Source organism: Ailuropoda melanoleuca, chromosome X (assembly GCF_002007445.2).
Source record: "Ailuropoda melanoleuca isolate Jingjing chromosome X, ASM200744v2, whole genome shotgun sequence".
Taxonomy (NCBI): Eukaryota; Metazoa; Chordata; class Mammalia; order Carnivora; family Ursidae; genus Ailuropoda; species Ailuropoda melanoleuca.
The window spans coordinates 44,018,541-44,152,685 of NC_048238.1; the positions used below are offsets into that span (position 1 = coordinate 44,018,541).

The following is a 134,145-nucleotide window of genomic DNA, read 5'->3' on the forward strand; positions in this document are numbered from 1 at the left end:
GAAGAAACAATTATTCAAGGTCAGAAGGGGAGGTGGCGTTAGGCACAGGTATTGCAGCCCAGATCAGCTCAGCATTATGACCAATAAAAAAGGGGGGGGCAGGGGAGAGAGAGAAAAGGAAAATGGAACTGGTTCTCTCCAGCCCTCCCTTCCTGCCTCCCTCTGCTAGGGATGGAGGTTCAGCCATGATGGGAAGGAGAGTGGGTGGAAGGGGGAGCAGCTTAGAGCAGCTTGCTGTTGCAGAAGCCACCGCTCAGCCTCAAAGCCCCCTGCCGTGCGCTAGGGGCCCATCTCTGGCCTACCTGCTCCCGCTGCCTAAGCAAAGGAAGCTGGGCTGCACTCCCAGGAGCCCACTAAAATGAATGTGAAAAATAAAACAAGGTATGAAGTCATACCAGTGAAGAGGATGGAAGAGAGCGGAATCAATGGATGAGAGATTTCAACAAATTTCTGGAAGCAAAAAAACAAAAAACAAAGAGAAGAGTGTTCATAGTTGACGGAGAGCCAGGGACACTGCTCAGGGGGTTGCAGCCAGGGTGGGAGCCAATTGGGCCAGCAGAGGCCCGGAGAGACTCTAGGCTTGGAAATGGTAGGTATGAGGCAGGGCAGGAATGATCAAGATCTGAAAACGGGACGGGGCAGGGCAGGGGGATACGCTGAAGGAAGTACATGAAATCCTCCCCTGCTCCTGTAACTCCCAAATCCAGAATCCAAGCTGCCTGGCATGGCAAAGTATCAGAGAGCTCCTGGCTAAGGGAATTAAACTATCTGGGGTAAATCAGGGCACTGAGGGGCATGTTGGTGTCCCCAGAATGAAGTGCTTTTCATTCTGGCATTTAGAGGGCACCCATTAGAATAGCCAACCCCCTTGAGGCTCACCTAAAATAAAGCCAGCAAGTGGACAAGCCAGCCTGGATATACAGACATCTCAATCAGACTTTCTCCTAACTCATTCATAAACTATAAAATAGAAAGTATGAGAGAAAAAATAGGCAGCCTCAAGAATCAATCCAGGAAGTTCCACATCTAACTAGCGGACATTCCAGAAAGAGGAAACAGAAAATGAAGGGGAGGAAACTACCAAAGAAATTATGTAAGAAAAGATAAAAGGCATCCGATTGAACGGACTTACTGAGTACCAGGTCGGGCGAATGGAAAACAGACCTTGAACTGATTACATAGGTTACATAGCTGGTTACGTAGGTGTGTTTGGCTTGTAAAAATTGACCGAGCTGTTCATTTGTGATATGAGCACTTTTCTGTATGCATATTTCAGTGTGATGTTTAAAAAAAAAAAAAACTTCTTCTAGAAGTCTCCAAGCAAACTGTCCCCAGAAGATATGCTATGATTACCCGGCAGTTTCAAGGAACTCCACGTAACAGTAACGATATAAGTGAGCAAGCAAGCAAACATGTAAGGTAGAAAGAAAGTCCTGGACCCAAATATAAAACAAAGTAAACAGTGGCGTGATTTTGAACCATGTGGTAGAGCATAAGAAAGGAAAATTCATTTGCTCTTGGTGCTAAGAACATCTTCCTGGGAGTACAGAGGTTGTGACAGTGGACCTTGGAAACTGAGGTGCAATTATAGTCATAAGCACATAAACACAGTGTATTGGAAGTCAACTTTTAAAAGCAATTTGTCTTGATAAAGCACTGAAGACCTAATTATTACAGGATGCAAATGCAATCAACCTTGCGGAATGCAAAAGTACTGAGCACAGAATGTGGGAGGTGCAAGGGTGGAGGAGAGAGGGAGGGAAGGATGGGACCTTAATAACTATGTCTTACAGACCGAGTGGTGAAGAGATGCTGTGGAAAATGGACGGAATAAGAAAGCACAGTTTAAAACACTACTTAATAAAGTTAAAAGGTAACTAACAGAGGAACCAAAGTAGTAACGTAACTATCACAATCTGTGAGGGGGAAAGAGTCAGGTGTTTTAAGTAAGCTAAATCCTCATTTGTCCTAGTACAAAGAAGTCAGTAGATAATGTTTAAAGTTGATAAATGAAGGGTGCCTGGGTGGCTCAGTCGGTTGCGTCTGCCTTCAGCTCAGGTCATGATTCAGGGGTTCTAGGATTGAGTCCTGCATCTGGGCTTCCTACTCAGCAGGGAGTCTGCTTCTCCTTCTGCCCCTCCCCCCCCAACCTCACGCGTGGTCGTGTGCTCTCTCTAATAAATAAAATGTTTAAAGATTTCATTTTGAAGTAATCTCTCTGCCCAACGTGGGGCTCAAACCCAACAACCCCCAAGATCAAGAGTAGCATGCTCTACTGCCTGAGCCAGCCAGGCGCCCCATTATTTTAAATTTAAAATTATGCATATGTACCACTTCAATTTGATTTTAAAAAACAAGTCCCTCCTCTTTCTTTGGACCTCAGTCTCCCACATGGGACGGACAAAAGAGGGAGGGTGATGATTCCACATGATGTGAGGTCCTGTTCTCCAATGCAGGCTTCTTTTTAGAGCAGGAATGAGACAGGCGAGTGAAGGGCCGATGCCCCCCCCCCCAAGCGAACAACCAACTCCTTCTGGAGCCACCATAGTCTCTGAGGATGCCTTCTCAGCTGCCCCAGCCAGCACCGCCCTCCGCCCTCCGGTCTCCTTCCAGCCCCACAGTCGCCCGGCCAGCCTCTCCAGCCTTCCATTCATTTGACTATTTACATCCGTTAGTTATTTATACCTGCCTGAGTCACAAAGGATTTGAGGTGGGTTACTCCAATAACACAGATAAAGAAAGAATAAAAAATTGGGGGCGCCTGGGTGGCGCAGTCGTTAAGCGTCTGCCTTCGGCTCAGGGCGTGATCCCAGCGTTCTGGGATCGAGCCCCACATCAGGCTCCTCCACTAGGAGCCTGCTTCTTTCTCTCCCACTCCCCCTGCTTGTGTTCCCTTTCTTGCTGGCTATCTCTATCTCTGTCAAATAAATAAATAAAATCTTTAAAAAAAAAGAATAAAAAATTGAACTAGAAAATAGGAGCCCAGAAAAAGAGATCAACAAAGATGCTCAAACTGTATTTCAAATTGGCCGGTAGCCGGGGAAGAAGAGCGAGATAAAATGAGCCATGATAGCCTCGTATTAGGAAGGAGGAAATACATCCGTTCTCGGGGGATGCAATCTTTGCTGGGCACAGAATTCTGCAAATCACTGTCCATGGGAGATTTCAAGAAGGAAAAGGAAAGGACTGGTTTGGTTTTGTTTTTAAACTTTAAGTTGTCCTACTTTAATGATGTGCTGTCTAGCTACTTGGATGAGTTATCTCCTATAAAAACCTAAGAATCTCAGGTAATATCATGATTATAGAAATGAGGTATAAAGAGGGGGTGCCTGGGTGGCTCAGTCGGTTAAATGTCTGCCTACAACTCGGGTCATGATCTCGGGGTCCTGGAATCGAGCCCCACATGGGGCTTCCTGCTCAGCGGGGCATCTGCTTCTCTGGCTCCCTCTGACCCTCCCCCCCAATTTGTTCTCTCTCTCTTTCTCTCTCTCTCTAATGAATAAATAAAATGTTTTTAAAAATACCAAAAAAAAAAAAAAGAAATGGGGTATAAGAGCATGTGCTTTGGCACAATCTTGGGTTATTTCACAGGTTTTCTTCCCCTGGAATGACTATTAAGCACCTACAAGTATCGGGGAATGCCATTCAAATGATTTCAGTTAATTCTGAGAGGTGGGCATTGTCATGCCTTTTTCCAGACAAGGAAACTAAAGCTCAGAGAAGGCAAGATGACATAGCTGAGGTCCTCCAGTGGGTTGGGGCACAGTGGAGATTCAAGCTCAGGTCTGTAGTGAGCACAGCATAGCATACAGACTTGTGGAGTCACTGTGTCACTGTGTCCTACACCTGAAAACAAATGTAACACTGTGTGTGCACTGCACTCAAAACAAAACAAAACAGAGACAAACTTAGGTCTGTCTCCAAAGCTCATTCTTTGTGTATCATACGGTGGGGACTCAAAACAAAGGCAGCCGGGCTGGAGTTGCTCTGCCCAAGGCAATGGGCACACAAGTAACGACAGATGCAAGCCCACCCTCTTCCAGAAAACAGAAAAAAGGGGGATGACATGCCTGGCTCTCAGGCCAAAAACTGCCTCTGAGCTGCCTCAGTTACATTAAATGACCTCGAAGGCAGAGAACAACAGGAAAAAAGAGTCGCATGGGCCTGGGTGGAAAAAGGGAAATCTGGGTCTCCTCCCTCGCTGTGAATCTAGGAAATCTGATTTCTGAGGGGCTGCACCAGACAGAGCAAGGGTCTGTCTGCCATGGAAGCAAGAGACCCTTTCTTTAGTTGATGCCTCCTCTTCATGGCTTCCTCCCCAGCGAGTCACCAAACCATCTCGAGCCCCACTTTTCTCATCTGTAGGACGCAAAGATAACAAGCCCTGCAACCTTCCCAGGATTTCAAGGCATAAAATTGGACATTTAAGGAATGGTCCTTTGAACACTGGCATTAACATTAGAGTGACTCTTCTGATCAAAGGTCTTCTGCTCACACATCGAGCAGCCTCAGACAAGTCCTTTCTTTCTGGGCCTCAGCCTTCTCATCTGTGAAATGAACAGCTTGAGCTGGATAATTTTTTTTTAAGATTTTATTTATTTATTCGACAGAGATAGAGACAGTCAGCGAGAGAGGGAACACAAGCAGGGGGAGTGGGAGAAGAAGAAGCAGGCTCATAGCGGAGGAGCCTGATGTGGGGCTCGATCCCGTAACGCCGGGATCACGCCCTGAGCCGAAGGCAGACGCTTAACCGCTGTGCCACCCAGGCGCCCCGAGCTGGATAATTTTTAAGGTTCCCTCTAGCTCCAAGTTTCTTGGCTTTTATGCTGGGATTATTGAAATCCTGCTGGTCGTGAATGAGGCCCCGCAGTCAGCTGCACTTGCCAATGTGTCGTCACTTTCTTTCTCCTCCAGTAGACTATCTCTATTCCCCACTGCCTGAGATCGGGCCTTACCATTTCTCATCTAGACTGTCATCCTAGCCTCCTCACTGGATGCCCTCCAATCTGTCTTCCAAACTGTCCATTAGTGGGATCTCTCTAAAACATGGCTCTCAACACATCACCCCATACTCTAAAATGAGCACCTCTTTCCTCAACCTAAAACCCTATCTTGGCTCCCAATTCCCAACAGAAGAAAGCTCCTTATCCTGCTATTCAAGTGTCCTCCTGATCTGGGCTGGCTAACTCTTTAGACCCTCCTCCAGACCCTTCCTGCCTCGCTGTTTGTGCTTTAGTTTGTACTGACCTCATCAAAGTGCTCCCTCCACACCCTGCTGGTTCCATGTCTCTGCACGTTCACTCATGCGGTCCCCTCTGCCTTAGCCTCCCTTTTGCTCTCCATTTATACCAACCCACATACCATCCTTCTTCATCTAACTCACTCCTACTCATCCCCCAAGTCTCAGCTCAGGCATCACCTCTTCCAGGAAGCTCTCCCCAATGATCTAGGTGGATGTCCCTCCTTTGGGCACCCACAGCCCCCTGTGCTCCCCTCTAGTTCAGCACACAGGAAACCCCAGTATGTGCATCTTCCCTACCCAGCTGTGAATGCCATGGAGCCAGGAACTGTGTAATAGTAACCACAGAACTTCCTGACTGCAGTAGTACAAGGCATGGTATGTAGTAGGCACGCAATAGTCACTGGACTGACCTCTCTTTCAGAAACGCGGTGAGCTCCCACATGGCCTCTCCCTCCGGCTCCTCCGCAGCACAGAGTTTGGCAAAGTTATTAACAATAATAATGCCTATTGCTAAGTAAGCGGACACTGTGTGCTGAACACTTTACCTATGTCATCTTATTTAATCTGCACGACAATCATGAGAAGATTCATAACCATTTATGAGCTGGCCAGCCTATCAGATGGACAACTGCCTCCCTCCCAGTTTTATAAGGGAACTTTGGGGGAGGGAAAACAATTTAGGTACTTTTCATCGCAGATATGATGACAACGATTCAAAAGTGGCTATATAGAAGAAAATATTGGCTTTATTCAGGTGAGTGCAGCATCCTGAAATCCAGTAGGAAATCACAAGGCCCAGATATGCAGTCATATTATCCATCTGAAGGGGTATAAAAATCACATAGCTACAAAGAAATGCACTGATATTAGGGAAACGGTACATATCAGGTGCTAACTGTGATAAATTTCCTTCCAAAGTGTTCGAGGAATCATCCTGATGAGCCCGCAGAGCTCTGGCTTGTTATCTTTGTTTTGAAGAAGATTTGAGGTGAGGATCTTGGCAGAATGGTTTTTCTTTGCTACATTACACCTCTAGGGGGCAGGGCAGCCCCACAAATTATTTTCCATCCCTGTCTCTCAGCTTTCCATCCTGATCAGAATGTTGATGGGTATGTTAGGCAGACAGGCAATTTTCTGATATATTTGGCGGCGGGGTGGGGGGGGGAGAGAGGCACAACACGAATCTTATCTATCAGAAAACATAGTTTGACCCTCATCTGCTATTTGAGAAAACTGAGGCTCTCAAAGTTAAGTGACTTGCCTAGAGTCGCAGAAAAGTCCTCCTTCCACGGCGCTGCACTTTCCTTGACTACTAAGGCCGCTAGACAGCTTCGGCTCTTAAGTGCTTGAGAGCAGGCTTCCCCCTTGTAAATGCTTTCAACGTGGATGCTTGGAGGGACCAAATAACTTCCAGGAGAAAGTCAGAGTAACTAGCAAATTACCTGGCCTTAACTGAGTTACGTCAAAAGTGGAAACAAGTCATTTACTCATCATTCTTCCCCATGATCTGGGTTTATCATTCTGCCAGGGAATCCAGCAGGGAAAGAGCCAAAGGGATTGCATCTTACTTTGACTCTAAGACACCACCCCCAGCCCGGAGTCTGAACCCAATAAAGATGCGATGGAAAATAAGTCACTTTCTACTAGACTGGGCTGACCGCACACAGGTCCTACGCGTGTCTCTTTGTTCCTCTCAGAGCAGAAGATCTTGCACTGAGGGTCAAGACCATGGTATGACATGGCCACGGCACGGGAGGGAGAGGTAACAATGAGCAGATTGGTCTCAATGTCCCCAAAGTTTCGTCTGACTCTGCTACCCTGACATCCTAAAAACTGGAAACGTGGGTGAATGTGAAAAGCACAGAGAGTGGAGGCCAAACTACTCCTGGGAGCATGAGGACAAGGCCACACAGGAGCCCCGGAAGGAGGAAAGACATAGGCACTTCTGGCCATTAGTGCTCCGAGGCTTACTCTAACATTCATTTGTCTATTCAGCATTTACCAGGCAGCTACGATGTGCTGTGCTGCATGTTTCCAAGCTGCCTGCTCTCTCACTCACGCCCAGAGCACCTGCCATAGGGACCCACGCAACATGCTCTCGATGCGTGTCAGTTACATCTCAGTCTGAAGGGGCTCTCAATCCAGTAGGGAGGACACAAGATGCAAACAAAGAACAGTAAAGGTATCAAAGGGGACAAAGTGCTCATTTCAACGGTCAGAGATAAAGCAGCACACAAACATGGGAGAGCGGACAGTGCAGCTCAGCCTTAGGAAGTGGATGGAGCAGCAGCACAGGAGAAGGAGGCAGCACAAGTAAAGACCGAGAGACTATCAGCAGGCTGGGTGGGCTAAGGAGGGGGTCACAGGCACTGGAGCGTGGTGTGTGGGAAGGGGCCTGGAGAAAGATGGGAGGACAACGGTGAGTTGGGTGCCGATCCCAAGAGGGCCCTGCATGGCAGGTGCAGGAGTGTGAACATTTTCTTGCAGGCCGAAGGCAGAGTGAAACCATGGGAGCCCTGCAGAAAGCTTGGCCTGGCTGCGTGTCACCAGAGGCTTGACGGAGCAAAGGCCGGGGAGGCATCTGTGAGAGAAGACTGTGGCAAAAAGCCAGGCGGCCATCAGGAGACAGACCCTGACTCGACCCTGACTCGAGCAGCCGTCTTGGGAGCTCTGTCCGGGGAAGGCCGGAGCTGTGCCTGGAGTGTCTTTAACGTCTTTCCACCTTGCCTTCAGGAGGCAATGTTGTACCACAGACTCGAGCCAGACACTTCTGGGCCCCATGCAGTTGTGTAACCTCAGGCAGGTCACTGCACCTCTCTGATCTTCATTTTCCTGTCTGAAAAATGAGGACCCCTACCTGGCAGGGACTCTGCAAATGAGATAAGCGGCCGGGCTGCACGGTGGGTGAGAATGCCGCAGATGGACTCTGGAGCCTGGCCACCTGGGCTCCTTCAAGCTCCTTCTCAGTTCTGCTGCTTATTCACTGAGTGACCTTGGGTAAGTTAACCAGCCTTTCTGGGCCTCGGTTTTCTCATCTGTGAAATGGATTTAATAGAAACATCCACATCAAAGGACTCACGGGAAGACTGAATGAATGAATACATGGAAAGTGCTTAGAACAAATAGTGCTTGGCACACAGTAAATGCAGTAAAAAAAAAAAAGGTGCTAGCTATTATTACATAAAGCCACATAGGGTGCTTCCTGGCACACAGAAGGCTGAGACTCACTCAGCACAAGTGTGGCCCCTTCTCCATGCTCCAGGCCTTTACTATGCTCTCAGCAAATTCAGAGGCCCCAGTAGGCACGGTGGGGGGGGGGGTGAGAGGAAAGAGTAGCAGAGGGCAAGACTGGGTCCAGTATTTCTCCCGCCGAGGCCCCCATCTGACACTAGGAGACACCCACTCTCTTCAAAGCCCCTCAGCTGGGCCCTCGGCCAGTGGCCTGCCCTGCCCTGATCCTTCCTTCCTCCCAGAAGCTCCACACCCCACCACCCCTGCTGCTCAATTTGTGCTGAGCACTGTCGCTATGGTGGGCTGAACCTGGAACCCTGCATCTCCGGCCAGGAGGAAGGGGCTCTGCAAGTGCAGAGAGCACGGTGTTTGCTCAGCCTGGCGGCCCCTCCTGCTCTGTGCACGCAAGCCAAGAAATGTTTGTGGATGACAACAACCCCATTCTTGCCCCAGATCTAGACAGAAAAGCAAGACTCCTCTAATTCTCATTCAACTCGACATTATCATTTCCTCCCACACAAGTATAATGCTCCCAACACAGTGGGGGGGAAATAAATGGCTTACCCTCCTGGGAAGAAGGAGAAACCCCTCCTGGGAAAAGCACCCGAGACCCCAGAGGAGACAGACTTCCTCGGGGCTCCTTCCTGGGCTCACTCTCCACCCCCCCCATTTCTCTCCCAGTGCCCTCAGCCCCTGCAGGGAGCACACTGACACAGCCCAGCAGCCAAGCAGTAGACCACGCATTGCCCTGGCTGTCAAGAACACCAGACCCGGCCTTCTGGTTGCTGTCCCCCAGTGTGAACCAGCTTGNCCACCACCACCTACTGCAGAGCCGGAGCTGGGCCCATGCAAAAAGCGTGGGAAATACAGCTCTCTTCAGTGTGGAGCGCCTCAGCAGTGGCCCCCAGCACACCCGTAAACCACTGCAGGCGCCAGAACTGCAAGGGGGGCCAGGCCAAGATCAGCAATGAACGCAGAGCTCTTCCCTAATCACCTGGAGAAGGGCGACAATGCCAAGGATAAAAGACCTGAACGTTGGTGGAGACCAGCCGTGACTGACAAGCAAACAAGCAAAGCCCTCACATCCAGAAGACCAGTGGCCTGACGTTGGTTGAGCCTCGTCTCACTCTGTGCTGCACTAAAAAGGCCACACCCAGAGCACAGCAGAAGGCAGACTGGCATCCGGGAACCTGCCCAGGAGAGATAGTGCGGGAGGCTGTGGGAATCCTGGGGGTCTGACATGGGTGCGGGTGGCCGCCACAGGGGCTATCAGCTGCAGTACAGGGAAAGTTCACAGGACGAAGAGTCTGTCTTCGGGGTACTGTGACCTCTGGCGTGTCGCTTCAATCCTCTGAGCCCCCTCCGTTTCTTCGGCTATAAATCGTGGATCGTGGTGACAGACGCACAGGGTCGCGCGGAGGACTACATTAAGTCCCTACGCACATGGAGCCCTCAACAAGCGGCCGCTAAGCCCCGGCCCCGCTCTCCCCTCTTCCTCCGCCAGAGGGAGCCTGGTGACCAGAAACGCCTAGAGCCTGTACCAGCTCTACCTAGCCTCCCCCAGTCCTGCAGCCTCTGCTGCGAAAACTCCCACCCTGCCTGCCCTGCCTTCCCGCGGCAGCCTTCTCACCCACTCCTTACAAACCCAGAACGGGCCTGGCAGGGGAGTCTTCTCAGCAGCTGCGGTGGCAGCGATGGCTACTGCAGCAACAGGCCCTCCTGATGCCTGGCTGCGAGGGAGAGTGGAAAGGAGGGAGGCACAGCCTCCCTTCCTCCCCCATCGGCGCCCCCACTCATCGCAGAGTCAGCTCCTCCTGCTCAAATCCTCTAGATACCTAAGGCTCTCCTGGCCTCTCTCAGCTTGCGACTTGGCCAGGTCCTGAAGCCAAGAGACTCCTGGGGGTTGTAAAGCTCTAGTGGAAAAATGACGGACCTCGGATACAGGTGGACATGGATTCGAGTCCCAGCTCCATTAGGAGCCAGCAGCATAACCTTGAGCCAAACCCTTTCCTCTTGGAGCCTCAGTTTCCCCATCTCGAAAATGGAGTTGCTAATGCTCACTGCACAGGGCCTGTTGTGAGGCCCCAAAGAGGCAATAATGGATGTGCAGATATTTAATATATGGTTAGGAGAGATTCAAAGTACTATCTAAACCCTCTTATTAATCCAGTAGGAAATGTGAGGCAAAGAAATCCAACGAACAGCCTGGAGGGTGCACAAAGAAGGGACAGGCCGAGAAGCAGGCCTGTGCGGATGGCAGAAGCACAGAGCTCAAGAGCAAATGGGCTTCCAGCCAGCCAAAAGATTCAGATCCATGGCTGCAGGATGGAGAATCTGAGGGTAATGGAATCCTGGAACTGGGGAAGACCCAGGTCACTTCCCTGGGCTTTACACCCGATTCAGGAACGGTGCTTTCTCCAGCTCTTCCTGACACCCACTGGGCCTCTGCTGGACATGTCCAGCCAGCTCCCCCCACCCCCACCTCTTAAGTCAGTCCACTGCATCACCAGACAGCCAGGTTGGAAAGTTCTCCCTGATTTATCCTCCAATTTCCCCCTGCTCCTGGTTCTGCTCCCTGAAGCCACACATAATGAGGCTGCTTCCCCTGTCACAGGCCTGACCACTCTAGAAAAGTCTTCTACAGCCAGGCTCAAGGACCACCATGCCCATCCAGTCTCCTGCTCCTACCCCCACCATGGCCCTCTCCTGAAACAGCCTCGCTTGGTGGGTCTGGCCCCTTCCTCCAGTGTGGGACCCACACAGGCAGTCTATGGGGAATGGGCTCCCAGCAACCACGCCTGGACAGGAGAACCCATCTTCCTCGTGCCTGGACTACTCTGGGGCAGTCCACACCACAACTCAGCTGAGGGTGCACTGCAGTGGTGCCCAGCTGAGCCCTCGAGCTGCAGCTGCTGCTCCTGGGGCCCAGCCATCTCAACCCAGCACCCCAGCCTGCTGCCTCACCACGGGGGAGTTGCAGAGAGCTGTCTCCCAGCAGATTTCCTGAGGCAGAAGGCTTCCCCACCCCCAGCCCAGCCTCCAAGAGACACTCCACTGGTTGTGGCACATGGTAGGACCAGCTGAGCAGTGAGAGGAGGGGGAAGGCTGTCCATTCGCTAGAGGACTTCAGACTTGCTCTGTAGTGTGGCTGGATCAGTCATAGAACCCTCAAATCTAAGCTGGGAGACCTTAAAGAGCATTCAAGGCAGACAAGCTATGGGGGGAACTGATGGTCTGAGAGAGGAAGGGACTCAGTCAAGGTCACGAAGTCAATCTGCAGCGCAGCTGGAAGGGGAACCCAGGTCTCCTAACTCCCAGTTCAGTGTTCTTTCCAATACAGCAAAAGGGAAATCAGGGAGCCTTCAGGGCAGCCCTGTGAGCCTGCATGCCCTTGACTCTCTTAGCCTGACATTTATCCCGACCAGCTCATGGTACTGTCTGCATGGAAGAAGTGAACCCAGCCCATGTCCCACCAACCCAAGAGATGCTGCCAAGGTGTCCCAAATAGGCCGGCACACAGACCCCAGCACGGAAACTGGCACTGATCCAACAAGAGGAAAGATCTGTAGACTTCCCTTCCTGGTAGCTCTTTAATTGGGTGGTGTTTTTCTCGAGGGTGGAGAGGGGGTGGTCTTTGAGGAACTAGCCAAGGGCCTGGCCTCCATCTTTGCTCCCCCATCTTTGCTCCCCTGGCCAGGATGTGCTGCAGTTCCCCTCAGAGGGACGTCTCAGCCTCCAGCAGCCATTCCGGTCCCCACCTGCCTCTCTGGGAAAAGATGGGGCTGAGGCCGCCAGAGACAAGATCAGGCCTGCACTCAGGACCTGCAGAGGAGACCCAAAGGTGGGGGGGGAGGATGGGGGCTTTCTTTCCCTTGGGGCTCTGAGGTGACACCATCAGATAATATAAATCCCAAGCAGCACATCCAAAATAAATAAATGAAAACCATCCTCTGGCAAGGGTACAGCTAGGGGGTGAAGAAGTGGAGGGGTGATGACTGCTGTAGGCCCTCACTGGCCATGGTTTTGAGAAAGAAGAGACACCTGCACTCATCTGGCCAGCCCAGACTGGGAAGGCTAGAGGAGGGGTGGCGGCTGCAGGAGGAGGACCCAGCTCCTCCTGACAGGCTGGGACGGGAGAGGAGGACATGGAATCAGGTACGGGCTTCTTACTTTATCAGCCGGACAAGTTGGAGAGGGAACTAGAGGGGAAGAGCTGGGGTGAACAGAGGGGTGGGGGTACGAACACACGTTCCTTACTTTCTCTGGAGGGTAGTGGCCGGGCTGGTGCTGGTACTGGTGCTGTGGCCGCCGCCGGCCCCGGGGCTGGAGCTCCTGGATGCGCCACGGCTCATCTGGCCCCGCTCCCGCGGTGGCCGGGGCCCCACGCCCACCGCCGCCGAATAGCCGGCTTCCTTCTCGCGGCCCGGGTGAGCTGGCCCGGTCTCCCGCCCGCCACGCTCGCGACCCAATGCTGGGTTCTCGTGGTGCAGGTGGCACTGAGCCACGTCGCGCTCGCGGGCTGGGTAGCCGGTAGTGTCCTGGAGCGGGTAGGCGGCGTCCCGCTCCTTGTCCCGATACACTGCCTCCCGGTTCTGGTAGGCGCTGTCCCGGTTCGGGTAGCCCACGTCCCGAGCCGCCTGGTGGAACTGGCTCTCTCGCAGCTCGCGGTGGTGGAACTGGGTCTCGCGCAGGTTCTGGTACTGGCTCTCGCGGCCGGGGCTATCCCGCGCGCCGTGGGGGTCCCGGTGCAGCTCCCCGCGGTGCAGCTGGCTCTCCTCTCTCAGGTCGCGGTTCTCCTGGGTAAGCTGGTCCAGCTGGCCCTCCAGCTCTTCAATGCGCCGCCGCTGGGTCTCCAGCAGCTGCTGCTGGCTCTCGATGATGTTGTTCAGCTCCAGCAGGTACTCCACCGCCCGGTTGGGGCTCTCGGATCCCGGACCGCCCGGGGGCCCCGACCCCGCCTCCATCCTGGCGGCCCAGGGGCAGGGGAAGGGGCAGGAGAGCCCGGTCCCCGCTCGCTCACGGCGCCACCCTCCCCCGGGCCCAGCCGGGGGAGGGGGCCGGCGGGACGCGAGGGCGCGCACCGGGCTCGAGGGCCCGGGGGCCCGGGGGGGCCCGGGAGACAGCTCTGGGGCCGGCGGCACCGCGCGCCCCACCTGCCGCCGCCGCCCGCGCCAGAAGCGGACCCGCCCCGAGACACCCGCGCCAGGCCCGGGTGGACGCCTCACAGGCTGCCGGAGGGCTCTCCGTGTCACCGCAAGCCGACGAAGCCCTCCATCCCAGTCCGTTCCAATGTCCCTCGGGTCCTCTCAGCCCAAGATCCTCATCTAAGACATCCCTGGAACCCCCATCTCAGGCAGCCTCCGGATCCGGGCATCCCATGGACTCCGCATCCCCTGGGTCTGTCAATTCCAAGTGTCAGACTCCCCATCCCGTCCAACACCTGGACGTCCTATCTCAGGCGACCTCCTCCCGCCCACATCCCGGGTAGTATCAGGATTTCTCATCCTAGCCAGTCCGTGGACCATTCTTCCAACCCAGCCAGCCCCATGTCCCTCCAGCCCAGGCAGTCCACAGCTCCCCCTTCCCAGGCAGCCCCCGGAACATCACCCCCCTTTCCCCACACACATCACAGACATCCCCCCACTCCAGCCAGTTCCTAAACTCTCCATCCAAGGCAGCACTCAGTTCCCCTACCCCAGTCAACCCTAGGGTCGCGAAGGTTAGACAGTCCCTGGGTCCTCCAACCGAGGCAGTCCCAGGATCCCATCCCAACGAGTTCTGGGACTCCCCAACGCAGCCGGTCTTAGGATCAAAGCTCCATTCATTCATTCATTCATTCATTCATTCATTCAACTCTCACTTTCTGCCCTCCTTTGGAAATGCTCTTCTCCATTCTGCCCATCGTCTTCATCCAGGGGAACTGTACCCATCCTTCAGGACTTAAATGCCACCTTACTGAAGCCAACCTCAATTTCCCTGGCCAGAAGTGCTTGCTTTCTCTTTTTTCTCAACCTCCCATTGCACTTCTCTATACTTGTCTTGTGGCACCGTGGGACAAGTGGAACACTGCTTTAAAGCACATTCATTTGTGTTCTTGTTTGTGTCCTTTGCCAGGCTGAGTTCCTTAAAGCCAGAAACATTTCTCCATTCATCTTTGTGAGCAGATTGGAGTAGAGGAGAAAGTACCCGTTTTACAGTCAGACAAAAATGGATTTAAATTCTATCTTCTCCTCTCTGAACTTCCATTTCCCCAATCAACACCTGCCTCACAGGAGTGGTCTTGGAAAAAAAAAAAAACCCAGGTAAAAACATTTGGCACAGAAAACACAACCCACAGAACAGGAGAAAATATTTGCAAATGGTATATCTGATAAGTGTTTTGTATTCAGAATACGCAAAGAACCCTTAGAGCCCAACAACAAAAAGACAACCCAACTTTTTTGAATGGGCGAAGAATTTGAAGGGATATTGCTCCGAGGAAGATGTACAAAGGACCAATAAGTTCATGAAAAAATGCTCACCATCATTAGCCACCAGAGAAATGCAGATCAAAAACCACAATGAGAACACACACACACACACACACACACACACACACACACACACACACAATGAGCTTTCTGTGCTACCCACACGGTATTGTTATGGGTTCCTGTCATAACTTAAATTCCTTGCAGCAGGAACCCTCTTAGGTGGCACCATGCTTGACTTCCAAGTGGAACAGTACATCTCTAAAAGGAAAAGTGAAGGCATCTACATCTTCAATCTGAAGAGAATCTGGGAGAAGCTTCTGCCAGTGGCTTGTACCATTGTTGCCATTGAAAACCTGGCTGATGCCAGTGTCATATCCTCTAGGAATACTGGCCAGTGAGCTGTGCTGAAGTTTGCTGCTGCTCCTGGAGCCCCTCCTACTGCTGGCCACTTCACTCCTGGAAGCTTCACTAGCCAGCTCCAGGCAGCCTCCCAGGAGGGGGTGACTGGTCCCAGGGCTGACCACCAGTCTGTCACAGAGGCGTCTTATGTTAATCTGCCTACCATTGCTCTGTGTAACACAGACTCTCCTCTGTGCCATGTAGGCATTGCCATCCTGCGCAACAACAAGGGAGAACACTCAGTGAGTCTGATGTGGTGGATGCTGGACCATGAAGTTCTTTCTGTGCTTGCATGGCATCATCTCCCATGAGCACCCATGGGAGATCATGCCTGATCGCTACTTCTGCAGAGATCCTGAAGAGATCGAAAAGGAAGAGGAGGCCACTGCTGAAAAGGCTGTGTGTGGCCAAGGAGGAATTTCAAGGTGAATGTACTGCTCCAGCTCCCGAGTTTACTGTTACTCAACCCAAGGTCACAAACTGGTCAGAAGGTGTGCATGTGCCCTCTGTGCCCTTCCAGAAGTTCCCTATTGAAGACTGGAGCGCTCAGCCCACTGCAGAAGACTGCTCTGCAGCTCCCACTGCTTAGGCCACTGAATGGATAGGAACAACCATTGGGTGGTCTTTTGGGATGCAAAATGGTGTGGTCACTTGGGAAAACAGTTTGAAATTTTCTCGAAATGTTAAACATAGAGTTACTGTATGACCTGGGAATTCCACTCCTAGGTATATAGCTGAGAGAAATGAAAACATATGCCCACCAAGAAATGTGTACATGAATGTTCATAGCAGCATTATTTGTAATAACCAAAAAGTAGAAACAATCAGATGTTCATCTGTTGATGAATGGGCAAACAAAATGTGCCGTACCCACACAAAGGAGTATTATTCAGCCATAAAAAGGAATAAAGTACTGATCCATGCTAAAATGTGGATAAACCTTGGAAAGGTTATGCTACATTATGCTAAATGAGACACAAAAGGCCACTTATCATGGGGTACCCGGGCGGCTCAGTTGCTTTAGCGGCTGACTCTTGATTTGGCTCAGGTCATGATCTCAGGGTCGTGAGATCGAGCCCCCATTGGGCTCGTGCTGGGTATGGAGCCTGCTTAAGTTTCTCACTCTCCCTCTTCTTCTGCCCCTTCTCCCCTGCATGCACGCACGCGCACTCTCTCTCTCTCTTTTAAAAAAAAAAGCCCACATATCGTGATTTCACTTACATAAAATTCCAGAATAGGCAAATTCATAGAGACAAAAAGCAGAGTAGTGCTTGCCAGGGGCTGGGGCATGTGTTGGGGAAAGGGGAGTGACTACTAGCAGGTATGGGTTTTCTTGAGGGAGAATGAAAATGTTCTAAAATTAGAATGTGGTGGGACGCCGGGGTGGCTCAGTTGGTTAAGCCTCCGACTCTTGATTTCAGCTCAGGTCATGATCTCAGGGTCGTGAGATTGAGCCCCAAGGTGGGCTGTGCGCTGGGCATGGTGCCTGTTTTAAGGTTGTCTCTCTCCCTTTCCCTCTGCCCCCACCCCCTTCTCTCTCCCTCTCTAAAAATACAATAAATAAAAAATAAAATTCGATTGTGGTGATGGTTGCCCAACTCTGTTAATTAAAAATCACTGAACTGTACATTTTTAAAGGGAGAGTTTTATGATATGTGAATTTTATCTCGATAAGGCTGGTTAAAAAAACATACCTTGCCCAAAGTATAGCACATAACAACAACTAGAGTAATAATAACTAACACGTCTATGCAGCTTACTATGTGCCAGGCACTGTGCTAAGCATTTTACATGGATGAGCTCACTGAATCCTCATGACAATCCTGTGAGGTAGGTAGTGTTATGACCTCCACTTTATAGGTAAGAAGAGTGAAACCCAGAGGTTGAATGACTTGCCCAGGGTCACACAGAGGCATAGCCGCAATGCTCAGGTGTTTCCTTCTCGCTTCTCTATGCCTTTTCTCAGCACTTTATACAAAAAAGGTGCTCCATAAGTGTTAACACTCCATCAAATACCTCTATTCATCCAGGGAACACTTACAGAGTATTTATTATGTTCTAGGTAATACATGCATTCTCATCCTTAGCCTTGCTTCTTTCATTCAGACTCCCTGTGGGGCATGGGGCAAATGGGTAGGAAGATTCATTCAAAAATACTTGTTGGGTCTCTACTATGTGTCAAGCACTGTTCTAGACACTGAGGCTAGAGTAATGAACAAAATAGACAGCAATCCCTAACCTCATGAAGCTAACATTCTAGGGGGACAGAGAGACAATAAACAAATAGAGTATACAGAGCATGCTGGATAGTATACTAGATTGAATAGTAGCCCTCAAAACTGGATGCCCACCTTGTGCATGTAACCTTATTTGGAAATAAAGGTCTTTGCAAATGTCATCAAGTTAAGCTGAGGTCATACTCTATTAGTGTGGGTCCTAATCCAAGGACTGGCGTCCTTGTAAGAAGAGGGAAATTCGAATGTAGACATGCACGCTCACAAGGAGAACGACATGTGAAGACAGAGGCAGAGATGGCGGTCTACGAGCCAAGGAATGCTAAGGATTGCCAGCAACCACCAGAAGGTAGGAAGTGACAAGGAAGGATTCTTCCCTAGAGACTTCAGAGAGTGAGAGCATGGCCCCGCCAGCACCTTGTTTTCAGACTTCTGGCCCCCAGAACCGTGAGAGAATAAATTTCCGTTGTTTCAAGTCCCCCAGTTTGTGATAGTTTGTTACAGCAGCCCTAGGAGACTCACACAGGTAGTGATAGGTGCTCTGGAGAAAGACAAAGCAGGGGAGGATGATGGAGAGCCCTGGGTGATTCAGACATAGCCTTTTCCCTCAGGGAGCTCCTGGTCTAGTCAGAGAGCTGCAACCATAATAAGTCACAAACAGGACTAACAAGACAATGTGTGAAGCGCCAGAGTGGAGGCACAGCAGGACTGGGGTCCTGGGAGGTCTTTATGGCTGTGGGGGTGTTTCTGCTGGGCTTAGGATTTCAACAAGTGGAAGTGGAAGAGCTGAAAAATACCTGTTGAAGGGAGCCACGTGTGGTGGGAGGAAGGGAACAGCCAGTAAAATGGTGTGTGTTTAGGGAGCCACACACAGTTTGGTTGAAGAGAGCACAAAAGATGCATGCATGAGCAGGTGTGTGTGTGTGTGTGTGTGTGTGTGTGTTGTAAGGGATAGGAGGTAGAGGGAAGACGTGGCTTGATTTAGCTTAGAGAAGATTCCATTGCCAAGCTGGAGCATCTGGACCTTCTCTTATAGGCGATGAAAAGTCATGGAACATTTTGGAGAAAGAGAGTAACATGGTAGGCAGTGAGGGGGGGGGTCCACGTGGATATTATATGTACCAAACATTACACACTACAAGGTGAGTTTTGTCTTGGTTCATTGTTGTGCAGCACAAACTGTGCTACTACATTTTTGTTTTTTCCTGCCTGCTGGCTCCCAGGGTCATTTCCCAGAAGCCTCAGCCCCTGGTGTGATTGCTCCAATTCTCCTTATCCTGGGGCCAGCTTTGCCAAGGAATATGGAGCCAGAGCAGGAAAGAGCCCTGAAAACCACATCTCACCACTACTAGTATCCAGTCAACAAGAACTCGTCATGATAATGAGAGCCAGGAAATATTTTCCTCAGATGCAAAGGTGACATCTGTTCAAATTGGTTTTTCCTATTGGGTTCTCACAGCTCTGTCCATAAACAGATCTTCTCTTATACCGGTTAGCTGCCAGACATGAGATGGGAAAATCAAAAATTAAAAAACAAAACAATCATTGGTCTTTCTGTCAAAGAGTTTACGGGTCCAGAATGTCAGAGCTAAAGTGATGTTAGAGATTAACTCACTTTATCGAAGAGGACACTGAGGACCCCAGAGAAATGATTTGCACATACTTGCTGTGTGACCACTAGGCTACCATCCCTTACTTGGGCTATTTCCTGAGGTCTGGTGTTCCAAAGCGTCTTAAGATTGCAGACTTTAAAGAACAGAACACTAAGGGGCGCCTGGGTGGCACAGCGGTTAAGCGTCTGCCTTCGGCTCAGGGCATGATCCCAGCGTTGTGGGATCGAGCCCCACATCAGGCTTCTCCGCTAGGAGCCTGCTTCTTCCTCTCCCACTCCCTCTGCTTGTGTTCCCTCTCTCTCTGGCTGTCTCTATCTCTGTCAAATAAACCAAATAAAATCTTTAAAAAAAAAAAAAGAACAGAACACTAAAAAAGACTGTCTGTGAGGAACATAGGAGAATGAAGAAGGAAGGGAAAAGGAAGTCTCTCATCTCTGTGGGGATCCCTAAAGAGATAACAGTGCTTAAAACTGAGACAGCATTTAGCTAATTAATTAATCATCCTTCCAGCCCTCTTCCCCTAGTGGGGGAAGGGGCAAGATATATCCAAAGTTCCTGTCAGTCTTGAACAGTCTCACAGAAAGCAATCCTAATAGGCTAGTCGGGAGTTTTGTTTCAGGAAAAATTTTCTCTCTGAAGATGATTTGTAAGCTTGATCCTGTCAGAACATAAAACCACATAACCCAATGTGTTTCCAAATTTGTCCTAGCTGCCATAAAATTTTGAGCCAAATTCAGAGTCCAATTATAATCCAGTTCATTTTGGGTACCTGGCAACATCTATTCGTGCTTCCTTTACATGGTCTCTGGTCTGTTTTCTTCCACATTTTTATCCCTAATTGTCTTTCTTTCATGTTATAACTGATGAGTCTCCTAATATCCTCTTTAAAGTAGGTGGGATATAAATCTTACATAAACTAAACTATATTTACAGATGCTAAGGGGATTTGAACTAGTGAAGAACATTTGCAGGAACAGATGATATTTGGCCTAGAAGAGAGCAGGCTTATGAAGACATGATTACTGGCTTCAAATACCCACTAGGCTCTCAGAGGGCCAATGCAGTGGAATTATTGTGCTTAGCTCCAAAGGGCACAACCAGAAACAATGGATAAAAAGTACAGGAAGACAAATTCCCAGAGGGAAGAAATCCCTCAGAGGCAAAGCTTAGTAAAGACGGTGAGTTCACTATCACTGGAGGTCTTCAAAGAGTGGCTGGATGGCCTCATTTGGAGAGTCTGTTGCATAGGGAATGTAAACACTGGATGGAAGAGTTGTATAAGATGATTTAAAAGGCCCTTTCCAGCTGTGCAAAAACACAGCTCTGGGTGGAGAAAAGAAGACTGGGGGAGAGGAGGGCAGGTGGGGAAAGGAGACAGGAAAGAAAGAAACAAAAGTTCATCAAATGCTAGAACATTCTAGTCAAAAGCAGAGAATGAACCCTAATTGCTTCTGAGATCCTTGTACATGGAAAAATGGTCCATAAACAGAATACCAGGCTGCATTTCTCCAGTCCTATTCCATGTGATTCCCATAGGGCAGGAGAAATGAAAGAATCAGCTCCATTGTTCCCACTGCTGTTATTCAGGAAAAAGCACATCAAGACTGTTAGAGCCAGAAGGAGCCTTCGAGATCCTATAACCCCAACCCCTCACTTTAGAACTGGAGAGAAAAAGGCCCAGAGAGTGGAAGGGGCCGCCTGTCTACCTGTCACTTGACCGACCCTGTGCTGCCAAAGGGCAAAGACAATTTTGTTTACCTTTCGATCCCCCAACTAGACGAGGCGGCAGGTCCTTGCACATGGTGAATGCACAGTAAGCAGTTGGGAAATGGAATTGAATTGCCCAGAAGCTCTGGAAGTAGAAGCTAGGTTTTTTGACACCCCCACCCCCAGCCCACGATGCTTTCCATGACAAAATTTCATCCAATTCAATTCAACAGGCATTGATTTGGCATATCTGTGTGCCAGGCCTGGAGCGATAGCAAGAGAGGAACAAGAGGCAGGCTGTGCCCTCAAGGAGCAAACTGCTCCTCCTGGGAGCTGGGCTCTTCCCCCCTTGGGCCCTGCTCACCTGCTGTTCTTTTGGCGTGGAAAGCTCTTTTTGCTGCCTTTGCCTACTTACCGCCTATTCATCCTCCAGATCTCAGTTCAAATGTCAATTCCTCAGCAGCACCGTCTCTCACTCCCAAATGAGGCAGATCTGTCTGATAAATGCTCTCAGTGAGCCTTCCTTGAGCTTAGCAAGTATGTAATTACATATTGATTTGTGAGGTTCTTTGTTTGCTTTCCTCCTGCCCTCTTCACTAGACTGTTAGCTCTACAAGGGTAGATACTCCGTCTGTTTTGCTCTCCACTGTACCACGAGTCTGGCAAAAGGCCTGGGACATGGTAGGTAAGCAATAAACAATCCACGTTTGTTGAATGCATGAATCACCAATCTAATGGGGGATGTAGATAGATAAATTATGACTACAATTCACTGTGATGAGGGATATATGGTAATACAGAAATCAATTCTGTAGGAGGGAGAAAGCCAGCTCTGTATCAACGGATCTGGCCTTGTAGAATAATTACGCTGCCAGACGGTCAAAGCAGGGGGCTAACAGCATAGCCTTGAGAGCCCCAACACCCTGTTGGGGGTGCCTGGCTGGCTCAGTCATTAGAGCATGGGACTCTTGATCTTGGGGTCGTGAGTTCAAGCCCCACGTTGGTGTAGAGATTACCTAAAAAAAGAAAGAAAGGAAGGAAGGAAGAAAAGAAAGTGCTTGTTGTGTTCAGACAAACCAAAGCTGTGGGTAGCATCTGTTTCCCCAGTACCCGGAGAAGCAGGGTAGTTCTGCCACAGTGGGACGGACTGGGCACCTGAGTACCAGGCACCACGGGCAAAATCAGACAACATGGGGCTGGCAAGACTAAAGGGATGCTCCTGGTATTCGAAATCCACAGATCTCTCTATTCCTTGGTGATGTCCTTTACAGGAGAAAGGCCCAGTGGGTTGAGTGGTCCTGAAATGAGGGGGCAGTTCTGCACCTTTGGTGGTGGGCGGAGGAGGGAGTGAGAGTTACTCCCAGGCATGAGAGAGTATTGCCCTCTAGTGGTAATAATGATCATGATCATGATAATAACAAGTAGTGACTGTGGTCCTTGTTAGGGTGACCAACCATCCCGGTTTGCCCAGGATCATTTCAGCACTCAAGTTCCGCTTTCCTGGGACCCTCTGAGTCCCAAGCAAACAGTGACAGTTGGTCATCATACCCCTTGATGGTGTTCAGTGCACGATGCATACACATGATCTCATTTGATGGCTCATAACCCCCAAGGCCAGGAATCAGGATTCAGGCTCCAGGGATCTGTAGAGCTTTAGATATCCAGCCTGATTTCCAGATGAGGAAAAGAAAGCCCAAGAGAAGCAAACCTCTTGTTCAGCATCACATGTTGGTGCCCAGACCCACAGTGCCGTGCTCTCTGTCCCTGCCTGGCATGCCCTTGCCTACTTTGTCAATTTGTCTAGGTCCCACGTCCTGCAGGAAGCCTTTCCTAAACTATCCACCTCTCGATCCTTTCAGAAAGCTTTCCCCTGAAACACTCATCTGACACTTAGCATGTGCTATAGGTACCGGGTTCTTTTAATGCTTTAAATACATAACTGTGAAAAAAGGAAGGCTCCTTGGCCTCCTACCCCCAATCCCCCACATGTATTGGGGAGGAGAGCAGCCTCTGGGCATGAGTGTCAGGTATGCCCATAGTTTGTTCAGGGCTCTGAGGAAAAAGCATTTGGCATTGCAGAGCAAGGAAAGAAGCAGAGAGAGATTTTTGCAATTACCAGGTGGGATGGATTTGAGAGCCAAGAGCTGAGTAGAGGTGAGAAGGCATCCCTGCGGCCTTAAGGAAAGGAGAGACAGTGAGAGCCTTCCTTGCCCCAGTGATACCATCAGGGAATAGGTCCTAGTTTCTTGCTACCAGAATTGCAGTGTCCTTTGGTGCTCCCCTGGTCCCTGTCAAGGACCCCCCAAATCAGCTCTTGCCTCTCCCCTCCACAGAGACAAATTTGCAAACTCCCACATCTCTGTGGAAACGGCAGAGAGCAGGAGAGAAGAAAAAAGGAGAAAAATCCACCCACATGCCAACAAACTGGAAAAAAAATAACCCAGGCCTTGTCTCACTCAGCTGTTGGCTTGCTGCTCCCTCCCACTGTGATGGCTGCTCCTGCCTCCTGGACAGGGACCTGGCTCAGAGCAGTCTCCCTTCCATCCTGAGCTGGCTTTTGTCAATACTCCTCCCCCAACCTCAGCTATGGGAAGGAGGGTCCTATAGCCTAGGGGTAGGAAAGCTGGAAGGAAAGACTGACAGAGCCACCAAATGCTTGTGGCCAACTACAAACTCAGTTCCCATCACTGTCCCCCAAACCATGCAGGGGACCATACTCCCATCCCAGGGAGAGAAGTCAAGGAGCTCTCTCCCACCAGGCAATTCCTCCCACAAATGCTGTCCCTTGCCCATTCCTTTTGCTGCCCCTCTCTACCATTTCATTTTTAGGCTCTGTTTTCAGCCTAACTCCCTCTACTCCAATCTTTTTTGTGCCCTATCCTTCCTTCACCTTCTGCCCAGTTCTGGGCATCATACCTTAAAAAAAAAAAAAAACCAAGATGGAATGTGTTGGTAGGAAAGGAGGGCTCTGGAAGTCATCACTATTAGAAACTGTTAAGGAAAACAGAGGTGTTTAGTAGTAGAGAGGATACAGACTCATAAATCATGGCAAGATGGAACCACAAGGAGCTTTTTGGATTACTTTGTCCAACCCTTCATTTTCCAGCTGAGGTGACTGAGGCCCAGAGAGGGAAGAAGACCTGGGCTGTCATGCGGAAGAGGGGACAGCTTTGGTCTGTGGGCCTCCAGGAAACAGAAGGAGGACGAGTGGGTGAAAGATTTGAGAAAGTAGATTTAAATGACAGTTTTGTTTCTTCCTTCCAAATCCTTACTCCTGTTATTTTATGTCTTTGTCTAACTGTGCGGGGTGCTGAACAAAAGGGGCAGTAATGGGCATCCTTGTTTTGTCATTCATCTTAAAAGGAAAAATTTGAATGTTTCACCGTTATATGTGTTTGCTGTAGGGATGCTTTTATCAGGTTAAGGAAGTTCCCTCTTATTCCTAGTATGCTAAGATTTTTTGGGGGGGGTCACTCACAGGTATTAAATTTTATCAAAGCCTTCCTCAGCATCTTTTGTAATGATCGTGTTTTTTTTTCTTTTCTAATCTGTTTATATGGTCAAGAATGCAGTATTTAGCTCAAGAGAAAAATGAAACCTCTAACATACAAAACCACCCACAGAGGCATTCCCTGCCTCAAAGATCAAAACAGTCAGCTCCAAGTCAATAGAAATGTTCAAGCAGAAGTGCAGCCATTCAATAAATATTTAGGTACCAGGCTGTGTTCTAGGTATAGACAACTCAGTGGTTAAGAGGGTCCCAGCTCTCTTGGTGCCCACATTTTAGAGAAAAGATGATAGACACAAACAACCAACACACACAAGAAGATCATTTACAAAAGTTAAATGTTCTTTGAAAACAAACTGGAAAAAAATGTACAAAGGTGGTGTGACTGGGTAGGGATGGGGAACAAGATTAACTAGAGTAGGCAGGGATGGTCTCTCCAAGGAGGTGACAGTTAAGGCAAGATTGAACGACAAGAAGGCAGTCATTTCATGAAGATCCAGAGGCATGGCATCCCAGGCAGGGTGAAACACAAGGGCAAAGGCCCTAAGGTGAGAATGAGTTTGGTATATTCAAGGGGCTTCAAGAAGAAGTCTGACCAGAGACAGCAAGAGGGGAGACTGATACTAGATGAAGCAGGAAATAAATTCTGGAGCAAGACTGGAGCAAGGGCATATTACTCATAAAAAAGAATGAAATCTTGCCATTTGCAACAACATGGATGGAGCTAGAGGGTATAATGCTAAGCGAAATAAGTCAGCCAGAGAAAGACAAATATACCATGTGATCTCACTCATGCAGAATTTAAGAAACAAAACAAAGAAAAGACACAAACAAAAAAACAGACTCTAAAATATAGAGAATAAACTGGTGGTTACCAGAGGGGAGGTGGGTAGGGACATGGTGAAATGGTAGAGATTACGAGTATACTTATCATGATGAGCACCGAGTCATGTATAGAATTGTTGAATCACTATATTGTACACCTGAAACTAATATAACACTGTATGTTAACTATACTAGAATTAACAAAATAAATAAATAAAAATACTGTGCCCAGCAATGCCAGCCATGGGAAAGTGTTTAGATTTTATTGTAGGTACAATGAAAAGCCAATGGAGACTTTGATCTGGGAGTGATATGATCTATGATCATTCTGTGTGATGTGAGGAGAATGGATTATAGTGAGGGCAAAACTGGGAACGGGTAGATGAGTTAGAAGTCTAGTTATAAAACCAGTTAGGAGGTCCAGGGGAGAGACCATGATAGCTTTGGCTAAGATAGTGATGGTGGAGAAAGTTAAGTGGACAGATTTGGGATATATTTTTACCTGAACATCATTATCAATCAACTTGATCTCATTGACATTTATAGATGACTCCATCCAATAGCAGAGTGCACATTCTTCTCAAGTCTGCAGTGAATGCTTACCAAGATAGACCATATTCTGGGCCATAAAACACACTTAACCATTTTTTTTTAAAAGATTTTATTTATTTATGTGACAGAGATAGAGACAGCCAGCGAGAGAGGGAACACAAGCAGGGGGAGTGGGAGAGGAAGAAGCAGGCTCATAGCGGAGGAGCCTGATATGGGGCTCGATCCCATAACTCTGGGATCGCGCCCCGAGCTGAAGGCAGATGCCCAACCGCCGTGCCACCCAGGCGCCCCAACATCTTAACCAATTTAAAAGAATAGAAATCACATGAAGTATGCTCTCAGACCACAATGGAATTAAACCAGAAATTCACAACAGAAGATAGCTGGAAAATCCCCAAATGTTTAGAAATTGGACAACACATTTCTAAATAATGCATGGGTCAAAGAAGTCTCAAGAAAAAGTTTAAAATATTTTGAATTAAATGAAATTACAATTTATCAAAATTTGTAGCATTGTAGAAAACCCTAAACAATCTGCACACACACACACACACACACACCCTTCTGGAACTAATGAGAACATATATAGCAACTTTGCAGATATAACTTCAATACACAAAATCAATTGCTTTCTTATATACCAGCAATGAAACATTAGAATCGGAACTTCTAAGGAAATGGTACTACTTACAGAAGCTGCAAAACAATGAAATACTTAGGTATAAATGAAACAAAATATCAAAATATGTGAAAAGCCACAAAACACAAATAAAAGAAACCAAAAAAGATCTAAATAAATGGAGAGATACTCCATGTTCATGGATAGGAAGACTCAATGCTGTTAAATATGTCAGTTCTTCCCAACTTGATCTATAGAGTTTAACATAATTTCAGTTAAAATACAACCAAACTATTTTGTAGATATAAACAAAGTGATTCTAAAGTTTGTATGGAAAAGCCAAAGACCTAGCACAACAAAATGATACTGAAGAACAAAGTTGGACGATTCACACTACTGATTTCAAGATAGCTACAATACTATAAAACTACAGTACATAAAACAGTGGTATTAAAAGACAGAATAGATACATAGGTCAATGAGAAAAAATGAAATATATTTTAAAATAGAGCCCAAAAACTTTTTGATGGATGTACAGGATGAAGAAAAGAAGGGACTCAAGAAGGACCATCTGTATGAGATGAGAGGAAGATCAGGTTAGATCTTTTAAAAAAATTTCTTCCAAACTTTGAGTTTTAATAACAAATTGTAAGGTCTATGATTCCTTGGCTTGCCCCACATATTTTTCCTAACCCATTACAGCTATACTTGAGGCTGGTGTCTCCCTACTTACAGATACCACACCTCAAGCTCAGTTCCCGTTCCTCTTCTTTGGAGGGATTGCTGAGGGTTCTCTGCAAGTGGGAACCAACGAACAGGGTGAAGCTGCCTCTAGTCTTGGTTTTAAGAGGCTTCAAGCTATGTGTATCAAAGATCTGATTACCCTATAATTATGTGTTAATGAAGCATGAGGAAGGAGTTGTAGAAGGGAAAGAGGAAGGGAAAGACAATGAGGAATAGAGTTCTGGAGAAGATGAAGAAAGGGAGATGGGGAAGGGAGGAAAAGGGAAAGAATAAATGATTTGTTGGCAGAAAGTGGGGAGAGGAGCAGGCCACAATAGCACACAGGAGCCTCTAGGAATAGAGTGCCTCCAGCCCTGCTAGCCTCAGCCCATTTCCTTAGCAAGATCCCCTCCTTATTTGCAGCCCTTAGAGAGCAAAGAGACTATTATACAGAGAAATAATGCTCTGTAGTGACTATATCTGGTCAGAGTGGAGGGGTGGATGAAGAGAAGTGGATGGAGTTAGAGCAATATGCTTAACTTTCTTTTTTTTTCTTTTATTTTTTATAAGGATTTTATTTATTTACTTGAGGGAGAAAGTATGAATGAGAGGCAGCACATGAGCAGGGGCAGAGGGAGAGGGAGAAGCAGACCTCCCACTGAGCAGGGAGCCCAGAGTGGGGCTCAATCCCAGGACCCTGGGATCATGACCTAAGCAGAAGGCAGACGCTTAACTGACTGAGCCACCCAGGCGCCCCCATGCTAAACTTTCTGTCAAGTCACAGACCTGTGTGAGAGTGTGATGAAAGTTGTGGCTTGCACAGTCTCCCAGAAAAATGCTAATACACATAACTTTACCAAATTTTGCCTCCAACTCAGTTTGTTCGTGGATTTTCTAAAACCCTTCAGGGCACATGAGCCCCCGTGTAGAATCTCTGAATAAGAGAATATTTAGGAGGTAAAAATCAGCACTATTAGTGAATGGATTGCATGTGGTATTTAACAGAGTGAATGAAAGAAGAAGCCTGGATTTATGGCTGATGTGGCTGGGAGGATGGTGGAATGATTCACTGAGAGAACACCCAAATAACAGGTTTCAGAGGAAAAATACTGAATTCAACTTTGGACCTAGTGACTTTAAAGTGTCTGTGGGATATCCAAGGGGAGATATTCAGGAGGCAGTTGGATATATGGATCTGGAGTTCAGGAAAGAAATGTAAGTAGGAGCTATAGAATTGGGAGCCATCAGCATGTAGATGGTTATTAGGGCCATAGGAATGGATGAGATCACCCACTGTGGCTGTACAGACTTAGAAGAGAAAAGGGCCTTGGACATAACTCCATCAAACACCAACATTTGAGGAAAGGAAGAGGGAGAAGGGCCCACAAAAGGGACACAGAAGTAGTGGCCAAAGAGTAAAGAATAGAACCAAGAGAGTGGGGTATCACAAAAACCAAGGGCAAATTATCTTCCAAATGGAGGGAACAGGTCAACATGCCAAATATTACATGAAACAAAGTCTGAAAACCATCCACTGGATTTAGCAACAAGGTCACTGGTTGTCTTGCAGAGAACAGGGTGTGATAGGGGTGGATGGCAAATTACAGTGGGTTAAGAAGGAAGGAGTGGAAGGCAAAATACAATGGGTTAAGAGGAGATTAGAGGAAAAAAAGATTAAAAGAAGAAAAAAGTGAACAGGAAGTGAGGAAGTATGGACACAAGTGCAAGCAACATTTTCAAGCTGCTTGCCCATGACAGAGAGGAGAGAAATAGGACAGGAGCTAGAGAATAATGAGGCACTGAGACATTGTTGTTAACATTTAAGTTCTACTTTCTTAGCTAATTTCAGTTATACAATACAGTGTTGTCAACTCTAGTCACCATGTTATACATTAGATCCTCAGACTTACTCTTCTTATAGCTGAAAGTTTTTACTCTTTTACCAACCTCTGCCCATCTTTCCCATTCCCCTGCCCTTGGCAACCACTTTGCTTCTCTAGGTTTGATTTTTTTTTCTTTTAGATTCCACACATTGCATAATACCATGTAATATTTGTTTTTCTCTGTCTGTCTTATTTCACTTAGCATAATGCCCTCGAGGTCCATCCATGTTGCTGCAAATGGCAGGATTTCCTTCTTTCACATAGCTGAATAATAGCCTGAATATATGTCTGAATATATAATATATGGTTGTATATCACATATTCTTTATCCATTCATCCTTTGTTGGACTCTTAGGTTCTTTCCATATCTTGGTTATTGTGAATAATGCTGTAATGAACACGTGAAGTGGATATCTCTTTGAGGCTCTGTTTTTATTTCCTTTGGATATATATCCAGAAGTGGGATTGCTGCGTCATATAGTAGTTCAAGTTTTAATTTTTTGAGGAACCTCCATGCTGTTTTCCATACTGGCTGCACCAATTTGCATTCCCACCAACAGTGCACAAGAGTTCCCTTTTCTTGGTCTGTAGGAGAAGGAAGGGAAGAATGAAGGGGGGGTAAACAGAAGGGGGAATGAACCATGGGAGACTATGGACTCTGGGAAACAAACTGAGGGCTTCAGAGGGGAGGGGGTGGGGGATTGGGTTAGGCCGGTGACGGGTATTAAGGAGGGTACATATTACATGGAGCACTGGGTGTTATACGTAAACAATGAATCATGGAACACGACATCAAAAACTAAGGATGTACTGTATGGTGACTAACATAACATAATAAAAAAAATTTTTTAAATGTTAAAAAAAAATACTTCCCTGTTCTCCCCATCTTTGCCAACACTTATCTCTTGTCTTTTTTATGATAGCCATTCTAACAGGTGTGAAGCGGTATTGTGATTTTGATGTGCATTTCCCTGATGATTAGTGATGTTGAGCACCTTTCATGTACCTGTTGGCTATTTATATGCCTTCTTTGGAAAAATATCTATTCAGTTCTTCTGCCCATTTTTAATCTTGTTTGGGTTTTTTGCTATTGAATTGTATGAGTTCTTTATATATGTGAATATTAACCCTTATCAGACATATGATTTGCAAATATCTTCACCCATTCCATAGGTTGCCTTTCCATTTCAAAAAGGTGTGCAACATAATGACTTTCCTTTGCTGTGCAGAAGCTTCTCAGTTTGATGTAGTTACACTTATTCATTTTTGCTTTTGTTCCCTTTGTTTTTGGCATCAAAGCCAAAAAATCATTGCCAAGACCACTGTCAAGGAACTTACCCTGTATGTTTTCTTCTACAATTTCGGTCTTATATCCCAGCTTTTAATCCATTTTGAGCTAATTTTGGGGTATGTGGTAAGATAGAGGTTCAGTTCATTCTTTTGCCTGTGTCTATCCAGTTTTCCCAATATCATTTATTGAAGGGATTATCCTTTCCCCAGGTGTATGCCTGGCTCCTTTGCTGTAAATTAATTGACCATATATGCATGGGTTTATTTCTGGACTCTCTATTCTTTCCACTGATCGATGTGTCTCTTTTCATGCCAAGACCATACTGCTTTTTCCCAGTTTTATTGAGTTATAATTGATATGCAACACTGCATAAGTTTAAGGTGTATAGAATAATGACTTGGCATACATATATTTCAAAATGACTAAGTTTAGTTAACATAAGTTTAGCTAACATCCATCACCTCATATAGTTACAAAATTATTTTTTTCCTTGTGATGAAAACTTTTAGGATCTGAGAGCATACTGCTTAGATGATTATAGTTTTGTAATATAGCTCAAAATCAGGAAATATGGTGCTTCCAGCTTTGTTCTTTCTCAAGACTGCTTTGGCTATTCAGGATCTTTCATGGTTCCCACAAATTTTAGGATTGTTTGTTCTATTCCTATGAAAAAGTGCCATTGGAATTTTGATAAGGATTTCATTGAATTTGTAGATTGCTTTGGGTAGTACAAACATTTTAATAATATTAGTTCTTCCAATACATAAGCATGGAATATCTTTCCAGTTATCTGTGTCTTCTTTAATTTCTTTCATCAATGTCTTATAGTTTTCATTGTACAGATCTTTCACCTCCCTGGTTAAATTTATTCCTACGTATTTTATTCCTTTCGATGCAATTGTAAACAGGATTGTTCTCTTAATTTCTCTTTCTGATAGTTCAGTCACAGTGTATAGAAATGCAACTTATTTTTTAAGGTTGACTTTGTACTCTGCAAATTTACTGAATTCATTGATTCTTTCTAACAGTTTTTTTGTGGAGTCTTTAGGGTTATATATATATATAATATTATATCATCTACAAATAGAAGCAGTTTTACTTCTTCCTTTCTGATACGGATGACTTTTATTTCTCTTTCTTGCCTGATTTCCCTGGCTAGGACTTGCAGTACTATGTTGAATAAGAGTGGCAAGAGTAGGGGCTCCTGGGTGGCACAGCGGTTGGGCGTCTGCCTTCGGCTCAGGGCGTGATCCCGGCGTTGTGGGATCGAGCCCCACATCGGGCTCTTCCTCTATGAGCCTGCTTCTTCCTCTCCCTCTCCCCCTGCTTGTGTTCCCTCTCTCGCTGGCTGTCTCTATCTCTGTTGAATAAATAAATAAAATCTTTAAAAAAAAAAAGAGTGGCAAGAGTAGGCATCCTTGTCTTGTTTCTGATCTTAGAGGAAAAACTTTCAGCTTCTCACCATTGAGTGTGGTATTGGCTGTAAGCTTGACATATATGGCCTTTATTATGTTGAAGTATGTTCCCTCTATACCCAGTTTGTTTAATTTTGTCAAATTTTTTTTGTACACCCATTAGGAAAATCATATGATTTTTATACTTCATTTTGTTAATGTGGTGTATCACATTGGTTGGTGGATGTTGAACCATCCTTGCATCCCGGGAATCTATCCCACTTGATCATGTGCATGATTCTTTAAATGTATTACTGAATTCAGGAAAGGACATTGGCCTGTAATAATTTTCTTTTCTTGTAGTCTTCTTATCTGGTTTTGCTATTGGGATAATGTTGGCCTCATAAAATGAGATTGGAAGTGTTTCCTCCTCTTCCATTTTTTAGAAAAGTTTGAAAAGGACTGATATTTATTCTTCTATAAATGTTTGGTAGAATTCACCTGTGAAGCCGTCTGGTCCTGGGCTTTCCTTTGTTGGAGGTTCTTGATTGCTAATTTAATCTCTTTACTGGTAATTGGTCTATTCAGATTTTCTATTTCTTCATGATTCAGTCTTGATAGGTTATATGTTTCTAGGAACTTATCCATTTTTTTTAGGTTGTCCAATTTGTTGGCGTACAATTTTTCACAGTCTCTTACGATCCTTTGTATTTGTGTGGTTTTGGTTGTAATGACTCCTCCTTCATTTCTAGTTTCATTTATTTGGGTTCTCTCTCTCCCTTTCTCTCTGTTAAGTCTAGCTAAAGGTTTGTGTACCTTTTCAAAGGTTTTTTTTTAATCTTTTCTATTGTATTTTTTGTCTCTATTTCATTTATTTCACTCTGATCTTTGTTATTTCCTTCCTTCTACTAACTTTGGGCTTAGCTTGTTCTTCTTTTTCTGGTTCCTTTAAGTGTAAAGTTAGGTTATTTATTTGAGATCTTTCTTTTTTCTTAATGTAGATGTTTATTGCTATGAACTGGCTTCTTAAAACTGCTTTTGCTGTATCCCATAAATTTTGGTATGTTGTATTTCCATTTTCATTTGTCTCAAAATATTTATTTCTCTTTTGATTTCTTCTTTGACCTGTTGGTTATTCAGTAGCATGTTGTTTAATCTCCACATATTTGTGAATTTTCCAGTTTCCTTCTTGTAATTGATTTTTAGTTTCATACCTTTGTGTTTGGAAAAGATGCTTGATATAATTTCAATCTTCTGAAATTTATTAAGACTTGTTTTGTGACCTAACAGATGATGCATCCAGGAAAATGTTCTGTGTGCACTTGAGAAGAATGTGTATTCTGCTGCTGTTGGATGACATGTTCTGTGTTGTTGTTCTTTAAAAAAAACAGTTTTATTGAGTTATAATTAAATAGCATAGAATTCACCTATTTCAAGTATATAGTTTAATTAGTTGTAGCATATTTACAGTGTTGTACAAGTATCACAACAATCATTTCCACCACCCCAGAAAGATCCCTCATGCCCATTTGTAGTCACTCCCCATCCTCACCCCTTGCCCCAGGTAAACAATAATGTACTTTCTGTTTCTATAGACTTGCAATTTTTGGAAATTTCATATAAATGGACTCATAATACGTGGGGTTTTTTTTTGTTTTTGTTTTTGTTTTTGGTGTGCGTCTGGCTTCTTTCATTGAGCAAAATGTTCTTGAGGTTCATATGTGGTATAATACATATCAATACTCTGTTGCTTTTTATTGACAAATATATACAGATATATCACATTTTGTTTATGTATTTACCAGTTAGTGAACATTTGGACTGCTTCTACCTTTTAGCCATTATGAATAATTCTGTTATGAACATCCAAGTATTCTATGCAGACACATTTTCATTTCTCTTAGGTAGATACCTAATAGTGGAATTGCTGGGTCACATGGTAAATTTATGTTAACATTTGAAGAAATGGAGGCAGTGACTTTTTTGAGGTAAAGTTCACAAAACATAAAAGTAGCTATTTTAAAGTGTACAATTCTGTGGCATTTAGTAAATACATAGGCTGTGCAACCATCAATTTTACCTAGTTACAAAGCATTATCATCACCCCCAAATGAAACCCTGTAACTGTTAACCAGTCATTTCCCATTCTTCCCAGCCACTGGAAACAAACAATCTGCTTTCTGCCTATATGAATTTACCTGTTCTGGACATTTCATGTAAGTGGGAGTATACAATATGTGACCTATTATGTATGACTTCTTTCACTTAGCATCATGTCTTCAAGATTCATCCATGTTGTAGCATGTATCAGTACTTCACTCCTTTTTATGCCTGAATACTATTCCATAATATGGACATACCACAATTTTGTTTATCCATTCATCAGTTGATGAACATTGGGTTGTTTCTACCTTTTGCCTATTGTGAATAGTGCTATTATAAACATTCATACACAAGCATTTGTTTGAATACTCATTTTCAATTCTTTTGAGTATATACCTAAGAGTGGAATTACTGGGTCATATAGCAAATCTATGTTTATCTTTTGGGAAAATGCCAAACTTATTTTCACAGTGGTTACACCACATTACATTCCCATCACCAATATACAAAGGTTCCAACTTTTTCATATCCTTGCCAACAATTATTTTCCTTTTTTTAAGTTATAGCCATCCTAGTGGATGTGAGGTAGTATCTCACTGGTTTGCATTTCCCTGATGGCTAATAATATTGAGCATTTTTGTCATGTGCTTCATGGTTATTTATATATTTTCTTTGGAAACATTTCTATTTAAGTCCTTTGCCCATTTTCTTTTTCCTTTCCTTTCCTTTCCTTTCCTTTCCTTTCCTTTCCTTTCCTTTCCTTTTCAGATTTATTTATTTATTTGAAAGAGAGAGCATAAGTGGGAGGGGCAGAGGGAGAGGGAGAGAGAATCTCAAGCAGACTCCAGAGAGCCTGATGCAGGGCTCAATCTCAGGACTCTGAGACCACGACCCGAGCTGAAACCAAGAGTTGGATGCTTAACCAACTGTGCCGTCTAGGTACCCCCCTTTGCCCATTTTCAATTAGGTTGTTTGTCTTTGTTACTGAGTTGTAGGAATTCTTGGTGTTTTCTAGATACAAGTCCCTTATCAGAGATATGATTGGCAAATGTTTTTCCCTTATTCTAGCAGCTATCTTTTCATTTTCTTGATGGTGTCCCTTTATACACAAAAAGTTCTTTTTAATTTTGATGAAGTCTAATGTATCTGTTTTCTTTTGATGCCTGTGCTTTTGGTGTCATATATAAAAATCCATTGCCAAATCCAAGGTCATGATTTACCCCTAGTTTTCTTCTAAAACTTTTATTGTATTATTTTAGCTCTTACATTTAAGTCTTTGATCCATTTTGAGTTAATTTTTGTATATGGTGTAAAAAAAAAAGGTTCAACTTCATTCTTTTGCATGTGGCTATCCACTTATTCCAGCACCATCGTTGAAAAGGCTATTCTTTCCCCCATTGAATGGTCTTGGCATCTTTGCTGAAAATCAATTGACCATGGATATTTCAGCTTATTTTGGACACCATGTGCTATTCCATTGATCTGTATGTCTGTCCTTATGCCAGTACCACACTGTTTGATTACAGTAGCTTTGTAGTAAGTTTTGCAGCTGGGAAGTGTGAGTCTTCCAACTTTGTTTTCTTCTTTCAAAATTGTTTTGGCTATGTGGGCTCCCTTGCAATTCCATATAAATGATAGGTTTAACTTTTCCTTTTCTGAAAAAAATATCATTGGGATTATTTTTGAAGTATAGTTGGCATGCAATGCTACATTAGGATCATTAGGATGTTGATAGGGATTGCATTTTTTGGTCGATGGCTTGGGTGGGATCACCATCTTAACCATGTTAAATCTTCCAATCCATGAATATGGGATGTCTTTCCATTTATTTAATTCTTATTTAATTTCATTCTGTAATGTTTTGTGGTTTTTAGTGTACAACGCTTGTATATTCTTGGTTAAATTTATTCCTAAGAATTTTATTATTTTTGATGTCACTGTAAATAAGGCAATTTTTTTAAGATGCAAGAGACTTGAACATGTTTAAAGGTTGAGTCAGGGGTGCCTGGATGGCGCAGTCGTTAAGCGTCTGCCTTCGGCTCAGGGCGTGATCCTGGTGCTCTGGGATCGAGCCCCACATCAGGCTCCTCCGCTAGGAGCCTGCTTCTTCCTCTCCCACTCCCCCTGCTTGTGTTCCCTCTCTCACTAGCTGTCTCTCTGTCAAATTAATAAATAAAATCTTTAAAAAAAAGTTTGAGTCAGTCAAGAGGGAGAGACTGAAGATACAGGAGGGAGAGAGAAAACTGAAAGATAAAGGTTCCTGGGGAAGTAGTGGGGCATAGGGCACAGAACATCAGCAGGAAGATTAGTCAGCAGGAAAAGGGGCATGTCTTCACTATGACAGAAGGGAAAGAGCAAGGACTTGTCAGGTGTGGATGCTCATGAGTTTGCAGGTAGTTTGTGGCAAAAAGTTGAGAGCATTGCTGCCTGGGATCTTCTATTTTAAGTTCAGTAGGAAGCAAAGCGAGGGGGAAGAGAAAAGTGTAGGGGGGCTAAGGAAATGGAGATTTGGCAAAGCTGCTAAGGAGACTTGGAGAAGAAAGCAGGGAAACAGGATTCCCAGGGTGCAGTAGAGGTTGGGGACCATGAGTTTTTATTGGCTTCCATCTAAGCAATTATATGAGCATAGGATTAATGTAGAGAAGGTAGAGAGTTGTATTCATCTGGGGCTGGGGCTGTGATGGAAGGACAATAAGGCATATGATTGAGGATATTTCTGGCTAGAGAATGGCAGATTGGGCAGATTTCCACTTTTCAGGGGAGAGAGGCAAGTTTAAGTCAGGAGGTGAAAGATTGGTTAGTGAAGGATCTGAAGACTGGGGTGAACATAGGTAATTTGGCCTCTCAGCATTCAAACACTCTTCCTATTTGGGAGGAATCACATGATAGGTTTGGAAGCAGGGCCCTACCATGCACTACTGAAACCAGGGAGGGGGCACATATTTCTTCTCCCCATCCCCTCATGGCTAGGACATGGGCATGTGACCTCAAGATGGCAAATCACATCCTGCCTGGAACCTTGAATGTTGAGGGAGTGATGCAAAGGTGTGCAGTTAGTGATTTTTCAACCAGCTACTGCAAAGTCAAAAATCTGATAGTACAGCAATGGTATCAAGGGACAACAGGGTCCAGGTGTGGCAAGTATTAGCTGGCAATGGAGCCAACAGCGTCATGCTATCAGACCATTCCTGCAACAAAATCTTTGCTGTATCATGTCATGCCACCTTTGGTTCCTGACCCCTGGTTCTCCAGGCCTCTTATGGACCCCATGAAATATGTGACACCATTTTCTGTTAGTCAAGATGGGATGGTTTATATTTTGATAATAAATAAACCCCAAATCTCAAGTTTATTTTTTGTTCATGCAAATCTATAGCAAGTTCAGTGGCTTTTCAAGACAGCTCCTTTGCAAATGGGAACTACTCAGGGATACAGGCTGACATCTTGTGGCTGTCTCATCTAGAAATTGAGGCCTCCATGGTTGCCATAGCAGAACAGAGAGCAGAAGGATTGAGCATCAGTCCTTCAATGCCCTATTGGCCAGAACGCTTCACATGGCCTCATCTAACCAAGAGGACTGGGAAATGTGGGGAGGCACATGGATATCCAGCAAACAGCAAATGACTTGGCCACACCTGCCAGTAATTTCATTTTCTGCTATAGTTAACCAAAGTCATCAGTGATGCAATGCATTATTTACAATCAAGAACCATGACTAGTAAAGGATATAGGTGGTTAGAATGTTTAAATATGTATATATATATATATATATATATATATATATATCTTCATTTTTTTCTGATTATGAAAGTGATACATGTTTTAAAATTTAAACATTATGTAAACATTTAATGTAGAAAGCCAAAAGTCCCTCATAATCTCACACCCTTGAGATAACTACTAAGTTTATTATATAGTCCTTATTTTTCTATGCTAATAGTAATGTTTTATCAAAAATAGGATCATACTACAGTTACTATTTTGCAAGCGCCTTCTTCAATTAACATTAAATATTTGACATTGTTCTGAGTTACATAGATCTATACTTTCTTGTTAATTCCCCCGTTTTTAGTTTTAAATAATTTTTAAAAGATTTTATTTATTTATTTATTTGACAGAGAGACAGCCAGAGAGAGGGAACACAAGCAGGGGGCGGTGGGGGAGGAAGAAGCAGACTCCCAGTGGAGGAGCCTGATGTGGGGCTCAATCCCATAATGCTGGGATCACGCCCTGAGCCGAAGGCAGATGCTTAATGATTGAGCCACCCAGGCACCCCAGTTTTAAATAATTTTTAATTACACAAGTGATATAGGAGTAAATGATCCTTTAAAAGTTTTTAAAGCATTAATGTAAGGTTAAAGTTCTTTTTGACCATCTCCCAATTCTAATTTCTTCCTTGACTTTACATGTGTTTCAATGACTGCATAGTATTCCATTATATGAATGTAACATAATTTATTTGAGTAATTCCCTATTAGTGGACAATTAACTTTTTATTTTTACTGTGGATTATGTGCAAGTATTTTTCCAAGTGTGTCCTTTGACTTTATATACAGTGTCACTCACTAAATTAAAGTGTACATTTATACACAGTCAATTTTACCTAGCCTTACATTTTAATTTGGGGAAAAAAGTGAAAGACAGAAAAGTATATATAGTATGTTACCTTTTGTGTAAGAAAGGAGGAAATCAGGATAAAAATTCACATTTGCTCATATTGGCATAAAGAAAGATTCGATGAATGAACAAGAAATTAATAAACCAGTTCAAGTGTTCAAGGAGAAACAAGTGGATTGGGACAGGGTACGAGCACTGCATATCAGTGTACACCTATTTACATAGTTTTGATTTTTTTGATTTTTTAACTATATACATCAGACTTCCTATTGCTGCTGTAACAAATTGCCACAAACTTATTGGCTTAAAACAGTGCAAATTTATTATCTTGCAGTTCTGGAGATCAGAAGTCTGAAATGATCCCTTTAGGACTAAAATCAAAGACTGTGTTTTTTTTCTGGAGACTAAGAAAGAATTATTTCCTTGTTTTTTCCAGCTTTTACACTTTTACTCTTGGATTCCTTGGCTCATGGCCCCTTCTTCATCTTCAAAGCCAGCACTAAGGCATCTTCAAATCTCTCTTTCTGATCTCTGCATCTGATGTCACATTTTCTCTGACTCTGACTCTCCTCCCTCCCTTGTGATTACATTGATCTCACTGAAATAATCCAGGATAATCTCCCCAAGTCAAGGTCCATTTTAGTCCATTACTTTTTAGTGTTGACTAATATTCCATTGTATGGCTGTACCACATTTTGTTTATTCATTTACCCGTTTGGGTTTTTTTAAGATTTTATTTATTTATTTATTTCACAGAGAGAGACAGCCAGTGAGAGAGGGAACACAAGCAGGGGGAGTGGGAGAGGAAGAAGCAGGCTCCTAGCGGAGGAGCCTGATGTGGGGCTCGATCCCAGAACACCGGGATCATGCCCTGAGCCAAAGGTAGATGCTTAACGACTGCGCCACCCAGGCGCCCCTACTCATTTACCTGTTAATGGGCATTTGGGTTGTGTTCAGTCTTTTTGGGTGATTATGAATAAAGTATTGGGGGGAAGGCTGAACACATATTTTTAATACATCTGAAACTTATTTTGGTGTAAGCAGTGAGACAGATATCCAATTTTATTTTTGCCAAATCACAAACCAATTATCCCAAAGCCATTTATTGTATAATCTATCTTTTCACCAATGAATTAAAATATTTATCTTTCAATATACTAAATTCTCCATAGACTGAATGACTTTTTCCTGAACTTTCTATTGTGTCCCGTTTATTGAATTGTTGGTTTTGAATCAGTACCACTGTGTTTTAATTGCTGTAGGCTTACAATGTTTTTCAATAAGTGGTAAGACTGATTGGTATTCATTACTCTTCTTTTTCAAAATTTCTCTGGTTATTTCTGGATGTTTACTATATAATTTAGAACTGTATATAATTTAGGACTGTAATGTGAATGAAAAATGATTTTGGTTGCATTCAATTTACAAATTAATTTGAGGGGAATTCACATCTTTATAATACTGAGTTTGCCCATGCAGGAATCAGATATATCTCTCTGTTTATTCACATATTTCTTTTTTTTTTTAGGATTTTATTTATTTGACAGAGAGAGACAGCCAGCAAGAGAGGGAACACAAGCAGGGGGAGTGGGAGAGGAAGAAGCAGGCTACCAGCTGAGGAGCCTGATGCAGGGCTCGAACCCAGAACGCTGGGATCACGCCCTGAGCCAAAGGCAGACGCTTAATGACTGTGCCACCCAGGCGCCCCAATTCACATATTTCTTAATCTACAAGAGACTTTGTTAACTACAGAATGAAGTTTCCAGAGTGTACATCAGAAAGGTTTTGGAGGAAGAGAGACATTTCAAGTTTGGCGAAAGGGAAGGAAAGCACAGAATTGTATGAAATACAGGAGAGAATAGATGATTAGAGGAGCTTATATAAATGATGGTTATTATAGTTAGTTATCTATTGCTGAGTAACAGATAACTATACTTGGAGGCTTAAAAAACAACATTTATTCATCTCATAGTTTCTGTGGGCTTAGCTGGGTCCAGGTCCCCTGCTGAGTTCTCTGTTTCAGGGTCTTTCACAAGGCTGCAATCAAGATGTCTGCCATGGCTGGGGTCTCATCTGAAAGCCTGACAGTGGAAGGATGCACCTCCAAGATCACCTGATTGTTGGCAGATTTTCAGTTCTTCAAGGACTGCTGGTCTGAGAGACTCAGTTCCTGGCTGGATGTTGGCCTTCACATCCTTGGCACATGGACCTCCTCAACACAGCAACTTACTTCATCAAAGACAGCAAGAAGGAGAGTCCATTAGCAAGATGGAAGTCACCGTCTTATGTAGCCAAATCCCTAAGTGACATTCCATCACCTTGGCCACATTCTATCAGTTAGAAGTAAGATCCTACATCAGCCCACACTCAAGGAGGGGATTACACAAGGATGTGAATACCAAGAGCCATAATTTGCCAAAGGAATGTCCTAGAAGTCCCCTGGAGCATGGGGATAAGAAGGAACATGGATCTTCAGGGTTCTCCTGTAACTTAGATCAACTGAATTTCCAAGAGAATTGTGGACTCTGGGGGAAGAAGGGACTCTAGGCTCATTAGGCCAGGTAAATAACAACCATTTCCATGTGTGTAATGCTTCAAGGTTTACAAGTCGGCTTTGGAGCCATCATTTAATTTGGTTCTTGTAACAACCTTGTGAGGTGGCCAAGCAATGAAACTAAGGTTCAGAGAGGCTACAGGGCCACCTCAGATCTCACAATGAGTGGCAGAGCGGAGACTAGAATCTCAGTCTTCAAATTCTTAGCCTGTTACACCAGACTGCCTTCTCCAAAGCACAGAGATATGCTGTTTTTTCTCTTCGATAGCCTTTCTCACTTTCTTCCTCCCTCTCTGTGTTCTTATCATGGCTTAGTTATTATTAGCCAGTCAGTCAATCTCACCACACCTTCCAGAATTACTGTAGGTAAGCAGAGATAATGTTTGTAAAGCTCCTAAACCACTGCCTGGCACACAGCAAGATCTCACTAAATAGAAGCTATTGGCTGTTATTCTTTCAAGTCTTCCAAGCCAGTCTCATTGCTACTCATCTTTGGTTTTGCTCCTTCCCATGAATCTCTGTGGTGCCACAATCCAAGGTACAGAATGTTTTCAAAAGATACCAATACCCAACAATTTCTATAGGCAGACATTACCTACCTCCAAATGCTTCCAACAAAGAGAATTTGGTTGTCAGTGGTGTGACTTCCGTTTCTCTTCCCTCAAAATAGAAAAGCAAAATTCCAAAAGTATAGCTATAACACCTAGTGCCCAAATTTGGTTCTTAAATGCCATTCTCAACTAAAAAGAACTAGGACTCTTGAAAAAAATTGCTGATTCCAGGGCTGGGGCAGGGGAAGTACAAGATGGCCCTTGGGCATCTTGTTATGTCAGAAAACAAGGAAGTCTCAGAGACGGAGACCTGCCAAAAGGACACAGAAGCCAGCTTGCAGGGCCTCCTGCTGGCCAGATCTGGGGCATTTTGAACGTTATAATAAAGAATGATACTAATATGTTATAACCCATTGAATACTATAGACAACAATGAGTTCTTGGGGATATAAACAAACAGCATGTAGAAGAAGGGAAAGCCATCCCTTATGGTGGAAAGTCAACTAATCCATGTCAAAAGAATGAAGGCATTTGAAAATCACCATTCAAAACTTTGAGAATCGTCAGTGAATATTAAAAATTGTGGGTGAAAGTTTGAGGAAAACAGGATATTTACATAATCTCAGTGTAACTCTCCACAAAGTACTCATTAATTACAAAGGGAAAAATAGTAACTTTATTGCAGAGAAACACAAATAGTCATTATGTGCCTTCTGATATGATGCACAGCATTACTTCTGTGATATTCCTACCAAAACACATAGCATGAATTTCATCATGAGGAAACATCAGACAAACCTAAATTAAGGGACAGTCTAAAAATAGCCTGCACTCTTTAAAGATGTCAGTGTCAGAAGACACAAAGAAAGGCCAAACAACTCTTGCCTATCAAAGGGAACTAAAGAGGTATGATGATGGAATGCACATGATTAAGAGTTTTCTTTTGCTATAAAGGACATTGTTCTGTAAATTATATTTATAGTAGTATTGTATCAATGTGAATTTCCTGACTGATAATTGCTCTGTGATTATGTAAGAAAATTCTTTGTTTTAAAAAATACATATTGAGGGGTGACTGGGTGGCTCAGCTGGGTAAGCATCTGCCTTTGGCTCAGGTCATGATCCCAGGGTCCTGGGATTGAGCCCGGAGTTGGGCTTCCTGCTCAGTGGGGAGTCTGCTTCTCCCTATTCCTCTGACCCTCCCTCTCCTCATGCTCTCTCTCACTCTCTCTCTCTCAAATAAATAAATAAAATCTTAAAAAAAAGAAATACACATTGAAGTATTTATGCGTAAAGGGGCATCATGTCTGCAATTGACTATTAATTAGTTCAGGAGAAAAAAGAAATATATATATATGAAATATAAAATATATATGAAATATATATATATATATGAGACAGAGAGAGAAGTAGAGTAGGATAAACAAGTGTGGTAAAATGTTAACATTTGAGGAATCTGGGTGAAAAGTATATAGCAGTTCTTTGTGCTATTCTTGGAACTTTTCTATAAATCTGAAATCTTCTAAATAAAAATTTAAGAGCAAAATTCCTAATTAAAAAACATAAAGAACATTTACAAAAAACCTAGGGCTAGCATCATACCTAATGCTAAGAAATTAGATGCTTTCCCACTAAGATTGGGAACAGGGCAGGGATGTCTGCTCTTATCACTCTTATTCAACTTGTGAAATAACACAAGAAAAGGAAATAAAAAGTATGCAGATTGGAAGGAAGAAATAAACTGTCTTTGTTCACAGATGACATAATTGTTTATGTAGAAACCCCCCCCCAAAAAAAAAACTTCTGGAACTAATAAACAATTATCACAAGGTTGTAGGATACAAGGTTAATATATAAAAGTCAATTGCTTGCCTACATACCACAATAAGCAATTGAGATTTTAAATAAAAAGCACAATACTACTTGCATTAGCACCAAGAAAAAAATGAAATACATAGGTATAAATCTAAGAAAATATGTATAAGATCTATATAAACTATAAAACTCTGATAAATCAAAGAAGATAAATGGAGCATGTACATGGACGGAAGACCAAATATTTGCCAAGTTCTTCCCAACTTGATCTATACATTCAATGCAATCCCAACAAAAATCCCGCCAAGTTATTTTGTGGATGTCAACAAACTAATTGTAAAGTTTATCTGTAAATGCAAAAGACCCAGAATAGCCAACATGATACTGGAGGAGAAACATAAAGTCTGAGGACTGACACTACCTAACTTCAAGACTTACTATTAGTTACAGTAATCAAGGTGGTGTAGTATTGGCAAAAGAATGGACAAATAGATCAATGGAACAGAACCAGGAGTCCAGAAATTTATCTACACAAATATTTAACTGATCTTTCCACAAAGGAACAAAGGCAAGTCAATGGAGAAAGGATAGTCTTTTCAACAAATGGTGCTGAAACAATTGGACACACCCTTGTAAAAAACACTAATCTAAACACAGATCTTACACCATTCACCAAAATTAACTCAAAATGGATCACAGACTTAAGTGTAAAACACAAAACCGTAAAATTCCCAGAAGACAATTTCTAGGTGACCTTGAGTTTGGCAAAGATTAAGTATAACAACAAAAGCAAAATCCATGAAAGAAAAAAAATCAATAAATCAATAAATCGGGCTTCGTTATTGGTGGAAGACACTACTAAGAAGATGAAAAGAAAATCTACAGAATGGGTAAAAATATTTGCAAAACACATATCTGATAAAAGACTGGTATCCAGAATATATAAAGAACTCTTAAAACTCAAAAATAAGAAAACAAGCAGTCCAATTTAAAAATGGGCAAAAGACTCCAACTGATACCTTACCAAGGAAGAAATACAGATGGCAAATAATCATATGAAAAGATGTTCCACGTCTCCGTCATTAGAAAAATGCAAGTTAAAACAACAGTGAGATACCACCACATGCTTATGAGAATGGCTAAAATCCAAAACACTGACAACACCAAATGCTAACAAAGAAGTGGAGCAACAGGAATTCTCATTCATTGCTGGTGGGAAAGCAAAATGGTACAGCCATTTTGGAAGACAGTTTGGCATTTCTCACTTGTATACTCTTACTATGTAGTCCAAAAATCATGTTCCTTGGTATACACCCAAATGAGCTGAAAACTTATGTCCACACAAAAACCTTCACATAAATGTTTATAGCAGCTTTATTCACATTTGCCAAAACGTGTAAGCACCCAAAATGTCCTTCGGTATGTGAATGAATAAACTGTGGTACATCCAGACAATGAAATATTATTCAGTGATAAAAAGAAGTGAGCTGTCAAGCCATGAAAAGGCACAGAAGAACCTTAAATGCATATTACTAAGTGAAGGAAGCTAATGGGAAAAGCTATATACATTGTATGATTCCAACCATACAACATTCTGGAAAAGGCAAAGCTATGGAGGTAGTAAAAAGATCAGTGCTTAGCAGGGGTCAGGGGAGGGAGGGCTGAATAGGCAGAGCTCAGAGGGTTTTTAGGGCAGTGAAACTGCTCTGTATGATATTGTTATGGTGGATACCTGTCATTATACACTTGTCAAAACACATAGAATATACAACACAGAGTGAATCCTGATGTGAACGATGGACTTTAGTTAATGTTTCAGTCAATTATATCTCAATAAAGCTGAAAAGAAGAAAAATAATAATTTATCATTATTGGTTTATCAATTGTAATAAATGTGCACATTACTGCACAGGGGAAACTGGGCTTGGTAAGGGGGTATATGGGAAACTCTGTACTTACCACCAAATTTTCGTTTAAACCTAAAACTGCTCAAAAAAATAAAGTTTAGGGGCCCCTGGCTAGCTCAGTCAGTACAACATGTGACTCTTGATCTCGGGGTTGTGAGTTTGAGTCCCACGTTGGGGGTAGAGTTTACTTAAAAAATTTTTTTTAAATTTTAAAATAAAGTTTATATATAAAAAGCAGAATGAAGTATTGATACATACTACAAGATGGATGAACCTTAAAAACATGCTAAGTGAAAAAAGACATTTGTGGAAGGTTGCATATCTTGATTCCATTTACATGAAGCATTCAGAACAGGCAGATCTATAGAGACAGAAAATAGATTGATGGTTGTCTAGGGACAGGGAGATGGGGGCTTTGGGGTGACAGCAAAGGAGTAGAGGGTTTCTTCTGGGGGTAATAAAATATTCTAAAATTTACTGTGGTGATGATTGCACAACTGTGAATACAGTAAAAGCCATTGAATTACACACTCTAAATGGGTGAATTGTATAGTAGGTGAATTATATCTCAATAAAGCTGTTAAAAAAATAAAAACATAGCTACACACACACACTTGTATAGGCTTAGAATATCCACACACAAAGGACATACAAAATAGTGCTGCCAGTGGATCAGTAGAAGGGAGAACCGAAGGTGAGCAGTGAGAAAGAGACATATTTTTCATTGAATATCTTCTTGTATCTTTCAAGGTTTTATCCTATGCATGACTAACATACTCCAAAGTTTCCCTCAAATACTACTGCTTCCAACAAGCCTACCCTGCTCTTCCCAACTTCTCTCAAACAATGATCTCTCTTTTTGCTATCTCCCAAAATAAGACACAGGAAATCAAACCTAAAACCAGGCCAAACAATTCTGAAGAAAGAAAGAAAAGTAATAAAAGGAATGCCAAAACCCACGCAGAAAGGAATTCTATAAGTATCTCCACTCAATAGGCTATTTCACTCCATTTAAATAATGTTTATGAACAATTTTAATGGGAAAACGTTTATGTGAAAATGGCAGTATGTAACTGAACGTACAGCATGATCTCAAATGCAGTTTTTAGGAACTAAAATAAAGCCTAAATACACTGAGATGCTAACATTGATCGTGTTTGGGCAGTAGGATTATCCCCCCAAAATTTTCGTCAATGAGCATGTATTACTTTTGGAGGGAGGGGCATTTATTTTGTTGTTTGGGGACTTCTGGGTAGTGGGTCAGGTTACTCATGGCCTCAGATCAGGCACATTATCATCATTGGCTCCTTCCTGTCTCCTCTTGATTCCTTTCTTTGTTCACTTTATTTATTTATTCTCCAGAATTCCCACACCCCACACTCACTCCCATTCCCCCCCAAAACAACATTTCAGTGTATTTAGTGAGTTTTACTTTTAGCATCAGAAAATTTTCTCTCTTTAATATATATAAAATATAAACATGTTTTAATATATAAATATATAATATATAGATATATATTAGACATGTTCTCTTTCTGTAAAGAGAATATGTTTATTTATATGTAATATATATTCTCTCTATAGAATTATATACTATTACATTAATGATATAAGAGAGAATATAATATTTATACATGATATATTTATATATTATACATTTGTTATTGCTTTTTAACAGAAAGTGCCCAGTCTGGGCCTTGAATTATAGCTCTGAGCCTTCCAGAGCCAAACTCCACCTTCCTTTTCAAAGTACAGCCCCCACCAGTCCCTCCTGTCCTCCAGGCTGCTCTCAACCCGGCCACTCTTGTCCCAGCCCCTAGCAAAGCCATGATCTAATTTGCTTCAGAGCCTTACTTGTCCCCTTTAATTGTGGAGCCTGACACACCTACGCAAGTCCTGCCCTTCCTGCTTATTAGGTGGCTAAACTTACGTAAGTCACTTCCTCTCTAGGAGCCTCAGGTTTTCAGAGGTGAATCATGATACTACTAATTTCCACATAAAGGAGGTACTTCAAGTGTTAAGAGGTTATGTACAGAGAGACCCGAACAAGTAACAAGCTCAAGAAATGTTCAGGTTCCATTTTCCACCCCATCTCCCCACTCGTCTTGATGTCCTCATAGCATAAAGTCACAGTAGGTGTTCAGGATATGATTTCTTCTTTCTTTTCTGCCTTGACAATTGTTTCTCTAAGACCCAGGTTGGAAGCACAACTCCACCATTATCTACTACAAACCTGCTGTCCGAAGTGAATCGTGGGAGAGACAGGGACAAGGTGAAAAGACCTGAAGTTGAACAGAGTTTGAGTCCCAGCATGACCATATTTACCTGTGTGGCTTTGACAAGTCACCTAAGATTCCGTGTGCCTCAGTTTCCTTACCTATAAGGAAGACGGAAAATAATAGCACCTACCTCAGTGGCCGACCTCACTTTCTATCTTGCTTGGCCCCACTTCTCTTCCAACATGCTCACCTTCAGGCTCAGGACTTGGCTGGTTTGGCCTCACCCTGCAACATCTGACCCACTCCATGGGCGCTCCCAGAGAAACCATGTCCTGGGGCCCCGAGGAACCTGCCAGGAACTAGTGACATCTTGCAGGCCGTTTGGGGCAAGAGTGTGCAACCACAGGGCTGAACCCAAATTCTATTCCTCATCCAACCATTCATGCTGAATGCATACAGTGAATATTCACTGACCGTTCCTAGGGGGCCAGGTGCTGGGCTTTGCTGGAGACAGAGTTCCTGCCTTCAGGGAATTTCTGAGCTGCTAGGAGAGAGAACACTAGACATCAAGTCCACATGAGGGAGATGGGGGGAGCTCTGGGGGCCGTGGGAGCCCAGAGGATGGGATCCAATCCCACTTGGGAATCAAGGTAGGCTGCTTGGAAGAAGTGACACTTGGAGTTCATCAGGTTTGGGAATTCAGTGTACAGGCCTTCCATGGAAAGACACCTAGACAAGAGAGAGCCTGGTACATTGTAGTAACCACTTGTCGTTAGTTCAGTTGTCAGAGCACAACACGTGAGGTCAAGTGTGGCAAGACATGACGCTGGAGAGGTTTGGTGGGGGTCGGAACTCTGGATGGCCTTAATTGTGAAACAAGGAGCTAGAACTTTAATGCTACTTGAGCGGGGCAGGGCGTGTAAAGGAAGAAAGCGATGTGTTGCTTTCTGCGTCACTGCTCTCTCACTGCTACTGTGCAAAATAGTAGGTTGAAGATGGCCAGTCTGGAAGCAGAGAGCCAGGGAATAGGCTTGGGGTCACTCATGTGAGGGATGTTGAGGCTGAAGCAAGACAGTGGCAGAGGATGAGAAAAGGTGCATTTGAGAGACAGGGAGGAGAATCAGCTGGACTTGGTGAGGGGATTGGCTTTGATGAGAGAAGGGGGGTTTGGGATGCACATACGCAGAAGACACAGGGGAAATGTATTGTGCAAGGGCCAAAGGGATGATTAAGGCAAAGATAATGGCAAGAGGAACTCTGAGGGCTGAGAGATCACTGTGGGGTAGAAGGGACTGAAACACCTTTTTGGACAAGGACGGATTCTGCCTAAGACTCATCACGTGACCTTGGGCCAGTCATTTTATCTTCCTCTGGTTCTTTAGATTCTACCTGTTGGGGGCGCCTGGCTGTAGAGTATGTGACTCTTAATCTCAGGGTGGTGAGTTCAAGCTGGGCATGGAGACTACTTAAACGAAGGAAGGAAGGAAGGGAGGGAGGGAGGAAGGAATATGGCTAGATGTCCACCTGTCAACTTAGGAGGCAGAGAATGTTAATTGTGAGGAATGAATCACATAAAAGCACGCTCAGCTAGTGCCTAGGCCTGTGGGTGATTTGGAGGGGGAGGTGTGTGGCAGGTCAGTTTTGTCCAGGGAGGGTGAAGCCGGGCTGCCATTTGGTCAACAGCATTGCCATTGGCAGTGGGAAACACATACTTGCAGAAGAAGGTGTGTGGGAAGGGGAAATGTGATCTGAACACATGCATGTCGGATTTACAGGGGTCAAAGGCCAAGGCAGTCAAATGAATCTTACCCTGGGAGGTTGTATCTTGGCAGTCAGCAGTGAAGAGCCTCTCTGAATCATGAACCCGAGACAGCCACTTCCTCAGGAAGTACCCAGGCCTGGGAGGCCTGAGGTCTCTGGGTTCTGATTTCAAGTCAGTGCCCGAGTTGCTATGTGACCCTGAGTCAGTTCTAACCCACTCTGGGTTTCAGCTTTCCCGTATGAACAATAAAAGCATGTGTGTGAGGGTGGAAAGGTGGATGAAATGTTTCCAAAGGTCCTCTCCAGGTGTGTTATGCTTTAGTTCCATGACCCTGAGTCCTTTTTAAAAAAAGTCGAATCCTGTTTCCATCCCTGACTTACTGTGTGGCATTGAGCCAGCTGCTGGACCTCTCTGAGCCTATTTTCACATCTGGAATATCAGGAGATTGAGCAGGAGACTCTCCAAAGTCCAGTGATTCTCCCTGGAGGACGCTCACCCTTATCTTCAGCAGAATGCTTCAGACAAATCAGAGGAAAGTGAGACTCTGGTCACAGACGACCCCCCTTCCAAATCTTCTGTCTTCTCCCACTGCCCTCCCCTCCCTACTGTCAGGAGCTTGCAGCACTGGCTCTCTTGCCAAACTTGTTGCCATGACAACGGGTTACAAATAACTCAGATGCAGACGAAGATTTTAACCCAAGAGCTGCTGGTCCAAGGGCTTCTAGCTCCCACCCCACACCAGACTGAGGGAACAATCTGACATATTCTTTGGGTTCAAGTGACTTTCCTGATCACAAGCCTGCTAGGGCTCCTCAGTGTCACAAAACTTAAGTCCCGGTGTCTGAGGCTCTCCTAAAACGTGATTCAAATCTTTCCAATCACATTTACCACTTACTCGTATTAAAGAGTGATCACTCCTATTTTGAACACCTACTGTCTGCCAAGGCCGTATTGGATGCTTTACACACAGTAGCTAAGAAATCTTCCCAGAACTCTAACAGATAGACATTATTATTCCCATTTTGTGGAAGAGAAAATTGAGGCCCATGGATGTGACTTCAGTAAGGAGGTCAGAAAAGTCAGAATTCAACCTCCAATGCATCAGATTCCCAAACCCAGGCTTTTTCCATCGCCAGTGGTTCACAAATGTTGGTCTACATACTTGGGGCATATCCAGATAATCTAGGGCAGCTAAAAATTCAGATTCTAACTTCAAGAAGGTGGAACACATCTGTCTCCTCGAATTCCTGAAACCCTGTAAGAGTAAAGGAATCGTGTACAAACCCACATCTCCAAAAAAAGCTGGAGGAGGTCCCATCGATGGGGGTGAGATTTCAACTTTCTGGCAAGCAGAAAGGGGCTGGAGCAATAGTAACTGAGAAAGCAGGACAGGGAAGGGTAGAGGCACAGTCCACATGTGGGAGGGGGACCCGCGAAGGATAGCCATGTTCTACCCTGCAAAATCCTGGTGAGACTCTGGCACAGAAGAGCTATCCTGATGGTAGGCATGAAATGTCAAGACCCTGACAGGGGAAGAACTGAAAGTATGTGTTGGAACAGTTGACTCCCCCATCCTCCGCGTCCTTCCCCATGTGTGTCGGTAGAAATCAGAAGAGCCAAACATCTGCACTTTACACAAAATACAGAGGGTTTCTTAAAGAAATCAAACATTCCAGAGAAAAGCCTCCACTTTCTGGACTCAGGCGTCCTCCTGCAGAATATGCGGGTCCCCACCCAGCCATCTTAAAGGAAAGTCTAGTAGTGGACTTGACCAACCTCTGCGTCTGACACAGGCTCCCAACCAATCAACTTTCTATTGGTTTCTTCTTCTTTTTTTAAAAAATTATTATGATATATTGGTTTCTTCTTAAATCAATGGGCTGGAAGGTTTGAACATCTGAAATATATGCTAATAGGGTTATGAACAAAGTGATGAAGCAAAGGGGGAAAACTAAGGGTGTGCCCATCTCAAGTGAAAAAAAAAAAACCCCAGGCAATTATTAAATTCAGGAACACAAAAAAAGGCAAGATAAATCTAAGTCATTATAGTACATTTCTTGGCCCTGTGGCAACTACTGATTTACTAGAAATCGGGATATAAACATATTGGAAGAGTGAAGCGAGGGGATACAAGGATGTGTGTGTGGAGGGGGACAAGATGCTCTTCTATAAGGAGATGTGGAGATAATGTCTCAAATTGCTAAGAAATAGTAGTCATATAATATTGTATGTCAACTATACTTCAACAAAAAAAGAAATAGTATAAACATATTATATAGAAACATGGTGGTCCTTCAGTTAAAAATCCTTTCAGCTACAAGCAACACAAAACCAAACTGACAGTGACTTAAACACATATGGCTTTATTTATTCGTTCATTTATTTATGTTTCAGGAAGTCCATTTATTATTAACATCAGTGTGGCATGGGTTCAGCTGCTCAATGATGCCATCAGGAACCAGGCTCTAACTTTTTCTTCCTTCGTGTGTTTCAATTTCACCCTCATATTCATCCCCTCACTGTCACAAGATTGCTGTCACAGCTCCAGGCAGCACGACTCTACTCAAGGCAGAGAGAAGAAGGAAAGGGACGGTATCAGCTCTGCGTGTCTCGGAAAGCAAAAGCCTTTTCAGAAGCCCCCCCCCCCAAAAAAAAAAAAAAAACCAAAAACCCCCCCCCCCCGCCCCAGCAAACCTCTCATGGCCATAACTGGGACACATGGCCATCTCTAGCTGCAAGGAAGCTTAAGAAAGTATCTGGCTCTTCAGCCTCTGACTGGGAGATGACAAAGGGGAAGGGGGCTGGGAGTGGTGAATGCCAGAAGAAACAGGCCAAAGACTGGTACAATCCTTTCATGTAGTTGCCTCTAGGAAGCAGGGGCTTGCAGTGGGAGGGGACAGGGTATTGCTGGGTTTTCTTGTGAGTTCTTCAGCAATACTGTATTTTTTTTAAGCATATGCAAGTGTTATTTTGATGAAAAAAATAAAATTTAGAAATAAAGTGTCATGGTTTCTCTGAAAGAAACACATTTTTTAAAAAAAGAAAGAAAAAACAAAAGCTGGTAGCAGTTTTCTGTTCCAGAGGAAAGGACATCAATTCACCTTGGAAGCAAACTTACCAGGATAAGTTTGTTACTTAGACTAAGGTATCTCAGGTATCCAGCCCCTGATCTTAGAATTGTGCTATTACCCTTAACTGTCACGTGACTGGTGGAAACCAGTACAGCACTGTGTAGCACTTACATGGGGTGACTGTGGTTAAGACAGTCCTGGAGCAATTTCCTGCTTGCCATTTATTAGCTCTGTGACCCTGGGCGAGTGACACCTGGGAACCTCACTTTCCTTCTTCATGAATGAAGGTAATTCAGTGCCAGGAACAGAGTAAGCATTCAGTGAATGTTATCCTCTCTGATTAAAATGTTAAATGCCCTGAGCAGTGACATAATTTGGGTATCCTTTAATAGCATTATGCTTCCACTGGGTTTGCTTTTTATCCCAAACATGGATTTGGACTGGACTGTCCCTGAAAGTTATTAGTTCCTGAGAGATGTGGGTGCATATTTTTGCCCAGGCCTTTGCTCACAGAAGATAACTCAGTTTGGACCACATCAAGAGAGATGCCAGCTTGGATTGCTGTTGGTTCCTGTTGAAGGAAAGACTGCAAAAAGGAACTAGACAGGATTGTCATTTCCACCATATATATTATTTAACGTTAAAAACAATTCACTCAGTAAGATGTGCTGCTGACTACTGTGATTGCCTCATGTAGGCCTGGGAGTGGGGAACAGACCAATGTGATGACAAGGTGAGAGCTGGAGATCTGAGCACATGGCCAAAAACCATCCAGTTGTTGGATATCATCTTGCCCACACACGGTGTCAGTCCCGGGGGCTAAGAAGAGAAGACAGCCAGTATGCAGCCCCATTCAGAGGGGCATGGGTGCCATTCTCTTGGAGAGGTAATATTTGGTATCCATTTACAATTTTCCTTCCTGGCTTGGTAATTATCATGTAATCCCCAAGACTCCAGTAAAGCTCTATTAAGCACACATACACAGAAGATATTGCATCCGTTAAAGAAAAGGATGCTATGAAAAAGGCACCTTTGGAGAATAAGAAAGAGAGCTTAGAAATTTAAAATGACTGCCAAAATTTTAAAAAAAAGTACAAAAGAAGATAAATTCAAGAAAATGTCCCAGACTGCAGAAAGAAAAAAAAAAAAAACAAAGACATGGAAAATATGAGAGAAAATAAAAAGACAAAGACAGTCATCCAGGAGATCTAACACACAACTAATAAGAGGTCCAGAATGAGAGAACAGAGAAAATAAAGGAGAGAAAATTAACAAAGAAAGAAAACAGTGTGATTTCTCAGAGGAGAGGAACGTGAGTCTTCAGATTGGAAGAGCCCAACCACCAGGTGCCCAGCAAAACCGATGGGGGGAAAAACACACTCCTGTGTTCCACACTGTGATATTTCAAAACACATGACGAAAGAAAACAGTAAGCTTCCAGAGGTGAGGAAAACAGGTAGCCAAGAAAGGAATGAGAATAATATTAGCACACAACTTCTAATCAGCAGCACTACACGTTAAATGTAATACCTTCAAAATGAAGAAGAAAAAATATTTTGAACATAGAATTCTAAAGCCAAACTACCATCCAAATATGAAGATAAAATAATGCTACATTTCAGACATGCAAAGACCCCCAATTTTACCTTTCTTAAGAAGTTACTTGAGGATGTTCTCCAACGAAATGCATGATGTCTCGATCAGGATTCTCAGATGCCAGTAACAGAAACTGACTCTAGTTAACTTAAGCAGAAAAAGGACTTATTACAAGGTTATCATACAGTTCACAGAAGCGTGGAGCCATGGAAGTCACAGCTAAGGCCACACTGTGGAACAGCCAGGTTAGAATGCTATTGGTCCTGCTCTCCCCACTGCTGCAACTCTTGGACGTCATCCAGCCACCACACACCACCACAGACGAACTCTAGTCCTCCTGTCTGGTCCCATTTATTTGTGGTCAGCTTTGGCATTGTCTTACTCATGCTCTTCAATCCATGGCATGTCATTTTCCTCAGTTCATTCAAAGCCCCTCTTTTGCTTTATTTCATTGATTATTTTTCCCTTTCAGTTCCCATCCCCACTTCCACTCTACTGCCCACCTCAGTGAGCTACTCAAGTGTATTTCATGTATATACACTTCCGAGCCATCTTCCATATGTTTATTTAGATATATGCATACCCATGAAAATAGACAGTATTGTTTGACAATTACGTAAATGGTGTTATGCTGTAAATCTCATGTTGTTTTTACCTTTCCACTCAACGCTAGGCTTTGGAGACCTATCTGTGTGGCTATAGTAAATTTAGCTCATTTCTTTTTATTGTTTTATATTTTCCATCCTATAAATATACCACAGTTTGCTTATCTGGTCTCTTGGTGATGGACACCTAGATTGCTCCCAATTCCTCACTAAACACAAACAATGCTAGACAAACAACCTCAACTACATTTCCTTAAGGACCCGTGTGAAAATTTTCCAGGAATATATTTCTCTGGAATATATATTCAGGGGGGCAGTGGCTATGTTGTAGGATCTACACAAACTGAACCTCAGGAAGTACTGCCAAATTAATCTCTGAAATACCTGTATCAGTTCATGCTCCGATCCACGATTTTCCTTTTCCTCACATCTTCATCAGTATTTGATAATACCTGACTTTCTGCATGTTGCCATTCTTATAGCAATTTCTGTTATTTTAATTTTTCTAATTATTAGCAGAGTTGAAAATGTCTTAACATATTCAAGTTTCCCCTTGTGTAAATTCAAGATTCTCCTTGTTAGTTACTCTTCGTATCATTTGCCCATTTTCCTATTAGGTTTACTATCTTCTTTTTCTAGTTATTAATCTTTTGCCAGTTTTGCACGTTGCAAATATATTCTCCTAATCCATCATCCATATGTTAATTTTGTATATTCCTGTCTCCCCTGTGCTGTTGATTCTAGATTCAAGGCCATGAACAGAGTATTCAACCCCTGTTGCCTGGTGGGCAGGGAGAGGAAGTTTCAGACCTCCTTCCATCTCCACAGTAGGAAGTGGAGCCCTGCCTCCCACCAAGACTCACAGGAGTGGGGAATCTCCCAAACAGGGTAAGGATTCAGATGCCAGGCAGCCACGAGAGTTCACTCTTTTGGTTGCCGAACATCCACATACACTCTTCTTCACAAAGTTACTCTACAAAAATGCTTCCACCTAACTTAGTACCTCATATAACCAAAAAACACACTCATTCCCTCTCTAAAAGGAGACAGAAAAAAATTTAAGAATGCTTTCAGGTGCAAGCAATATAAAACAACTCAAGACGGCTTAAATAATAAATGTAATTTATTGGCTCACTTAACTGAGAAGTTCGTAGGCAGGGAAGACTTCAGGTATGGTATGATCAGGAATATGGTTCCATTTCTCTGTGATTCTTTCGCCTTCTCCATTTGTCAGCTCCATCCTCAGGTACGCCTTCTGCATGATTCTTTGCTACATGCTTCTTTGTTCATATCCAAGGGAAGATAGGCCACCTCTTCCCTCAAAAACTGAACAAAAGTCCTAAACTTCAGTGTGACTGGATCATCCCTGAACCAATCATCACTGTGGCAAGGGGGCGTGATACTGAGATTGGTTTATACCAATAAAGGACTATACCTAGAGCTGGCAGTGGGGTCAACCCCACTCAAATTGTATAGTTGTCATACAATGGGGGAGGAGAGGAATGGATGTTGGAAAACAACCACAAAGTCCACTACAAAGGAGTAAACTAAGAAAGAGGAAGATATGGGGTCCAGGAAAGATTGGGTCCAGCCCAGAAGAGTAATGAAGGGACGTCCCAGGATGACAGTTGTGCTGCAGGCCTACAGAGCAATCAGTCCAAATTGGAGCAGGAAGACGGAGGGCTCCAGGAGGAAGGTATCTGGGAAAAAAGGGGATTCAAATGATTTTATACTTTCCTTGAGAATTTGGAACAACTTAAGAAGGAGATAAAGTCAGACAATGCAAGGAAAAAAGAAAGGTAATTAGAAACTCCAGGAAAAAAAAAACTGCATAAGAAAAGAAATGTAATCCTAGTACACTAATTGGAGCTTCAGGGAACAACATTTACATAATTATAACATAAACACTTTATTGACTTTAAACTTTTAGAATGATCTGTCGGCTAAGTATGGATGACTTAATTATGGTTATAGACCAGAATGTAAATGTTATTAATCTTATTAATATAAAAGTATAAATGACAGAAGTTGAGAGACTGAAAGGAGTATAAGTCTATCATTTAAAGGTACAAAGGTAAGGAATAGAGAATATATAATTAATAATAGAGCGATATGGGGCGCATGGGAGGAGGGTAGCTGGGTGATTTAAATAGCAGGAAGTCAACAGATAATGTCTAAAAGTGATAAATAAGTTGACAAATAGAAAAATCTGCATATTATTTAGAGATATTAAGATAATTACCAGAAAAATTAAAAACAAACCGTTATCGACCAGTAGATTTCCAGGTCAAGATGGCAGACTTACCATGTGTTTATCTCCACTCCCACCTGAGACCTTGGCAAAATGATAGTAAAGGAATTTAAAAAAAGGCATAAAAACACAATGATGAAGAGAATGAGAGCAGGTCCATCAGCAAAGAGAGATTCCAACACATTTTTGGAAGATAGAAAGTAATGGAGGAATGGTAACTGATGGAGCATGGTGGAGGAAGCCATAGCCTGGAGTATGCATGGAGATGATGCCACCGAGGAAGGAGTTGATCTTTCTCTGCAGAAGCCTGGAGTGTCTTGGGTCTTAACAATGCCAGGTATGATATAAAGTGGGAGTGAGATGTTGGGCTGAAAACAGGGAGATTAATTGGAAGGCTGTATATCGAACCATTAACTCACCCCTTTTGTACAATTCACAGCAGCCAGGTGTCTACCCATTAGGCAAAACCCAGAGGGTTCTCAACTAAGGTAACTGAACAACCTCAGAGAAAAGATCTTTGCATTCTGGCATTCAGGGACTCTGCAGCATAGCAGTCAGTTCTCCTCCAATCACCCTAAAGGGAAGCCACCAGTCACCTAGCGCGGTCCCCCATACACAGAGCTTCCAATCAGATATTTGTTGCTACATTCCTAAATATGAGTATACGATCATGGATTACCAGGCACTTGAGAAATGACCGCAAAATTAAGAGAGACCAAAATAAGCAAACACGGTAAAATGAACCACAAAGGAAACATATTTTTTTAAAAGGAAAAAAATATTAAAAAATACCTCTATCGTACCCAGAGAGTCAAGATACTAGTGCATCCATTAAACAAGAACAGGATGCTATAAGAAAGGAAAAGGAACATGAATGGATATTTGGAAATTTTAAAATGTGATTGTCAAAATGAAAAGAAACTCAATAGAAAAGTTGAAAGATAAAAGTTCAATCTTCTCCCAAAAGAGAGGGAGAGAACTAGGGAGGGAGGGAGGGAGGGAAAATGAGACTGAGGGAGAGAACAGATAAAAACTACAAAAGATCAATTCAGAAGAGGTTCCCTAAGAGAACGAAGAAATCAGAAGGGAGGAATATATTAAATAAATAAGAGAATTCCCCAGAGTTAAAGAACTTCAAAATGAAGGGACCTAACCAGTGACCAACACAATGAATGACAAATGCCAAACCTAAACACATTATTATAAAATTTCAGAACAGCAAGAACATAATTTAAAAAAAATAACTATTTAAAGTGGGGGTGAGTGGTGGGTGGAGAGATACTTTTCCCTATTTCTCTCCCCAATGACAGCTAAAATCCTGGGGCATTGTATAAGACTCTGAGAAGTGAAGAAAAGAAGGCAAACATGCTAGAGACCTTGGCAGCAGAGAAGTGACATGCTGGTGGGTTCCCTCAGTTTGCTTTTTGACTTGCACACCCCAGACTTGGGGCTAGAGAAAGTGGCAATCAGATAACTCTGCTCCAGCCCAACACCCCAGAAAACACTGTGGTCCCACCAGCAAATGCCAAGTGGGGAGCTTAGACTTCTACCCTCACTGGCTGTAAAAAGTCATCCCTCTCCCTTCCTGCTGGGGTGGTATCAGAGAGGGTTGAGCAGGGAGCTGCAACTCCCGTCTCCCTGCCCAAGAGTAACGAGGAAACCCTCCTTCCGGACTGTCAACAGAGGCTGAGTAGGGATCCTAGACTTCCATGTCCGCCTGGCAGTAATGAGGCAGTGTCCCCTCTTTAACTCTGGAACAGTGTCTGAGGAGGCAAGCCGAAACAGAATGCCCAGGTTTCAACAGAAAATTACTCATCATACCAAGAACCAAGAAAATCTCAACTCGAAATGAGAAAAGACACTCAAAAGACTCTAACACTGATATGAGATGTTAAAAGTTAGCTGACAAGAATTTTTAAGAAGCCATCATAAAAATGCCTCAATGTACAATTAGGAACATGCTTAAAGCAAATTAAAAAATAGAAACTGTCAGCAAAGAAACACAAGATAAAAAGAATCAAATGGAAATTTTAGAAGTGAAAAGTACAATAACCAAAACAAAAACCTCAATGTGGAGAGCACAGAGTAACGAATCAGTGAACTTTGAGATAGAACAATAGAAATTAACCAATCCAAAAAACAAAGAGAAAATAGACTGGAAAAAATAGTGAACAGAACATTAGGGCCCTGTGAAATATAACAAAAGATCATTGTGTCATTGAGATCCTGGAAAGAGGGGGGGGGAAATGTCGGGAAAGTTACCTATAAAGCCATGAAACTCAGACTGTTATCAGACTGTTTGTCATCAAAACTGGATGCTAGAAGAAAGTGGAACAATGCCTTCAAAGTTCTGTAGGAAAATGATGTTGAACCTCAAACTACAGCCAAGTATAAGGATGGAATAAAGATATTTCAGACATGCAAAGCCTTGGGATGTCTAACTCCTACAAACTTTTCTGAGAAAGTTAATTGAGGATGTGCTCCATCAAAACAATGAAAAAAAAAAAAACAAACAAAAAACCCCGGGAACCAGCAAACAGTGGATCTAAACAAGGAAAGGTCCTCAAGGTCCTAAGTGAAGGAAGGTCCTGAAATGACAGCCCATGCATCAGGCCTAGAGAGCAACTAGTTCAGATTTGAGAAAGAGTGTAAGAGGGCTCCAGGAAGAAGGTTTCCTGGAGGAAAAAAAAAAAGTAGGCTTGATGGACTATTTAATGTAATAGAGATTTTTAAGAAAAAAATTGGAATATATGATAAAGTAAACCAGTGAAAGATAAAAAGAGAATTAGAAACTTGAGGGAAAAATGAAAAACTACTACAAGGAAAAATTATACAAAGTACATTAAATGGCTTCTTCAGTGAACAATATTTACAGTCATATTAATATAATCACTTACCGCTTTTCAACTTTTCAAATCCAACTATCAAACTACAGACAACACGCATACCAAAAAACTTAATCATGATTACAGAATTCCATGTTACCAACTTTGACAATATAAAAGAACAGATGACAGAAGTTGGGGAGGTTGACAGCGGAGAGGGGGCAAAAAGACAAGACATTCTCATCTAACAAAGTTCTGGTCAAGAAATATTGTCTCTACGTCATGGAAAATGACATAAAGGTGTTATTTAAATGCAGAAAAGTAGTACAGAAACTAAATTATATGAGAAGCAGGGAAGACAAGAATTGAGCTAAATCCTCACCTGTCATAGCAGGACCCCAATGGATTAATGTCTGAAATTGATAAAGGACAAATGCTCACACAACACAATATTTAGATATGGAGGTCACAATCAGAGGAAATAACTGAAAGTGGTTGCTAATAACGAAAAGTGGTAGAGTGGGAGTAGGGCTGTAGAACTCACTTTTCATGTCCTTTTGTAACTGATTCAAGTTTATTGATTTGTCTTCTAAATAATGTGCCTGCATTACTTCTATTTTAAAACGAACATGTATTTAACTTTTAAAAACACAGAAAAAGGACACTCCTGCCCACCACTTCCTCCCTCCAAATTCCCTTGCTCCTGCAGACCTAATGGCAGAATAGAAAAAAACCTCGGGAAACTTGCAGTCTCTCTTCCTGCCTCTCCCTTACATGCAACTCTTCTGCAGTCAAACTGCCAGCTTTGTTAGCCTGCAGTCACCTTATTTACACCCACCTCCTGGCTTGTTTTCATCTCCCAGGCCTGGAAAGCCCTTACTCCTCATCTACCAGTTGGGATCCTCCCTATTTGTTTTTCAAGGCTCAGCTCAAATTCCTCCTCCAAAAAGTTCTTCCTTGGTCCCCTGGTAGAACTTTTTCCTCTCTCCTTGGGGACTCTCAAGTCTTCATTCATGTCTCTAATCATGACACTCAGATGTTCTCTCTCCAAATTTATCACTTGGGTCAGTATCTCATGCCTGCAACCATCTTTCACACTGGCTACCAGAGTGATCTTCCTGAAATACCAATCTGACTCCATCACTCCCTTGCTTCAAACCCTTCTACAGCTTCCCATGGCCCATAGGGTCAAAGCTAAGCTCAACTGCCTGGCTTCACGCCACTTCTTCCACCACATGGGACAATGCCCATTCCCCCCAAAATCCATGCACTTCCACACTCTTCATAGAACTCTGCTTAAGCAGCTCCTCTGCTTGGAATGTTCTACAGCCCCTTTCTACATGGTAAACACCAACTCTTCAAGATTCAGTTCAAGCACCCCCTTCTCTATAAAGGCTTGCCTGAGTACTCCCTCCATCCTGCCCCACTCCACAGAGGAACGGTCCTATATTCTCTCCCTGCCTCACCTAGACTTCTGCTGTATAATCTCTTGCCTTTGGTGCACTCATCTGCTTACTTATCTGCGTCCCCAATTAAACTGTGAATTCCTAGAATTCGGGGAGTGTATCATGTCCCCAGAACCTAGCACAGGGCCTGACATGATGAAGGCACTCAATGTATGCTTGCTGACCAAACGGGTGCAAAAGTGATGACTGAGTGGATCTGAGAAAGAACAAATGAGCCAACAAATGAGCGAACGCTTTACAATGTCTGAGTGCAGAAGTTAATATGTGAAAACGAATGAGTTATCCACGAATAGGTGAACAGATGAACGATGAGTGGATGAATGAATGAGAAAAGAAGCCAGTATGTAAATGAATGAGAAGTGCCTGTGCTGGTGAGGATGTGAAAGAATGAGTGAATTCCCACCTGTGTCTCGTTTCAAACCCACCTGGAAGACCTTCTGCCCTGCTTTCCACCCATCTATAGTGCACACAGTGTTAACTTCTTTTAGATTACAAGAACAGACACACTCAGGTTAGTGATGGAGATTTATTGAAGCATTCATAGGGAAATAAGGAAGACAAAAACAGCTACACAGGCAGCCTCATGGAGGAACAGAAACTCGAAAATGGTTCATGATCCAAAGCAGCTCTAGAGCCTGGCTTATCTTGTCACCCCCTCAGCTGCAGGCATCTGTTGCTCCCTTCTCTAGTGCTTCCCAAAATGGTGACTCAACTTCTTTCTGGCTGTATTTATACTCCACCTACTGCTACTTAAGACTACCTTTCCTTCTTTTCTTTCTTTCTTTTCTTTTTCTCCCCTGCTACCCTCCTTGCTAGCGCTTGGCCTTCGGGGGCCTCACAGCTTCTTGGCCTCCTGCAGCTTCCTGGCTTCTGGGGCTTCGGTTCCAGTTCATCCAGGGATTCTCTTATGTCATAGCTTCTGTTTGCCTTGTCATTCCTGCAGCTTCTTCAATTCCTATTGCCTTGCTACCTTGTGGCTCTGAGTTTCATTGCTTCTGCTGCCTCATGGATCTTCTCTGTTCAAGCCTTCTGCTGCTTCGTGGATCTCACATTCAGGGTTTTGTCTCATGGTTTCTGTTCCTTGTGGCTCCTGCTACATTGTGGCTCCTATTGCTTCATGGCTTCTGTGTCCTTTTGGCCCATTGTTGTCTTGCTGCTTCATGGCTTCTGCTACCTTGTGGCCCCATGTTCTCATGATATAAATGTTTCACACCCTGCAGCTTTCTCCTTGCTTTTGCTGTCCAGCTTCTGGCACCCCTCATCCACCACCACTTCTGTCTTACTAAATGCTAATTGTTCACTTCCAAATGCCTCACATTTAGCCTCCCTGGAGGCCACTTGATACAGGCCATCCCTATGAGGTGGAGTTCTTACATCCGTCCACCTAATAGGCTATAGCCTAGAGATTGGCTGTCCTCGAGTCAGATACTATCCCAAACCATTTGTGGCCAGGATTGTGAGGTCACATGGTACAGAGCATGGCAACTCATGCTTAAGAAACCCCTTAGAAGGGACTGTGGGCATGGCAGGTTTGCTGAGGGTTTCCAGAAGGGGGCAGTGTAATTGGCAAGCTTCTTATTTGGCCTGTCCAGTACACTGACCTTCAAGGCCAACCTAAGTCCCACCTTCTCCCTCGCCACCTCTGCCTGTCCTGATCTGTGATGGGAGATATCAAGGCTCTAGCGGTGATGTGGAAAGGGAACTTAGGTTCCAGTTCTGGCTCCAACACTTTCTAGTAATGGGACCTTGGGCAAGTTTCTTCCCCTCCCAGGGCCGCAGGAGGGAGTTGGACAAAGCCTGTAAGTTCCCTTACAGGTCTGACATCTGGGCATCTCACTTTAGGTTACTGTCTAAGGGATGGGAGTCTTACCTGGGGAAGCCCTCAAAAACATCTCTTGAGGTAGGAAAGAGGGAGTCAGAGTCCTGGCTTGGAAGAGCCTCACTGCATACAGGAGGTGCTTAGCCAAGATTTATTGAACTGGAAGAATGAATCAATGGCTGGGAGGTAGGGGGAGGGGGGGAACCACACAGCACACAGAAAGTTTAACTAACTTGAGGGAGGAATTCCAGTGGCTGAGGCTGGAAGGAGATTCTGACTTAGATGGATGAGGAAAGAGAATGACTGGGATAGGGTAGGAATCTGGGCTACTAATGGGCACTCATTCTATTCTCTCAGTCACCCTCCACATCCAGTAATCCTCAGTCACCAAGTCTGGCTCATGCTTTTATTGCCTCCAATCCATTCCCCTTGCCCTTGCCCTTGAGTAGGCCTCCTGGGCTTTTCAACAGCTTCCTAGCTGATCTCCCCGTCTCCATTCTCCGTCACAAATGCATTCATTCACACATTCATTCACTCAAAAACTATTTATTGGGTGCCTGTTTTGGGTCAGGCACTGTGCTTTTTGCTGGGGATATGCCCGTAGCAAGATAACCCCAGGCCCATCCCTGTGGTGCTTCCAGCTTATTCAGAGACAAAACAAGCACACACAGTGCAAGAAATTGAGCCAATGGGGAAACTACAGGCATGGGAGCATACAGTATGCACATTTAACCTAATCAATCTCCAGTGACTGACCAGAAAGAGGTTTATTAAATTCACATCTGACCCAGCATCTTCCCTGCTTAAAACCGTTCTGTGGCTCCCACACTGCCTTATGGCTACAGTTCTCAAACCTGGCTGTACCCTATACTCACGTGCTCATTTTTCTAAGCACTCAAGATCCTGAGGCCTCACCCCAGTTACAAAAATCGAACTTTTAGAGGCTGGGGCCCGGGATGCTCCACGTGGTTCTGGTGCACAGCCAGTTTGGGAACCACACTGTCTCACGAGATAAATCTGAACTCTGCCAAACCTTGATTTGGTACTTCTGAACCATTTTGCTGTTTCTTGCCTTCAGGTCTTTGTGCATACTGTCCCCACTACCTGGAAATTCCTTCCACTTCAACTGGGTAATTCCTACCAGTCTCTCAAGACTCAGCTCAGGTGTCACCTTCTAGACTAGAGGATGCCTTTTCTGAATTTCTAATGTAAGCCACAGGCCCACCCTTCTGCTTGCTCATAGTTGACGGCTGTTCTATGAACTGCCTCCCCTAACTAGTGAGCTCCTCAAAGGCAGGGTAAAGATTTGACTCATGTTTGTGTCCCTGGTGGGCAACACAGTGATTCCCAGAGTGAAGTGTCCAGTTAAAGGTAAACATGGTCATGGAGCACTCTTCAACTCCCTAGACCAAGGTTACTGGGTCCAGGGTAGAAGGGAGTCAACCTAGTGTCCTCCAACAAGCCCTAGGGATTCTATTTGGATCCAGTTTACTCCTGGAAACACACTGTGGCATCAGCTCTCACCTGAGCACAGCCTTCACTGAGCATGTGTTCCTTTGTGATGATAGGAGGCAGTATGGCACAGTGGGAAAGCACCAAGCAAGCACAGAGAGCCCTCCTGGTTGAAGTCTAGGTTCTGCCAATGAACCACTGGGATCTATGACAAAGCCTCTCACCTCTCTGATCCTCAGGACCTAAGTCCTCTGCAGCACTTGTGCCCCTGTGGGCCAGGGCTTTAGTCCAAGGCATCTCATCTAATCCTTTCCACCCTGTGAGGTAAGAGTAGTTATCCAGATTATTATCCACACCTACTGAATTAGATTTCCAGGGGCGGGACCAGAGCAAGGAGCTCCACGCCCTTTGGATGTGGGGGTGCAGCAGGGAACAGCTGCTTTGCATTATAAGCCCTTCTGTACTATTTTACTTCCTAACCAATGTATATATTGCTTTGATTTTTTAAAAAGGAAAAAGAAAAATCGTCACAAGTGATTCTGGTGCACAGCCAAGGTTGATAACCACCCTTGTAGTGGAGAAAGCACAAGACTGAATTGGGGGGGGCCTGGGTTCAAATCCTTACTGTTACCTGGTAGCTGGTCACTTAACCTTCCCGGGCCTCAGTTTCCTCATCTGTAAAGTGGGAGAATAGCAACTACTACACTGAAAGGCCTGCCAAACTGCTTCTAGCACACTTCATTTTCCCTACATTGGTGCAAAGTAGGGCACATATTAAGTCCCTTTCTACGTGAGGAAACTGAGATTCAGGGAGGTGAAGTAATAAGCTCAAGTTTCTACAGCTAGGATTTGAACCAGGGCGACTCCCAAATTGTGCTTTATGATATGCCAGCATTTCCCAAACTACAGCACATGTACCACTGGTGGTATGTGTCTTCTTTGGTTGAACACAGACAAATTTATTTCGAGTTACGCCTTTTAATATGTATTAGAAAAATACATAATTAGCACAACAAACCCGTGGTTTCACGGATATCACTACTTAGGATGAAACTGAAGTAGATAACAATGTTACACCTAAGACAACCTCAAGAAAAATATTGAGTAAATAGTACAGGAGGGCAATTTGGAAGTATCTATTTAAAACAAAAATATAAATAGTCTATGACTCTGCAATTCAACTTCTAGGAAGCAACCCTAAACTCATATACACACGCGCGCATGCACACACACACACGCACACGCGCGTGTACACACATACACAAATGTTCCTGTGTCGTACTTTGTAATAGTAAAAAGATAAAACAGTCTTAACTAGCTATCACAAAAGAACGGGTACGATGTGATAGTCATATGATGGCACTCCGTACGGCAATTACAAAGGATGAACTGAATCTACATTTAGCAAAAACAACATGCATAGATCTCGAAAACACTGTTAAACGAAGAAGCAAACTGCAGAACGACTCAATATACCATTTGTATTAAATACACAATAATATTTTCAATGAGCTCATATATGTCAAAGTCTTAAAACAGTTTAGATGGATGTACAACAAACAAACAGCAGTTTAGAGGGGGACGGGCAATGGTAGTCAAACACGGCTAGCTCTACTTATAAATCTAATGTGTTAGAGAATGAATTCATGCGTCACTCGAGTAATTAGAACAGATTTAACTTTGAAGAAACAAGAATGCAGTATACAATCAGGACAAGGTGATGGTCTGACAGTGTATGTGAACGAGCAAAGGCTGACCTCATGGCAGCAGGCTCTGCTGCCTCTACACGGTCCCTGCAGCTGACACGGTTTAGTTCCCAGAAGGAACTTCACACACATTCGGCCGGGATGTGGCCCAGGCTACCTCTCCCCGACTTCCTCATGACCCGGGTTGGGGCCCAGGCACCTGGTTACCATACATGATTGAAGCTTTAGGCTTCCTTAGGCCCTTCACTTACCGGGTAAACCCCATCGGTGCCCTGGAACTTTCTCAGTAACCAAGGCATTTAGCATCTCTCAGATTTGGAGGTTCCTTCTGTTCCCAACAATCGGGATCAGAGCCCTCAGGGGTCTAGGTATGAGAAGGCTTATATTCTGAGGGGTCGGCACCTAGTGGGCTCCAAGCAGGGATAAGGCCCCCAGTGAGGAGCTTGACATCATTAAATCCTATGAGGTAGGTAATATTGTTAGCCCCATTTTACAGATGAGGAAACTGAGGCACAGAAAGGTCATATGACTTGCCCAAAATCAAACTAGTAAGTGATTTAAAAAAAAGGACTAGAACCCACAAATGTCTGTCCCCAGAGCTCAGGCTCCGCTCCTAGTGCCCAACCAAATCCTACTAATTTGTCAAGGTTCAGCTTAATTGTGACCTTCTCCAGGAAGCCTGGAGGCGATCATCCTCTTCTCAAATTCAAAGTACCTACAAATATGATTCAGCTGACCATGGGAAACCATGAACCCACTGCAACTCCTCGGTAGGAGGATAGAGATCATTATCTGATTTAGCTCTGTATTTCTAGAATAGAGCCTGACAAATAGAAGGTGCTCAATATATGTCTGACGAATACACAAATGAATGAAAACACAAATGAATGAATGAGGGCAATTTCATGTGACTGATTCCTATGAGGTCCTGAATACCTTTGCCCAGCTCTGGGGTGCTGTCATACTAAGCTCTCTTGGAATCAAATTCAGCCTAGGCTCCTTCTAAAATGGGTCTCCAATATCTTTATTATTTTGCAAGCACACCCATATGCACACACGCAGACACATATATACACACATACATACCCACACACTAGCAAGATGCAAGGGGCCCAAGGGACCCATGATTATGGGTGATGGGAGGGGGGAGGTCTGGGAGAGGGGAAGGTAGGGAATGGACAGATGGCCCTGTTCAGCTCAGTTCAGCTCAGCACCTCCTTCCAAAGGCCAGGATGCTCCCTGAAGCTCAGGAATTTTTGCTCCAGACCTAACATCACCTCTGCTCCTCTTCGTGCTTGACAGCAGTGCCTAAATCCCACGACTATACCAAACAGGGACGGGAAGTAGGGGAAGGTTGGGAGCCAAATATCCAGAGATTGGGAGAGGGGCAGTTTAGGGATCCAGACAGGGCAGGAGGGCAGAACTACTGCTACTGCTCATTGGGGTTGGGGTTGGCATCTGGGTACTTGGTGAGGTCGAAGGTCAGGACTTTGCTGATCACACAGTCCCCTTGCTGAAGGAGGAGGGAGAAAAAGAAAAACGAAATTGTAAGGAGAGAATTAAGGGGGGGAGGTCTAGCGCCCCAGGACCGGGGGCCTCAAACCCTCCTCCCTACATACCTGCCCAAAGCCCAGGCAATGGTTCTCTCTGGGTGTGAGAGGATGTGCTCGGTCCCATGTGCCTTCTCTCCCTGCCTACCTCTGCATTCTCCTCCTTTTCTCTGCTGTCTGGATGCCTCTGCCTGGCCTTTCCACCTGTCCCCAGACGCAATAGCCCTGCCCAGCTGGGCCGGCTAAGCCTCTAGGGCAGGGCTCCAACAAGCCCAGATGGCTGTTCAGGACCTAAGTCCCTATGCTCCCCCGCCCCCCTGGCCCTCCACTGCAGCCTTCCCTTCCTGCCCTGGGGAGTCAGGCAGGGAGTGGGACTGGCTCCTGAGCCAGGCCCGCCCTACCTCGGGGTAGACTCCAATGAGGCTCTCAGCCTTGGTGTAGAACTCCTCCTTGAGAGAGATGACGATGGCCTGGAAGTTGCAAGTCGACTGCTCCTTGATGTAATTTGCCACCTGTGGGAGGGGCCGCCAGGCACTTAGCAGGGCTGAAGCCCTAATACTCCCTTGTGTTTTCCAGTCAGAACCAGAGGCAGAGGGGTGGGGTAAGGGGTGGAGGATAGGGGGAAGAGAGGCTGAGAGGCCACTGACTAGCACGGCGTGGATGGATGACCCTGGGCCCAGCCTCCCGGGCACAGAAAGCAGGCAGCAGGAACGGCTAGAGCACACTCAGTTGCTCCCTGAAACCCAGCCCCAACCTAGGGGCCTCCCTCCCGGGCCCCACTTTCCTTGCACCCACCTTGCCAATGTTGGTGTTATCCAGGGCAGCATCGATCTCATCCAGGACGAAGAAGGGGGCTGGCTTGTAGCTGGGAGGGAACCAGTAGGTGAGCTGACACTGATGGGGGCAGGGGTGGGGCAGCATAGCCCCACGGCCCATCACACAGGCCAGCATCCCCCTCCATTTCTTCAGAGACTAAAAAACCCAGGTCTTAATGTTGCCTGAGCCCCAGAAGGCCAGTTTACCAACTGAACCCTCCTGTGCAATCCAACCTTGTGCTCTAGGATCCTAAAGAACCAGGAGAAGACATGGTTCTCTCCAGAGCTTCCAGACCAGCTGGGGAAATAAAGCTGTCCTAGGCTCTGACCACACTGTCCAAGCTACCTGGAGGTCTACCCCACCCACCTGCTCCATGTTGTGGCTTCCTGCCTCTCGGCACATGCGGCATCCTCTGCCTAGAATGCCTCCTGGTGTTTTGGCTAACTTTTACTCATCCTTTGCATTTCCTGCTCAAGTGTTACCTGCCCGTGAAAGCCCTTCCTGGCCACCCACACCCTCCCCCGCATCGGGTTGGTGTCCCTCCTCTGTGCATCCACAGAACACACACTCACCCGGTTACGACACTTAGCTTACTGTTTACACATCTGGCTTTCACTAGACCATGAGCTCCTCAAGGACAGAGACCATGTCTGACACATCTGTGTCCCTAATCCCCCAACAGAGTCTGGTACAGAGCAGCCCTCAAGAAATGCTTGCTGAATGACGCTGTACAATCAAGTATTAGGTTGTGGGGGTCAGATTCAAGTACTACTGGCATTCAGGAGGGGGAGGTCAGGGTATACCACAGTTGGTCAAAGCAGGCTTCCTAGAGGAACAGGAGGAGGAAAATGAGATGTGAAGGCGTGGTGATGGTCAAGCTAGATTTGCATAGAAAGGACTAATTAGCTAGCAACCATGTAAGCAAAAGCCTGGTGGTGGGACTGAATACATGCAGGGGCCAGTGAGGGCATGCTGAGTGGATGAGGGTGGATGGGAAAGACAGGTCCAGGAAACCAAGGCCAGATGTGCTGTAGTAGGTAGGGAAACAGGGACGCAATCCAGATTCCACCAGAACATCTTCACCTCTGCAGATCTCTGCATGTCCTTGGGCCCCAGAGCCTCTGGTGGCCTCAGTTCAGTCTCTCCGTCAACTGCCCTGGGAGGAGCAGCCTTACCTGTGGATGGCAAAGAGCAAGGCCAGAGCTGCCACTGTTTTCTCCCCCCCTGACAAGTTGTCCATAGGCCGGAAACGTTTGCCAGGAGCCACACAGTTGTAGTTGATGCCATCCAGGTAGGGCTCCTCGGGGTTCTCGGGGCCCAGGAATGCCTAAGGAGAAGGCAGATGGGTCAGAATCTGGGTTGGGGTCTAGATGAGGACGGGGACAGGAAGCCTAAAGGGAAGGGCAACGAGATGGTGGGGGCTAGCTGGGTAAGGGACTCCAGCCTACCTGAGCACTGCTGTTGCGGGATAGGGCCTTGTAGATCTCATCGATGTTGGTGGCCACAGATTCAAAACAAGCATTGAAGCGGTCAAAGCGCTCTTTCTTGATCTGTTCGAATGCCTGCTTGGCTTTCTTGGCTCGCTTTCGGGCTGCCTCAAACTCTGCCGCGAGGGAAAGACAGGTGATCCCTCAGTGCCCAGGCTCTGCCAAGGCTGAGGACCACGCCCTGGCAAGAATGACCTGTAAATGACAATCCACAGGGCAGGGACATCCCAAAGGGAGAGGAATGTCTGGGGAAGGCCCCAAGAAAATGGCCCCACAACCACTCATAACCATCACGCCGGCCACATAGCACAAAGGAAGAAATGTGGGCTTGGAGCCACACAAACATGTATTCTACCCTGGGCTCAACCAGCAACCAGCTGTGCAACCTTGGGTAGGCCATTCACCCTCTCTGAACCTCAGCAGTTTTCTACTGTATAAAACAGGTGTGATAACTAACCCCTACTATTTAGGGCTCTTGGGAGTTTCCAGAAAGCACATAAAAATGGGAGCTGCTCTTGCCATAACTCCAGCTTTCTGTCTTCACCTTAGACAGTAAAAGTAAAAGGGAAAAATCTTACCGTCTGAGGTCTCCTGGAACTTGTCTCGGACACTTTCCAGCTTCTCCATGGCTTTCATATTCGGTGCAGCAATACGCTGGAGTACACTTTGCTGCTCATTCAGCTTCTGCTGCAGTGTGTTCATCTCCTGTTTGATCTCCTCCTCAGCCTGGGCATCCTGTAAACCCCAGGCCCAATGACATCAAGAAGGGCCAGGTCCCTGAGCTCAGGCCCCCACAACAGACGCTCCAAGCAGCATGACCTAAGCACTTGCTCCCATGCAGAAGGCAGGTTCTTCTTCCCTAGCTCGGCTCCCTCACCAGGTCCTACCTACAGTAACCATTCCCACCATCTCTGGAAATTACAGGCTTATGCCACTTTCTCATCTCTAGCCCTTCCCCCAGGCCCTGCCCACCTCTCTCTCAGGAGGAGCAGCTGGTGGTGTCCCTCTCTGGCTCTCAGCCCAGGCCATAAGCCAGCACCATCCCAGGGTGACCTAGAGGCTCCCACACAGGCTGGTCTGGACTCCACCTACAGCTCCATAATGAATAAGGCAACTCACGTTTTCTGCTCAGATCACCACATCTGAGCAAATTCCATTTAAGTTTGGTTTTAGGTCTTATGGATATTGCAATGCATGTCTGGGCTTGTACCTTTCTGCCACTTTTAGTCAATAAATATTTACTGAATGCCTTCCAAATGCCAGGCACTGGGGCCCTCATATCCTGTAAGCCATGGTTCCTATGCTTACTGAGCTCATGGACTAACAGAGGAAGGCATATATGTAAACAATCAGAACACTGTACAGTGAATAGCAAAACAACGATAAACAGATGGTGTTGGGTCAGCACATAAGAAGGGCACGTAACTCAGACTCTGGGGCTAGGGAAGGCTTCCAGGAATATGTTTAAGCTCAGGCCTACAGGATGAATAGTGAGGACAGAGAGAACAAACAGTCTATGCAGACAGAAGCATCACATGCAAAATCAAGGATTTGTTCATGGTTCATTCAAGGACATCAAAGCAATTCAAAAAAGTAATCAATTTTAATAAATTTCAAAGGCCAAAAAAAGGGACAATTCAGTATGGCAATAATAGCAACTGTGTGCGTGCACATGTGGTGCACGCACGCTGGGGAAAGAGGCAAGGCTGGAGATGTGCAGAAGCCCAATGATTAAGGGCCTTTTAAGTCTTGTAAGAAGTCTCGACTTTATCCCAAGGCAGGGGAGACACCACTGAATGACTCCAAGCACAGGAAGGACATGAATACACACAAATGTATACATAAATATATATATTTTAGAAAAGCCCTTCTACAGATCTCTATATACTGTTATGAAGTGGTCTCTTGGATAGGTTATAAGCGAAATATGCAAGGTACATAATAGAATGCTATTTTTTTTTTATCTAAGACAAGGAATAGGAGTATATTTACATACAAATATACTGGTATTTTTAAAATACAACAACAACAAAAGGACAATCCTAAAACTAATTAAAATGATTACACACAGAGGAAGGGAGGCAAAGGGGACAAGAAAGAAAGTTTCATGTACTTTGTATTATACTTTTGGTTTTAGAACCATATAAAGATTTTACAGAATTATCAAAAAAAATTAAATCGAAGTGTGAAAACCACAGGGCCAAGAAACTGTTGGGAACAAGGTATTCACAAGATACCAAAGAATCCCCCTGAAGATTACTTACTACTTACAAAGGTAAGAAATCTGGCGATTGATACCTTAACTGAAGATCAAACTTAACATCATGAATAGTGGGATATGCTCACATGACGTACCTCCTGGCACGATGCAATACAGAGCACACAGCATCAGCAATGAGATGGTCTGGCCAAAAAATTACTTAACCCAAATCCATCAAGCCTCCAGACTAGATCAAACTTCCAATTTATAGCAAACACAAGGGTAGGTGGAACAAATGAAGCAATAATGAAAGGAAACAAACATATCCATAACATATCCATTCAAGACAACACAGACTCTTCAAAAGATCAGTGTCATGAAATAAGGAAAAAAGAAACTAAAAAGATAGAATACCCAAAAGCAATACATAAATCTTGACTGGATCGTAGTTTAAAACAAACAATTATAAAAAAAACTTTTGGAACAACCGAGAAAATGTGAATATGGGCAGGATAGTAGATATGAAATTATCATTAATTTTAAGTGTAATACGGGATTGTGGTTACGGAGCAAAATCCCTTGTTCTTAGTGTGAAGTATTTAGCCTTCAAATGGTTCAGCAAAAACAAAAAATGTGTAGTGTGGAAGGAGGAAATCGAGAGAGAGAGAGAGAGAGAGAGAAAACTGGAAAAATATCCATTGGTGAATCTACAGTGAAAGGTAGTGGTTCACTGTACTGTACTTTCAATTTTTCTGTAGGTTAGAAAATTTTCAAAATAAAGTTGGAAAAAATTACATCAAAATGCAAAAATGAACAACCCCCTTAAAAATGGAAAATTAAACAAAGAAACATGACAATATATTAAGCTGGTTAAACACTCAGAGAATTCTTTCAAATAACTTTAAGATACAGGAACATGGCCGTACATGCCCAATAAGCTATTAGCTTAATGGCAAAAAGGACCTCAAGGAAATCTTCAATAGCATTCAATAATCAAGTTGTTACTAATAATACCTCATTGTGATTTTCGAACTATTATATACAGAATAGAATAAAATAAATATGTTATTATGTTAGTGTTGCTAGGAACAAAGATTTTCAGCAAGAATAACTGGGGAGGGGGCGCCTGGGTGGCACAGCGGTTAAGCGTCTGCCTTCGGCTCAGGGCGTGATCCCGGCGTTATGGGATCGGGCCACATCAGGCTCCTCCACTATGAGCCTGCTTCTTCCTCTCCCACTCCCCCTGCTTGTGTTCCCTCTCTCGCTGGCTGTCTCTATCTCTGTTAAATAAATAAATAAAATCTTTAAAAAAAAAAAAAAAGAATAACTGGGGAGACTCAAAGATACAATCAATGATGTTAAACTGTGAAAATTAAAATTTCAATTGAAGTATCAATATGAACTCACGATACATTTTTCCTTCAAAATAAAAAAATGCATCTTGTAGCCCAGTCTACTGAAACACTCTAGAAGCACTGGGCAACCCAGCAGTCATGAGCACTCGGGTATTCAGATGGTAGTTGCTAAGCCAGCATTTCCCACTAAAAGAAGTCAGAGCTTCTCAGAGAAATGGCTAATGCCAGATCTTGGGAAATGTTAAGGATGAGCCTGGACATACCAGAAAGCAGGGAAGACATAGAAGACTGTAAGAGTTGTGTCAAAATGATTCAGAAGTCACCTTGAATGGGTTCCCACCAGCCAAAGATGCAACAATTTGATCAACAATAACAACCACAACAGAGTACAACTCATCTCATGTGTTTAAAATCGGTAAGTTCAAAATGATACAATAAAACAACTCAGTGAACCAATCTTGAGAATGTCAGAGAACCAGCTCATTATGTTATAAACTAGTAAATGAAAGAATCTAGTACGTATATATCCACCTTTCCTATACAAACTGTACTGCCGGGTAACCAAATGATTGATAAGAGGAAATCTCTCTTTACAGTATTCCAGTTAATAAAGAAACGACAGAGTAAGAAGATCACCATTTTGCAACCACAGACAAATTAATCAATCTAGGCAACAACCACCACAGCTGAAAACCATGCAAAAAGAACCATAACCAGACATTACCAGCCTCCTGATGGATGTTAACAACGTCACTTATGAGGTAGTCTTGACCAAAACAAACCCCCAAACTTGAATCTAATCAAACCTCTAGATCTGAGCTGTCCAATAGGGTAGCCATAAGCCCACAAGTGACTACTGATTTTAATGATTGTTGACTGATTTAAAAACTGATACTCAACTTAGTTACTAGAAAACTTTTAAGTATATCTGGAACAAACTTGGGTATGTGGTTCTTTTTTTCTACTGTGAAGTTTAAGATAGCTAAATACAGATCAAATATATCTAAGGAAAATATAGAATCTAAATTGAGATGTGCTGGAAGCATAAATACTGTATTTTCAAGACTCAGTACAAAGAGACTGCCAAATATCACATCAATAATTTTTATGTGTTTACACACTGAAATAATTTTTGGAAATAATGGGTTAAGCAAAAATACAGCATTAAAATTAATTTTACTTTTTAAAATATGACATGTGGGGGCGCCTGGGTGGCACAGCGGTTAAGCATCTGCCTTCGGCTCAGGGCGTGATCCCGGCGTTATGGGATCGAGCCCCACATCAGGCTCCTCTGCTATGAGCCTGCTTCTTCCTCTCCCACTCCCCCTGCTTGTGTTCTCTCTCTCGCTGGCTGTCTCTATCTGTCGAATAAATAAATAAAATCTTTTAAAAAAAAATATGACATGTGGGTCAGATTATAACTCTGTTTAACAGCACTGACCTAACTACCCACTTATAGGAACTACAGGGGACACCAGAACTATTTTTGTGCTTTGTTCTGGGGGAATATTAAAACAAATCATAGGACACAGGGGCGCCTGGGTGGCTTGGTTGAGCGTCTGACTCTTAGTTTCAGCTCAGGTGATGGTCTCAGGGTCATGGGATCGAGCCCCACATCGGGCTCTGCACTCAGCGCCAAGTCCACTTGTCCCTCTCCCTCCCCATCTGCCCCTCCCTCTGCTCAAAAGCATGCACACACTCTCTCTTAAATAATCTTAAAAAAAAATCATAGGATACAATCAACAAAGTACAGAATGTAGAAAATCCTTCAAGAGAAATGAACCAATTTCTTCAAAAACAAAAAATACTTCAAAGAAAAATAAAAACTGAGGGACATCTTATACAGTAGTCCCCTCATCTATGGGGGTACATTCTAAGAACCCCAGTCGATGTCTAAACCCATGGACAGTGCCAAACCCTACATGCTGTGTTTTTTCCTACACATACATACCTACAATAAAGCTTAATTTACAAATTAGGCACTGTAAAAGATTAACAGCAATAATACAATAGACCAATCATAACAATATACTGTAATAAAAGTTCCATGAATGGTCTCACTCTCAAACTATCTTATTGTGCTATACTCACTCTTCTTCTTGGGATGATGTGAGATGATTAAAAACACCTACATGATGAGATGAAATAAGGTGAATGACGTAGGCACTGTGACATAGCACCAGGTAGGCTACTACTGACGTTCTGACAATAGGTCAGGAGGAGGATCATCTACTTCCCATGGTTGACCATGGGTAACTGAAACCATGGAAACTGAAGACACAGACAAGGGGGAACTACCATAGATGAAATGAGATTTAAGAAACATACCAACCAACCACCTCACACCAGTCAGAATGGGTAAAATTAACAAGTCAGGAAACGACAGATGCTGGTGAGGATGTGGAAAAAGGGGAACCCTCCTACACTGTTGGTAGGAATGCAAGTTGATGTAGCCCCTCTGAAAAATAGTACGGAGGTTCCTCAAAAAGTTGAAAATAGAGCTACCCTACGACCCAGCTATTGCACTACTGGGTATTTACCCCGAAGATATAAATGCAGTGATCCAAAGGGACACTTGTACCCCAATGATTACAGCAGCAATGTCTAGAATAGCTGGAAAAACTATGGAAAGAGCCCAGATGTCCATCAACACATGAATGGATAAAGAAGAGGTGGCATATATATACAATGGAATATTACACAGCCATCAAAAATTGAAACTTTGCCATTTGCAATGACATGGGTAGAACAAGAGGGTATTATGCTAAGCAAAATAAGTCAATCAGAGAAAGACAATTACCATATGATCTCACTGATATGTGGACTTTAAGAAACAAAATAGGATCATAGGGGAAGAGAGGAAAAAATAAAACAAGGCAAAACCATAGAGGGAGACAAACCATGAGAGACTCTTAATCATAAGAAACAGGGGTGCCTGGGTGGCTCAGGCGGTTAAGTGTCTGCCTTCAGCTCAGGTCATGACCCCAGGGTCCTGGGATCAAGCCCCACATCGGACTCTCTGCTCACTGGGGAGCCGGCTTCTCCCTCTCCCTCTGCCTGCTGCTCCCCCTGCTTGTGCTCTCTCTCAAATAAGTAAGTAAAATCTTTAAAAAAAATCATAAGAAACAAACTGAGGGTTGCTGGAGGGAAGGAGGAGGGAGGGATGGGTTAACTGGGTGATGGACATTAAGGAGGGCATGTGATGTAATGAGCACTGGGTATTATATAAGACTGCAGAATCACAGGCCTGTACCGCTGAAACCAGTAATTAACATTATATGTTAATTAATTTAAATTTTTAAAAAGTTAAAAAAAAAAGACATATCGACCAATCACTGTATTGATCATCTATTTATCTATATCATCTTATTTGACTCCCAATTCAAGCAAGCAAACTGTGTGTGTGCATGACAATCAGGGAAATGTGAATACTAATCATAATACTAATAATAAAGAATTATTTTATAATATATAGCTCCAATATTAAGGAATTATTGGGTTTTTGGTATGATAACGATTCTAAATATTTTTAGGAATTATCTCTTTTAGAGATACATTCTGAAATATTTACAAATGAAATGGGATGATGTCCAGAATTTGCAGCTGGCCCTTGAACAAGGGGGTTGGGGCATCGGTCCGCAGCACAGCCAAAAATCCACTTATATATTAACTTGTGACTCCTGCAAAGCTTAATTACTAATAGCCTACTGTTGACTGGAAGCATTACCAATAACATAAATAGTGATTAACACATACTATAAAGAAAATGTAATTAAGAAAATCCATTTACAGTACTGTATTTACTGAAGGAAATCTATGTATAAGTGGACCCGCACAGTTCAAACCCCTGTTGTTTAAGGTCTGACTGACTGTATTTTTAAATATTCCAGGGGTGGGGACAGAAGAGGAAGTGGATGGGGTGCACATAAAACAAGTTTGGCCATGAGCTGATAACTGTTGAAATTGGTGATGCCTACCCAAGATAGCACTGTGCTATTTTACTTTTGAATGTGAAATTTTCTATAATAAAAATGTAAAAATAGGGGCGCCTGGGTGGCGCAGTCGTTAAGCATCTGCCCTCGGCTCAGGGCGTGATCTCAGCGTTCTGGGATCGAGCCCCACATCGGGCTCCTCCACTGGGAGCCTGCTTCTTCCTCTCCCACTCCCCCTGCGTGTTCCCTCTCTCACCGGCTGTCTCTCTATGTCAAATTAATAAATAAGTAAATCTTAAAAAATAAAAAAATAAATAATTAAAAAAAAATGTAAAAATAAGAACAACAAAAATCAACTCCAAGTGGCTCCTACTCAACAAGGATGGGACAATATGAACATCAAGAAGAAAAATGACTCCAGGGGCGCCTGGGTGGCATAGCGGTTAAGCGTCTGCCTTCGGCTCAGGGCGTGATCCCGGCGTTATGGGATCGAGCCCCACATCAGGCTCCTCTGCTATGAGCCTGCTTCTTCCTCTCCCACTCCCCCCTGCTTGTGTTCCCTCTCTCGCTGGCTGTCTCTATCTCTGTCAAATAAATAAATAAAAATCTTAAAAAAAAAAGTTCTATACATCTAACAACTCATGACCTTCCCCTAAAAAAAAAAAAAAGAAAGAAAAATGACTCCAATAGAGTCATCAGAATACATTCAAACAGTTAAGTTTATAATAAATACAAATTAAAAACCTCACTGGTCATCTTTAAAGGTTACAAGGACAACTGCCTCATTCTAAAGGCTGTTAAATAAAGGAAAAGAATGAAGCATTTATCCTACCTTTTCTGTACTGGCTGTATTTCAAGGGAACCAAATAGTTAATATGGGAAAATTCTTTTTAGAATTCCAATAAACAAATGGAGGAGGAATGGAAGAATTAGGAAATCACCATTTTGCAACCCTTGACAGAGCCAGGCAATGATGATTAAGAGCTGCTAAAACCGGGGTGCCTGGGTGGCTTAGTCAGTTAAGTGTCCAACTCTTGATTTCAGCTCAGGTTGTGATCTCATGGTCCTGAGACTGAGCCAGACATTGGGCTCTGTGCTCAGTGGGGAGTCTACTTGGGATTCTCTCTCTCCCTGTCCTGCTGACCCCCTCCAACCCCAACTCACACGTGCATGCTCTCTCTCAAATAAATAAAAAAATAAAAATAAAATTAAGAAAAAAAAAGAGCTGCTAAAACCAACTTGTGAAAGGCTGACAGGGAACTTTATAAAAATTGATAGGCTAACAACACCTGAACCTGGTGATCATGATTATTTTTCTCTTAATTTTATATTATGTAAATTTAAACGCAGAGAATAACATAATGCACCCCCATGTACTTATTACCCAGCTTCAAAAATTATCAACTCATGGCCAATACTCTGCCATCTATACTCAATTCCTTTCTATCTTCAACTATTCTAAAGCAAATCTCAGATATACCACTTCATCCACAAATACTTCAGTATGTACCTCTAAAATGGTTTCTGAATCTCAGCACTATTGACATTTTGGACCAGATGACTCACTGCTGTGAGGGCTGTCCTTTGTGCACTCTAAGATGTTTAGCAGCATCCCTTGTATCTACCTACGAGACACCGTCAGTAACCAATTATGACAAGTGGATGTCATGCAAGTTGTCTCCAAACATTACCAAATGCCCCCTGGGGAGGCAAAACCCATGCAACCATTGAGAACCACTGTTATAAAAGATAAGGATACTTAAAAAATAAAGCCACAATACCATCATCTCGCCTAAAAATATTAATAGCAATTTCTGAACATCATAAATTTTTTGGTCAGTGTTCAAATTATCCTGATTGTTTTGTAAAAAAAAAAAAAAAAATTCTTCACAGGTTTTTCAAAGCAGGTTTCAAATAAGGTACACACACTGAAATTGGCTGATCTGTCCCCTAAGTCTCGTTTAATGGATAAATTCCCCTTCCTCTCTTTGCAATGGATTCACAGAAATGCCACATGTTCCAGTTGGTTGATTTGTCTCTTACAGCCAATAAAAATTTTCCCTCTCTGTTTAGTTTCTTTCCTCTCATTTATCCGTCAAAGAGACCAGGCCCATGGTTTCCCACAGTCTGGATTTAGCTAACTGCATCCCTGTGTTTTTATTTAACACGTTCCTCTGGCACTGGTGTTTCATATAATGCTATAAAAGCTTAATCAGATCCTTGTTTGAGTTTTTGACAAGAATATTTCACAGGTAATGTTGAACACTGACCAAAGTTAGTACAAAGATCGAAATGACATTCAATGTCAACTGATGCAACGCAAAAAAAGTTCACAAGTAGACAGCACCGCCTATGATATATTTCTGCCAAAAATAAACAAAAAATGAACCAAATCCAATCAAACCCTAGATTTAAGTACAGTTTACAGGAAATACAGGGAATGGAAGAACACGTTAGATAACATCACAGGACATAATCAGCCAAATTCAGAATGTAGAAAATTGTACACGACCAATGACCCAGTTTCTTCCATAAATAGGTATAAAAAAATAAAAAGGGTTAAGGAAATGGTACAGACTTTTAACATATGAACTTCCCTTGAATCCTGATTTAAATACAGACTATGTTTTTTTAAAAAAATGGTATTTATGGGATATTTGTGCAAATCTAAACGTTTATTGAATATTAGATGATATTGCAGTTAGTCTTCAAATTTTTTTGGTATGATACTGTTATGTTTTTTAAAATGACCTTCTTTCTAGAGATATATGTTGAGGTAATTATGAATGAAATGTTACCCAGAATTTGATTTAAAAAATGCCAACGGGAAAGGGAAGGGTACAGAAAACAAGATACCATATGTTGCTAATTGTTGAAGCTGGGTGATGGGTACTAGCGTTCATTATATTATTCTACTTCTCTGTATGTTTGAAATTTTCCACAATTAAGATTTCTTTAAAAAAATCAAGTCCCCCTGGCTATAAGGATGGACAGGAAAGCATCAGGAAGTGTTTAGGAGGTTCCTGCAGTAGGCCATGTGAGAGCTGAAATGGCCTGTACTAGAGAGACAGTGGAAACAGAAAAAAAGTAGAATTCAACAGATATTTAGGAGGCAAAATGGATAGGGCTTGGTAATTCAACGAATATGCAAAGTGAGAGAGGGAGTTGAGGATGAGGCACAGATTTTTGGTTTCAATCTGTGGCTGGCACCAAGGAGAAAGGGCAGATTTGGGAAAGGCTGGGGTCTGAGGTACCCGTGGAGCATAGCACACATGGCAGCTGAGGCCAAGGGAGTAAAAAAGATACCCAGAATGCGAGAATGCCAAAAGTGAGAAGGGAAGAGTGGCTGGGACAGAGCGCCAAGGAACACCCAAGGCCCATCTGCTCACTGTAAAGGAGCACACCCTTTGTGTGTGCATCTGGGCTGAGATGTGTACATGTGTGGAAGGGGAAGACTGGCAGCAGGCAGGGACAGGGGTAACTGAGGGTGGTCGTGGAAGATGCGTCTGTGTCTGTGTGTGCACAGGTTAGGGGAGATCCTAAATCACAACTCCCTCCCTTCCTTGCCAGCCTGCCCCTCTTTCCAGCCATGGTCTCCATGGGGCCCCCGGGGGGGGGCTGACTCTCCCTTTGAACAGCTGGGAGGATGTCGCCACCCCCGTGGCTGATCCTCACCTTTAGATCTTCACACAGGTCACCGTAGTCAATCTCAATCAGGGCCTCTCGTGCATAGATGCTCGAAGTTCGCTGGGAACCACTCACTGAATCCTCCCCCTGGGAGCTACCCTGCAATGGTGAGAGGGAGAATCCAATGGAGCACAATAGCCATAGAATGCCCCTCTAAAAGGGGGCTGGGGGGGGTGTCCTCTGCAGTCTTCAAAGTCTTTGCGAAGCATCTTGCTAGAGCACCTGTGGCAGGACAGCAGTTCTGAAGGCACAAAGACCTCAGTTCAAAATTGGGCTTTACCACTGATCCTGGGCAAGTCATGCTGTCAGATCCTGACACCAGAAGCCTGATTTAAACACACAAACCCTCAACTGTAACATGGGATACTGCCTGCCTGGCAGGGCTGTGTTTAGGATTAGAAGTAATTATGTCACATGTTACCATGCTGCCTGACACATTTCTGGTGTTCAAAATATTTTGCTGAATTAAACCAAAATGCTATTTGGGAAGAGGGAGGGAGAAAGACATGTGGGGCGGAGATACATGCCCAGGTCTAAGACAGATATATGCAAACCTCTCCTCAGTTAATGTTCCCACCCCTTGCTACCAATCTTCGCCTTCAGTGCGTAAAATGCCTTGGCTCCTCTATTGGCTAGTGTCCCTCCCTTTCCTATGACTAAGCCTGTCACCTCTGCATTGCTGATGTCCCTTACCCAACCCTCTCCTGGCCAACCTCCCTCACTGCAGCTCGGCCATCATCTCTCAGGTCTCCCAGCTTCCGTCTTCCTTTGCTCTTGGCTAGTGTCCCTCAACTGCCACTCTTAGCAATATCCAACACCTGCTGGAGCTTTTAGCTCAAGTCCCTAAGGTTACAGAATGATTTCATCTTTTCCTGGCTTCCCTCCCTCACCTCCCTACTGACATCCAGCACTACCCCCAACTCAACTTCCCTTCCATACCAAGGCTATTGCCTTTCCCCTGCCTGCCTTCACAGCCTCACCCTGTCTCATCTCCCCTGAATCCCTCCTTATGTCCCCCCACCACCCCTGCCTACCATCCTTTTCTCTCTCTCCCTCTCCCCCTCCCACCCTGGTCACTTTCATCCCCTACCCCTGGTTAATGCTGTTCATTGCCCACTCCCACCACCAGCCCTGATCTGATACTTACCTCTTCCTGACTAATGTCATCCATGGTGCCCTTAGACAGTGGCAACTTGATATCCTGCATCTTGCAAGCCTGTAGCAGGTTGTGGCGGTCACTGCGTTTCTGTTCCAGCTTGGTCTCAATGGCTGTTACCTCCTTCTGTAAATGGGTCATTTCCCTAAAAGGTCCAGGTAGAGAGGTGAGATCCAAATCCAGCAGGCTGCTTGCTCTACCTAGGTCCCCCAACCCCAGGCCTGAACCCACTCACTTGTTGGCGCCCCCCAGTTTCTTACGAATCTCCTCCATCTCATGATTCTTGTCATTCACCTCCGACTTCTTGGCCAGGTGCTGATTCTTCAGGTCTTGTAGCTGGGCCATGGTCTCATCTATGATCTTCATGTGTCTTTGCTCCTCCTGGTTCCAGCAGGGGGAACAGGACAAGAAGCGAACGTTTTCCTCATCTCCTCTAAGGATCTTTTCCCTTTGCCCCCACCCTCCCCACCTGGCAGAAGGAGCCTCCAAGGTGTGTCAGAGCCTCTCTTCAGAAAGCTCTGCTTTCACATACCACCATCACCCTTTAGGTGTCTTTTTATCTTTTTTCAAATTTGGTTGCCCCCCCCCCTTACACAAGTTGCCTGACGTAGAAAAGTGCAAGAACTAAAACAGTATCAAGTAGGAAGAAAAAAATCACTCGTAATCCCACCAGCCAGAGACAACCAATTAACATTTTAGCCTATTTCTTCCTAATACTACTTACGGACAGCTCTACAGAGTTGAGACTAGATTGTAATTAAAACTCTATATTCTCAATGTTATATTTGAGCATCTTTTCCATATTAAAATTACTGTCATGGGCAATATAACATCAATGTTTAAAAAAAAAAAACCCACACAAACAATATTGTGTACTTTCTATGAGTACACCAACATGAATGTACAAGTATTTAAGTAAACACCTATAAGATCTGGAAGAATACCCAGGGATTAGCTCCAGGAAGAGGAAAGGGAGTGGCATTGAGAGTGGTCAGTCAAGGGGATTGTAGTCTTATTTAATAGATCTGATTTTTTTAAAGGAAGAACGTTTGGTTTTCATTTTGATCTTAAAGTCACTTAAAGGGGACATATCTGCCACTTCCTCCCAAATGGCTCATAAAAATAATATGCATATACAGACAATGCAGAAGCAAATATGGCATGTCAGTGATTGACGAATCTTGGTGGCAGGTAGGTGGGAGTTCTCTGTAGTAGTCTTGCCACTTTCTGCTAAGTTTCAAATGATTTCAAAATAAAAAGTCAAAAAGTCATAGAAAGAGGATTCTGGATCATCTTGCTGTCCACTTACTCCTGCCCAATCTGCATTTGCATTTAAGGTTCCAGTGACAGCAAAGAGGACTACTTTAATTATCAGGGTTTAATGAAAACACATGCATGCACACACACGCAACAATAACAAACATAGGCAAACATAAAAGTCAAATGATATGCTTAAGCCAAGTGAGGAGGATCAAATCACCTCAGAAGGGGATGCTGTAAGAAGAACAAAGGTTTCACAGGAATTTAAAGAGGAGAAAGAATGTGGGAAAAGTGAGTCGTCAGACAATACCCAGTGACACAGGCAAGCTCGACTCGAACAGCCATGGCCGTCAGCAGCACAGGAAAAGGGACTCAGTTTCAGCAAAACACCATCATCTGCTGTGCTAAATTAATGTGGTTAATTATAAAAATTAATTTGTAAGTTTGTCCTGGCTTTTTGGTGAAGTGCTCTAAGCATGTATATTTGTGTGTATTTAACGTTAAGGATTTTTTAAGCCAACACTAAAGATCTTAGGTCTTTAAATGGGGTCCATGTATTACTAAAATTTGAAGACCATTAAACTATGCAAATACATATATGAACATAGCATAATTTGCTAAACTACTAATTCCCAGAGAACACTGGACAGTTTCCAATATGGAACTATAAATGTTTGTAATAAACATCAACCTCCGTGCATGAAGCTGTGCCAGCATTTTGGATTTCCTCAGGTATTACTAAGCAGGGATAAATATATCCTGAAGACTCTTGATGGATGGTACCATATGGCATAAGAATGCTGGTCTTGTACATCGTGGCCAGTATTAATCATCAGGTTGTTGTTTTTTTTTTTAAATCTCGGGTAATGTGATAGGAAACAAATTACATCTGATTGTTGCTTTAATTTGCATTTCTTTGACTTCTAATAAGGCTAAATTATGTGTATGTGTTTACAGGCTATTTGAATCATCTTGAACTGTTTGTGCCTCTTACTCATTTTTTTTTCCTATTTAGGTCTTGGTATTTCCTTATTTCAATGGGGCTTTATAAATTATGGATATTACCCTTCTGTCTATCATATCTCTTCCAATTTTTCCTCCCAGATTTTAGTATGTCTTTTCATGCTCTCCCTCCTTACCTTCTTGAGCTTTTCTATCTCATTTTCATCCTTTTTCACTGTCTGCTCCCACATGTGTACTTTATCCTGGTCCTCTTTCAGTTGGTTCTTTTCAAAATCCAACTGGATGCCCAAGCGAGTCTTCTGATTCTCAAACTCCAAACTGTGGGGAGAGACGAGAACTAGGTCCAGGACGCAGGGATCCAGTTACTACTGAATTTCAGTCACCACTCAACTCATCTCTCCACATCCACATAAAACCATTCCCTGAAGTTGGAGAACTAAGTCCCTCAGCCTAGCCTTGTGGATATGGCACAAAGCAGGGGAGATCGGGCCAAACTCCACTAATCCCCCTTTATACCCTGGAAGACTTCAGAGCCCTCCCAAGTTCCTAGGAGGCACAAAAAGGTCACCTGAACCCACCAGCTATGATAATTCCTATTTATTAAGTTTCTGTGTACTTTACATAATTACCTCTAATCCTCTAATTAATAGTTCCACAGGTAAGCATTATTATCCTAATTTTACAAATAAAGAAACATGGGCCAAGAGGTAAAAGACCTTGCCCAAGGCCACACAGCTAGTAAATGGGCACATGTGAGACTGGAAGCCAGGTCTAACACCAAAATCCAGGCTCCTTCTCCCATCGCACCATCGCAATATAATGTGGTGGGAAGAGGTCTGGGGGTGCCTGGGTGGCTCAGTTGGTTAAGGGACTGCCTACAGCTCAGGTCATGATCCCAGCGTCCTGAGATCAAGCCCCGCATTCGGCTCCCTGCTCAGCAGGGGAGTCTGCTTCTTTCCCTCCCCCTGCTCATGCTCTCTCACTCTCTCTTTCAAATAAATAGATAAAATCTTAAAAAAAAAAAAAAAAAAGAGGTCAGGCATCCAAACCCTGCCATTTACTAGTAGTGTAATCTCAGGCAAGTTAGTTATACTCTCCACACCTCTGTCTCCTCACGTGTAAAACAGAAATAATAATAGTACTTACCTCAGAGTTATTGGGAGATTTTTTTAATGAATTAATACGCATCAAGTCCTTAGAAGCATGCCAGACACACAGTAAGTACTTAATTTTAGTTACCATCATTATTGAGAGGTATACTGGCTGCATTCTCTTCATATTTGCTCACGGGCTTTGACTCTTTCCAACTACCACCCCCCCAACACACCCGTATCCCAGAACCTTCAAGGAGCAGAGCTTGGGTAGTTAAAAAAAAAAAAAGAAAAAAAAAAAGCATGGAGAAGATACTAGATTTCTGCTATTGCCCTGCTTCCCCTCTCTTCAGAAACTCAGAGTATGTAACCAGCATCCGGATACTAGCAGGCCAGGTAGGGCTAATTTCCAACTGCCTCCCCACTCCCCCAGTATGGTGTGACAGATGCTGCCAGATGTCACACTAGCAGCTTAAACCTATTAGTCACTATAATCCAAATGGAATGTAATTAAGTCTGTAATTTTGAGCTATGCAATTTTAAGTCCAATCTCCTAAGCATGACTCATAAAGCCCTCTGTGATCTGGCCCCTGCTGACCTGTCCACCACCCCCGTCTTCCTCCTGACCCCATTTTTATGCTCCAGACATTCAAAACTACTTAGTTTCCAGTACAAGGCATACTGTCTCACATCTCTGAGCATGCTGTTCTCACTGCCTGGAACTCCCTTCCGTCTGCTGCTCAGCTGGCTAAGTCCTACTCACTCTACAGACATCTAGTTCATCACTCTTTGTTCTGTAAAAGCTTTCCTGACAGTTGTGAACAGGTTCTTCATTTCTATTGCACTTTTCTGGGCTTTCTCCCTTTTTGGTGCAGTTAATTATATCCCACAGTTCATTACACACTGATGTTCGCTGTCTGTGCAAGACCCTTGTCTCCTTTGGCTCAATCCCTGATTTCCACTCCCATTATCTTCCCTATGGTGAGTATGCACTCCAAAGTGACATACGTGTATACAGACATACATATATAGCCTTAAGAATGCATGTCCTTGTAAAATATGCTTGTTTTTAAATTTACACAAACACAGTGTTATAAATTTATCCATGTTACTGCCTATAAATCCAGTTCCTGCTTCGAACTGCAACACAATATTGCATAGTCTGTATTTTCATCACATTTAATTTATATTTTCCCCGACTGATGGCTGTCCATATTGCCACCAACATCCTACTACCACAAATAATGCCAAGACAGACAAACCTGAATGTGTCTCTTTGTGACCCTGTGGCAAGACTCTCTCTGAGATATATACCCAGGAATGGCTTTGCTAAGTCACAGAGCTTATGTAGTCTTATTTTCACCAAATACTGCTAGACTGTTTTAATTTGTATTTCTCTGATTAGGAACAAGACTGAATATCAATTTGTAGTTATCAGCCATGCGTGCTTCTCCTTTCGTGAAATGCTAACTACATCCTCTGTCCATTTCTCTATTGGGTCTCTTGTTCCTCTTGAAGTTCTCTAAATGTTTCCTCTGTATTTTCTATGTACCCCAAGTATAGCATCAAGGACACTGCTCTGAAATTGTTGATCTACTTGTCTGTCTCCCTAATTATTCCATAACTCCCTGAGGACAGGGACAGTCTTCAATTCCATTCTATATCCCTGGAACCTGGCTTGGGGGTAGGAAGGCAATGAATATTTACTATATGGGCCATGGGCTACATGAACTGAAGACTGAGGTCCAGGGGGTGACCTCTTTCAGAGACTGTGTCACATTCATCCGTCTTACCCTGATCTCCCCACCAATACCTAGCACAGGACAACTTGGTACAACATAGGTACTCAAGAAAAGCTTGTTAAATGAATGAATAAACTAAAGAGGGGAAGAGAAGAGAAACTGTTGCTTTGTTCTTACTATTCTTCCAACCTAGAACTTCATTCCTCCCCAACCCCTCCCCACTGCTTATCAGGAAAATGACAATAATAAAAGCTAGCATTTACTACTCTTAGTTAGGTGCTAAGTATTATGCTAAATGCTTTAGAACGACTAGTTCATCTGATCTGCTCAATAATACCATGAGCTAGGCATCGGTATCAACCCACTTTACAGATGAAGAAACTGGGGCTCAGAGAGAGAGAGGTTGAGTCACTCACTGCCCAAGATAACAAGCTGGGGAGCTGTGATTCTAACCTAGGTAAACCACGTTTAAAGCTGGCACTCTTGGGATGCCTGGGTGGCTCAGTGGGTTAAGCATCTGCCTTCAGCTCAGGTCATGATCCCAGGGTCCTGGGCTTGAGACCCAAATAGGGCTCCTTGCTCAGCGGGGAGCCTGCTTCTCCCTCTGCCACTCCCCCTGCTTGTGCGGGCACGTGCACATGCTCTCTCCGACATAATAAATTAAATAAAATAAAAAATAAAGATGGCACTCTTAACCACAAGACTATGCCGCACTGCCTCCCTCATGTCCCTGTTCTATAAAGCTGACCTACAGTAAACACCCATCGTTCTAAGAGCTGCTCCCTGTCTTATGATGCCATGTGATTTCCCAGGATATCAGGCTGGGGGCTCGAAGGCAGCCCCCAGTCCTCTTGTACCTATACTTCCACTCACCGCTTCTTGGCAATTTCATTCTGCCGCTTCACCTTCTCTTCCTCAAACTCCCGGATGTTGCGCACACCAATCTCCCGACAAAACTCTTCAAACACCTCATCCTCTACCTGAGGAGAGAAGTGAGGGAGGGCAAAGGTCCTCTGGGTCAGAGTGTTGCTGCCAGCCCCGTCCTGCCCCACTGCATATGCTGGCATGGTTTAGACCCTACCAACCTGGTTCATCTTTTCTTTCAAGTCTTTCATTTCCCTCTCACGGCTCTGGATGATCCTCTTGATATCATTAATGCGAGGCCCAAAGTTGGCTAGCTCACTCTCCAGTTTGGACTTTTCCTGCAGGGAACAGGGTTGAGGGGAAAAAAGAGACCAGGCTCCTTGAAGGAAAGAGCCACTCTGAGCACACTAGCCCCTGGAGAGGAAGAGCTAGCTCTCCACACGCTGAGAAAACTTGGCTTAGAACTGCCCAGTAAAGGTTCCACCATCACACAGCTTCCTCCCTGGCCTCCAGTCGGCCAGCTTCAATTCACAGGGCTGGGCACACAATAAACATCGTCAATTATAGGTCCACACTCCCTTATCTATAACCCTTGGAATTCAGACTTTTTGATTTAAAAAAAAGGTAAAAGGATATTTATACTACATCTTACATAATGCTTCCAGGTTGGTCTCGGGAAGCACCCCATGATCAAGCACATTAACACACCTAGAAGAACTCCCACCCGCAGAGACTAAAATGCCTGTACTTACTTTCAGTTCACATTCCGAAACAGCTCAAATATCTGCTGAATGAATGATGCTAATAATAGCATCTAATATTTACTGAGCACTTACTGGGTTCGAGGAACCAGTCTAAGTACTTTACATGTATGCGTTCATTCAATCTTTGTAAAAATGATACAAAACAGGTGATAATTCTAACTCCCATTTTACAAATAGATGAAAACCTGATACCGACACATTAAGTAAGTTGCCTCCCACCCTACAGAGTTGAGATCTAAAGCCCTGGCTGGCTGACTGCTACACTCAGTTCCCTGAAGCAGGCTGGGAGGAGGGAAATGGGACAAGTTCCCACCCCCAGAGAAACCTCATCCAGGAATGTGAGGGTGGGCTTTGGAGGACAGGGATGAAGGCTAGGCCCCACCTGTAGATTCAGAGCTAGATGTCGTGTCTTGGTCTGTTCCAGGTCACTCTGCGAGTACTTGAGCCGCATCTGCAGTCCATGGGCCTGAGACTGCACCTGACGTAGCTCTGCCTCTTTCCGCTTCGCCTTCATCTGCTCCTGAAATCGACGAGAGAAGGGGTAGGGGATAAGAAAGGGACTGGCCGGCCTAGCCTTAGGACTCCAACCCCCAGGGACGGTGCTGCCTTTGACTTACTTTCAGCTCCTCTGTCAACCGCTCCTTCTTTTCTTTCAACTTATCTACTGCTTTCTCGTCCCAGCGCCGAGCCTTGGCCTTTAAGTCACTGGCCCCACCAGAGATCACCCCTGACTTCTGGAACAGGGTCCCATCCAGTGCCACTGTCTACACAGAGTAGGGAAAACAGAGAAAAAAAGGGGGAGAAGATGAATAGAAGAATCTCCAATACTAATGTGGACAAGGGCTCTCCAGCTCCAGTGTGGACAAGGGAATCCATACCTTGTGACGCTGGTGGCCTCCAAAGGCAATGCGGCGAGCATCCTCCACATTGTCACAGACGAGGGCATTGCCACAAGCATACTGCAGGGCCTTTTTGATGTGGGGTGGCTCATAGCGAATCACATCAATCACCAGCTTGGCCCCCTTCAGTTCCCGGAGTTTCTCATCTGTAGGTTTCACCTATGGAACCAGCTCAGTAAGTGGCAGAAAATGGAAGGCTAGGAGGAGGGGCCCTCTCACACTGCCCTGACCCCATCCCAACCAGCCTCACCTCCAGGTAGTCAAGAGGCAAGAAGGTCTCAGGCTCCCCACGCTGTTCTTTGATGTACTGAATACAGTCCCGGCCTGTCTTCTCAGAGTCCACGATAATAGCATCCATGTTCTTGCCCAAAACTTTGGTTACAGCAATCTGATACTTTTTTTGTGTGGGCTGACAGAGGTCAATGAGCCGGCCATACTGAGGAAAGTCAGAAGAGAAAATTGAAGCATGAGGCTTCTGGAAACTGGCTCAAGAACCCCAATTCCCAGCTCAGAAAGTGGCAGACCAAAATCTGTGTGAGGAACACGGCTTCCATGTTATGGAGGAAAAGCCTACTCTGGACCCAAAGCAACGATCATTTTAGTCAACCCTGAACCCCAAAAGCATCTTTCTAAACCTCACTTTTACCATTTCACAGACCACTGCTGCCCCAGGCTCTATGTCAGATACCTCATATACATTACCTCAAATTCTCACAAGCACCCAGCAAAATAAATCTTTTTCCAGCTCACGTCCCCATGCCCTCTAAACCAATCGTGGTTCCCTAAGAACTATCAAAGGTAAGATCTTCAAGGGCAGGGAATGAGCCTAATTCATCCTTATAAACTTCCCAGCAGTGTCTAGAGGACAGATCAGGAAATATTTGTGGAAACAAATTAAGATGAACCCAGCGATGGAATTACAGCAATAAAGAGATAATATTCAGGGAACCTGGAAACTCAAGATTTGGTTCAAGAGGCCAAGAGCTCTGATAAAGCCAATGATGTCCCTATAAGCAAACGAATCGGTTGGTACATGCCGAGGGAGATCATACAGAAGCCTGCAATTACTTCCTAGCAGACTAATCCCTATCCTGTGACCCCTCTCCCTTTGAAAGGCCTGTCCAATCTCCCCGCCTTCCACAGAGGAGTGGACACAGCAAGACAAAACCTGCTTTTTGTAACTGGTGTGATGAAAAGAATATGAGGTCACAATTCAGAACAAGTTGGGTTTGAACTGTACTTCTTCCACTTATAAGCTGTGCTGTTTTGGGCAAATCACTTAACCTCTCTGAGCCTGTTCCCCCAGCTGTAAACAAAGGATTAGCAACCTTGTCCTCACAGGGCTGCTGGGAAAATTATCTGACAGTGAGTGGGAGAGTAGGTGCTCAGGTAATGAGTTCCCTTTCCACTCTTACCACAGAGCCAGGGTACAGGCGCTTGATGCTTTCCATAATCTCTGCCTTTCGCTGTTGGCGGCTGCTCTCCTGCCGGTCGATACGGGCATCCCCCAGCTGTTCCATCACCTGGTTCAGTTCTTTATTGATCTCATCAATACGCCGCTTGGCCATCTCCACCTCCTCTGTCAGCTCCCCCTCCAACTTCTTCTGCTCCTCTAGGGACTGCCTACAAAGTGAAGGAACACAGGGGTTACCCTGGCTGGTGAGAAAATATTCCTGGCTGAGAGGGACTCCGGGGATGCTGCCTGGAGAGGGGCAGGACAGACAGGGTTCACAAGAAGAGGCCTAGAAGTAAAAAGAAAGGCTGCAGAGCCACATACTTGCTAGTGGTGATGTATTCCTCTAGTTTCTCAATCCGTTTCTGATTCTCTTCAATCTCCCGCAGCTTTTGCTTGATCTTGGCCTGGAAGAAAAATATACACCATGACCAGGTTAACTCCAGGACCCATGGGGCCCTGGCTTATACCTGCTATGTGCCCACTCATCCAAGAGCCCAACAGTCCAGGACAATCTTGTCACCAATGGGGGAAACCTACTAAAAAGCAGATAAACAACAGTGTTCAGTGTGGCTCTGCTAACTGATGGGCCTTCCAGAGCCCTGAGACCCTCTCATGGTGTTCTACCTTGCCCAGGCTATTTTCCTCACCAATCAGGGAGACTCAAACCAAGGTAAAGTAAAGCTTTCCAGGCCTTTCTGCACCTGTTTTCTCATCTGCAAAATGTAGGCGGCCTCCACTTCATAGAGCACACATTAAGTGCTTAGCACAGTATAGCTGTTAACATTAATGCCCACCACCTTCTTTTAGATCATTAAAGGATGTACTTAGCAGAATGCCTGGAACACTGTATGCTCTTCCTGGAGCACTATAACACCTATTATTGTTATTATTTCACTACTACTGTTTTTTTTTTTTTTAAAGATTTTATTTATTTATTCTACAGAGATAGAGACAGCCAGCGAGAGAGGGAACACAAGCAGGGGGAGTGGGAGAGGAAGAAGCAGGCTCATAGTAGAAGAGCCTGATGTGGGGCTCGATCCCATAACACCAGGATCACGCCCTGAGCCGAAGGCAGACGCTTAACCGCTGTGCCACCCAGGCGCCCCATCACTACTACTGTTATTAGGAAGGCCGTAAGCAAAGTATACTTGGTAAGAGTATGGGTTTCAGAGCTAGACTGCCCACGTTCATATCCTGGTTCTGCCACTTCATAGTGATGTGACCTTAGGTAAATTACTTCACATCTGCACTACTCTTTCCTCATTTGGAAAACAAGGAATTAAACGAGTGGATACATGTAAAATTCAGTGCCTATCACCCAGTAAGTGCTCACTAGTTGTTAGCTATTGTCATTACTGTTAAGACTACCATCACTTCTTCTCTGGCCCATTATCCCTCATCCCATAACACATGCCCACCTCTGTCTCTACTTTCTTCCGCTCTTCCAGATCCAGCCGGTCCTGGTCAGCTTTCTGATCTCTATTGAACTTCTCCAGCTCCTGGGCCAAGGTAGCTGCTCTCTTGCTGGCTTCTTCTTTCAACCTGTGGTATTTCTTCACCTGTATTAGGAACAACCAACCGAATCAGCCTCTGTCAGCAGAGCAATCTCCCATCCGACCCCCAACCTTTCCAGAGCTTACCTGATTTTCCTCCAAGGTCAAGTCTCTGCCCTGACTCTGACTCTCCTCTTCCATCCGTTCCTCAAACTCCTGCCGGGCTTTCTCTACTGACAGCATCTCCTTTTCCAGCTCATCCATATCACCTTTACGCTTCTTGTAATGCTTCTGAGCATTCTGTAAGGACTTCTTGGCTGCTTCCAGCTTCTTGATTTTGTGGGAGGTATTCTCCTTGGCTTTGATATACTGAGGACGCTTCTGGTTCAGCTCTGAGTCCTTCTCCCTTTTGTCAAAGGGGAGAGGAGTAAATCAGTTAGCAGTGTGGGAGAAGGGAGGGTTCCCAGGCTTTTTACCCAAAGAGGGGCCTGAGGCCCCCAGCCAGCCTCAGGGAATTGCCTAAAGAACAAGGACCTGATGCTGCACAGATCCTCAGAAAAGGGGCAGTGTGACTACTCCCTGGAACTCATGGCTTTAGCCTTACATTCTGGCCACTCCATAAAGTAAAGCTACCACCCCTGCCTCACTCTAGCCCGGGCAGGCCCCTCAGGAACAACTCCCAAGAACGCCCTGTGTCCATTTAGTTGCTCCCATCTGACCTAACCTTTTCAAATTCCTGTCCTTTAAACTTCTAGCTCATTTTCCTCTTCCAGGAAAGCACTCCCAGCCACTCTAGTAGCTGGGCCTCCCATCGCTTCCTTTCACTTGCCAAGGTCACCACCCCTTTCAAGTCCTCTCTTTTATGAGCACCCATCTACCCAGAGTCTGAGTACTTAAATGTTCTGTTTTTCTAAAATGCAAATCAAGAAATGTGCTTGGTTCTGGCCAAAGCAAGTCAAGAGGAAGACAAACTAGTGCGAGCACTGGACTCTAGGCTCAGAGGAGCCCTAGGAAACAGCACAGCCTCTTGGTTTCCCACAGGTTGCAGGCCCAGGCCTGCCTCTTACTTGATCTCCTTCTCAATCTGCTGCTGCTCCCGCATCATTTTGCCCAGCTCCTTCTTCTTCTCCTTCAGCTCATCCTCTACCTTGTCCATTCGCTTCTTGTCCTTCTCGATCTCCTTGTTCTTAGAGGCCAGTTCCTTATTGAGCTTCTCAATTTCCACTTCGTTGTGATAAAGCTTAAAGAGCTGCAGCTGCACCTGAGCTCGCACCACCTCATCCTTCAGGCGCTGGTAGCGGTCAGCCTGTGCAAACAAGGGCATGGAAGCAGGGATGCATCAGTAAGCTACTGACTCCCTGGTCCCTCAGAGCCCACAGGCAGCCCGGCCACCTACCTCCTCTTTCTCCTGTTTGGCCTCCTTGCGTTCAGCCGCAATGTTTTTTTTGCGATGGTAATTAAACTGTGTGTCCTCTTCAGCTTTCACCATTTCCTTCTTTCGCTTGTCATATTCCTGGGCCAGCTCCCCAGAGCGACTGATCTCTTCAAATAAAGCTGTTCTCTCTTTGGGGTTCTTCATGGCAATAGATTCCACAGCTCCCTAGTAAAGGTCAAAACACTCTCCCCGCTTAGAGCCTAGCCGGCCCAGTTCCCTCCACACATTTCCACTTGATCATTTAGAAAAAGGTCACTGACCCTCTCCCTGCACTACATGCCACATTTCACACTGGCTTTAGGGACACATTCCCTACCTCTTGAGGTGCACAGGAAGCAAAAGGGACAAAAGCAAAGACAATGCCATGTGTTACATGCAGTGACAGAAGTAGCACAGAAAAAGGACTAAAAGAAGCTTGCGGGTGGGAGACTGGTAGGGGTGTCTATCCAGAAAAGTTTCCCAAAGGTGACATCTAAGCTGAGTCTGAAAGATGGGGAAGGGGGCACCTGGGTGGCTCAGTCGAGTAAGCATATGCCTTCAGCTCAGGTCATGATCTCGGGGTCCTGGGATCAAGTCCCACATCAGGCTTCCTGCTCAGCAGGGAGTCTGCTTCTCCCTCTTCCTCTAACCCTCCCCACTGCTCGTGCTCACACTCTCTCGTGCTCACACTCTCTCATGCTCTCTCTCAAATAAATAAATAAAATCTTTTTTTTTTTTTAAGATTTTATTTATTTATTTTGACAGAGATAGAGACAGCCAGCGAGAGAGGGAACACAAGCAGGGGGAGGGGGAGGAAGAAGCAGGCTCATAGCAGAGGAGCCTGATGTGGGGCTCGATCCCATAATGCCGGGATCACGCCCTGAGCCGAAGGCAGACGCTTAACCGCTGTGCCACCCAGGCGCCCCAATAAATAAAATCTTTAAAAAAAAAAAAAAAGAAAGAAAGATTGGGAAGAACTAACCAAGAAAGTTGAGAAAGAAGGTTACTTCATGTAAAGGACAATTACTATGCAAAGGCCAGAGAAAGCAGGTGAACTGTAGGAACTATAATGGTTTAATGGGGCTGGAATGCAGGGCTGGAAGGGAAAAACACTGGCAGATGAGGGGCTAGTGAGGTGGGGAAGAACCAAAGGATGTTTCCTGAATGACAGGAGTTTGGAGTTTATGCTAAAGCAATGGTTCTCCAACTTCAACATGCATAATAACCTGGAAAGCTTGGTAAAACACCCAGTGCTGGGCCCCACCCCATAGTCTCTACGTCTCTAGGTCTGGGATGGAACCAGAGAATGTGCATTTCTAACATGTCCCCAGTTGATGCTGATCCAGAGACTACAATTTGACAACCACATCATAAGGCAATGAGAAATCACTGAAATGCTTTAAGGAAAAAAAGGAAAGAAACAGATCTGTGCCCTCATAAGATGAACCTAGCCTAAGAGATGAACTGGAAGGGGCCAGACTGGAGTCAGTAAGCCCAGTGAGGAAGCTGCTACATTAGTTCAGGGGAGAGATGAAGCTCAGGATGGAACAGGCCCACTAAGGATGGGACAAGGGTCAGCAAACAGCAGACAGCCAATAACTGTTAAAAATACTCACCTGGAAGACGAGGAAGTTACGAGCTTTGATGAGAATGCCCAACTTCTCTAATTCCTCACTGTATTCATGTAGCTGGACCACTTTGTTGTTGATCTTGTACTCAGAGGAACCCCCTACAAGACAGTGCATGAGTTGGCTGAAGGTCAGACCTCCCTACTATCCCAGCCAATAGTCTAGTCACCTCCCAGGACCCAAGGGGAGCCTTCTGGCCAGCCTCACCCACCAACAATGACACGGGCAAAGGTGCGGTCCTCAGCACCCTCTTCAGAGTAGACCATGCTGACAAAGGCCCGGTTGGCAGCTGGCTTGCCCACAGGAGCTCCATGGATCAAGTCCCTCAGGGTCTTTACTCGAAGGTTGCTGGTTTTCTCACCCAACACAAAGCTGATCGCATCCATGAGATTTGACTTACCTAAGGGAGTAGGGGGCAAAGCAAAGGAGGGCAAGTCAGGAAACACTGCTTGACCCTACCAAAGCCTTAGTTCAACAGCTTAGAAAAACAGTCCCTATGCAGTTATTACCAGAACAGTTAAAGACTAGAACCGCATCTAAGGAAACAGCATACTCACACAATGGATTGTTCTGTAACTTTTAATGACATGTGGAAATGCCCACAATAGAAGAAATAAGCAGATATAAAACGCAGTATAGTATGACCTGAACCAAGTTTAAAAGTAAAAAACAAAATAAAACAAAACCAACCAAGAGCTGAGGGAAGGTAATAATGGGGAGTTGCTGTTTATTGAGTACAATTTCAATTTTGCAAGATGAAAAAGTTCAGATCAGTTGTACAATGTGAAGATACTTAACATGACTGAACTGTACACTTAAAAAAATCGTTAAGATGGGGGTGCCTGGGTGGCACAGCGGTTAAGCGTCTGCCTTCGGCTCAGGGCGTGATCCCGGCATTATGGGATCGAGCCCCACATCAGGCTCCTCTGCTGTAAGACTGCTTCTTCCTCTCCCATTCCCCCTGCTTGTGTTCCCTCTCTCGCTGGCTGTCTCTATCTCTGTCAAAATAAATAAATAAAATCTTTAAAAAAAAATCGTTAAGATGGCAAATTTTACTATAATTTTTTAAAAGGCATATTCCTAGGGGCACCAGGGAATCTCAGTTGATTGGGTGTCAGACTCTTGATTTTAGCTTGGGTCGTGATCCAGGGTTGTGGAATTGAGCCCTGCATGGGGGCTCCGCACTCAGCATGGAATCTGCTTAAGATTCCCTCCGCCCCTCCCACCCCAGGTGCACATTCATGCACGTGCGCTCTATCTCAAAAAAAGGGCATATTCCTATTGTGATATAATATGACACGTACATCACCATCTATGAAGTATCTTGCCAAAAATATTTAACCTGAATCTAAACAAGCCTTTAGCTCTACCTTCCAGTTTACGGGAAACACAGCAGTTAGAAGAACATGGTAAATGACACAATGAGGATATCATCCTAAGACAAAGAGGAGAATCTGGAATGCTCTCCAAGACAACTAGCCTGATCTTTTCAAAAAGTCAATGTCTAGGGGCACCTGGGTGGCTTGGTCAGTTAAGCATCCGACTCTTGATTTCAGCTCAGGTCATGATCTCTGGGTTGTGAGATCAAACCCCATGTCCCAGCCGGCTTCCTGCTTATCAGGAATCCACTTCTCTTCCTCTGCCCTCCCCCACCTCGCCCCCCACACGCGCGCTCACTCGCTCCCCGCCCCAAAATAAATAAATCTTAAAAAAAAAAAAAAAGTCAATGTCTAAAAAGAAAGGTTTGGACAACCACCCCAGAAAGCAATTACTGAGAAACAAGCAAAGGCAGTGCACAAACTTTGACTGGATTCTGGTTTCCCTTCAAAACAAAACAAAAACCCAAAAGACATTTTGGGGAGCAAATAGGGAAGCTTGAATATGAACTAAATAATTAGGTAACAAGGAAATTAGTTTTCCCAGGTATGATCACAGTCTAGTGGTGATACAGGAAAATGATGATTTTAGGAGTCAAATGCTGAATCCCTAGAGGTGAAATGTCATTAAGTCTACAACTTACTTTCAAATGATTAAGCAAAAACACACATGTAGGCTTGAATATTTTCATAATAAAAACTTGGGGAGAGGCAAAGGCATAGGAAAAAATACATGAAAATGTAAACAGTGTAACCAGTGGTTGCTTCCCGAAAACAGGTTAACAGGTCAGGGAAGGGTGTCTTTTTACTGTCTATCCTTTGGAATTTTTTGAATTTTATATTGTGTGCATGAATCAACTATTCAAATAAATAAGATTTTTAACATTAAGAGTGGTTATCTTTGGGACACCTGGATGGCTCAGTTTGTTAAGCTTTCTGCCTTTAACTCAGGTCATGATCCCAGGGTCCTGGGATCGAGTCCTGCATCGGGCTCCTTGCTCAGCGGGGAGCCTGTTTCTCCCTCTGCCTGCTCCCCCTGCTTGTGCTGACAAATAAATAAAATCTTAAAAAAAAAAAAAAAAAAAGAGTGGTTATCTTTTCAATAGTGGAGTCACAATTGTTACTTTCTTCATTTTAGGCTCCGGTAAAAAATTTTTTTAATTTAGAATGGGGTTGGAGGGTGGGGAACAGGCTAATCTCTATACATTCTATCTCAAGATTCTCCCCTAACATGTTATATGACCTTGAACTGAGGACCTGATTTCCCACACCTTTCTACCCAGCTATACAAATGGCAGCCTGGTCCCTTCCACAGAGGCAGTACAAGATCGTGATTAAAAGCTCGAGTTCTAGGGCTGCCTGGGCTCATTCAATTGAGCGTCTGACTCTTGATTTAGGCTTAGGTTGTGATCTCGGGGTGGTGGGATTGAACCCCATGTCGCGGTCCGCACACAGTGCGGAGTCTGCTTGTCCCTCTCCCTCTGCTCTCCCCCAACCCCCGCTCCTGTTCTCCCTCTCTCAAATAAGTAAATAAAATCTTAAAAAAAAAAAAAGAGCTCGAATCCTAGTCCAACAGACCAAGTTTTTAGTTTCACTAATTTTTTAAAAGATTTTTATTTATTTGTCAGATAAAAGAGAGAGAGAGAGAGAGAGAGAGCGCGCGTGCACACAAGCAGTGGGAGCAGCAGGCAGACGGAGAAGCAGGCTCCCCACTGAGCAAGGAGCCCTTTGCAGGACTAGATCCCAGGACCCTTGGATCATGACCTGAGCTGAAGGCAGATGCTTAACCAACTGAGCCACCCAGGCGTCCCTTAGTTTCACTAATTCTTAGCTGACCTTCCATTCCCTCACCTGGAAAGCCTAAAAAACCATGACTGATAGGTAGAGCCTTTAAAATAATGTTTGGCACACAGTTCTGGTTGAGGTGGCAGAAGCACAGGCTTTACAGGTTCTGACCTTGCCTCTGAGAATCAGTGTGCAAGTGATCATAACTGTGCCTCAGTCTTCCCACCTATAAAACCAAGATAATGGTATCTCCCTCATAGGGTCATTCTGAGAATTTAAATGTAACAGGTTCCAATAAATAAAGTACTTGACACACAGTGGTGCTCCATAAATGGCAGCCCTATCCTAACACAGGTCTGGACTCTTAGCTCCATCTCCCTTATCAGAGCAGGACTAGCACAATAAGCAGACCAGAAGTCAGACTTCAAGGCATCCACTCCCAACCTTCAGGCTTCCTCCATGCTCTCCAGGGGTAGTAAGAACGTCTCACAACCAAAGCCCTCCCTACTAGCAATCATTCAATACTGTAAACATTTGTATAATACGCATTATGAACTGAACACTGATAAAATGTTTAAAGGAATGTCTTCTTTTGGGGGCAATCATAAACCAGTGATGAAGATACAAAAACATATCCCATGAATACAAAACAGAAAAAAACAAACATTAACAGGTACCAAGTGTTTACTGTGTGCCAGAGAAGAAGAGTAATTCACCGAGGGGACCCAAGGAATGGCTTGTGGAGGTGGGCATTGAAGAAGTGGGGGGGAGGAGGTCCAGATTAAGCATCTTTTTGGAACAGCTGGGTAAACAAATTTACGCATGCTGAGAGGAGTGAATGCCAAGAGGTGCATTCTGGCTCTTTCAACAGGGGCCACCACACCAAAATCCTAAGAAACTGGAATGGAGCCCCAAGCATTAGCCCTCTAGGCCAGTGGTTCTCAAGTGAGACGGAAGCAGGGCCCACTTCCCAGGGGACACTGGCAATGTCTGGAGACATTTTTGGTTGTCACACCTGGGGGGCGGGGGTGCTACCACCTAGTGGGTAAAAGCCAAGGATGCTGCTAAACATCCCACAACGCACAGGACCAACCCCACAGCAAAGAATTATCTTGCTAGAAATGTCAACAGTGCCGCTGTTGAAAAACCTTGCTCTACAAAGAGCACCAACCACAGGCAAAACTCCAGGGAAGGTTCGTAAGTTTGAGGTATGTCAGCAAGGGCAGCCCCTCATGCTAGGAAATGATTTAGCTAGAACATCTCCGGGGTGGAGGAACACAGCAGAATTCCAAACAGACTGCTTGTGAGGGTAGAGGGGAGGAATCCATAATGTATTATTTACTTTTCTTAAAAAAAGTGGCTCCATGCTGGGCATGGACTTGAACTGACCACCATGAGATAAAGACCAGAGCTGAGATGAAGAGTTTAACCGACGCTTAACGGACTGAGTTACCCAGGCACTCCAATAGGGTATCATTTAGAGAAAAGGAGTTAAGATAGGAAATCGAGGTCTTACCTGACCACCCTTCCCCCACCCCCCCTCCCAGTTTTGCTGAGATATAACTGACATAAAACATTGTATTAGTTCAGGTATACAACATGATTCCCTATTTGCATATATCAAACAATGATTACCACAATAAGTTAACATCGTCACCTAAGCAATTTTTTCCCTTGTAATGAGAACTTTTAAGATCTCTTCTCTCAGCAACTTTCGAATACACCATTCAGCATCTACTGACCGCTCTTTCTAAAGACACCAGCCAAATCACTGTATGCCATCAACCTCATTTCCTTGAGAGCTTGTTTGGAGGTTCTAGCAGGGGAGCGCAGCTACTCGTATACCCTTGACCGAAGAACGGTCCTCCTCTATCGGGGAAAGTCGTCCTCTTCGACCGAGCGCGCAGCTTCGGGAGGGACGCACATGGAGCGGTGAGGGAGGAAGGGGACACCCGCCTAGCCAGCCAGATCAGCCGAATCAACCCTGGTGATCAATGGGGTGACAGATGTCGCAGCCAGATCGCCCTCACATCCATCATCAACCTCATTTCCTGTATAGCATTCATCATAGCCAAAAGTTGTCGTATTTTCTCCTTCTTTATTATTGTCTTTCCCCTCTGGAACGCAAGTCCACTGGCAGCAAGGCTTACTCTGTTCTCCGCTGTTTCCACAGCACCCTGAACAACTCCTTATAAAACAGTAAGCATTCAATAAATTTGGCGAGCGAATGAATCCTTTCAATGGTCTCAGTGATAACAAAGGGGGTATTTCGAACCATCCCCACCTCTGAAATGGAGGTGGAGGGTGGACACCCCAAGCACTCCCGCTGGAGACGGGAGCGCTGGGTCAGAAATTCAAAAGTGCCGCCTCGGGAGGAGAGTTTAAAAAAAAAAAAAAAAAAAAAAGGAGGAACTGGAGCATACCAAAGAGAGGCGGGAGGGGGCGCTGGGCTGAGGGAAAAGTGTACCGCTGGGGACCGGAGGCCTTGGGAAGCCTACTAGCGGTCCCACACTTTCCGAAGAGTTCAAACAAGGCAGGGGAAGTAGCCAGATTCAGCAGGTCCAACGGGGAACTGCGCGGCCCGCGACTGGCGGACAACTCCGGACGCGCCACTTTTGGCGGGAGGGGGCAGTGGGCTGGGTAACGTACAGAACGGCCCGTACCACTCACTCAGGGGCGGGGGCCGCGCAAAGAGTAGACAAGTGGCACCTGGGGAAGAGGTTAGAGTCAGAGTACCCAAGCGGGGAAAGCAGGTTCGACCTCAACCCGCTCCGGAGGGAAAAGAACCTGTGAAGGTTCGTGACATTTCAGGTCGCATGGGCTGGGTTGTACTACTCTGCTACCGGATTAGGGGGTCCAGGCCGGGACGTGCGCAGGGCCGCAGCCAGGTTTATCTCACCAGAGCCATTGGGTCCAATGATGGCGGTGAACCTCTGAAACGGTCCGATAATCTGCCGACCCTTGTACGACTTAAAGTTCTCGATCTCAATCAGTTTCAGGAAACCCATGACGGCGACGGCGCCGGCGGCTGTACAAAAGGCCGCGCCGTACGCCCGGGAACTGGGGTAGCCCGCGCGGGAAACACCGCAGTGCAGGCCGGGCGTACGACAAACCTCGCGAGAATAAGTCCGGGCCTAACGGGATTTCCGGCTTCCGGCGAGAGCGGAACAAGGGGCGTGTCGTGGAAGTTTGTTGAGCCGTTGCCAGTGCGCGAGCTTAAAACAGGAGTTTGGGTCCCGCCCCCCTTTCTTGTTGCGTGGCAACGCAAACCGCTGACCCTGCGTACCCAGCCGTAGAGGTAGTGACGGAGGACGCAGCAACCTTTGGGATCCGAGGAAGCAGGCGGGATGGGAGCCCACGCTTGCTGAGACAAGTCACAGCAGGGTTATGCCTTCCAGGGCAAGAGGAAGGTGGGAGCTTGGCTGCGGCTTTACCCTGGCAGGCTGGAAGGCTCAAACAAGAACAGGGTCGGGGAATGGAAGGACCCCGGGGGAGCGAGGGTTGTACGGGGAGGAGGGGCGGCGGGAGGATTTGGCGTTAGGGGAGCTCAGACCAAGCTAAGGGTGAAGTAGGGCTGGAAGTGCAGTGGACCAGAGGTAGGGATGGGTTGGGGTGGGAAGGGGGCTGGGGTGAAAAGGGGTGGAGTGTGAAGGGAGATGAGGGTACTCTGAAGCGGCAGGGTCACGGGCTGGGGAAAGCTATGCCCAGAGGTACTGCTTCTATCCCCTGCCTCCTTCCTTTTTCTCCAAGCAGAGTTCAGAGACTGTTGCCTAAGAACAGTCTTGGACTCGAGCCACTTGTCGGCTACTTGAACCTAGACCCAACCTGGGAGCCTCAAAATTGACACTCGTTGCTAAGAAAGGTATTTTGTGTAACCCCTGGGAGTCAAGTTCCTAAGCCACTGCTCTCCATCTCTATTCTTTTTCCTTTCTCCCCATTTTATCTGTCTCTCCTCATTTTTCATCCCCACCCCATTTCCTCGTCTCCATCCCCCTCTGGCCCCTCCCTTGCTTTCCTCTTTCCCCTTCTTTTTGCTCTCGGTCCTCCATTCCTGTGTACTACCCTGTTGCCCTCCTTCCCCTTTCCTTTTCTGCCTGCTCTACCCGCCCCCCGTCCGTTTCCCCTCCTTGTTCCCCATATTTTCTATCCTTCTCCTTCATACTTTCATCCCTCTACACCTTATACCACCTACTCATTACAAGGTCATGGCCTTAAGAATCCAAGAAGCTTAAAATATCTGCCAAATCTTCCCCTTCAGTGACCTTACATTGTGGGCACAAATGGAGTGAGTTGGCTGGGGTTGGTGCTTAGACTTAGACATGGAAAAGATCTGGGGTTGCCATAGCCATTCCTGAAACCACTTTTAAAATGACATCCGGAGGCTGGGGAGAGTCTAAAAGTCTTATGACAAGTCCAGGAAAGAGAAAGCTTGATTGGTGGAATCTAGTAGAGGAACCATAAATGAATTCAACTGGGAGAAACAGTCACAATCAGGCTAGGGGGACAAAATGACCAAAGGACAGCAATCTCATATAATTGACAGGAACTAGTGTTCCATTTAAAAAGATAAGACGGAACTTGGAAAAAAAATCAAATTGGATCCCTGCCTCTCACACTGTATATAAAGTGCAATTCCAAATGGATTAAAAACTTAAATGAGAAAGGCAAAATTCTAGACATTTTAGAACATATAACAGAATATGACCTCAGAAGATTTCTTAAATAATGAAAACTAAGCTTAAAGGAAAAGATTGCTGAATTTGACTACATATAAATTCATCCAAATTACAACATAAAGAAAGTGAAAAAATGGATGGGTGCACATAATATTGATAATGTTTTATTTTCTGGCTTCTGCAGAGGGTTCACAGGTGTTCATCTGGTTGTTGTGCTTCATAACTTACATGAGTGTTAACCATATTCCTTTTTATGTACCAATTGTTACCATAAAATAATAATAAAGTGAGGGACACCTGGCTGGCTCAGTCGGTAGAGCATGTGACTCTTGATCTCAGGGTCATGAGTTCAGGCCCCACGTTGGGCATAGATCTTGCTTTAAAAATAAGTAAATATTATTTAAAAAATAATAAAATGAAAAGACAAGTCACAGATTGGAGATGTTTGCCACATTGATTTTTTTAAAAGATTTTATTTATTTATTTATTTATTTATTTATTTGACAGAAAGAGAGAGTGAGCACGAGCATATGCCCAAGAGCACAGGCACGGGGAGGGGCAGAGGGAGAGGGAGAAGCTGAGCAGAGAGCCCAGCCTGGGGCTCAATCCCAGGACCCTGGGATCATGACCTGAGCCAAAGGCAGGCACTTAACTGACCGAGCCATCCAGGCCCCCTGTTTGCCACATTTAAACTAAGAAATAATTAGTGTGTAGAATACATAAAGAACTCCTAAAATTAATAAGAAAAGGACAAGCAACTTGATTTTTTTAAAAAAAATGAACAAAAGGTGTGAAAGAGCAATTCACAGAAGAGTAATCAAAAATGGCCAAAACACACATGAAAAGATGTGTAGCCTCACTAGCAATAATGATAATTCCAATAAAAATTGGTAATTATAATTTTATACTCCCAAATTGGCAAACATTAAGAAGCCTACTGTACCAAGTATTGCGGAGGACATGGATTGACTGGAATTTTTATACACCATAGTGATGATGTAAATTGGTACAGTCTCCTTGGAAAACAACTTAGCATTATCTTGTAAAGTTAAGTACACTTATGCCCCGTGATCAGCACTTGCACTCGTAGGTATATGCTGGAGAAACTTCCCCACCTGTATATATATTTCTTTTAATCTGCAGGTTCCTCCTCCGTCTTTTGCAGTTTAAAAAAATAATAAACTGGGTTGTTTGTGCTGCGTAGTCCTAGTCTCTCCTGAGCTTACTTCAGTCAGGTTTTCATCCCCACAACCCCACCAGAAATGTTTCTGTTAAGGTCATCAGCATCCCTCACGTTACTAAACCTGTCAGTTCTCAATCCTTATCTTAACATATCATCAGTTGCTCACTCTCTCCCAAAAGCTTCTCAGACACCACTCTCCTGGTTTCCCTCCCACCTCACCAGACACTTCACCTTCGTCTCCAGTGCTGACTCCTCCTTCTCTCCCCCTCTCCCTTAGGCCATTCTTATCCATCTACCTTACTTCCTTACAGATCTGTTACAGCCTCATAGCTTTAAATTCATTCGTATCAGTCAGGATAAGCTAAATTATGCTGAGGTTACAAACAACCCCAAAATCTCAGTAGCTTAGAAAAACAGGGATTTCTCACTCATGCTGTTTGTCTGATGTGGGTTGGCTACATCTCTGCTCTATGCCATCATTCCAGAACCAACACTGAAGGAGACATTGCCAGTCTTACCTGGGACATTGCCAGTCTCATAGCAGAGAGTGAAGAGAAGAAAGTGGGGGGCAATCGCATAATGGCTCTTAGTTCTGTTTGGGAAGAGCACATGTCAGTTCTCCCATAGCAGAGGGCAAAACCAACCACATGGATAACGTTGAGGGCAATGAGATATACATGTATATGCCTTCTGTAGGGGAGGAGTAGCAGATCTTTTTGACAGATAATAAAATTCACCATACCATCTGCTATCAGTGGATATCTAATAGACCTCTTCAACTCAACACTTCCAAACTGAGCTCTTGATCCCCCATCCCATACTGTTGTTCCTACACAGACTATTCAGTTGATAGCAACTCCATCCCTCTGATTGCCCCAGCTCAAATCTTTGAAATCATTCTTAATACTGCTTTCATACTGCACATCTGATCTATCAGGAAGTCCTGTTGGCTCTGCCTTCAAAATATATCCAGAATCTGACCACTTCTCACAATCTCTGCTGCTACTAACCTGACATGATTCACCATCATCTCTTGCCTGGATGACTGCAGTAGCCTCCTGTCTGGTCTCCCTGCTTCTAGCCTTGCCTCTGGTCCCCTCAGTCTATTCACACAGCAGCCAGAAGTGATCCTTTACAAATCAAAGGCAGAACACATCATTCCCACTGCTCAAAACCCTCCAATGGCTGCCCATTTCTCTCAGAGTAAAAGCCACAGCCTTTAAAGTCCTACGTCCTCTGCCCCCACATTATCTCTCTAATATCACTTCCTACTTACCTCTCCTTCACTCAATTGCCTCCCTGTTGTCCCCCTGAATGTGTGCCTTTCGTGTCCACCTTAAGGCTTTTGTACTTCTTCCTTCTGCCTGGAGTGTTCACTTCCTAGATATTTGCATGGGGTACTCCTTCACCTTCAAGTATTTGCTTGAATATTACCCTTTCAATTAGGCCTTCCCTGGCTTCCACATTTAAAACTGCAACACTCCCCGTTTCCTTGGAAGTTCCAATTCCCTTTATCCTGCTCTATATTTTTTCCCATAGCACTTACCATCTTCTTACAAACTCTTTAATGTACTGTTTATTGTCTCTCTGCCCCCACTAAAAAGTAACCTTCACAAAGACTCAGATTCTTGTCAGTTTTGTTCTTTGATGTCTCCCAGGTCTTAAAGGAGTGTCTGACAGTAGGCACTCCACAAATATTTGTTAAATGATTGAACATGTGAAAAAAAGTAAGATGAAGAAAAATGCGTACTACATGATACATTACAAAGTTCCAAAACAAGAGAATATTTCAAAATATTGTCCAGGGAGTCCTATACATACACAGTATATTTTGTTTGTTTTTTCATTTTTTTATTTTTTAATTTAAATTCAATTAATTAACATAAAATGTATTACCGGTTTCAGAGGTAGAGGTCAGTGATTCAACAGTCTTATATAATAGCCAGTGCTCATTACATCACCCAGTTACCCCATCCCCCTCCCTCCCTCCCTCCCCTCCAGCAACCCTCGGTTCATACACAGTATATTAATGCCTATGAGTAAGCAAATGTTAACATTTGCACGGGGTAAGGATGAGGGAGAAGAGACATAAGACACTTTAATAATATTGACCAGGTTCTGTTTCTTAAGTTGGGGAGTTGGTTCATGGGTCTCTTTTATCATGCTTCTTAACTTGCATATGGGTTATATATATTCTGCTGTATACATCAAGTATTCAGTCACAAAATGGTTTTTTTTAAAAAGGATCAGGGGGTTGGGGGGTTAGGGTAACTGGGTGATGGACATTAAGGAGGTCACCTGATGTAATGAGCACTGGATGTCATATATAACTGACGAATCACTGACCTCTACCTGTGAAACCAATAATAATATATTATATGTTAATTGAATTTAAATTTAAAAAAGGATAAATAAAGGATTGCAACTAGCTATAAGAGGAGTTGAGGAATGGTATTCTGAACAAAGAGACACCATGTACAAAGGCCCTGAGATGGGAACAGTTGTTGTGTTGGAGGACTTGATAGGAGGCCAGTGTGCCTGGAGGACTGTAAGTGAGGGAGACTGTGATGTGGGATGAATTGGAAAGGTGTGCAGGAGCCGGATCTTGAAACCCATGGTAAGGAGTTTGGATCTCATTCTAAGTGCAGTGGGAAGCCAGTGGAGGATTTTAAGCAGGTGAGAGACGTGATCAGATTTATGTTTGCAAAAGTGTTTTTGGCTGTGGTTTTGGCTGGCTCACATTGCCAAAAGTGGGCTTCCCAAAATATGACAGAACACAGGCAAATATAAGCCCTCTAGCCTTTCACGTGACTAGAGAATAAGTAACAAATAAAGGGAAAATAGTGCTGCCATTTACTGAAATGGGGAAAACCAAATAGAGCATAACATGAAGGGGGGAGTGTTGTAAATGAGCTTGAGACTTGGAAAGATGAGCAAGGGTCAGATCATGAAGACTTTTATAAATCTGGCAAAGGGGGTTAGAATTTATCTTGTAAACACTGGGGAGCCGTTTGCTTTAAAGCTTTTATTTATTTTTTAAAGTTTTATTTATTTGAGAGAGCGAGCATGACTGGGGCTGGGGGGCAGAGGGAGAGAGAGAAGCAGACTCCTGGCTGATTAGGGAGCCCAACGCTGGCGGGATCCCAGGACTCTGAGATCATGACCTGAGCCGAAGGCAGATGCTTAACCAACTGAGCCACCCAGGCACCCCTAAAGCTGCTTTTAAAGGTTTTTCTTTTTTTTAAGATTTTTTATTTTTAAATGATCTCTAAACCCAACGTGGAGCTTGAACTTACAACCCTGAGATCAAGAGTCACATGCTCCACTGACTGAGCCAGCCAGGTGCTCTATTGCTTTTAAAGTTTTTAAGCTGAGGTGTGCCATGGTCAGATTTGCTTTCAGAAAGATCACTCTGGTAGCTAGTGCAGAGAAAAGAGTAGAGAGGGTAACACTGGAGCAAGGGAGGCCACTGAGGCTTCTGAAAATACTGTCTGACACCTGATTGTGAGGCCTAAATTAGGGTGGTGACAGCAAAGATGTAGGACACAGATATGAAGTATATCAGGAGGTAAAATCAGTAGGAATCAATAACTGGTGTTATTGGTGCTATAGGAAGAAAGGAATAGGGGTGGGAGTGCAGTCAAGGATGGTGGTCAGCACTGATTGGCCATTCCACCCCTTGCTCCAGATGTATCAGGTAGACCTGTCACCAGATCCCAAGGAGGCGGCAGCCATCGAGGCTAGAAGAAATCAAGAAAAAGAGCGACAGAGCCGATTCTTCAATGTGCGGACCCGAGTCATGGGGGTGAGTAGGCAATGAGGACTTCCTTGGGACCAGGGGTCACCTCACTCCTTCACCCAGAGAGGAATGTAGCAGTGTCTGTTACAGCCCTCATTGATTTAAGCAGGCCCTCCAGCTGGAAAGGAAGGAGATAGAAGGCATCCACTCCCAGGTGAGGAAAGGAAGGGGGCTGGGGATACAGGGGAAGAGGAGCCAGTGACAGCTGACTCTCCTCCAGTCATCTCTGGGCTGAGTGGCCTGGTTCTCAAGAGACAGGTAACATGGAGCCAAAAGAAGTCTAAAGAATATTTGGTATTGTGTATGCCTAAATGCTGTCTGGAAGGCTACATAAGAAACTGTTAACCGGGTTGAGCGACAGAGATGGGAGGGACTTACTCTTCACTAAACTGTATTCCCTTTTACACTATCTTGAAATGTTTTAAAGGAATTACAATCAAAATAAACAGAAAATATTGATAGTTTAAGAAAAAAATAGATTGCTGGGTAGGTGGATGGGGGGGAATGCAGCATGGTATTCTGGAAAAGACCTCATACCTATGCTCAAGGGCCAGGTCTGCTGTTTACTAGATGTGTGGCTTTGAATGAGTCACCTATCTTCTCTAAGCTCCAGGCTCCTTCTCAGTAAAATGAAGCTAAATAAAGGAAGTGTGAAAGTGAATATTAACATATGGTGGTGGCGCATTGCCTGACATAAGTAAGTAGTTGGCTGAGAGATGTGTGGTGTGATTGAGATCCGGTTGGCAAGCATTTCCTCAGGGTCTTCTCTGGGCCGAAAACTGGGTTGGGCAGTAGGGTACAAAGCTGACTAAGGCCCAGTCTCTGCCCTTAATGGGCTCACAGTCTGGTGGAGGAAATCAACAGAGGCAAACTTCAATATAATGTGGACAGTGGGTCCTAGATTCTATGGGAATTGCACCTGCAAAAGGAATCAGAAAGATGAGGACTGAGCTGGTCTTGAAGGATGAACAGGAGTTTGGGTAAAGAGAGGAAGAAAGAGAGTTCCCTCCCAGTGGAGGGAGCGCCTGGAGCAAAGGCTGTTTGTTCCCAACAACCTCATATGCACAGGGAACTCTGAACACAGAGCTCTGAGGGTGGGGCAGAGGAAGAAGGTACTGAGATAAGGCTGGAGAAGGAGGCAGAGGCTAGACCATGTTCAGAAGGTAGAACATTATCCAGTAGGTACTGAGGATCTATAGGAGGATTCTGAAGTGGGTAAATTCTGAGCAGTTTGTGTTACGAGCATTCAAGGCCCACTGTTGGTCCCCTACCCTGATTTAGCTCATTTCTTTGGGATCAGGTGGATGTGAAAGCACTCAACAGCCAGGTGGAAGAGCGAAAGCTTCGAGAGGCAACAGACCAGAGCAAGGAGGCAGCTTATGGTAAGAGCTCAAGGCTAAGGGCAAGCCAAGAAGGATAGTGTAAGGACCTGAGTGGGCTGAGATAGGGTGCTTCTGCCTTGGAGTGGGGCGTGAGGCCTGGGGTGTGGTGGGACAAACCAGATGGGCCTTGGGAGCAGAGGCCATGATAAGTGGGCTCTGTCTCTCCTGTGGGGCCTTCTCCATGTTCCTTCCCACCACCCCCAGGTACCTACCAGGAGCAGTATGATCTGGTAGCCCAGATGCTAGAGAAGGAACAGGCAGAACGGACACGTCGGCTAGCCAAGAAAGTCCAGGAATTTCGAGAGCAGAAGCAGCAGCTCAAGAACAGGCGAGAATTTGACCTTTGGGATCCTGGCCGTCTCTGGATGGAGTTTCCAGCCCATCTCAGCCACAGTGATCCCCCCTGTGGCCCAGCCAGCTTGCAGTACTTTGCTGGGGAGGACCTGGAGAGGGCCACATGCCTGAAAATGCAGCAGGAGCAGTTCAGTTACAGTCTGGAGAGGCAGCTGCAGGAGCAACAGCAAGTCAAGGCCGAAGAGAAATGTGCAGGTAAATAGCTGCCCCTCCAGGCTGAGACCCGAGGCCTGGTAGGGAGTTGTTCTGAGCCAGGTACAGCCCCCAGGGAGTGGGGAGGTCCAGTTACCCACAGAGCTGATGCTAAAAGGTTAGACTGAGCAGACCCCAAACTCCCCGACCTCCTTCAGTCACTGACTGTGTAGCCATTGGTACCAATCAGCCTGGAACTCCCATCATGTGGAGGCAGCATAGTGAAGACAGACCTATCGGCTCTGCCACTTACCACCTGGTTTGGGCAAATGAATTTTCTTCTCAGTGCTTCACCTTCCTCATCTTTAAAATGGGGACAATAATTCATGCCATGTAGAGCTTGTGTGGGAATGAAATGAGATACTGTATATAAAGCACAAACTTCAGTGCTCAGTAACCAGTAGCGACTATTACTATGACACTCTCTGCAACCACATCCTCCTCTTCTATTAGAGTAAGCCCTTCGAGGGCGAGGATCGCCTCTTAGCTATTGGCACTGCTCACCTTTCTAGTCGTCCTGTTATAGCATCCTATTCAGTTTACCATTTGTCAGAGATATCACTGATTCTGGAAATATTTGTGGAATGTCTGTCTTTTCTCCAAAAATGTCAGCTCACTAAAGACAAACTGCATCTCTCATTTCCACCACTGTATCCCAGTTGCCTTGTACAGTGCCTGCCATGGTGTCAGGAACTCAATAAATCATTGTTCAATGAACAATTGGAGACCAGAGTAAACAAGACCAGCACCCTGCCTTCCATGATCCCACGGAGCCATACCCCTTCTAGAAAATCAGTTTAGGGAAAGAGGAAAACATATCTGCACAAATCATTCATCAGCAAATATTTATGCTTTAACTGGTAGGTGCTGTGACAGGTACTGCGACAGAAGTGTTTATAGGACGTGGAGGGAACATCAATATGGGAGTGGTCAATTCTCACAAGGAAAGGGAGGCAGGATGGTAGGGGTGGCACAAGTCAGCTGTTAGGAATCAATGTTTGGAAAGTTGGGTACAATTTTTCCAAGTCAGGGAGAGGGTCAAAACAAGGTCATTCTAGGCAGAGGGGGCAGCAAGAGGTAGAGAAGTGGGGCTGTGAGTAGTCCAAGGGTTTAGGATGCATGAACAGTTTAGTGTTAGTGCAGCCTAGGGTTGAGAGCTTGGAGGAAGAGAAAATATGCAAGAATTTTCTACACCAAACTAAGGAATTGTGACTTTATTGCGTAGGCAATGGTTAACCATTTAAGGGTTTAAAGCAGAGTGACAAGACAATTTCAATATTCTGCATATATTAAGCTACCTCTTTTGTGTCTGTCACAGTGAACAAAAATAGAAAAATCCTTGCTGTATGGAGTTCATACTCTAATGGGGACAGACAATAAACAAGATAAAATAGTAAAATATACAGTGGACCCTTGAACAACACGGGTTTGAACTGCACAGGTCCACTTATATGTGGATTTTTAAAAATAAATACAATACTACAAATGTATTTTCTCTCCCCTATGGTTTTCTTTTTCTTTCTTTTTTTTAAGATTTTATTTATTTATTCCAGGGAGAGAGAGAGAGAGAGAAAGGGAGCAGTGGGGAGGAGCAGAGGGAGAGGGACAGGCAGGTTCCACGCTCAGCCCCGAGCCTGATGCGGGGCTCGATCTCAGGACCCTGAGATCATAACCTGAGCCAAAACCAACAGTCAGATGCTCAACCAGCTGAGCTACCCAGGCGCCCCTTCCCCTATGATTTTCTTAATAACGTTTTCTTTCCCCTAGCTTTATTGTAGGGATACAATATACAATACATATAACATACAAAGTATGTCTTCATCGACTTTACATTATTGGTAAGAGCAACAGCAGCAGTAGGCTATTAGTAGTTAAGTTTTCGGGGAGTCAAGTTACATGTGGATTTTTGACTGTGGGGTGGGGCGGGGATGGCGTTGGTTGCCTAAGCCTCGCATTGTTCAAGGGTCGACTGTATAAGGTGGTTAAGACAGTTGCTAGAGAGAAAAGTAAAGCACAAAACGGGGGACGTGGGGACTTTGAGAAAGGGGTGCACAGTTGCCATTTTAAATAAGGAAAACCTCACTGAGGTAACCTTTGAATACAGATCTGAAGACAAGGGAGTAAGCAATGCAAACAATCGAGGGAAAAGCTCTCCGAGAGGAAGTAGCTAGTACAAAGGCCTGGAGGCGGGAGAGAGGGTGTCTGGCAGGTTTGAGAAATGGCCTTGGGGCCAGCATAGCTGAAGTAGACCAAGTGAGGGGAGAGTGATGGGAAATGAGGTCAGAGAGGTGAAGGGGCCAGATCCCACAGGCCTTCCAGGCCATGGTGCAGACTTTGGCTTTTACTGAATGAGGTAGGAGCCGTGGGAGGGGGAGGGTGTTGTGCACTGGGGCCACAGGATTTGTGTTTTAGACATAAAACTTTTGCGAGCCATTGTGGATCAGATTAGAGGGGAAAACTAGAGCAAGGAAATAAGATAGCAGACTATTGCCGCAGCAAGGAGGTGGCCAACAGGTAGCCCTGTATCTATATGATCATAAGGTGGCATATAGCCAGTCTGGACTGCAGGGAGAGACCTGGAGGCCTGAGGCAGGGGAAGGGTTTACTAAGGAACAGAAGAATGCTAAACCTGGATGGAGCCTGGGAAAGGGTGAGCGCTCTGTGAGGACAAAGGTCAGAGCTGTCTTATTAACTATTACAAGTCCGGTGACTTACACACTGCCTGGTCCATGGTAGATGCTCAGTAAATGTATCTTGAGTGAATGAATGAGTAGAGGAGAAGGAGCTCGTAATAAAGGGATCAGGGAGGTAGGATAAAAGATGTATAAAATTGTAATAATAGCTAACCTTTCTTGGGCACTTACTGTGTATCAGACACTGTGCTAAGCCTGCTACCACATCGTGACACATGCCATCCTCCCAGCCACTCCATGAGGCAAGGACTGGTATTATCCCCATTTTCAGAGGAGGAAACTGAAGAACAGAGATGTTAAATAACTTGCCCAGTCGCACTAGTGGGTGACGGCGGCGGGAAGTGAACTCTGGCAGGCTGGCTCCAGAGCCCACACATGGCCACTCCACCAGACTTGCCTTCTCTCAGTCACCATGAGAAAGCAGGGACAGAGATCAAGGGAGGCGTTTCAGACAGGGATCCATCCATCATGGCAAATGCTCTGGCGAAGTTTAGGTAGGAACAGAAACCTGTCTGTTGGATTTTGAAATGAGGAGTATCTGGTGATTTTTGTCAGAGCAGGTGCAAAGGCGCCACGGGGCCAGCTGCCCTTCAGCAGCAGGCAGATGTATGAGAAGGCAGAGCTAGGCAACAGGGACAGCAGGATATCAAGGGAGCGTCCACGTAGTGTAATGAAAAGAGTGTGGGTTGATTCCTCAAGGGACCTGGCTTCAAATTCCAACCAGCTACTTGCTGACTGTGTAACCTTGGGCATTTTGACTTCACCTGAAAAATGGTACTGCTCCTTTCCTCTCTGGGTTGCTGTGAAGAATGAAATGAAACCACGCACACCTATCCATCCGCCCTACCCCCTGCCACCCTCCAGCCTCTGAAGTCCATGTCCCTGTATCTCCTCAAAGCCAAGCCTTAAGCCTATGTTTAAGGGACCCCCCATTATCCCTGCTGCTCCCTCCACCCGCCCCCAGGCTGTGCTCTCTCAGGTATCCCCTGCCCTGTGTTTTCAACATTTCCCCTTCCACTGGTCCCTTCTGTGCCTGCTGTAAACATGCTTATGTCTAACCCCTCTTAAAAAACTGAAGCCTCCCTGCACCCTGTGATTCCTCTAGGTGCTGTGAGCTAGCTGTTTTCCTTTACAGTTGTATTTGTTGAAAAATCTGCTTCTGCCTGCCGTCTTCTTCCTCAACCCCCTGGGAGTTCCCCTTTTCTCCCCACCCAACTTCAATGACCCGACTCTTAGTAAAATCACCAATGCCTTTGTGTTATCAAGTACAAGACGCTCTATCTAGTCTTTCCTCCTCGACTGGACCTTTCTTGCTGCACTTGACTCTGATCACATCCTTCTTGAGCCTCCCTCTTCCTTGGCTTCTGTACTAGTACATTCTGCTCTTAGCTCTCTGACCATTCCATCCGTGTCTGCCCTTTGTGGGCTCCTTTTCCTTTACACCTTTCTTTCTTGAGACTTGGTCCCTGGCACACTGCTTTCCCTCCCCTGCATACTTTCTTCAAGTGCCCTCCGCCCTTTTCTGGTTTCAGCTGCCATGTCACCACCTCTGTGCTGAGGACTCTGTACCCGCAGAATCAGATATCTAGATGCCTGCTGACCACCTTCAACTCAGCCTTCCTAAACAATTCATCCATGTTCCCTAGCCTGCTCTTCATTCTGTATCTTCTACTTCCAGTGGTGGCCACACCGTGCACCCAGTCATCTAAGCCAGGACTCTGGGAAGCATCCATATCTCCTCTGCTCCTTACTCTCTTCACGTACTGCTGATGTAACCTTCTATATACTGGGCCTGCTTTGAGCCCTCTGAGATGGCTTCCTTACCTCCATTGTCCCCCACCAGCCTGACTGTATTCTATACTGGCCCCCAGGAGGAGCTTTCTAAAATACAAATCTAATTGTGTCTCTTCCTTGCTTAAAATCCTTACATGTTCCCACCACCTTCAGGGCAAGTTTCTGGCCCTTAGTCTGGCCCCTACAAAGCTCCCTAGCCACTTGCATTTTATGCTCCAGCAAGAGCAGACTATTTGTAGTTTCAGATACATACCATACTGTTTCTTGGTCTCCTCCATTCATTTGACAAATATTTATTGAGCACCTAATATGTGCCAGGCTCTGCTAGGTTCTGGGCATGGGAGTGAATAAAACAGACAAAATCCCTGCCCTCCCCAAGGCTACTTCCTAGTGAGGAGAGAGACAGGTAATAGACAACATCAGTGAAATGTAGAGTATATTGGATGGTGACAAGTGGTAGGGAGAAAAATAAATCGAAAGGGGGATAAATGTTGGGGACAGGAAAGTTGCAATTTTAGGTAGGAGAGACAGGTAAGGCCTCATGGGTGGCAATATTTGAGCAAGACCTGGGGGGAGCAAAAGAGCAGGAGCCAAGAATAATGTCTATTATAAATCCCTGCGGCAGCAGTATCTGGCATGATCTAGAAACAGCAAGGAGACAGGTGTGGCTAGAATAAAACAGGGCTTTGGCATGCCCTTTGCTTTCTTTCTTTCTATATGCAATGCACATTTCAAGGATCACCTCCTCTTGGAAGCCTTTCTCTCACCCACCACCCAAAGCTATCATAATGCCCTGTATACACCTCTGTCATTGCCACACAGTGGTATGATCTATGTTTGGTCCATCTCCCTGCATCTTTCACTTAGGCACTTGAGAAATCCTTGTTGCTGCTACTTTGGCTATCTCTAAGCCCCAGAGAGTAATTCCTTCCACATCCCTATAATTAGGACATTACCCTCCCAAACATACACATACACACATCCACCAAGCTTGTTGAACAAATGGCTGAATGAGTGAACCAGGAATGGGGCAGGCCAGTATAGTGCCCTGGCCATATTTCTCTGTGTAGATATGCTCAATGACCAGCTGCGCCTAGCTGTGGACATGCAGGCTGCCCAGTTGGCCAAGCTAGAGGAGTCCTGTCGCATGGCCATGATGTCTGCCATGGCCAACGCCAACAAAGCCCAGGTATGGCCTGGGCCATTCAGTGTACCAGGCTCTCCCCAACCCTTTGAACAAAGTCCTGGGGAACTTAGCCATGTCTTTGCCCACACAACCTTTCTTAAATCAACACCAGCCCTCTCATCTACCTGAGGACATCCCCTTTCACCTAAGGACCCTCTTAGGGCAAAAGATGCTCTTCCCCACATCCTGACTCAGGGTGACCTGAGAGCAGAACACCACCCTCCCTTCCCCAGCCTCTCAGTCTAAGGGTTTCCAGAGGGCTGGGAAGTTCCCTGTCCATTCCACCCCTCCCCCTGTGTTAGGTCATTCAAAGGCCAGGCAAGAGCTATCCCTTCTCTCAGAGATGGAGGAGAGTAGAGCCATGTCTTCCCCTCCCCTGTGATTGAGAGTTCCCTGAAGTTGTTTACCCAAATGTTCATATCCGGGGGCCCCACCAGGCAGCTGAACTGGCTGAGCAGCAGCGCTGTGAGCAGCAACGCGAACAGGAGGCCAACCTCATGGAGATCCAGAACCAGATCACGAGTGACCTACTGACCGAGAACCCCCAGGTTGCCCAGCACCCTGTGGCTCCCCACCGGGTCCTGCCCTATTATTGGAGGGGCATGACTCCAGAGCAGAGAGCTGCCATCAGGAAAGTCCAGGAGGTGCAACGCCATGAAAAGGAGGCACAGCGCCAGGCCGACAAAGCACTGGATGCCGAATGGGAAGGCCAGGCCTTGCACTTGGCCCAGGCAGCAATGGAGCTGGAGGAACAGGAGAGGGAACTTTGTGCTGAATTTCGAAGGGGGCTGGGCTCCTTCAATCAGCAACTGGCTAAGGAGCAAAAAGCCCAGTGAGTTCTAGGGGGTGGCAACGTGGATGAATGCCAAGGGAAGGATGGGAAGGGTCAGGGAGAGAGGGAAGGCTCATCAGCTGACGCCTCTGTACTTCTTTCACAGGCAGAATTATCTGAATTCTATAATCTACACCAATCAACCTACGGCCCAATACCACCTACAGTTCAACACCGGCAGCCGCTGAGCTCAGCATGCTCATCTCTCTCTCCTCCCTCCTCAAGCTCATTAAAAGCTGGGAGTCAGAGAGGAGAATGCTGCAGGTCCCCTCCCCCAACCCCTTCCCCCACTATCCCTACCTTTGACCCTAGGTAATAAAGTTATTCACTAAAATCAAGGCCCTGTGCTATCATGGGACACAAAAGGTATGAGGTATTGCCTTTCCCACCCCGCCCCTGGGCTTGGAGCATCTGACCTTGTCAGTCTTCACCCATTCACCTTTCTTCCCCATGCCAGTTTCCCCAGCACACAGTGTTACGCACGTGTGAGAAATAGAGACTTTATTAGGCAGAGTGTGACTGCTGGGCAGAGTTCCAAGATGGCTCTGGGACATCCTCCCAGGCTGCAGTAAAGTACTCCAAGGGAAGCAAGGACAGAAGAGCATGTGTCTTCTCTGCCCTCTCCCTTCATGGCTGCATGCGGATGGCCCCATCTAGCCGGATGACCTCTCCATTGATGAATGGGTTCTCAATGATGGCTTGTACCAGATGAGCATACTCAGCGGGATCACCCATTCGGCTGGGGAAGGGCACCTGGCTGGCTAAGAAGTTGCGCACTTTTTCTGGGAGGCTGGTCAGCAGTGGGGTGCCAAATAGGCCTAGACAAGACAGGTAGAGTCAGAAGCCCACCCTTCCTTTCATATTTACCTGGTTCCCCCCTCACCTTAGCCCTACCTATGGTACTTCCCAATGCCCAGAAATGGAAGGCTATTGCTGCTTAGCTGGTAGACAGTTTCCCCTCTCAACTGCCCATGAATCCTACCCAATCCCAGGTGTGGCAGGGAGGGAATATCTCTACCTGGAGCGATGGTCATCACTCGGATGCCCACGGGAGCCAGATCCCGAGCAATGGGCAGGGTCATGCCCACTATACCCCCCTTGGAAGCAGAGTATGCAGCTTGTCCAACCTGGAGAAGGAGTAGAGGTCATTCATACGTGAAGGGCCCTAACAAGTCACCGAGATGGCACAAGCCTCGCCCTTGCCCACACACCTGGCCCTCAAAGGCAGCCACGCTGGCAGTGTTGATGATGACCCCACGTTGGCCTCCCTGGTCTGGTTCATTCTGGCCCATCTCACCAGCCACCAGGCGGATCACATTGAAGGTGCCTAGGAGATTCACCTGAAAGACCAGTAGAGATATGGTGTAGGACCTTTTGTCCCCTAAAAGCTTTGGAGGCACCCACAGCCAAATACCTTTTACTCACACCCCTAGGAAACCTCCAAGGCCTTACATTGAGAACTCGCTGGAAGTCCTCCAAGGCATGGACCTGATTCTTCTTTAAGTTGTATGTCTTGATGGCCACTGCAATGCCTGCACAGTTGACTGCCACATCCACACGGCCAAACTTTTCTTTGGCTAGAGTCAGGGCTGCTTGCACGTCCTTCTCTGAGGTCACCTTCAAAGGGAGAGGTGGAGAAGGTATTCATCTCCCAGCATATACACTCACCACTACACCTGGGTAAGGGGAGCGCAGGTCAAGTTTTTGAGTAACAACAGAACTGTGTAAGCAAGGACGACGCCAAAAGAAAACACGAGAGTGGGGCAAAAGTGAAAATGTTAGGTGCTGTGGTGTTCAAAACTGTTTTCAAACCTATACCCTCTTTTGATAAATTCACATACCCCTGGAGATTTCTGTGGACCAGGGCATTTCGAGAATTACTGATATGATAAACTAGCTCTTTTGTACCTCTACCTGCTAAGATGGTTTCATCAAGCTTTACTTTTTGTATTTGTTTCATGAAAAGTTTTTCAACTTCGTAAATATAAAATTACAGGGCACAATATGCATTTTCAAACTATGCATACCCCCTCCCGGAGACTGATATATCCAATTCACATCCCCACTGCTGTGGATCCAGGCTTTGTACATTCCTTATTGCAGGTGCTCCCACAGTGTTGGATGGATGGCTCAGGCCAAAAGGGACAAGGAGATGGGTCCACTGTCCACACAGATAGCACCCTTAGGGAAGGGGACCCCATGGATTCCCAGGCCGGTTTCTGTGACCTCATGCCCACACTTACATCAGCTGGGGCAAAGGCGCAGCTTTTCCCTAACTTCTTGGCTTGGACCTCCCCATCAGAGTTGGGAAGGTCCAGAAGCACAGCAGCGGCCCCTTGCCCCACCAGTCGCTCTGCCGTGGCCAGACCTAGACCAGAGGCTCCTCCGGTTATTAGAGCAACCAGGCCCTGTGAAGAAAGGAACGGTGAACGGTACGCTGGGCAGACCACCCCCACCCTTTCATCTGCGACCGAGGCTCCTTTGTTCTCCAGGCTTCTGCGACGGCGGTGTGACCCACGTGTGTTTCCTCTCCTTCAGGACAGGACTTGGTGTCTCACCCCCAGACCGCCCACCCAGTCACCCCACGCACATATGCTTCGGAGAGTTGACCTTCACCTCCCGAGCCCAACCGCCGCACTACCAGGCCTAGAAAAGTGTGACCCTTTCTCCCAACACCCATCTCTTCCCCCCTAGATCCATGGCCGCGTGGTGCCAGCTGGCGCAGCGGAGCAACCAGGTGGAGCAAAGACCCCGCTACCTTCACGCCCCGGCATGCCGCAGCCATCTTGCTCCGAACTCTCCGCGGGCAGGGCGGTCGGGCAGGCGCTGATTGGCCGAGGCGGAAGCGGGCGGTGGGGAGGGCGAGGGGGCGGGCCGCTGAGCAAGTCTTTGGGGCGTGGCGTCAGCCGCTCGCGTCTCCCGCCGAGGGGGGAGGCCTCCCGCAAGGTGCCTCCGGAGTTATTTCAACTGGACTTCAACTGGACAAAGAACCCGATTGGCGCAGTACAGTATCAACCACCTTCTCCGCCCTACTCTCCAGCTGGTCTCTGGGCAGGCGGCCAGCTCGGCGGGGAGTAGGCGGACAGAAGATTGAGAGTTTTCCTTACTCCTCAGAAAAAGCCTTCATTGAAGCATAAACATAGAAGAGACTCCTCTCAGGAGGAGAGGCTGTGTGCGGATCACGGGGAATACCAAGAGGAATACTAAAAGGTTCATGCCTTCCAGAAGGACACAGTTCAGTTGAGGGAAAAGATAATTACAGTACAGACACAAAGGAAGGGACAGAGAACAAGATTCTGAGACATAGACATGGATATCCAAAGATGGAAATCCTGAGAGCCACCAAGGAGAAATATGTTAAGGAGGAGACTGAGAGGAACAGAGATGCCAGACAGGATCACAGCGATATGGATGTGGAGAGCCACTAAGAGACAGAGAAGCTAGGAGACAGACATTCTGAGACAGGCATTCTTGAGAAGCACAAGCTCAGAGAGCCATAAATAGAGAAGCAAAAACATCTTTCATCAGCTCAGCCTTTTCTACTGTCCTCTATCTGTGTCAAACCTATTTTAAATCCTGAAGCCCAAATCACACATTGCTGAGTGGACCTCAACCAGACACTGTCATTTTAGACCCAGGTCTTCGGTCATCCTGGGACATCTTTCAGCCAGCATCCCGATTAGAATCTCGAGCCCGCCTAATCTACCTAATCTGACTTCCTTTTATACTCTTCCCCAAGCCAAGGTCTTCAAGCCATAAATCTTAGTCTACATTTTTAGCACCAACCTCTATCTGAAGTATCTCCCCACATGCTTTCCCACCCAGAAAGACTTTCCTCTGGGCCCACCACACTCATGGTCACTATAACATATTCCTCAAAGGATTTAGTACAAGATTCACAATCTTTCCAACTACATGAAGTCCTCCCAGCAATTTATAGCACCCTTCCCTGGGTCCAGTATGCTCCAGCCACATGGCCTCTTTATGTTCATCTTTGCATTAGCTGTTCCCTCTGCTTGGAATTCTCTCTCCCCGATGTTCGCATGACTGCCTTTTTTTCTTCTTTTTTTGATCATTTAGAACTAAGCTTAAACGTTACCTCCTCTCCCTGACCACTCAAGCTGTGCACACCTCATTATTATCCCATGGTGTTGGAGGAGTGTATCGAGGAGGTGACCACTGGTTGACCTAAGAGCTGGAGCCGGCAATGGGTATCTCTTCACCCCTTCCCCTGCCTTTGGAATGTATGTTCTGCCCGATGTTCCCACGGCCGGAGCCATTCCAGGGACATAGCCTTGAGAGAGTAAGATGTTGTTGAGACCATCTGGACTGAACATATGACTGAACCCAGCTAAAGCCTCTATATAAGTTTTTAAAATTCCAGTTAGTGGGTGCAGAGATCTACTCATCTTTCAGCTGTCCAAGACAAGCCTTGTATGTAAATTCCCTTGCTTGTTAAATCTGCCACCTACCAATCTGGAGCAGTCTGCCTCTATCTTTGGTCTCTCCATGCTCTCCATGTACAGAGGCCAATTTGTGAGCCAACACACTGCATATTTGAATTCTCCGCATAGCACTTACGGGCCCGTAATCTTTTTTCTAATCTTGGGGCCAGGTGTGTTTTGGAATTCAGATTGTTTTTCAATTTTACAAAGGAAGACCTATTCCATATTACATAACTCTATATATGGCATATACTCTATACTACATAACTACTGAGAAAGGTAGAGAGCATCACTTATAATTAAGCATTAATATTTCCAGAGTTAAAAGCATGAACATTAACACTAAGTGTGAAACAAGACTATAGGTAGCCTCACATTACTTCAGGTCAGGTTTTGTCGCCTAATGGGTTTGGGCTCCACAGTATGAAAAAACAACCTTATGCTTTTCACAACTTTTGGGGTCATGGAATTGTGCCTAAAGGCTTTTGAGCCTTGTCTAACCCAGTCTTATTTGTGTGTGCATGTGTGTGTGTTGTGTAGTTCTCTTCCTGCTAGAAGGTAAGCCCCACGGTGGCAAGGTGTTCCCCTACTGGTTCACCTCTTGGCTACCCAATCCCCAGAGCACCGCCTGGCATGTACTAGACAGTCAATATCAATGAATGAATGAATCAATCAATCAATCTTGGGAGAATTTGGGGACTGGCTTCATGATTCCTTCATCTGTTTAACTCCAGGGACCTTCACCTCCTCTTGATTTTAACCACTTCTGTGTAGGAGACATTATTAACCTTGCCATGCCCTGGAATGACTCCCCCACTTCCGTGGCATCTACACACCATCTCTCACTCTGAACATGTTGTCCCAGTCATTTTAGCATTCCTCCCTTTCACCACTTCTTTTATCTCCTTGAACCCTGTTATTCCATGGGTCTTTCCATTCTTTTTCAACCTAGCCACCTCTTCTACTTTTCTTCTGGCCAGTGTAGACCCTCTCTCATTCCCCTTATCTCTTTAGCCACTCTTGCTGGTACCCTCCACCCATTTGTCCCTTGACATCCTACTAATTCAACTTCTTGACTTTTCAGCACAGACTCTGAAGCTAGAAGGCCCGGGTTTGAATCTCAATTCCATCACTTACTAGATGAATGACCTTGGGCAAGTTACTTAACTGTTGTACCTCAATCTCCTCTTCCATAAAATGGGTATAATCAAAGCACCTATCTTGTAGAGTTGTTAGGAATAAATGAGTAAATGACTATATAAGAAAAAAGGGTAATCAGAACAGTACCTGGCCTTTAGTGAGAGCTATGTAAATGTTAGCTATTGTTACTCTTCAGAGCAGTGTTTCTTAGCCTTTTTTAGGCTGTGGAAACCTCTGGCGGTCTGGCAAAGTCTAAGGAATCCCTTCCCAGAATAATGCATGCATTAGATAGGATATAAAAATAGGATTACAAAAGAAATATGATTACCAAAATAAAAAGAAACACATCTGTAATCTAGTAATATATGTGCTTCTTTATTTATACCTTAAATCCCAAGCTCTATCAACAGGTCTCATGACTACCATGATTTCAAAATAGTGACATTATTTTGAGAGATCTGTAACAACCCTGATAGGCTATGAAAATCTGATTTCCACTGGTAACAAAGCCACAGGTACTGCTAATACTATTGTAGATTGTTACTCACATCTCCTAGAAGGACGTACTACACTTGTGTTGGTGATAGTGAAAACAAAGATGCAATTTCCCTCTATCCAAGTCCACAGGCTGCTTGACTTCTCCCTACAGTCTCCGAAGGGGCTGTGGACCCTGGGTTAAGAACTCCTGTGTTTAGAGAGAATGGAGGCCGTTAAATGAACACTTCCTCTCTTGTCACCTTCAATATTGTCTGTACCCACACTATTCTTTCCTTGGGTCTCAGAGAAGAGAGTCCTGCTTGGGGTTTGCCCTTCCCACTGGGCTCTGGGTCCCAGCCCCTCCCATTTGCTTGGGCGTTTGTGGCATTGAGCATCCTCTCTCTTTATTGTACACACCTCTGTCTTAAGATCATTAGAAAATAGGGAACTGAGCAAACCCAACTTTTGTACACAAGATAATCATCACTTTGGGTGTACGTGGGCGAGAAGTGAGCAAAGGAGCATGTCACCAGAACCAGCAACATCCAGCATTACTTCATAATCCCCAGGGGGTATTAACCCTACTAGGAGATGAGAGAAAAACAAAGGTGGTTTCATCCCTGGGAGAGAAAAACCGCAAGATAACCCATTTAACCCTTGGGGGTGCCTCCCATTACCCCTGCAAAGACAGAGCTGCACTGGCTCCAGCTGACTCCAAGGTGGCATTGGCAAATATAAAGGACCCCAAATGATGAGGGTGGGGAGCATCCAAATATGTAACTGTTGGGGCACAATTTGAATGAATGGTTTAAATTCTGAAGGCGTGTGTGGAACATGAGAATGTGGCCAGAATCTGAGAACATGCTGAGGATGCATGCTGGCTGAGTGTTTACCATTTGAATAAATAGGACTGATGTCTGAATGAACTTGTGTGATTCCAGCCTAAGTTCATCATGACCTTACCATTGCCCAAATCAACAGCCATTGTTTAGCCTTGGTATAATCAGAACTTTCTGGCTGCATTTTGCCATTTTCGATCACTTCCTCTTCCTAGAACTAACTCCCCCTTGCTTTCCATGACACCTAACTCTCCTGGTTCTTCATACTTCCCTGACTATTCCTTTTGGTCTTCTCCCTGCACCCCCTTTTCTTCTGCACCCCCTGTCTCTGGGGATCTCAACCATCTTAGTTTCAATACTGCCTCTCTGCTGAGGACTTCCCAGTCTCTACCTCCAGCTCACCTTCTCCACTGAACTTCAGAATGAGGTAGCCAATCATATGTGGGCCCCCTACACCAGATGCCCCTCAGACATCTACAACACATGTTCTAAACTAAAATCAATCATTGCCCATTAAACCTTCTTTATCTCAGTTGATAGTAATATTGTCTCCCCAGGCACACAAGCTGGATCTTGTGACTGATGTCCTCTTCATTCTTTCTAATCAATTGGCAGATCCTATTGATTTAACTCCTACATACTTCTTGAATCTGGCACCTCCTCTTTCCTAGCTTTTGATTATCACCACCCCGAATCTCTTGTCTGTACTATTGCAACTGGTCAGATCCCACAATTATCCCCTTAAAAGGATCCTTCAAGAATCCGGCAGAAGCCTCTTTCTAAAACTCAAATTTTATTATGTTATCATCCTTGTTTTAAACCCTTTCAGTGGTTCCCCCTTGCTTTCAGTGCTCTCCATAATCTGCTCCCTGCTGTCTGACTTCAGTCTGTTTAACACTATACTATCCAGCAACAATGCACTACTTGATACTGATGAAATTTGGAGGTTTGTGGGTTTGTGAGCGAATGGCCAAGAAAGAATTCTTGAGACATTTTTAGTGCAAAAAGGTGATTTTATTATAGCACGGGGACAGGACCCGTGGACAGAAAGAGCTGCCCTGGGATTGTGAGGAATGACTGATTATATAGTTTTTAATTAGTGGGGGTTAGGGATAGCGTTAAGTCTCTAAGGAATTTGGAAGCAAGGCTTTCAGGACCTTGAGGGGCTAGCTGCTGTTAAGATAAGGTTACTTTTAGAAGACATACAAATGACCAACAGACACATGAAAAAATGCTCAACATCATTCAGCATCAGGGAAATACAAATCAAAACCACAATGAGATACCACCTCACACTAGTCGGAATAGCTAAAATTAACAAGTCAGGAAACAACAACTGTTGGCAAGGATGTGGAGAAAGGGGAACCCTCTTACACTGCTGGTGAGAATGCAAGCTGGTATAGCCACTCTGGAAAACAGTATGGAGGTTCCTTAAAAAGTTCAAAACAGAGCTACCCTATGACCCAGCAATTGCACTACTAAGTATTTACCCAAAGGACACAAACACAGTGATCCAAAGGGGCACCTGCACTCCAGTGTTTATAGCAGCAAAGTCCACAATAGCCAAACTATGGAAAGAGACCAGATGTCCATCAACAGATGAATGGATAAAGAAGATGTGGTATATATATACATATACACACACAATATAAAAAAAAAGAAATCTTACTATTTGCAACGGTGTGGATGGAGCTAGAGGGTATTATGCTAAGCAAAATAAGTCGATCAGAGAAAGACAATTATCACATGATTTCACTCATATGTGGAATTTAAGAAACAAAACAGAGGATCACAGGGGAAGGGAGGGAAAAATAAAATAAGGCAAAATCAGAGAGGGAGACAAACCATAAGAGACTCTTAATTATAGGAAGCAAACTGGGGGTTGCTGGAAGGGTGGTGGATGGGGTGATGGAGTAACTGGGTGGTGGGTATTAAGGAGGGCATGTAATGTAATGAGCACTGCATATTATATGCAATTGATGACTCACTGAACTCTACCTTTGAAACTAATAATACACTATATGTTAATTAATTGAATTTAAATAAACTAAAAATTTTAAAAGATGAAGTTATTTTAGTCTTTAATAAAATGGAAACATTAAGGCATTAAGGCAGCCATGAGTTCCCTGAGTAAGCTCATGCTCTGTATGTTTCAGGTATCTATCAGTGGGCTGTAAACTGTAGTAAGGAGATTTCATTTAAGCAACGTTTCTCTTGCCTTTGTTTCCCTCATCAATACCACCCACAGTCGTGCTGCCAGATGAGATACAGGGTACTCAGTAATTAAATTTGAATTCAGATGAACAACAAATAATTTTTAGTATGAGTATCTCCCATGCAATATTTGGGACATACTTATATTAAAATTATTTGTTATTTATCTGAAATTCATATCTGAGTGGGTAGCCTGTATTTTCATTTGCTAAATCTGGCAACCCTACCCCACAGATAACACTCAGGATACCACAGATGAGATACCCCTCATCAGGCTCCCACAGTTCTCTATGCCCACCTCTGAACCAATACTTACCCTCCTGAGAGATCAGGGATCGCTTCCTCTTTTTTTTTTTTTAAGATTTTATTTATTTATTTATTTGATACAGAGAGAGAGACAGCCAGAGACAGCCAGAGACAGAGGGAACACAAGCAGGGGGAGTGGGAGAGGAAGAAGCAGGCTCCCAGCAGAGGAGCCTGATGCGGGGCTTGATCCCATAACGCTGGGATCACACCCTGAGCTGAAGGCAGATGCTTAACGAATGAGCCACCCAGGCGCCCCACTTCCTCTTTTTCTTTTTTTAAGATTTATTAATTTATTAGAGAAAGCACGCGCGCAAGACCGCATGAGTAGGGGAAGGAGCGGGGCGGGGGTGGGGGGCGTGGGGAAGAGAGAGAGAAGCAGATTCCCCGCTGAGCATGGAACCTGATGCTGGGCTGGATCTCATGACCTGAGCCGAAATCAAGAGTCTGATGCTTAACTGACTGAGCCACCCACGTGCCCCACGGATCTCTTCTGATCTCTGTATCCTTGGTACACCATACAGGGCCCGGCGCAGAAGAGGTGGCAGTGTTTGTTGAGTGAATAAATGTGTATTGTGACATTGCAATAAACCCGCATCATTTGGTGGAATTGTTAACCTTAAAAATAAAACTACCAGTTATTTTACCAGCCAAAAAATGGGGGGGGGGTTATTTGGGAATAGCTGAGAATTGCAATCTGGGACAAGCAAACTATGGCAAAACCACAGGAAAATCCAGAGAACAGAGGAGAGGAACTATTTTATAGAGGAAAGGGGGGGGTTGGGAGGAGCTGATACAAACTAAATGTCCATTGGAGTAAACTGGAAGTTTGAAGTATAGTAGCTTCTCACTGGCTAAGCTGTGACAGTCTCTTGTTGGCTGGGCTGTTGCTGAGAGAGAAAGAAATCTTCATTCCCCTTGCTGGATTAGTATAGTAGTTTCCACATGCAAGATCCATTTCCTCCTGTGAGTCTGCAATGGATAACTAGTGGGGGGTGTGAGAGTTCCCCCTGCCAGCCTCCCAATTCCATTTTATTTTTTTTAAAAGATTTTATTTATTTATTTGACAGAGATAGAGACAGCCAGCGAGAGAGGGAACACAAGCAGGGGGAGCAGGAGAGGAAGAAGCAGGCTCATAGCGGAGGAGCCTGATGTGGGGCTCGATCCCATAACGCCGGGATCACGCCCTGAGCCGAAGGCAGACGCTTAACCGCTGTGCCACCCAGGCGCCCCTCCCAATTCCATTTTAAATGATATTAGTTTTCACATTTCCCCCTTTTGATCAAGATCTTTCTTTGAAAGCACCACTGATCAATACTCAGTTTCTTTATATTTAATGGTTTTGTCCTTCAGTACCAGGAAGGACCTTTTCTGGCTGTCATATCCTACACTGGAAGGAAAGTGCATAGCAGTTGGAAATCACTTAAAGCCACACTTGAGCAACCGGGAAGGTTAGGAGGGAGAAACCTTAGGTACTTTCCGTCTATAGTCTGTATCTTCTCAAGGTCATAAATGTTGGAAATCATCTTGAAGGGTTGAGCCAGATAGCCTTATTGGGTACATCAAGCTTTTTTTTTAAGTTTGATAGGCAACAAAATATGAAATTTAAAACAATTATACAAAACAGAAGTAACATAATTTCAAACTGTATGATGGTTCTAAATCAAGACGCTAGGTCTGAACGTAGCCAGCTGAAATATCTATTGGCACTTACTCCGACTTAGGGGAGAAAGTTTCTCCTTATGAAGGCAAACCCAGAGACATGTATGCCTCCCGGAAGTCTCTGCTTAAAGTGGCCATGAACGTGGAATAGTGAATACTGCAAGAGCACACTCACTGAAAGAATTAACCGAGTGTGTTTGGGAAGATACAGAGCAAGTACAAACATGAAGCAACACCTGATGAACTTTTTGAAAAACAGCAAAACTTCAAAGACATTTTAAAACAGTGTTGTTAGGGGTGCCTGGGTGTGTCAGTCAGTTAAGCGTCTGCCTTCGGCTCAGGTCACGATCCTGGGGTCCTACGGTTGAGCCCCACGTCGTAGGGATCCCTACTCAGTGGGGATCCTGTTTCTCCCTCTGCCCCTCTCCCCTGCTCCTGCTCTCTCTCTCTGCCTCTCTCTCACATAAACAAAATCCTTTATAATTAAAAAAATAAAAATAGGGGCGCCTGGGTGGCACAGCGGTTGGGCGTCTGCCTTCGGCTCAGGGCGTGATCCCGGCGTTATGGGATCGAGTCCCACATCAGGCTCCTCTGCTGTGAGCCTGCTTCTTCCTCTCCCACTCCCTCTGTTTGTGTTCCCTCTGTCGCTGGCTGTCTCTATCTCTGTCAAATAAATAAATAAAATCTTTAAAAAAAAATAAAAAAATAAAAAAATAAAAATAAAACAATATTGTTATCTCAAAGAACCATTTGGAACCAAATGTGTTATTGATAATACAGTCTGTAAGGTTGCAAATTCAGAAGCCATGCGTTTGGATAAGAATCCAAAGTCAGTTAATAGTTGAGATGAAAGAAAGACTTTTGTGAATTCTGAACCTCCTAACCCTTTAGAAAAAGCAAGTGAAAATTAACTTGTCCTGGGATCATCATGAGGCTGTCTCTGAAAGGCCATAATCAGAAGAAGAGGTTTCCTCCTTCCATGAGGGCTTGGGAAATGCAGACAAGGGTTTTGTCTTTCCACAAAAAAAAGAGAGAAGCAACAGTGAGAAAAAGGTATACAGGTGTGGTCTGGACATCTTGGGAAAGCTGTCTCATCAGATGTCATCTCCTTCAATTCCAGGAAATCTTTACTTTCAGGTCACCAGATGGTATGCAAGTCACGGTTTGGTGCTTTCTTTAGATGCATCACATGAATCTAAGTGTCTATTCCCTGGAGTTTGGCAGCATAAGGGTTGGTTTGCAGTTCCCGATAAAGGCCTTTTCAGCAAGGCTGAAGAGTCTTTCTGGGGGTGTCTTTTCCAACATATGAAATCTCCAGGTTGCAAGGTGTGATTCTTAAAGTTATCATCTCCCAAGAGTGCACTGTGAAAAGATTGCTCTACCAAAGCACAGTTATTTTTAATAGAAGCCATTAGGCCTTCAGTAAAATGGGTTCCCTGATCACTATGAAGTTAGAGAGGGGTTCCTCAGGTAAGGATAATCTTTTCTAACAGAAGCAGCAGTGGCCCGGGGCGCCTGGGTGGCTCAGTCATTAAGCGTCTGCCTTCGGCTCAGGGCGTGATCCCGGTGTTCTGGGATCGAGCCCCACATCAGGCTCCTCCGCTGGAAGCCAGCTTCTTCCTCTCCCACTCCCCCTGCTTGTGTTCCCTCTCTCACTGGCTGTCTCTCTCTGTCAAGTGAAGAAATAAAATCTTTAAAAAAAAAAAAAAAGAAGCAGCAGCAGTGGCCTGTCTATAAGAGAAAGCTTTAGTCCAGTGAGAAAACATACAAACCTTGACTAAAACATATTTCTATCCATGAGATGAGGCAGTGGTATGAAATCCATTTGTATGAACAATGTTCCCTGAATTTTTTTTGCACTGATGTGAATGAGACCTTCCTACCCACCCTCAGGCTACATTTGACGTTGCAATATGCAGTGCGATTTTAGCAGCGGGAAACCAGAGGGAGCATAGGAAGCCCCCACCCCCCGCCTCCCTTGCCTATGTGTCTTATCCGTGGGTGCTCTTCCTGGGTAGCACCAGTTTCCCCAGGTGCGGGGGGAGACAGGATGGGAAAGAGGTCAGCCCCTGTCTGCTTGCCCTCTGGCCTCTGGTGGTGCCTAGAGAGTTCACCAAACGCCCCCTCACGTTCCTATGGCAGACACTGGGGAATGAAGGGCTGGGTGTGGGCCTGTTCTTGTGCTCAGGCAATGTCCTGGAAAGGCAGGGCCTCGTGGAGAAGAAACATGGTCACCAAGCCTCAACTGGTGACTGGATTTTTCAGCCAGTGTTTGCCACCTTCAACCTCTACCGCAAAGGCTGTGTCCTTGAAGGCCTCATCCTAATCGGCAATACAGCAAGGAAGGGGCTGAACAACAGCACTCGTGCACAGGTGCTGTCTGGACAGCCCCTTCTTTCCCTTGTCTTCCTCTGGCTGCTCACACAGCAGTGCTGATCTGGACCAGCCAAGGGTGAGGCGCACACAGCCTTCCCTAGGCCCTCTTCACCACTGCCAGCTCCCCCACTGCACTCTCACTGGTGGCCCCTAAAGAACACAATCTCCCAGCAAATTTGCATCAAGTATATATTAAGCCTCACTCCTGTGTGGGTCAGTAAGTGTTCCCATCAGACCTTCTCAGCGCTTAGGAAGGCTGGCGGGGGGGGGGAAGTGGGCTTCTTCTCTAGAAACCTGGGTCAAAGGCCAGCCCTTCCACCAGCTTTACCCCCACAAACTCTAAATACTGTCTGAGCACTCATTCTGCAGAGCTCAGCTCAGAAACGTGCAATCGTAACTCTTCGGTGACATTCAACGAAAAGGCAACATCTTGACTAGGCAGATAACGCTCCAGGGGAAAGAGTCAAACAGAAGGCGTGAACAAGGGGAAAAGACAAAGACAAAGACGACACTGAAAAGAAATAGGCCAAAGGGCAAGGCAGACAGGAACAGAAAACCTGGGCCATGGTGTGCTCCATCTTCTCTATTCATTCCAGAAAAATCAGCCTGGAGCAAGGGGGAGGGGAGGAATAGGAGCACAGTGTTTGGTAACAAAAATAGAAGGTCGGGTGAGAAAATAGGAGACAAGGAGATGGCATTCTGAACAGCATGAAGTGACCAGGGTGATGACCAGCAAGATAGGAGGCACCTAGCGACCCTGTGCGGCACCAACTATGCAACCACATGTTTCTAATGGAGAAGACAGGGTCTGACCACCTGACACCGACTTTGGCCTTCACCTGCCTTACCTCTGCAGCAGCACCACTGGCTCAGACAATGAGCAATAGAGAGTATATTCCAATTCATCTATTTCTTCAGAACTGAGCTCTGCAAATAAGTTCACCTTTGGGTTTAGGGCACTGGGCAGGACTCTGGTCTCCAAGTAGTTGATAAGTCCCCTCAGGGCCTGTAAGAATCTGTCGGCCAGCATATCTGGAGACCAGTCAGCCTCCTACTGGGCCAAGTGGAGGATGACGTTGGTGAGCTGACTAGCAGTGAGGTGGCCCAGAGCCAGAGTGGACTTGCGTATGGCCTTGAGGATCTTGAGACACGGAGATTGGCAGCCCAAATCGGCCTGGTCCAAAGCCCGTAGGTGTGCCGTCTCTGCAGGACGCAGGCTCAGCTGCCATAGGTTGTCATACTGTGCCAGCCGGTGTGGTCTGGCTACCAAGATGGTGTTGCCAAGGGTCCCTGATGACAGGAAGTCAATGACAAGATGCTTGTCACGCTCATACTGCACTTGCAAAGTCATGGCTTCTGGGGGTGGTGCTGGTAGGATCACATTAAGTTTCTCCTGCAGGGACGTGCAGAATCGTGATTTCTTCAAGTCTACCTGGCCATTCCTTGGGCGGGGGCGGGCAGAATGTATCCATGTCAAAGGCGGAGGAGTCTGTGGGAAGGCTCTGCAGGGACCGGCTCAGTCCTGTCTTCATGTCCTTATTCAGCAACGGGGGCGGGGGGGGGGGGGGGGGGGNCATGTCCTTATTCAGCAACGGGGGCGGGGGGGGGGGGCGGCGGCATCCAGTTCGGTTCTTCCCAGCTCCTTTTCCCTGAATGGCTCAGGTGGGTGGAGCTGGTAGGGGCACTGATTGCCCTATCGTACATCCGCTTAACTGCCAGCGTGGTGATGCCCAACATGGCCGCTCCACCCACCCTCAGCACCAGCCAGGCATTGGAGAGTACAAAATCAATGGCTGTGCCGATACCATTGTCATCCTTCTTGCCTTTGCGCTCACCAGAGCCTGCCATCGCTCACGGCAGGTGGAGGCAAGGTAGAAGTCTTGAGCGAAGCTCGAAGCCCCCGAAGCTCTCGACCCTGGCGCAGCAGGGCCGGGTAGAGACTAAGCACGGCCATAGGGAACAGGCAGGGACCGGGCGTCAAGCCATGGACTGCGCACGCACTACCATCCCTCGGGATTCACCTCCCTCTGGGTACCTCTTCCGGGGTCACCCACCAACATGACCCCTTCACTTCCGGGATACGATCTTGCGCATGGAGTTGAGGGGAGGGACTCAACTTTCCCTGAATTATACTTTGGACAGGTGGGACAAGTGAAAGAGGGACTTTTTGCAGACTTATTAACCTTTTCCCACCAATACTGGTTCATGAATGCCATAATTTCAATAGACCAATGGTCTGATGCATATACAGTGGAAATTTTAGAATTTCTGCTAGGGGTGGATTGTCATTTGGCCCAAACCAGAGTTCTCTTTCTCTCTCTTTCCCTCTCTCTCTATCTTTTTGAGTTCTCTCTTTTTTATCAAGCCAACAATTATTAGATTTCCAATGTTGTTTTTTCCTCTCTGGGGCAAATTCTTTGGTGTATCTTAGTCAATTTTTCCAAAACCACATGGCAGGATATCTCCTTAGACCAGAGGTTTGGCTATTGATTTCCTTGAAAGTAGCAATTTTGGAAGAAATGTCAGTGAGGTGGTTTACAATGGCTTCCAAACAGTCAAGTTTGGAATGCCCAGGAACCTTAACAACAGCTAGAGCTGCCAGCAAAAGTATGGCAATCTAATAAATTTGGGGCATAGAAGCCATTTTTAAGTTCATCCCCATTGGAGGTAAGGCAGTCTCATTGTTTCCATAACATTCCAAAGTCTCGAGCTACCCCAAAGGCATACCAACTATCAGTATAAATGTTTGCAGTTTTTTCTTTGGCTAAGATACAAACTCATGTGAGGGTGTATAATTCAGCCATTGGGCTGAAGTAACCAAAATGTAAAGGTGCTATTTCAATGACTTCGAAAGGGAAATATGCAATAGCATACCTAGCACAATATTTACCATTTTTATCCTTTAAGTAAGAACCATCAGGAGCATGAAAAATCTGCATTGGTCACAAGTTTCCTGTAGTGTTGTGGAGAGTCAAAAGGTAATCTGTTAATGTCAAGCAGTCATGAGGGGTTTCACCTGGGTCCAAATGTAGCCCTTACTCTGAGATCAGATGCCCTAAGTATCTAACCTGAGCTTGAACAAACTGTAATTCTTCTTTGGAGACTTTATGTCCCTTTAAGGCCAAAAGTTGTTCTTTTTTTTTACCTTGGAATTTTAATTATGTACATAAATAGCAACATGAGAAGGAGGGGTTCTAAGGCTGGACATTATCTCTAGGTAAAAGGATTTCTTATTAGTCCACTTGTACTATGGCGTCACCCAAAATAACAAAGAAGCCTAGTATAGTTTTCCTGAAGAAGAAAGCCAATTTACTACATTCAGTACTGACTTCTCTGCCATTTTTCTGTAGAAATATTGGTTTACTGTATGGAGTTTTCAACATTTACCTTTAACTGATTAAAATGGGCAGAGCAGGGGTGCCTGGGTGGCTCAGTTAGGTGTCCGACTCTTGATCTCAGCTCAGGTTTTGATCTCAGGGCTGCGAGTCAAGTCCTGCATTGGGCTTCACGTTGGGTATGGAGCCTACTTAAAAAGAATGGGCAGGGGCGCCTGGGTGGCACAGCGGTTAGGTGTCTGCCTTCGGCTCAGGGTGTGATCCCGGCGTTGTGGGATCGAGCCCCACATCAGGCTCCTCCGCTATGAGCCTGCTTCTTCCTCTCCCACTCC

General features: G+C 44.9%; 4 protein-coding genes and 2 pseudogenes across 10 annotated transcripts in view; 2 read left to right on the forward strand and 4 right to left on the reverse strand.

The window, feature by feature from the left end:
• IQSEC2 (IQ motif and Sec7 domain ArfGEF 2) overlaps positions 1-13,606 on the reverse strand; it is a 76,567-nt gene extending 62,961 nt beyond the window's left edge. For 2 of the 3 annotated variants that reach the window (XM_019807550.2, XM_019807549.2), the window contains exon 1: positions 12,731-13,606. In XM_019807550.2, coding sequence (XP_019663109.1) covers positions 12,731-13,437 — 707 coding nt within the window. In that variant the 5' untranslated portion in view covers positions 13,438-13,606. The remainder of the gene's footprint in view (positions 1-12,730) is intronic. The other variant, XM_019807553.2, reaches the window with a different exon arrangement.
• A 1,531-nt stretch (positions 13,607-15,137) lies between these two features.
• On the forward strand, positions 15,138-16,079 carry LOC100464106 (annotated as a pseudogene).
• Positions 16,080-61,547: 45,468 nt separating this feature from the next.
• On the reverse strand, positions 61,548-101,939 carry SMC1A (structural maintenance of chromosomes 1A). Its single transcript, XM_002926787.4, has 25 exons — positions 101,831-101,939; positions 95,982-96,170; positions 95,759-95,871; positions 94,125-94,328; positions 93,796-94,034; positions 92,876-93,134; positions 92,654-92,794; positions 91,557-91,639; positions 91,195-91,402; positions 90,030-90,215; positions 89,759-89,938; positions 89,498-89,644; positions 89,263-89,400; positions 88,338-88,454; positions 88,126-88,232; positions 84,596-84,737; positions 82,432-82,577; positions 82,188-82,341; positions 81,029-81,139; positions 70,445-70,601; positions 69,828-69,982; positions 69,555-69,706; positions 68,359-68,428; positions 67,965-68,075; positions 61,548-67,526 (listed from the first exon to the last, which is right to left on the reverse strand). Exons 1-25 carry the CDS (start codon positions 101,937-101,939, stop codon positions 67,443-67,445), a joined length of 3,702 nt encoding a protein of 1,233 aa, XP_002926833.1. The 3' UTR covers positions 61,548-67,442.
• Positions 101,940-102,137: 198 nt separating this feature from the next.
• RIBC1 (RIB43A domain with coiled-coils 1) lies at positions 102,138-117,367 on the forward strand. Of its 5 annotated transcripts, none has more exons than XM_034649802.1 (8): positions 102,138-102,229; positions 102,685-102,793; positions 108,479-108,595; positions 109,890-109,971; positions 110,176-110,520; positions 116,075-116,193; positions 116,628-117,022; positions 117,129-117,367. In XM_034649802.1, exons 3-8 carry the CDS (start codon positions 108,479-108,481, stop codon positions 117,208-117,210), a joined length of 1,140 nt encoding a protein of 379 aa, XP_034505693.1. In that variant the 5' UTR covers positions 102,138-102,229; positions 102,685-102,793; the 3' UTR covers positions 117,211-117,367. The 5 variants fall into 5 exon arrangements, with proteins under 5 accessions (XP_034505693.1, XP_011232556.1, XP_011232555.1 ...); XM_011234254.3 differs by having other exon boundaries at positions 102,154-102,341; XM_011234253.3 differs by lacking the exon at positions 102,685-102,793 and having other exon boundaries at positions 102,156-102,341; positions 117,129-117,366.
• A 141-nt stretch (positions 117,368-117,508) lies between these two features.
• On the reverse strand, positions 117,509-119,927 carry HSD17B10 (hydroxysteroid 17-beta dehydrogenase 10). Its single transcript, XM_002926785.4, has 6 exons — positions 119,781-119,927; positions 119,266-119,430; positions 118,475-118,639; positions 118,234-118,362; positions 118,041-118,149; positions 117,509-117,840 (listed from the first exon to the last, which is right to left on the reverse strand). Exons 1-6 carry the CDS (start codon positions 119,805-119,807, stop codon positions 117,650-117,652), a joined length of 786 nt encoding a protein of 261 aa, XP_002926831.1. The 5' UTR covers positions 119,808-119,927; the 3' UTR covers positions 117,509-117,649.
• An 11,395-nt stretch (positions 119,928-131,322) lies between these two features.
• LOC105240962 lies at positions 131,323-132,326 on the reverse strand (annotated as a pseudogene).
• Positions 132,327-134,145: the final 1,819 nt, after the last annotated feature.

Coding starts and splice junctions, on each gene's coding strand:
- SMC1A (XM_002926787.4), bottom strand. CDS start 101,939: ATGGGTTTCCTGAAACTGATTGAGATCGAGAACTTTAAGTCGTACAAG. Junction 69,707..69,827: donor CCCGCAACAGCAGTGCTCAG/GTAGGCTGGAGT, acceptor CCTTCTCCTTAG/GCATTCCTGGGCCCCGAGAA. Junction 67,527..67,964: donor TCATTGGAGTCTACCCCGAG/GTAGGGCGGGCC, acceptor CTCCTCCTTCAG/CAAGGGGACTGTGTGATCAG.
- RIBC1 (XM_034649802.1), top strand. CDS start 108,479: ATGTATCAGGTAGACCTGTCACCAGATCCCAAGGAGGCGGCAGCCATC. Junction 108,596..109,889: donor TGCGGACCCGAGTCATGGGG/GTGAGTAGGCAA, acceptor CTTTGGGATCAG/GTGGATGTGAAAGCACTCAA. Junction 109,972..110,175: donor GAGCAAGGAGGCAGCTTATG/GTAAGAGCTCAA, acceptor CACCACCCCCAG/GTACCTACCAGGAGCAGTAT.
- HSD17B10 (XM_002926785.4), bottom strand. CDS start 119,807: ATGGCTGCGGCATGCCGGGGCGTGAAG. Junction 118,363..118,474: donor ACTTCCAGCGAGTTCTCAAT/GTAAGGCCTTGG, acceptor CTGGTCTTTCAG/GTGAATCTCCTAGGCACCTT. Junction 117,841..118,040: donor AGTGATGACCATCGCTCCAG/GTAGAGATATTC, acceptor TGTCTTGTCTAG/GCCTATTTGGCACCCCACTG.